This window comes from Hoplias malabaricus, chromosome 13 (assembly GCF_029633855.1).
Source record: "Hoplias malabaricus isolate fHopMal1 chromosome 13, fHopMal1.hap1, whole genome shotgun sequence".
NCBI classification, from domain to species: domain Eukaryota; kingdom Metazoa; phylum Chordata; class Actinopteri; order Characiformes; family Erythrinidae; genus Hoplias; species Hoplias malabaricus.
The window spans coordinates 24,063,121-24,181,462 of NC_089812.1; the positions used below are offsets into that span (position 1 = coordinate 24,063,121).

At 40.3% G+C, this 118,342-nt stretch overlaps 3 protein-coding genes across 9 annotated transcripts; all 3 read left to right on the top strand.

Annotated features, from left to right (window-relative positions):
• Window positions 1-1,517: 1,517 nt before the first annotated feature.
• Window positions 1,518-20,622, top strand: brsk1b (BR serine/threonine kinase 1b). Its single transcript, XM_066641900.1, has 20 exons — window positions 1,518-1,827; window positions 2,244-2,512; window positions 6,573-6,667; window positions 7,060-7,145; window positions 8,743-8,883; window positions 9,443-9,559; window positions 9,675-9,708; window positions 10,493-10,561; window positions 10,811-10,957; window positions 12,774-12,805; window positions 13,101-13,265; window positions 13,519-13,616; window positions 14,995-15,145; window positions 15,908-15,968; window positions 16,675-17,296; window positions 17,746-17,794; window positions 17,882-18,005; window positions 18,085-18,298; window positions 18,409-18,498; window positions 18,937-20,622. Exons 2-20 carry the CDS (start codon window positions 2,425-2,427, stop codon window positions 19,140-19,142), a joined length of 2,589 nt encoding a protein of 862 aa, XP_066497997.1. The 5' UTR covers window positions 1,518-1,827; window positions 2,244-2,424; the 3' UTR covers window positions 19,143-20,622.
• A 4,960-nt stretch (window positions 20,623-25,582) lies between these two features.
• cpt1a2b (carnitine palmitoyltransferase 1A2b) lies at window positions 25,583-77,860 on the top strand. Of its 4 annotated transcripts, none has more exons than XM_066643106.1 (19): window positions 25,583-25,698; window positions 29,545-29,711; window positions 30,838-30,977; window positions 31,995-32,172; window positions 32,657-32,758; window positions 33,503-33,640; window positions 34,030-34,107; window positions 34,808-34,915; window positions 35,641-35,728; window positions 37,117-37,312; window positions 39,839-40,027; window positions 42,015-42,120; window positions 46,495-46,611; window positions 50,295-50,459; window positions 57,353-57,481; window positions 58,434-58,589; window positions 62,775-62,888; window positions 71,784-71,876; window positions 75,276-77,860. In XM_066643106.1, exons 2-19 carry the CDS (start codon window positions 29,571-29,573, stop codon window positions 75,378-75,380), a joined length of 2,343 nt encoding a protein of 780 aa, XP_066499203.1. In that variant the 5' UTR covers window positions 25,583-25,698; window positions 29,545-29,570; the 3' UTR covers window positions 75,381-77,860. The 4 variants fall into 4 exon arrangements, with proteins under 4 accessions (XP_066499203.1, XP_066499205.1, XP_066499206.1 ...); XM_066643108.1 differs by having other exon boundaries at window positions 46,522-46,611; XM_066643107.1 differs by having other exon boundaries at window positions 25,669-25,698; window positions 29,571-29,711.
• A 3,414-nt stretch (window positions 77,861-81,274) lies between these two features.
• LOC136664979 (uncharacterized) lies at window positions 81,275-118,050 on the top strand. 4 transcript variants are annotated; one of them, XM_066642512.1, is made up of 14 exons: window positions 81,275-81,404; window positions 97,120-97,211; window positions 98,274-98,339; window positions 99,563-99,631; window positions 99,988-100,128; window positions 101,302-101,455; window positions 101,572-101,589; window positions 102,815-102,877; window positions 104,073-104,129; window positions 104,324-104,380; window positions 104,806-104,862; window positions 111,246-111,349; window positions 114,235-114,305; window positions 115,325-118,050. In XM_066642512.1, the coding sequence occupies exons 2-14, from the start codon at window positions 97,143-97,145 to the stop codon at window positions 115,332-115,334; spliced, it is 936 nt and encodes a 311-aa protein (XP_066498609.1). In that variant the 5' UTR covers window positions 81,275-81,404; window positions 97,120-97,142; the 3' UTR covers window positions 115,335-118,050. The 4 variants fall into 4 exon arrangements, with proteins under 4 accessions (XP_066498609.1, XP_066498608.1, XP_066498607.1 ...); XM_066642511.1 differs by lacking the exon at window positions 81,275-81,404 and adding an exon at window positions 88,319-88,585 and having other exon boundaries at window positions 97,117-97,211; XM_066642510.1 differs by lacking the exon at window positions 81,275-81,404 and adding an exon at window positions 88,319-88,585.
• Window positions 118,051-118,342: the final 292 nt, after the last annotated feature.

Here is a 118,342-nt window from a genome sequence, read left to right on the forward strand (position 1 = left end):
CAGGGCCACAGTAAAAATTCAATATCAGTATTTTAAATTAACATTTTAAACAGCAATTTAAACAGAGTGCTCAATGCTTTGCTAGAAACTTCTGCTGATACAAATGAGTGGACTCAATAGTTTTTCCCCACAGATATGTACTGCCATAGAGAGATAGGAAATTCTTGTGGATCATGTCCTAAACGTCAGTCTTCCCACACGTTGGACCAGTCTTAATTTTGGCAGCTGATTGTGGTTTAGCTTTAGTTTTAGTCTAATTTCAGTCATTTAATTATTATTTATTAAAGTTGATGAAAACTAAATAGATATTAATTTAGTTTTATAAATTCAATTAAATTAAATAAAAATTTAATTGTAGTCATGTATTTTAAAATAGGTTTTACCGAGAGTTTTAAAGACACTTGGGTCCTGGTCCACTGGCATGGTGCCACCTGTTTCGATGCTTTTCCACCACCAGCAAAACATTATTCTCATCCTGAAAAGTAGTGCATTTATTGAAAGAGCTGGGGACTCTGGTGTCCCCATGTAAATCTGTTCACCTGCTTTTCCTCAGTGGTCCACACAAAAAACAAACACAGTAGTTGTGATTACAAGAAGGTTTATGTTGGTTTAATGTTATCTGACTTCAGATTACAGATCAGAGTCTGCCCAGGTCCAGATGCACAAACGTCTGACTCCCAAACCAGTGGATTCCTGGGTCTATTTTTAAAGGTTTGATACTTCACCAGAACCAGCTCCATCATGAGGAGCAATCAATGATTGATTGATTTATTGATTGTTTTAAATGGAATTTATATCAGAAAAAAAGGATTGCCACTGTCCAAAGAAAAACATGTATCTCCGAAATAGTTACTTTACATGAGAAGGAAACACATTCTGAACTTTCAGCAGAAGTCAAAGGAAAATAAAAATATTTTATTCCAAGTAACTTGTGAAGGACAGCAGCTGTGTTCAAATGATGTAGTGAACTAAAGATGCACAAAACAGAGATACGTGTTTTTCTTTGGAGAGCGATGATATGTAAGATCCATATTAAATATACAGATAAAAAAATGGATGCTGAAAAAATATTACAAATAAACTCAGTGTGTCTTTGTAATATCTGAAACAGACCTCAGACACTAGTGAAGACGAACAGATGAACAGAAGGATGATCTCATTCATCAGTAAAAGATTGGGGTGGGGGGGTGTTCAGGATGCTTAGGATGACGTGCGCGTTCACACAGCGGAAGAGGGAGGGGGTGGTCCATGGAGGAGGGAGGGAAGGGGGAGAAGGGAGTTGGAGAGGGAGGGTGAGCGAGAAGGACCCGGATGATGATGCTGCACGGATGGGGAGAAGGAAGAGACGGGAAGGGAGGATAAAAAAAGAGAAGAAGAGAAAAGGAGTAGAAGCGAATAAAACGGAGGAGCAGAAGAGCCGAGGATTGAAAGAAGCGTAAGAGATAGAGAGATAAAAGGTTAATGCAGTGAAGAGGAGAGAGGGAGGAGAGAGAGAAGGGCTCGTCGTGCAGAGAGAGATGCTGGACTGAGAGGCTTTTTTTTTTTTTTTTTTTTTTTTTTGAGAGGATGTAAAGTGCCTCCTCCTTCACTCCAGCATGGGACACCTGCAGAAAAAGCTGTAAAAGGAAGAGAAAAATAACCAGAAACAGGAGGAATCGGGATTATTTCCATGAAAACTTCGTTTTCCCCTCTTTCTGACCCGAGTCCCCTCTCTAACCAGTCAGTGTCATTGCAGAAAAAGGAAGCTTTGGAAGGTGGTAAACATGGATGAGGTCTTTTGGATCAGATGACAGGCTTTCTTTGCCTGTTCCAGAGCCACTGAACTAGGTCAGTCTTAATTTCTATGCTCCACAGCGTCTAGGCTTGGTTTATTTTTCCTCTTGAATGTCTTGAATTCTCAGTATCTTGTGGCAGCTCCGGGCTTTAGCCTGATTTACTCATGCTTTAATGTCCACAGACTCTTTAGTATCGCCTCAGTGTATGCAACATATGCAGACATTGCTCTTAAATGGTAAAGCCTGTCTTGTTCTCTCACTCCTGTAAACTCCGCCGGCTCTTTAGTATGCTGCCCTGCGCCTGAGCTATTATCATAGCACCAGGCTAATATTATTATTAATATTTTCTGCATTTATCACTGCTGTTAGCATTAGTACATCTAGCTCGTAGTATATTTCTGCCTTTAAATCTTCCACTCGGAATAACCACGTCCTTTTTGGTCCTAATCTTCAATATTATTTGCCCAGGATAGTAATAAAATCAGGAGCAGATGTTTGGGAGCAGCAGGCCACAGCCTTAACAGAAGGACTACATTTCCCATCAGCCCCAGTGCTCTAGCGCTCTCTCTCGCTCTCGCCCAAAAACCTGGGGCATGTAGGCTTTTTTATGCATTGTTTTTTGGAATAAACAAACAACAGACAAGAAGAAATGTCCAGTAAAGAGGTCTCAGGGAGTCCACCGGCTCAATATGTGGGGCCTTACCGTCTGGAGAAAACTCTGGGGAAGGGACAAACAGGTCAGAAAATCTCTCCTTTCAATATCAATTAGTGATTGAGTATTGATCACCTTTTAAAGGAGCAATAAATCATTTTTACTGCCTTAAAACAGCAGACAATATTTATAAAAGATTATAGTTATTTATTATTACATTTGAGTCTTGAAAGTTTAAGAGACAAATTGCTTTGATGTCCCTATTTGAATCTGTTTATGCTTCACTGAGTGGGTCCTCCACATAGCAGCAGCCATCATTGACAGTTGAAAATTACTGACAGATGTACCACCTTTCCTCTTTCTCTTTTGGTACGGACACTGCCCCAGCTTGTAAAATTACTGTCTCTGACCGGACTTGTAGGCAGTTTCTGATACATTCAGGCCACTGTCAGTGTAAAGGCTGTTTCTCAACATGAAAAATAATCCTTGAAGAAAATGACTGATTGCTCCTTTAAACGACTGTTTGTAAATCAATTGTCATTGTAGTTTTGAATTTGTTAGTTCTGGCAAAACATAAACTTGGCTAACAATATGAATTCTAAAAATATTCGGGAGGTTTAAATTATCTGGGTGAATCTGACCCCAAGGAAGAAATTAAAGTTAAAATATTACAATGATTTGGTTTTGTTCTGCAATGTTACGCTTTATGAGATACAAGGTTTCGTTATTTTACAGTGAACATTAACACATCCTGTTTCTCAGTTTAATTTTAGTACTTCTTATGATGCTAAAATGGTGTACAATTAATTTATTTATGGATCTACTGCTTTTGTTTATTTAGTTTGTTTTTAAACTGGAGCTGCATAACTTAAACAGGGGGACTTTTTTGAGAACTGGCGTAGACAGGTTTGATGGGTGGACCATTGCAACCCTCACACAAGGGTATTCAATGGCTGTAATATGCTATAATCCTTGACTGTGATAATGACTTTTCCCACTGTCCTCTACTGCAGTAGTTTTTACTGTTTAGGTCTCACCTTGGGACCCACATTTTCCCGTGCAGCCATTAAGTCATGGGCCACTTCTATTCAATTAATACAACAAAAAAAATTATAATTTTTTTTGACCACATGACACAAACCTGCGACCCATTCCAAAAGAGTTCACTGTAAATGTATATATTCAAACACACATTAATTGCAGTTAGCATGACAATATTTGTTTTCATGGTGGCCGACAGTGGGCCAGTAGCATTTTGAATTTCTGCAACTATGCTTAATTCTTATTATTTCATTAATGATTATTTGCTGACTGTGTGCAGCATGAAGCTTCTGAGACTGAACTTCGGAAAATCCTCTTGGAAAGAATGAAAGGGACAGTGCAAATGCTAACAACATTTTAGTTTTGTCATGTATAATATAATTATACTTATTACATAGAACTTATTTATTTATTTATTTATTAAATAGAATGTATTTATACTTATTATATAGCACACTTACTACTTATATATAATTAATATAATTCAGATTGTATTATACAATGGAATTATATATTGAAATATGTAATTAAAATGAAATAGTATATTTAAAGCAATGTAAAGCTGAAATGAGGTTTGAATGCAGAACTAATTGTTGTTGGAATGCTGAGAAGAGTATTGGGATCCTCCAGGAGTGGACATCTTTGAGCAGGAGATAATCCCCAGTAAACCTGTGTTTCCCAGTTAGTCTGATTGATTCCCTCTTTAGTTCTCTCTCACCTGAGTCTCCTCTCTTCAGCTCAGTCACTGAGGGCAGAGAGGATGAGTGAGAGGAGAGAGCCGCAGACATATTTAGAGCTCACAGAGGCTCCAGGGGCAGGATTTGGGAAACACTTCTTTAAAGGGATTATCTGGAGCTGGAAAAGTGGGGAAACACTAAAGGGGAGCTCAAAACTCCAGTCCAGGAGGACCACATCATACCAGAGTTTAATATTCAAACCTCATTTCATCCTACAACCACCTCGTTGTGGTTTATTTGTGTAACACAACCAGTGATAACAGACAGGGGTCTAGAGTCAAGCTCGGATGGGCACACCACACTGTTCCAATGCTGTATTTGTGAGTGGGTTTTCCATTTGGTGGTGGCTATGTTTGGAATAGATTGAATGCATACCCTGATACATCCAGGCTTCCTGTTGTCAATGGATCCTCTTTTTTTATTGCATATTGAACTGTTTTTTAAAACTTATTGGTGAAAAGTACCAGAATGTAACTACTGTGTTATTTAAATGTGCTATAAATGACATTTCTATTAATAATACAGCATGATATATTAGTGTTATAGCAGCTAACTCTCTTTCTCTCATTCTTTTTCTAAATGATTAACTTCTGAATATTGTCTATGTAAATATATAGTTGAGTAAAGGCATCCTGAGCAGAGAAGGAAGTCACGCACCCTCTCTGTGTGTTGTTCTCTGTCTTTTGTGCATGTTAGTCCCATCAAGTTAAAAACTTTGCCCTCCCCAGAGACAAGACGCTGATATATATGTTCAGGTGAAAGCGGCTTTCAAATATTCTTCCAATAAAAAACAACAACAACAACACATTCTTCAGCCTAACACACCTCAGACCCAGAATTATAACTGCTCCATTGTGCTCATGAGTTTTTGGGAGGTGCTTTCTCTGATCACTCTGCTGAGAACACAAACAGGAGTGGGGAGGCATGACTGAAATGAGGGCATATTGAATACAAAGCATTTGTTTTGGTCTGAGACACTGATGGTCTAGTACAAAACCTAGTAGCAGAATGTCAGGTATAGCACCAATAGATGACACAGCGGCAGCAGAATATAAGAGTTGGGTGCACTACTTTAGGTGGATTTGAGCCTTTAAATAAAAAACTCATTTCTACCTCATCTATATTTACATTGTTGTCACAGCTGCTGAGTAAAAAGCTAAAAAAAAACTCCTTTATGTCAGGTGTGGTGAATGCATTAACCTGGGGTCACACACTTCCTCCAAATCTGACTAAACAGGCTGCGGCTCCAATATCATCAACTGTATTGTGTTCTGTTCCTATACAGTTGAAAAGTATTTATTAGAAAGTTAGTAAGGGTTAGCCGCATCACTGGAAGAGTGGAGAATTACCTCTGTTAGATCTGTTTAAGCTAAGAGCAGGTCTCCTGAAGAGAAAGGAATCTGTGATAAAGGCAAAGCGTGGACACAAGAGTGAGACAAACGTGCTGTTATCACAGATTTATTATCACAGTCAGAACACTTCTCAGCCAATTAGATTGTTGAACCGATCCTATATTTAAAAAAAAAAATCTCATACACAACTCATCACTGTCTATTTGTTTAGATTTTTATTTTCCGGCATTATCTGGACTCAGGAGAGGTCCTCCGCACTGTGAAACTTTTAGGAAAAGTGGACCAGTAGGAAGGATCCAGAATCACTAAGAGTAAAATCACTTTACAGTAACATGCACTGGAATTACAGAAGGTTTTGTTTCTGGGGTAACGGCAGTAATTTGGAGATATTGGGTTGATGTGGGCAGTCTAGATAGACACAGTGATCCTCATAACATCATCCAGCTCATCTCGACTGGAGCAGCTTTTTATTATAAATCTTAATTAAGATCGGCTGAAACAAGGGTTTAAAACTATGATTACAGTTAAATGTGGAGGAGCTGATGCTGAGGGTAGCTAGTTTGATATTGCTTATAAAGGTCTTTTACAGAAACGTACCGACAGAATTATTCATGTCTATATTATTCGGTATAATCAAATCAGAATGTCCTCAGACCATCAGAATCTTTTAAAGAGGATTCATTTTATTCTAATATCTTTATTTTGTAGACGGTGATGGTGGTATTGTCGCTGTCACACAGCTCCAGGTTAATTTACACGTGTTAGTTTAGGCGCTTCCCTTCCATCCCGACAAGGCTGCAGCTGAGGGACGGCCGTGTCTGTCAGACTCAGGGTTGAGTGTCTTTTATATCTGTTATTTATTTTTCATCACATCGTAATACAAGTTGCTGACCGTGACCCGGATGAAGTGGTTACAGAACATGAATGAATGAATAATCAGAAAGGACTGAGATTGTTCTGATCTAAACTGATCACCCTCGAGTGAACTGATTTGGATCTGATGTGTTCTTCTCAGGTTTGGTGAAGCTGGGAGTTCACTGTATCACTGGACAGAAGGTGGCCATAAAGATTGTAAACAGGGAGAAGCTCTCTGAATCTGTCCTCATGAAGGTAAAGATTCTCTGGCTCTCTCTCATATATATATATATTTATATACATATGCCTCTCTTCTCTCTTTTCTTTTCTTGCACTTTCTATGACTCTCTCTACCCTTTATTCTCCCTTTCCTTCTCTCACACACTCACCCCACTCTCTACCCTTCTCTATCTCACTCTCAAATTTCCCTATCTATTTTACTATCTGTTTCCCCTCGTTTTCTTTCTCTCTCTCTCTCTCTCTCTCTCTCACTCACATTCTGCTTTAATTAACACTACTCTCGTAAATCTGTTAATTATCTCAGAGAGTCTCTTCTCTGCTTTCTGTGTCATCCTCTTCATTCAAGTTCCTCCATTTCTCTCCATTGTTCTTTCTCTCGCTCTCCCTCTCTCTCTCTCTGTGTGCAGGTGGAGAGAGAGATAGCGATTCTGAAGTTGATCGAGCATCCTCACGTTCTCAAGCTGCACGATGTGTATGAGAATAACAAATATCTGTGAGTAGATGTTCTCTTCTGAAACACCAGAAGCACTTCACTGTTCTGTCAGGACTCAGCACAGTGTAGCTTTATACTGGGAATGTTCTGAAAACCAGGATTTGTTGGTAACCAGCCTCTAACTTCATCCGGCTGTGATCTGTCAGAACAGGTTTTTCTTCAGATCCCTGAAGGTGTTAGTGCTGTAACAGCGCTTGTGGAGCCGTGATTCTGAATACTGTGTTTCCTGAAGAAGCCCGTAGTGTCGGCCTGTCAGAAAAACTGGCAACGTGTTCATACAGCAACACAGTCTTCTCAGGATTATACTCAAGCTACACAGATTCCTCCTTCCACTCTGTCCTGAAGCTTCGGACTTGTTTTTCCATCCCAACAGGCATCTAAGCCATGCTGGGAGATGTAGTCATTACATATCTAACATCATGTGGTGGAGATGTAACAGTAATTTATCTTTGTGGGGGGCAGCCATAGCCTGGTTGTTAGGGAACTGGGCTTGTAACCGGAAGGTTGCCGGTTCGATCCCCAGAGCTGGCAGGTCATGACTTGAGCAAGGCACCTAACCCCCAATTGCTCCCCAGGCGCTTTGGCTAGGGCTGCCCACCGCTCACTGTGTGCTCACTGCCCCCTAGTGTTCACTAGTGTGTGTGTAAATGTGTGTTTCACTGCACGGATTGGGTTAAATGCGGAAAACAAATTCCTCTGTGTGCACAGTGATCAATAAAGAGATTCTAATTCAAATTTTTTTTAGTTCTGCGTCCAGTTAAACAGGTGACGGATCTCGTGCAGCATCATAGACAGAGCATTTGCTTTGTTAATAGTATTGATCAGACAGGACATGACCTTTCTACCTTCCTTGTCCATTTTATCACCTCCACTTACTGATGTTTATGTGATTCTGACATGTCATGGACAGACAGTTTTTATGTTACTTATTAGGTACTTTTTTCCAGTTTTCTCCCAAATGTTTGGTCATTGCCAGTCTCTCGCTCTCAGCAGCTCTCCCCACACTAAAGTCACCAGAGCTCAGCACATGTGGAGGAGAAACCAAACAGCCAATTCTGCTATGCTACTTTTGCTAGCGTCATGCCGAGTGATGGGTGGAGACTGAGTCGCTCACAATCTCCATCTTTTAGAGATGAATTCATTTATTAAGTTAACATTGCAGCTCTTAAGAATACATCTGAAAATGGTTTGTTCTTATATAAACAGACATTTTTCTGTGATTCTGACTAATTCTGACAGCAGGGTAGGTGAGTAGTAATGGTTAGGTTAGTAGTAAGTACTGGTTAGTAGTTATGGATAAGGTTTTTTGAGTCTCTTCAATAACAGCCCCACAATGTATGGAAACTAATTTTGTTTGTGTGTGTTTCTGTTTCTATATTTATGTGTGTGTGTGTGTGTGTGTTTGGACATGCCTTTGCATGAGTCCCTGCGGAGTTGGGTATAATTTATTTTTCACACTGTTATAATTTAAGACTTGGTTTACAAACTTTGGGAATGTTAAAAATAATACATCTGGGAAGTGTAGTTCTCTTTCTTTAATTGTCTCTCAATGTGTCTTTCTCTCCACTCTGTCTCTCCTCCCTCATCCCCCTCTCAGGTATCTGGTATTGGAGCATGTATCTGGAGGAGAGTTGTTTGATTACCTGGTGAAAAAAGGCAGACTGACCCCTAAAGAGGCCAGAAAGTTCTTCAGGCAGATCATCTCTGCTCTGGACTTCTGTCACAGTCACTCTATTTGGTAAATCACCAGAGAAGTCCACAGAGCCTGGTTACACACATGCGCTGGTTAGCTAGCTAACACTGGAGCTAATGAGTGTAACAAAATCCTGAGGATAACTGGCCATATTCTGTAAAAATATATTTTAGTAAACAGTATGTGTACAGATCTAGTTGTATTACATATGTGTTGTGTTAATCTCGAACGCAAGCCCAGTTCTATGCTGTTTATGACTGTTTTATCCAGCTATCTGTAGCAGCTAAAAGCTAACAGTTCTGGTATCACTGAACGCCGCTCTGGTGTCCACTCCGTTCACACCCACATTATTTCATTCTTTTTTTTCTGTTTGTTTTTTCTGTTTTCTTTTATTCTTTTCTAGTCGCTGCCCTGTCTCTCTGTCAGTCACTCACTCTCTGCACTGGCCCTGTTCTCTCTCTCTCTCTCTCTCTCTCTCTCTCTGTCTCTCCCTCTCTCTCTCTTGCTCTCTCCCAATCTTGCTCTGTCTTTTCCCCTCTATTTTGAACCCCTTCTCTCTCTCTCTCTCTCTCTCTCTCTCTCTCTCTCTCTCTCTCTCTCTCAGTCACAGAGATCTGAAGCCAGAGAACCTCCTGTTGGACGAGAAGAATAATATCAGGATTGCAGATTTTGGGATGGCGTCTCTACAAGTGGGAGACAGTCTTCTGGAGACCAGCTGCGGGTGTGTGTGTGTGTATGTGTGTATGTGTGTGTATATTTTAGACTTTAATTGGAGCTCATGCTGTGTGTGTGTGTGTGTGTGTGTGTGTGTGTGTTTGTGTGTGATGTAATTGCAGGTCTCCTCATTACGCATGTCCGGAGGTCATTCGGGTGAGTGTGCTCCCTCCTCTTCTGTTTAATTAAAACTAATCCAGTCAGCTGTATGATCTTGAGGCAAGTCTGACTGTGTTTGAGATTGTGTTGCGACAACATTAAAAATCTTGAACTAAAATTCATTAAACAGTTCAACTGAAAACTCAAACATAAACAATGACATACAATGACAAAACACATAAAACACATTTGGGCACGTTTTACAGAGCTGTCCGTTCCACCTTAAATGGTGCAGCAGTTGTTAAAGCCTGTTTAATCTTTTTTTTCCAGTCAGTTTTTCTCTTTCACCCCAAAGTGAAAGGTGGGGGCTTTGGCTGAGTGTCAAAACCTCAGCTGCAGCCTCAGAAGGATGTGTTCTCACTAGGACAGACCTCTGAAGGCTGTTCCTGGAGCCAAAAGCTCTCTCAATTGGAACATTAAGCTATCCTACTTTCATGGAATAATGGAGGTGCTGTGTTGATGAGACTGGAGCATACATTTGCATACATACTATACATTTAAAGGCAAACTCAGATCTGCAGGCTGTGGTTTTCACAGAGTTTATTGTATCTTTTTCTCTGTGCTTTACCTGTTAAGTGAATTGTGGGTAGGTGTAAGATGTGAAGGATACATCAGGAGCATCCCATAAATCTCTCTAAACGAAGGCTGCGTTTCCCAGCTCTGCCTTGTGTGTGCGTGTGTGTGTGTGTGTGTGTGTGTGTGTATGATGAAGCTGTGTCATGTTTGATGTTCAGGTGAGTTTGTGTGGGTTTAGTGTGTAGTGAAGTTGTGTTGTGTTTAGGGGGAGAAGTATGACGGACGGAGGGCGGATGTGTGGAGCTGTGGTGTTATTCTCTTCGCTCTCCTCGTGGTGAGACTTTCCCCAATTTATGTTTTTTTTTAATTCAGTGCTTAATTCAGATATTAATTATATCAGCTGAATAAAAGTGTGGATGATTTTAGTGTAAAAGTACATGCTGAGATGTCTAAATCCTGCCTTGTTTCTTGGTTGTATGTGGTATGTGCTCATGGGGCAGGGAATTCTGGGGGAGGAAAAAGCTAGTTCCTGCTAAATGTACATATAATGGTCTAAAAGTGTGTGAATCTGCGCCCCCTGCAGGGAGCTCTTCCATTTGATCATGATAATCTGCGGCAGCTGCTAGAGAAGGTGAAGAGTGGAGTTTTCCACATGCCTCACTTCATCCCCCCAGACTGCCAGGCCCTGCTCCGAGGAATGATCGAGGTCAACCCGGAAAAACGCCTCACGGTACCGTTTTTCCCTTTCTCTCACACACTCACTCATATTTGTGTGAACTTTACAGGGCCTGTTTATAAAAGTAAGGTCCATCTAATATGGGTCAGACTGGGCTCAGGTTCTGATTTCACACTCAGATCTGTCTCTCACCTATAGCTGTTTTTATGGGACAGTATTGTTTGAGTTGCACATGACATCTCCTTCAGTCTCCAGTTGGTGGTGGTTTGATCAGTGTCATGTTCAGACCGTAGTTAGAATCTGAATCATTCTGCTGCAATGTTTGCTCTTAAGAGAAATTTGCCTTAGGTCACACATACCACTTTTCCACCAGAAATGTTCTAATCTACTTCCTTTAAATGACAGTAAGCTACATCTCACATTCTGCATTAGAGCCGTTGAGTGAGGAGCGAGGAGCAGAAGCTCTGTTTTCTATCTGTTTTCACTAGGTTCTCTTTCTTCTCAGTCCTTTTTTCCTCAGTTTTTACTCTGCGCTTGTTGTGTCTGTTTTGCTGCATGACAACAAGGGTCATACGCTGTGATTGGACAGACTTAGATGAGGGGGGGGGCTATTCTAATATATTTGTACTTGATGTCAGAAGTGGTGCAGAATTAGTATAATTTGTTTTACTTCATGTTTTGTGAATTATGGATATTACAGTAAAAAAACAGAAAATAAACTACATAAAGGTGTGTCAATGATACAGTGAAACTCGTGTTGTAATTGTTTGTGAGCATTTGTGATCTTGAAATGGTTTTGGATCAGAGCTATTCAAACTTTTTTCTTCAACCCCATTTCAGTTTTTTGTTTAATTGCCCCCCACCCCCTCAAATAGAAATACGATTGTCAACATTCAAACTACCACTGCAAATGTATAAAATGATTAGATCAAATCATTCCACATTTCCAGAACTTTTATTCTACAACATAAAAGGTAATAAAATGAACCGAACACATGCTTCTGCTCTGGGGGCTTTCTCCGCTCATCCAGGGCTCCATAAGCAGCCAAAACGGTGCTGTTCATGATGGTCCATGATGGTTCATTTTTCACCTCACACTAATGTTGACTATTTTTAAATGAAAAGTAAAATATATAAACGTTACAGAGTATGAAAAAACAGTTTTATGACAAAGTTATTTAAATATTTATGTTTTTGTTATGTCAGATCTCACACAGTTTGCCCCTGTAATTTCTTCATGCCCTACTAGAGGGGTATGCCCCAAGTTACATTCATTTAGGCTGCACGGTGGCTTAGTGGTTAGCACGTTCGCCTCCCAGCACAGGGATCTTGGGTTCAAGTCCCATCTGGGTGGAGTTTCCATGTTCTCCCTGTGCGTGGGTTTCCTCCGGGGTCTCCGGTTTCCTCCCACCGTCCAAAAACATGGAGGGTAGTTGAATTGGCTTCTCTAATAACTGTCCTGGTGTGTGAATGAATGTCTGTATGTGTGAGCCCAGATATGGATTGGCGCTCTGTCCTGGGTGAAGTCCTAGTGCCCGATGCAGTCCTCCAGGTGGATGGTCGTTCCTGGTCGAGAGTACGCTGTGTGCGTTTGGCTGCCGCTTCTCACCAGTGTGTGTGTGTGTGTGTGGATTGAGTGTTCTGAGCATTCTGAGAAGTGTGGATTGTAAAGCGTCCTTGGGTATCTATAAAGGCGCTATATAAGTGTAAAGATACATTTAGCAAGGGGACATTTGGCAGCTCTGTTAAATTTAATTAGCGACACTACGTGTCCAGTGATGTTATGCAGCTGTGTAAATTTTGCTTCAGTGGCAAGAGCTGGTGAGATTTTAAGATGAATTATGGAAAAATTTTGTTTGTGTGTTCACAGCTGGAAGCAATACAGAAACACCCGTGGTATCAGTGAGTACTGTACCTCCATCCTTTCCTCTTTTCCTCCTTTGCCTCCAACATCACTGAAATGATTTACAGTGTTTATGCATGTCTACACATATAAAGCTAAAGGACTTGTTTGAAAGCGAGTGTCTGTGAATTCCCTGTAAATCCTGAAACATTTACTAGGGCTAGGGACTCCCACTTATGGCATGCACTTACACTTGTCCACCATAGAGGTCTCGAATCCCCAGAAATGACTTATTATAAAAATGGTCCATGTATTAAGCATGCTGAAAAGTATTTTCTCTTTTCTCTCTCTCAGGGGGGGTCGTAATGAGCCTTGTCCGGAGCAGCCCCCACCTCGACGAGTGTGCGTGAAGAGAATTCTGTCTCTGACCGAGCTGGACCCAGATGTGTTGGAAAGTATGTATTCCCTCGGCTGCTTCAGAGACCGGGTCAAACTCACAAGAGACCTGCAGTGTGAAGAGTGAGTCTCAGTGTGTTACGCTTATAAATGTATTGATTTGCTCTGAATGATTCAGTATCTAATATTAGTTATTCTGTAACAACTATAAATTATTCTTCTATTAACTATTAAGTAATGATGTAACATCTACTACAAATGATTCAGTAACTGCTATAGTTTATTCAGTAATTACTGTAATGATTCAGTATCTACTGTACAACTCTTTCATTCTGTCGTTTTCTCTGCCCTTTCATTCACTCCCTCTTTTCCGTAGAGAAAACCAGGAGAAGATGATTTATTATTTGCTGCTGGACAGAAAGGAGCGCTACCCCAGCTACGAGGACGAGGATCTACCTCCTCGAAATGATATCGGTGAGAAGTTCATGCTCCAGCCAGCCATTGTTTTCTAGCAAAATAAAAATGTACACACACACACACACACACACAAACACACTTACACACATCATATGAGATGAAAGTTCATAGTTATGCCTTTTTTATAAGATTTCAAAGGCATGCCTCACAAAGAAAAACACCAGATACATGAGATGTTTGCTTTATATTTTTTACCAGCTTTACTAAAAATGTAGATGTAAATGTATTAATTCTACATTTTTAGTAAAGCTGGACCTGAAGAGTGGTATTTTTCTCATCCAACAAAGACACATTATTCCTGAAAGATATTTAAAATGTTGAATTATTGACTGCAATGATTTTGCCCTCAGTTTAAACTCAGATCTTTAACTTTTTTACCTGATCTCTAGACTTTGTACTGTTTTGACATTTGCCTGTTTGACAGGGGATATTTTATACAGCCGTGTGCAAAATTACTGGCGCCCCTGTACAAATGTTAATGTCTATAAACACCAAAACCTGCGTCATATTATTGACCAATAAACCCTGGCTCAGGAGACTGAGACTTGTAAATAAAGCCTCTTTGTATCTCTCTGTAATTAAGGAAGCAAAAGGAAGTTGAAGTGTTACTCAGGAGTGACAGGAAACACAGGTTTGGCTGGTGCTTCACCCTAGCTCAGCTTTCCTTAAAGCCAAAAACAGGGTTAAAGTGTACTGTCAGTTAAGAATTCCAGTTTGAGCTGGAGATGAAATGCAGCTTCATGCCTTTGTTAGTTTCCCTTTTAATGACAGTGTGTGATTGGATTACATCTTCAGGACGGGTTAAAATAAATAGGCTGTAGAACTGACTTCCTGGTTAATTTGGTCCAGAAGCTATAACCTGATGTGATAAGGTGCAGAACCTTCACCCTGAAGCTGTGTCCTGTTTTTCTGCTGAACACACACTGAGCCTTAAGAATTCCCAACCAGCCGAGCACTTGGTTCAGTGATCCCAGATAAAATCCCAAGCGTCGCAGTGAACACATGAGTGAGATCTGATACTGTTATCGCTGAGAGAAGGGCGTCTCTGCTGAGTTTCACACAGGCAATGCACATACCAATGTGTTTTTGGACTGTGGGAGGAAACCGGAGCGCCCGGAGGAAACCTGTAGACATGAGGGGACACTAGCAACAAAAGAATAGCAGCACACACGAAACAAAACAAGGACACGAATGGGTTGATTACAAATTCAGGCCTGCATTGTTAATGACAGCTGATCATAATCAATTCTTGTGTTGCAGAACTGTTGTGGATTCGCCACATTTGAATCAATTCATCCTGATGTCTTCTACTCCAATTGTTATCTGTTTTGTGTGTTTGTGCGTTTATATTATTTCTACATATGTGTGTGTTCAGATCCTCCCCGTAAGAGAGTGGACTCTCCAATGCTGACCCGTCATGGTCGCTGCAGGCCTGAGAGGAAGAGTCTGGAGGTGCTGAGTGTGACTGACCAGGGCTCTCCCACTCCCCCACGCAGAGCACTGGACACATCTGCTCATAGCCAGAGGTATATTTACGGCACTTTCTGTGATTAGGTCTGACGCTGTTTCCTCATGGACACTTATGAACGTGCTCAGGACCTTCTTTCTGCACTCTCAGAGGACCATCCAAATGCAGAGGAATATTTTTGGTGGGTTGGTATAGTGACGTGATTCTAGCTTTACAATACTTTGTCAACCGTTTTCTTATCTCCACGTCCACATCCACGTCCTTAAACTTCCTATGGTGCGACCTGGTCAGTGATCAAAGCAGTCTTTACAACATCTATCACCATGTTTGTGTTTGTTTATGTCAGCTGTCCTTAAAGAGGATATATTATGAAAAATAAAATCATACAGTTTTTTTTGTGGTATAAATGGGGGTAAAATGATTCTGATTAGGCACTGCTTCTCACATTATTAACTATACTGCCCTTCATCCGAGAGTCTCCAGCCAGAGTGGCAAATGAGCAAAGGTTGGGTTAAGCCTTGTAAACCAGACATGAGCAGAGCAAAGACATGACAAAATTTGAGCTGAAACAAGAGCAGAAAAAGAACAGAAAAGTGACAAAACCAGCAGAAATGATTAGAGAAGGAAGAGAACCCAAGCTGTGTTCAGTTGTGGAAAAAGTAGTGTAATGTGTCTTCTTTAAGTCATGTCCTCGTCTGGTTGTGTTTTGCGCTGTTATGCAGTAGGTTCCTGTATTTTACACAAACAAAACACAATGCATCTGAAACACACTGGATAGTTATAGAATCCTTACAGTGATATCTCTCTCTGATTTGATCAGATCTCGTTCGGTCAGCGGAGCTTCAACCGGCCTCTCGTCCAGTCCCCTCAGCAGCCCCAGAGTAAGTTACTGTCCTCCGCAGAGGAGCCATCTACACACACACCATCTCTTAACTTCATTACAGTGCCACTGAGCTGCAGTGTTACAGTCCTTGCCTTTGTTTCTGAAGGTCTGAATTATTTTTGTAGGTCTGTGTTTTCCATAGTGATAAGGGCAGTGAAACTGAATTGAGTTTAGTTGCTGTGTTTTATTAGTCTCCATCAGCCTCGTACTGTCTCATTTAGAGTCATGACTCACACCACAGACCTGCGTCTGAGATGCACTGTGAACATCTGACCCTCTCGGATCTAACGCATTTTACAGTCCAGTGCAGTTCATTTATTAACTCTTAGCTAAGGCAAAACGAGTTTAAAGGGAGAGTTGGGAAGAAAAAGGGATTTCCCTTTTCCCAAGTGAGACATTTTTGCCGTCTGACAAAATCAATTGTTAATGGACAACATTTGGGATTAAGGAGAAAGCTGTGCACCTTAGAATTTTTAACCAGCCTTTGCTTTAACAGTTTCCCACTAGCGGTCATGATGTGTGCCATTATTCCCCTTGACTCAGTTCCATGCTCAGTTTAACTCTTTCTAGTTCTTGCTAATCACGAGCCCATGGCTTTTCATTAACTCTCATCACCATTGCTCTCTCTCTTCCCATCCCTCCATCCTTCTTCTGTCCTTTTCTCCGTCCCTCTGTCCTTCCTTTCTCTCCCCGCGCCTCGTCAGAGTCCCGTTTTCACGTTCAGCCAATCAGAGGTCACCACTACTCCCGTGAACCAATCCAAAGAGCCCAAAGCTGGAAGCTCCGCCTCCTCCTCCTCCGCACAGCGGGCGGCCCCCCGAGTGGCCGACCAAAAAACCCAGACTCTGCCGTCCAAGGGGGCGTCCGATCGCCCTCACCTGCAGTCCATGAAGTCCCTCCCCCTGCAGACGCCCCCCTCGCCCTCGCCCTCCCCCTCACCGCTCCTGTCCCCCATCCCTCGCTTCTTCTTCTTCCCCGCCCCCTCGTCCGTCCTCAAGTCTGTGGCTAAGAGCGTGTATCCTAACTCTGCCCATGTGTCGCAGGTGACCCCGCAGGGCTCCCCGATCCCTACCCCCCTCGGGACCCCCGCTCCTCATTCCCCCCACCCCTCTCCCACCCCAACTTCTTCCTCCTCCTCTTCCTCCTCCTCCCGAGCCGAAGGGGCCGGCGCCGGCGGGGTGGGTGGCGGCTCTCTGTCCCTGACCCCGCCCTCCAGCCCCGGCGGGGGGATGGCTGCCAGTAGCTCCGCCCACTGGAGGACACGACTCAACTCCTTCAAGAATAACCTGCTGGGCTCACCTCGTTTCCACCGCCGCAAGCTGCAGGGTGAGAAATTTCCATTTAACTTCGCAAACTCCAAAGCTCCAAATTCATCACTCATCAGTCTCAAGCTTACGAGTTTATTTCAGCTACCATAGTAGTCCATTTATAGTAGATACGTCATCATTTTTAATACTTATGAAATTACTGAATCATTTATTAATGAAAATTGCTTAACTATTTACAGCTGTGTAAATCATCTGTAGACACTGAATGATAAATTATAAATCTTTTTTGAGCACTGCAAGATTGACCTTTTTATATCAGTCATTTTGTCTCAAACTAGCCCATGAATCATTTTCTGAAGCCCGTTGTAATTCTAGAAATTTAATTAATTATTATAGACATGCTGATGTCCTGTTGATATGGTCTAGTTCGCCTTCATCATGCATGCAGCGTAAACTGCTCTCTTCCTGTGTTCATAGAAGAAATCTTTGTTTTTTCTGTTTCTATAGTTCCTACATCAGAGGACATGTCCAGTCTGACACCAGAGTCCAGCCCAGAGTGAGTAAGGCCTGACGGGAAGGTTCAGTCATGGTTTGTATTGATGTTTGTGTGTTAAATGTCTGTTTTGGGTTTTGTTTGTTGCAGACTGGCCAAGAAGTCCTGGTTTGGGAACTTCATCAGTTTAGAGAAAGAGGAGCAGATTTTTGTGGTGATCAGAGACAAACCGCTCAGCTCCATCAAAGCTGACATTGTCCACGCCTTCCTCTCTGTTAGTACAACTCCTCTTTTGTCTTCTGTTCTCTTCTCTTCATGGAGATATTCTCTGAAATGTGTGTTCTTTTCTCCAGATACCCTCCCTGAGCCACAGTGTAGTCTCTCAGACCAGCTTCCGGGCAGAGTACAAGTCCTCGGGAGGTTCATCCGTCTTCCAGAAGCCTGTCAAGTTCCAAGTGGACATTGCCTTTTCAGAGGGAGAGAGGGAACGAGAGAGAGAAAGGGAGAGGGGCAGAGAGGGGAAGAGGGAGACTGGAATTTACAGTGTCACCTTCACGCTCATATCAGGTCAGGAAACACAAAGAATGCTGAGAGTTATTGAGCGTATGTACTAAGATGTTATATATTCCTGTGATTATGCTCTATGTGACTGTCTGCCACGTATTTTCGTCTTACAGGTCCTAGCCGCAGGTTTAAGAGAGTGGTGGAGACCATTCAGGCCCAGCTGCTCAGTACTCATGACCAACCCTCTGTCCAGGCACTCGTAGGTAAGAGAATATTCTACTGCATCGATACGCAAAGTGAAAAAATTGAAAAAAAATCTGGATCCTCAAAGTTGGGTAACTGTCGGTTTGGTGTGTTCTCCCTGTGTCTTTTTGGGTTTCCTCTGGGTAGGTGTAATGGCTGTGTGAAACTGTCCTGATCCTAGTGAAATGGTTACAACGAATGAAGGAACAGTTGTGGCAGAAATAATAACACATCCTTTATTTTAAGTGCTTTTAAATATGAAATCCTGACAATGAATATTTATTTAATATAAAAATGAATTTCTGATTAAGCCTTTTCCTCAGTGCACAGTCTTGAACCATCAGGGAATTATTGCAAATTGTGAAAGGCATAAAACATGTTTTAATAATTACATATATATTGAACATTTCTGTGATTATTTTGTCTATATTGCTCGGATTTCCATCTCCATTTCTCAGATGAGAAGAACGGTCTCTCCTCTCGTCCCCCTGGAACACCCACCCGGCAGAACTCCCGCCGCTCTGAAGGCGGTGGAGACCGTGGTGAGAGAGCAGAGCGAGCGGAGGCAGCTAGTTTATCGGGCAGTGGAGTCCTTCAGCGCCGAGGCTCCGGCAAAGAGAAAACCCGCCTCCTCTCTTCTAACGGAACCCAGTCTCAGCCCTGAGAGAACTCTCCAGAAACACAGCAGAACAGAGTGGGCTGGGACCCGCTCCTTTATCTCCCAGACCCTGAGAATTCCCCTTTTTACCCACAAATTACTTGTCTCACAAACACACACGCACGCGCACACACACACACACACACACACACACACTCTCACACAATCCACGCTTATAGCAAACCTGGAGGCCAGAGGGGAACTACAAAGAAAACAATGCGATTATTCACCCGGAAACATTAAAATCACTAAATACAAGCTGGAACTAAGATGTCACTCACGCCTCAGAAGTACAGAGGATCTCAGACATGATCAAAAACAAAACAAAGACTGGAAATACATCTCAGTATAAACTTATTAAATATTAAAACATCTCAAAAGGACGTCTGAAAGTGAACTGGAGCCAATAGTAAGCTATTCACGCCACTCACACACTTGTTAACAATCAGAGGAAGTCTGAAAGAGGTGGGACAGAAATGATTGTCTTTTTTTTTTAATAATCATTATCACTGTCATCATCACTTTCATCATCAATGTCATCGACCTTATGGAAAACACTACACAGATGTGTCACTGCTGTGGACTGTAACTTGAAGCGAAATCACCAGAATGAAGAAAACCAAGGAATAAGTGAGGAAACACATGAACCAAGAGGATGAAAATCAGTGATACATTTGACTCCAAAGGGGCAGCTTGAATTAATTTAGGGACTAATTAACAGACAGTAGACCCGGTGTTTGGTCCTGTGTGATGTTCCCATATGAGCACAAGGAAAATATTGCCGTAGTAAAGCAATGCCTACATTGTTGTGGATTCACAAAAAAGCATCACACCTTTAAAGACGGTCAGTAGAGCCACGGTTCTTATCGGCTTCACATCTGTATAAGTAACAAATTCTGGAGATTTTTCAGCTCAAATAGAGTCAAGCTCAAATCTAGCAACCGAGTGCTGGACACACTTTCAGAAGACTTTAAAGCTCCTTAGACATCTGCAGCATGACTGAACAAAGGAGGAGGGAGTTCTGAACCACAGTCCACATCTGGAGAAGAAGAAGACAAGGATGTAGCCCAGGAATTGCTGTCTTCTCAGCCACACTACAACAAAAGGGAAAAAAAAACAAAAAAACAGTTTGCGATGAAGCGTTCGCAATTAACCGAAATATATACAAGCAAGTGAATGTTAAACTAATTTGAAAGTATTTATTGAATTGATTTAAAGCACTATGATTATTTCTGTAAATGTATTTTTTTAAGTTATCCTTTGTTTGCACAATTATTTATTTAATGATATAATTTATATTATTTATTTATATTATTTATTTCGGTGTTGTGGAGATTGGTCAGCTCAGAATGGCAGGCACATCAGCTGTGGACCAACAAAGCCACCAGAATGAAGAATGGATGGATATAATTTGTCACATTTATTTTCTGAATTAAAATGATGCTGCAAAAAAGTCCCTTAAAGCTACCATCTTTAGGTTTTGTTTCAACTAATATTTTTTGTCATTTCATTTTCATTTCATTCTTTTTATTTTAATGAAAACAAACAAACAAACAAAAAAACAACAGAAGAAAACAACAACAACAAAAGAACTTTGAGAAGTCCAAGTTTCACTACTTGGAGCTTCCTGCTGGGGACAAGATCGCAAATCCTCCAAATATAACGGTCAAAAAACTGAAAACAGACGCTCAGAGAGGTAGAGGAGAACAGGATGGAGGGATGGAGAAGAAGGGAGGCTTTTACTCTCTGTTTTCTCCCTCCCATCTTTCAGAATGTTACACAAAAAAGCCCAAAGCTGGACTCGTGTGTATGTGTGGCTAGTCCCATGTACTTAGTGCGAGCAGTATTCACACACACACACACACATACCGACAAACACTCCCAAATGAGACTGTCTCATTGGATGGCTGCAGCCAATGAGAGCGCTCTTCTTCTTCACATAAATAATATGACATGAAAAGGAATGATAACTGGACTTGAAAAACCGGAATGCACAGTCTTTAAAAAAAGGAAAAAAAAGAAAAAAAGAATTGTATCCAAAACATCTGGACCCCGGCCCCCCTCCCCACTCCCATACGAGCCAGTGAAGTGCACAGCTGAGTGCAGATTGAGGATCTGTGGGACATTATATTTTTAAGTTCATTAGGGTTTAGATTAGGTTTGGAAAGGAAACCTGATCCTAAATCTTCACTTAAAGGAACTTTCTTCAATCAGCTTTTGCTCCCCACAATTTAATCACAGTCACAAAGCTCCGCCCCTCTCTCTTACACACTGAAACAATCTTTAAACCTCTCCTGATGCGTACAAAGAAAGCAATGATACGACAAGGAATGCAAAGTTTTATCCTGGTTCCCCCATTCCTTAATGCAACCGCCCATGCACCCTCCATTTTAGGCAAGTTTAAAACCATTAGTGTTGAATTAACCCTTACAGTGACCAGCCCTGTTTCAGTACTGTTTTTAACATGCCGTTGTCAACTTGCTTTCAACATTTTTTTTTCAAGAGAATCCCAGTGCTAGCCTTAGTGAATGCTCAATTAAAATTCCTTCAAGAGAATGACTGCATTCTAAAGGCGAAAAAAAAGGGTTAGTTAAATAACCCCTTAAAATGACAAGAAGGAGTCAGCAAATATAGACTTAGTCATATTAAGTCAGGTTGAATACAATAACATAACAACATACAACTCTGAAGGCGAATTGTCATTCTTTAGTTAGTCACTAATAGGTTAAAATCCAAATATTGCTATATACAGGCACATACTGATCTTTCATGCTAATTTCATTTCAGTGCACATTACTTAGTTTGCTTGCACTGTGAATGTAACATTGTTCATGTTTTAACTGCTAAATCACCTAACAGTTTACAACAGGGTGTAGCATTGAAATAACAGGAAATCTTGCTCAAACGCATTTCTTTAACATGGGGGTGGGAGAGACGACAGTATGACATGTCATTTCAGAGGTCTGTGACAGCCATATTTCTGCAGATAACAAATTTTGCTCAGCTAATTAGCTCACTGAGGCTTAGCTTACCTGAGGGCTAAAAAGGTGCAGAACAAATCTGCACCTTTTTGTCATGTTCAGATACATTTTCAAGTGTTTCTCAGTCACAAGGCAAAGTTGATGAGGATGTGTTAAAATTAATATTGAAAAGGGTGTGTTGAACATATAACATTGTAGGAGTTAATTTAATGTCTAGTTTGATCAATACAAATAACTATATATATATATATATATATATATATATATATATATATATATATACACCCAGCTTGTGTTTAATAGTGATAAATCATGATAAATGTGGACAATAGCAATACTTTCATATAATCACAACAGCAACTAAAAACAGACATACATTCATCAAAAACAAAAAAAACTATGAACAGCACAAAGATAAGGTCCTCCCAGGCTTATCTATATAGATAAAATGTGTCTTTTCAGCAAATAAATCTTCAAATATTAGCTGTGTAGACAAACTGGTGGATTTATAATGAATGAAAATAAAGGTGGAGTCCAGCCTGGACTTAAAAATACTCTTAAATGCCTTAATCACAAGTTTATAAAGTGGTTGGCCCGTGCACACCCAGCCTTTCCCTTGCAGTCACACTTCAACCTGAACTATTGCACAAAATATTCACAAGGTTTAGGGTGTGCTGGAGGAAACCCTGGGGTGTTTCTGTGTGTGTGTATATAAAGGTGTTAACTCTCACAGGGTTAAACTGGGGGAGAAAAAGAACCTGAGCAGTGTGGACACCAGCTGTGCATGAATGTGAAACTCAGTTGACACATCCACGCTTCACCCACAAATGAACTCTTTCATAGCAACTGACGAGAGGCTGAACATGGTGTACAACAAAATGTTCATTCAAACCAATGAGAAACTGCAGTGAAAGAAACCTCAACTCAGTTTTTGGTCAGAGATACCCATATTTCCAAAGATATTTATTTGGTGTGGAATTTCATGCTTATTATTATAGCTGTTTGCTCTCATTTTTTCAGTTTTTAGATTTTGAAAATATATTCACATTGCAACAGTGTGAGTTAGTGCATTTGAATTGGTGTTGATTGCGTTGAAACAAATGCATCTCACTGAATAACAACAGAAAATGTCTACTGAGAAACTGCATGGGCCTTAGTAGATCAACCAATTGTTTAACTTTAGCCTGCTGTTGTAAAATCTATAGAGGGCAGTGCTGAGTAATGTATGCTCTTTGAATGTTTGTTAACAATTTGGGAGAGTGGCAGTGATGAATGTTTGTTTATTTGAGCTCATGTTTTGTTTCTCTAAAAATGTCCAGTCTGTGACGTCTAGCTACACCCATTGTTGAGTGGAGTTAACTAGTTACGTAACTAAATAAAACTAAATAAAATAGTTATTCTGGAAATAATCACATTAGATCACACCTCAATGTCAAAGAAATTGAAAGTCAACATCAGTCAGAAATTGTAGCACCTTTCATAACTCACTACTTTTATGCAGTGGTGTATTTGTGAGTAAAACAGTATTTTCTCTCCGTGATAGTTAAAGACGGTTGGAAGTGGTGGTGAGACACAATATTTTTGCTTAGCCTAATTTTTTTCTACATTGTAATCAAAGTTTTGGCATGAAGTTCCAGGACAACGATGTGAAATAATGTAGGACTGTCGTGTCCTAAAATAACCTAACAGATTAGATCCTCAGACCTGTATTTTGTATTTCAATCACAGATTACATTTCCTAAGTGCCCAGCACTGGCCGTGTCCATCTTGGCAGTGTAGCAGTTTACATTATGGTGTGACTACAGTTTCTCTTTGGTTGAATGGGGTTTTGCCAGTGATCTGTAAAGCTTGTCAACAGTTGCTACACAAGTGTTTTAGTGTGGAGCCTAGAGAGGACAATTGTACACACTGTCACTCTGTTCATTACACTTGCCTTCTGTCCTCAGCTTTGAATGTCCCACATTCTGTGTGTGCTCGGCCCTTTTGTGCCCCCTACCACGCGCTATCAAGCACTAAATTGCATTTTTGTCCAAACACACATACACATACATCACATCCCCTAAAATGTATCCTAAAGCCCTGCCCCTTTTCTTACAATTTATATACCTCAATGTACTCTCTTTCACCTTTTATTATATTTGATCTCTCTCCATTTTCTTGCATTGTAACCCCCTGCATTTACGCTCATCTACCCACTCTCTGTTCACTGTAAAGCAGTAAACATTACTCATGTCTTCATTCTTTATCCATGCTATACTTATTATTGATTATCGTCATCATTATTGATTATACCAGATAAGATTGTAAATCTGTACTCTCTCTCTCTCGCTCTCTCTCTCTCTGTCTCTCTCTCTCTGTCCTCACATCCCCCCACGCACAGTAGAAAACAATGTTTTTCAAATGAGGATGAAAGTCATTAAATTGGGGGAATAGAAGAAAAAAAGAAAAACGTGATGAGGAAAATGTCTGTATTATAATTCAAATAAAAAGTGCACTATTATTATTGCCTGTGATAAATAAAGAACAATAAACCAATCAAAACTGTTAGCTTTTCTTCTGAGGATTTTATTCCAACAGTGATGATGTTTTTACTTATTGGATTCCCTGCTCTCAGCCTACACTGTGGAGGCATTGTATCGCTCTGCAAGGTTTACATGTCTCATTTAGTCCCTGCTCTTCATGTTTTAAACCAGGAGTGAACAGGCACTAAAACATAACTACTTCCATGAACCAAGTACCAGATTTGTCTAGTGGCAAAAGCGCAGAGTCGAGTTTGAGTAGGGAGTGTGCAGTGGAAAAGCGAAAAAGAGTGTTTATGTGTTCACTCGCACAGAGGGATTAAATATGTATTAAATTGTATGTTGTATGTGTACAATGAAAGCTGTATATATTTACATGTTTTTAAGTACATGTATTAGGTTCTTACATGTGTACACTACACTTCCAGACACCCAATCGGTGAATTCAGCTACTTTAAGGTACACTATCTGTAAAACACAACAAACAAACAAATAAATATTTCAGACAATTCAGTTCAGCTGTGTGCACACAACTCCACAGAAAATCACGCAGTGGAATGAGACACCCCACATTTTTTCCACATGAGCTTTATGTCCACAGTGCCAAGTTCTGTCTACAGGGTTTTAAAGCCCAGAGTAGTGCACTGTGGAGCAGTGGATCTGTTTTCTGTGGATTGATGGAGCACCACCATCCATTATCTTTGGAATAAGCTGGAGTGGTGTTTTTTTCCAGAGCTAATCGTGCAGTATGAGTAGGTGAGATAATTTTTGTGGCTGAATGAAATCAGACCCCCCCGGGGAAGGTTCCATTATCTAAGATGAAACCTTTCCAGAAAAGCAAACGGAAACGGAAAGAATGGGAATCTGTTCCCTACAAACTTTTCGGCCACGTGTATTTGTCATGTGAAAAAATCTAGGAATGCACGTGCGAGTGACGTTTTCAAACGAAGGCGGTGTGTGTAGTCTGGGTGTGTGTAGTGAGTGTATGTAAACACGGAGTGGGTGTGTGTCTGCTTCGGCTTCAAGATACTTAGAAACTTCTGGATTCGCAGCACTGCGCTGGTGAGCCGTTTGCATTTAATAGATAACAAATGTCTCACGATTTTGTTTCATGTTGAAGGGCGGTTTTGGGTTTGTTTTGCGCTTTTTTGACTTTGGAGAAACTGAAAGGAAACATGAGCTGGGGAAGTGTTAACTTCACGTTCACTTAAGCTTGAAAATCTGGAACAGGATAAAAATGATGTAAAGGTACAAAATATTAAGATTAAATACGCTCGAAAGAGTTTAATAAAAAACGAAAAGTAACTTAGGAGCAGGGAACACCGACTAACATTTTAACAGTTAGCAAATTCAGCGCGGTAACATTACGGTGTTTCCCATTCAACTCGTGATTAGCGTCAGAGTTTGACCGTTGGAAGTTATTGGTTCGTGGTTTTTGAATATATTTCGATAAAATCAGACCGAAGATGGATATATATGCGTCCAAATAGTCAATAATCCTATATATTAAGAGTTAAATAACCTAAATTACGTTAAGAGATGCGAAAATCCAGACAATAACCTGTTAATATGGGACTTTTTTGAAAAATGTTTAAAGTATCATCTCAGTGACAGCTTGGTGGACACATTAAGAATTCATTGCTAACGTTTTTTAAAAGGTCCAGGATGGTATTCAACAAAGCAGGATATCTCGGAGAACATTTAGTAAAAGTGCAGAGGATGAGAATTTATATTGAGATTAAAAACGTGCTGCTGCTGTCTTTGTTGGAGACCGTGGAAGTAATATGAAGCCACACATAGATTGTGATTGTAATACCCGGAATTCAACACTTGTGGCGCTATTATTTGTTATAGATTAATATAGAAAAACCAAAATAATTGCATACAAATAACCACGACACTGTAATAATAACATTAATTAATAATTAACATTAAATAAATTAAAGTCAGGCGGAGACAGAATGATCTGCAATGCGGCCGCGGGCGTTGGAGCAGCAGAATTGTATTCCCTCAGTAATGTTTCAGTAGGAAGTGTTACCGCAGCAAAACTACCTCGTTACGTAATTAAGGGTGAAATTTAAGAAATCAAAACTTGGGCATAGTTAATTTTACACAGCTACTCACTAACTCACCCCCTGAAAACTCACCCCAAACATGTATTGTTTATTAGTTCACTTTCAAATCTGTGTATTAATATCCATTTAAGTAAAAACAAGAACACTTTTACAGATACCCTATTCAAATCAGCATGTACTCTCATTTCTACTGCAAAGTGTAGCTGTCCATAAGTGTGTTGGTATCCATCATATTTCACATGTGCATTGAACAGAATAGATAAAACATATAATCATGTATTGAGAATTTTCATGGATCTTTTTATGAGTAAGTTCAGCACAAGTATTTATTTTCATTGTGGATCTCTGAGGGTTGAGCTTATGATTTGATTGTCATTGCTCTAAAATAATCAAGTAGAAATGTTAGATATAAAACTATAGTATGTGCCAGAACATGCTGATGTTTAAAAGCTATTGCTTTATTCACAGTTCAAGGAGACGAAGAGACCGAGGCAGTTTAGCAGTTCAGAAACTCCGCCTTGTTTTCTGACTTGTAACTCAGGGGCAGTGGCTGTTTTGTTGGAATCTGTTTGCACTTGTGAGAAAGACCTAAATGCTCTACAAGTCTGAAGATGCCCACAAGTGCATCTCATCTGGCAAGAGATGAGGAATTAAATCTTTTTGTGTAGGTTTGTGCATGTGGGTTACCCTTTAAAATCTTTTCATAGCTTTTTGGAATGTGTAATATTAATAAGAGATGGGACTGATCTGAAACCAGGCTTCATTTCTGACTGATATAAATAGAAATTAATAGAACGACGAAGAAGAACTCTTTTATTTCTTTCCAATGCCATATGCTAATTGAATCTCTCCCAAACGTACGATACTACCAAGCTGAGAGGATGAACTTTAGCGCAAGCTCTTCATTACAAACTCCAGTGCTGAGATCCAATGAGGTTATGCTTGGAACTCAGCATGCTTGGAGGAGAAAGCTAACTGCCCAGTTCCGTTGCCAAATTGGCTAGCATTAGAGCAGGAACACCTGTGCTACACTAAACTGGCATTTAAGCATTGTCCTTGTCTTTGGGAGATTGCTGGTTTGATCCCCAGTGATGCCTTAGCCTAAGAGAGCATTAATGCCTTTGTTCTCTTACCTCATCACATGACATGATGTTAGCAAGAGCAGACATCTGTCAGCTGATGTGACAGACCTGGGATGTCACCGCTCTCCAATGGCACATGGTTGACATCATGTGTCTCAGCAGAAGCATGTGTTTTTCCTCCATCAACCAGTTTTGGTGGAGTTGTGTGTGATGGAGGAGTTCAGCCAAACGCTAACAGGGTGGAATTGGAGATGGCTGTTTTTCTGCGTGAAGAATTTGGCCAAGTTCAATCCATGATGAAATAAAAAAAAAACATAAACCGATGACCTGCTAGGAGCCACAAGTGCAGCCCTAGTGAATGTGTGAATGAGCAGTGTGTGTGTGTGAGATTGTGTGAGGGAGTGTACACTCCCTGTGCTTCTCTCTCTCTATTTACATGTTCCTTTTTTCTTCTCATTCCTCTGTGTGTTCGTGGGACAGTGCAGACCGAGGTGTGTACGCTCTGTTAGTGAAAGAGAAGGGGCTGAAATCACAAACGTTAACACTCTGCTTCTCTCATTCTGCATCTGCAGTCCCTCTCCCACCTCTTTTTTGTCTCTCTCACTCTCGCCCTCCCTGTTTTTTGGATGTGTATAAAGAGAGCCTTCGTCTTGCTGCACTGTGTCTGAGGTGTAAACGTGGATGTGAAATAATAACAAAAATGCAGGATCACATATATGCTGTAAGATTGGCTCCTGTCCAGTAGAAACACTCCATGTTACTGTGGCAACTTTGGCTCAGGGGAAGTTCAATAGATTCTATTTAAACTATGTTTTACCCAGAGATTAAAATTTTGATTGAGATATCACCTGTAGAGACAAGAACAGCCAGTATATTCATTCCTTCTGTGTCTGTGTTTTATTGACCGAATGTTGTAACCCACTATCTCTTACTTTATTCAAATGAGGCCTTTCGTGTTTGAATACAGTTTCCTATTAATGTTAGTGTAGACTGAGACAAATGTGCCTTTATTTATTTTTCACTCGCTGGGCCATCTGTCTAGCCCTTTTCACACATGTACAGCAGCCCACAACTTTTCCATAATTTACCCAGAGAAGCTGTATGTTTGAATGCAGATGTCCCTAAAATTCATGCCGTGCCTCCTGCAGGCGCTGGAGGTGCAACATTCATTTGTTCATTCATTGTCTGCAAGTCCTTATCCAGTTCAATGTCGCGCGATGGGTTCGGAGCCTACCCCGAATCACTGGGCGCAAGTCGGGAATACACCCTGGAGGGGGCGCCAGTCCTTCATAGCGCCACACACACTCACACATTCACTCACACACCCACAGCTATGGACACTTTTGACTCGCCAATCCACCTACCAACGTGTGTTTTTGGACCGTGGGAGGAAACCCACCCGGACATGGGGACAACACACCAAACACCTCACAGAGGGACTCAAACCAGTTCCCTGCAGGTTTGTGACTGTGACACTACCTGCTGCGCCACTGTGCCACCCATAGGTGCAAGAAATAAAATTGAATTGGACATGTTTTTATATCTTGCACTTACTCTTTGCATTAATCCTACTTTAAGAATTTTGCTGAAGGCCAAGCATTTTATCACTTCTGGGGATGTCAACACTCAAAGCTTTTAAGAAATATTTGAAGAGACAGGGAGAGGGAGATGAAGAACAAATTCTCTTTTATACTGAAGCAGAGCGTCAAAAAGCTGAGTTGAAGTATTAAATGTGTGTTCTCCTGCTTTAGGTGAGTGTTCGGTTGTGTTTCCTAAGATGGCGGAGGCTCACCAAGCCGTGGCGTTTCAGTTCACCATCACTCCAGAGGGATTTGATCTGCAGCTCTCCCGTCAGGCCCTGGGGCAGATCTACCGCTCTGGACTCCGCTGCTGGAAGAAACGCATCAGCAGGATGAAGGTCAGTTTGGTCTCTGTGTCTGAGGACGATGAATGGGGCCATTTCATAATTAAGTCTCAGTTTTGCCAAAAAGTTTATCCCTTGGGAGGCACTGATCACACTCGTGTGATCGAACATTGTGACTGGTTCCAGGCAAGACCTGTGATGACCATTTTCATTGAAAGTACAGGCTTTCTGCTGTTATTAGGTGTATAAGTGTTTTAAATCATATTTTCTAATGGGTAATTATAATTCAGTGTTCTAACATTCTGCTTTATAATTTATATATTTGTTAATTAATTAGTAGAATAGTTTTGTGTAATATTCAAAATGACAGTTGTATTTTTATTCACCATAAAATAACTTTAAAAATGAAGTATTAATACTCTGTTTTCTTGAACGCAGACACTGAAATCATGAAGTCTTTAAATCGTCTAAACCTAAACTCACGCATGCTTTGGAAACAATATTATCCCCAAGAACAGAACAAATTGATATCGACAGTTACAATAAAATGACACACAGTGCGTGAATGTTTGAGTTTTGTATTGCAATTATACATTACACTAAATAATATTAATAATAATAATAATAAATAAAAACGCTTTTAATATTTTGTACACCTACTATTTATTGTTTAATTTAAACATTATTTAAAATCAAGCTGAATACTGTAAGGTGGCGGGGGAGGGGCAAACATGCAGAGAGAGAGAGTGAAAAAAAAGATACGAAACACAGGCATAGTAAACATTGTTTAAGGTGGTACATAAATGCAAATTCAGAAGTATACAGAAATAAAACCAAAATAAAACAAGGGCTACAGAAGTAAAAGTCATTATCACTACAAAAAATATATATGGTTATTGAGCTGAAATGAAGATTTTAATATTTGTGTAGTCCCCGACTGAGAGTGAGCCCCAGCATTTGGGAACATGTTTAAAATCTCTGACACATCCAGGCAACTAGGTATCAGTATAATGCAGCTATCTGGTGATCATTGGCGTCCAGTGTTTGTTAGGAGAGTTAGCCTCAGAGCTCCTGGTTTAAACTAAAGAAGCTACATCTGGGATGAACAGGCAAACTGTGCATTTACCTTCCCCAAAGCAATTCTGTGGTGAATTTTACCTCTGTTTGTCTCTGTGGACAGAACGGTGTTCTCAAGGGTGTGTATCCTGCAAGCCCCTCCTCCTGGCTCTTTGTTGTCATAGTGATCCTTGCCACCTTGTACACACAGTCGGACCCCTCGATGGGGCTGATCGCTAAGATCCAGGAGCACCTGCCCCTCAGGTAACAAACTGTTTCACCTGGAGCTCAGCTCGCACAACCATTCTCCAAGTTTGAATTTATTTTTTACGGCGTTTAATCTATCAGATAATGGCCAGACAAGACAAACTGAATATTCATATACATTCATGCTCAGACACAGTTTATGGCTTTATTTCTACTGCAGGCCAAATCAGGTTTGTTTCGTAAATCGTACCTTTTTCACAAGAGTTGCATATTTTGGTTATCACAGGAATGACGCAGGTGTGAGTATGCTGAATGTGGGAAGGCAAGAAGCTCCACCAGAGATTTGACAGATTTGAATCTACAAATGAGGCTTGAAACAGATTAGAATCAGATTTCGTTAGGCTTTTGTTTCTGACTGCAAAACTGTCCTTCAGAATGCCTGATTAGCTTTATTGTCTCCTTCTTTTTCTAAGAATGATATAATGCTGTTTAAAGGGGGCATATTTTGAAAAAAAAATCATTTTGAGTATATAAGCACATTAATTTTGCCTCCGGAGACCATCAACCCATAAACACAATGAGCCATTGTGATATGGTGAAACATCTGGCACAAGTGCAGACACTTCAGAACTTGTTCCTCTTTATTATTTGTGCCTTTCCAATCACAGCACTGACCCTGTGTTTATGTGAGAAGCAAAGACAGAGAAAAATAAACACAGCTCTGAGTAAAAGCTGAGAACATGAGAATGAAGAATAAAGAGAGCTGAGCGAAAACTACTGAAAACCAGATCTTCTGCTCCTCGTGCCTCACTCTTGGGTTCTCTGGAGTTTGGAGTAAACAGAAGTTCATAGTGAAACAGATTCTGAAGTTCAGAAGTGCTGTGGTATTTGATCCTTGTGGTGTTTTGACCAAAGCATGCTACAGATATTTCATAAAGACCCAAGAGAACAGTGTAAACTTCTGAAAAATGAATATAATATGTCCCTTTAAGTTATTTGTCTGTAGAAACTGAACATTTACCTCAGCGATGGTAATCTTAGAATTTTCATTCTCTCTCTCTATCTCCCTCTCAGTTTGTCTCTGACTCTGAGTGCTCATGGCCAGACGATGGTCTCCGCTCTGGTGTTCAGTACTCTGCTGTGGCTCTCTCTGATCTTGGCTTTGAGGTTCTGTCTGAAGGTTCTGCTGTCTTATCATCGCTGGATGTTTGAGCAGCATGGACGCATCTCAACGCTCACCAAAGTCTGGGTGGTCAGTGCCTATTCTTCATTAAAGAGCTGTTAGATAAGCTTAGTCCTTTGGTATAATTTATTGGGACTGGTCAATCTTACAATGACTCATCATAAAACAAAGCTGAAGACAAGGCTTTAATATGGGCCCTTTAAAATCCCTGTCATAGATGAATGCATTTTGCTGGCCATTTTGAACCTGACATAGTATGTAAACATTGTCAAAACCTTTTTTAAGAGGTAAAGTATATTATTCATTTCCCAGTTTGTACAGTCCAAGTATGTAAACTAAGATGCAGCATATTTTACCTGTTTTTGTGATGTCACACACCCCAGCACATTTGAAGTTATATGTAGTGTTTCTTCCTGTATTCATTTATAATGAACACACAGTACAGAAAGAGCCTTTGAGTCTTCCTTTAAAAATAATCTTTATACTTTGTCTTTTATTATTTCTCTCTCTCTCTCTCTCTCTCTCTCTCTCTCTCTCTCTGTCTCCTGGTCAGTCTCTGGTCAGGTTATTGTCCAGTAGAAAGCCACTCCTCTACAGTTATCAGACATCTTTACCACACCTGCCGGTTCCTGCGATTAGAGACACACTGGAGAGAGTGAGTAATTTATGTGGAATGTTTGTTTGTATTGTAAATATAAGGAATTTAAATTCCTCCAACCGCGACCCTGAACTGGATAAGCGGTTACAGATAATGAATGAATGAAAGAATTCCTCCAACACAACTATAACCTGTTTTCCCTGCTGACCCCAATTGCAGACAGTGCTTTTATTTTTGAACTTTTATACAACAGCTAAATGATTAATGTAGCTAACAAGTGACAAGTTAGTGGGTGAATGGTGTAGTGGATAACACAGTCTCTGCACTACACAATGCCTCTATCCACTAAAATTTATAGCATTGTTATCTGGATAAGAGGGTCTGTGAAATGTGATACATATCAGTATGAGTAATGAAACCCCTCACGTTAGCGTGATACTAACTGGATGCCTCAGTCTTCACAGTTGTCGAGTATATCATATATTGTTATAAGCGCTATAAACAGATTATAACCTGGACAAAGTATTTCACCAGACTAAAGGCAGAATATATATATTTATGTATTCGTCTGTGTCTATATATATATATATGAGAGAGAGAGAGAGAGAGAGAGAGAGAGAGAGAGAGAGACACAGACAAACACAGCATTATTAAAAAAATAATTAAAAATTATAGGGTGTAAGCAAAGCAGTTGAGGTTAGTTTGATGTTAAATGCTCAGTTCTTGTGAAATGTAGAGTCTGAATTATTTCACAGTGGTGGCAATAGGAACCAGCCTTGTTATGTTTTGTTTTTCTTTAAGTTTCTAGAGTCAGTTCATCCTCTGCGGAGTCCTGAGGATTTAAAGCGTGTGAACCAATTGGCTGGTGATTTTGAGAGAACTCTGGGTAATCGACTTCAGCGATACCTCAAGCTCAAAGCTCTGTGGGCCACCAACTATGTGTGTATTCAAACAAATGCTCTTTTACAGCTTTTTACACTTTTTACTCTTGTTGTCATTTCTGGTACTGTAGCACTGAGTTGAGGAATAGTGTTTATGATTCAACTCTCAGGTCTTGTGATCACAATTTCAGGACCTTTACAGTACACCAAGAATAATTACTTCCAGTGCTATGAACGGGTGTTGTTTTACAGGTGTTCTCAGTACAGTTTTATGTAAAGCAGGTTAATAGGTATATTCTTAAAGTAATAATACTGTTACTGCCTACTTACATCTGACTAAAGACTCACACTTCCCTACCCTCATTCTGTTTATCTCCAATCTCTCTCTCTCTCTCTCTCTCTCTCTCTCTTACCCCCCTACACACCCCACCACTTCTGGTTCTGCAGGTGAGCGACTGGTGGGAGGAGTATATTTACCTGAGGGGGCGGACTCCCATCATGGTCAACAGTAACTACTATGGAATGGTACTCTTATCAACAGTATCACCTCTTTTCTCTTTCCTTTCTTTTGTTCTCTCTTTTTATTATTTTTTATCTATCTCTCTTTTATGCATATGTTGATCAACCTTGAACCTAATCATTATATTATAGGTTTAGCTCAGAAAGCTGCTTTTTTTTTCTGAACATCTTATCGGTGTTGTGTCTCTCTCTCTCTCTCTCTCTCTCTCTCTCTCTCTCTCCCTCTCTCTGTCTTTGCCACTTTCAGTGCTGTGTGTGAGTGTGGAATTGGGTCTTTTTTTGTGTTATATGGTTCATAAGGGAATCAGACGTCTAAAGGCTTTGAAGCTTTGGAAGCTCCACACAGAAAGTTATGACATGGAACAGTCTGAAACAGAGCCTGATGTCTGAGACAGAGTTTTATGTTTTCTCTGAGAGTAACCTTTGGCTTAAAATAAATTTTTAAGAATATTTATATGGTGAAAAGGTTAATGTAGTGAGTTGACAATCATAAAGATTCCTTGTAAAAACTCCAAAGACATAGATTATATTTTATTTGTTATATTTCCTGTATTTGTGACCTCTGGTTCCAACTGACGCCGCTGTACAGAATATGACACTACCCTCTGTGAAAGCTTTAATATTAAAAATGAAGACTCTGTGTTAACCTAGAGTGTGGCTTCATCAGTCTTTCTGTCCCCCATTATTTGTTTGTGTATATATGTAGGACTTCCTGTATGTGACCCCGACAACCAATCAGGCGGCTCGAGCTGGAAACACCATCACTGCCCTGCTGCTGTATCGCCGCAAGGTTAACCGTGAGGAGCTCAAACCTGTATGTCCAGTGTACACACATTTACACACTGTACATTCTCTTCACATACTCCTTACACAAATTTACACACATACTCCTCAAGCACTTATACACTACTACAGTCCTGCAGTACACACACTAGTTACACACTGCTCACACACAATTTACAATCCTCAAAGTCTCTCACATACTCCTTACACATTTTACACGCATGTCTGTCCTATGTAGTCATGAGTAACTGTGTTAGTCGGTGTGCTATTACACTGTTATTAGTATCAACTCACACAGGAACTGTAAAGACAAACATGTCTGAACATGACATTGCTCATTTGAACCCTGGAGATGTGAGGGTGTGGGATTATTGTGGAACTATACACAGAAATATTCTCCTTCATGCCTTACACTACCACAGCTTTACTCTTTGCTCAGCCTTTAAAGTCTGTTTGAAACCAACACAAGCCTTTTCTAGGTTGTGAGTTAGTGCCATATTAAGCACTGTTTATCATATTATATCAATTAAAAATGGACATCAAGACAATTATGTTTTTTTCATCTGAGCATGCTGAGCTCCAGTGACATGATATGTCAGTTTGAGAATATGTGTTGCAGTATCATCCCTTGGATGAAGCTTGTGATGCCCATTACATCTCCTATTCTCTTTGGCTGTCTGTCTGTCTGTCTGTCTCTCTCTCTCTCTCTCTCTCTCTCTCTCTCTCTCTCTCTCTCTCTCTCTCTCTCTCTCCTAGAGCCGTATACCTGGTACTGTTATTCCACTTTGTGCAGCTCAGTGTGAACGTATGTTCAACACAACACGAGCTCCTGGAGAGGAGACAGGTAAAAAAAACAACAACAACACACACACACACATATTAACAAAGACACTTTTTATTTTAGTTAAAATTTGTTTTAAAAATTTGTTTCCTTAAGTTTATATAAAGTTAATTTCTTTATATTTGTCTTTTATATTTTTGTGTATTGTGTTTTAAATCAAGTGACACACACACACACATATATATATATTAGGGGTGGGACTTTAACGCGTTAGTTTCGATTAATTAATTACGGGGAAAATAACGAATAAAATATTTTACGCATTTTAATCGCGCTTTGCACCATGGAAAGGTTCTCAGTGCATGAGTTCCAGGCATGTAGATTATAACGACGCACAATGTGACGAACTACGGTGGTGGATGAGAAATTTTAAAACAAGAAACTTCCAGATGGAAGTACAAACAAATATGTTCTTATTTGCACTTTATGCAGGAAGGAGTTTGGTTATCACAGGAGCACTTCCACCGTTCGTTACCACCTCAACGCAAAACATGTTGGGGCTAGCGCACAGGTCAGTAAGGTTAACAGTACAGTGATCCCTCGTTTTTCGTGGGGATTGCGTTTCAAGACCACCCGCGAAAAACAAATTTAAAGTAGAGGTAGAGGAAAGATATTTTTTATATAGCTTATTTGGACTTTTAAAACCCTCCCTGTACTGTTAACAACCCACCCTTTGCATTAAACAGTCATTCTATAATGTTTTTCAGCTGGAACTACATGTGATATCCTACCAGTTTCTTTAATAGAATAATTCCTAAGCTGTGATTTAGCGTAAGTAAATTTCACTCGGATGTAGACATGAACAGTACATGTACTGTACGTAAGAAATACTTGTAAATGATATATTTTGTCACCTACAGGCCTAGTCTAATACACGTAAGTAATAAAAAAGCCCCCTTGAAAAAACCCGCGAAGTAGTGAATCCGCGAAAGATGAACCGCGAAGTAGCGAGGGATTACTGTAACGCAAACAGTGTCGCCAGTCAACACTCGACCACATGTCGGGGTTCACATTCAGAAACAAAATGTCTAAGTCCACATCAGACAAACTGACCAATTCACTGGTAGTAGACTGGTGGGAAAATAAACAAGATTTTGAATTTAAGCTTATGTTCGTTGATTCATTCATCAACCAAACTTAAATCACTATTTCTCATACTAAATATTGAAATGTGATTAATTTCGATTAATTAATTACAAGGCTAATTAATTCGATAATTTTTTTAATCAAGTCCCACCCCTAATATATATATATATATATACACACACACATACATGCACATATATATATATATATATATATATATATATATATATATATATATATATATATATATATATATGTGTGTGTGTGTGTGTATGTACAAATGCACAAATGTGTGTGTGTTTCAGATGTGCTACTCCACTGGCAGGACAGTGAGTTTGTAGCTGTCTACCACAGAGGGCGCTTCTACAGACTGTGGGTATACAGAGCTGGACGCCTCCTCTCTCCCAGAGAGATCCAGTACCAGGTCCAGAGAATACTGGATGACCCCTCCCCACCTCAGCCTGGAGAAGAAAAACTAGGGGCACTGACCGCTGGGAACAGGTCTTACATGCGCACACACGCTGTTTGGCACCACATTGTAACTGCTGCACATGGCTGGACAATTGTTCAGGCCGGGACTCATGCCATTACTAACACCACACACATGCACTCAGCTACTGTATTTACGGGAAAATGATTAGTACGGGTTTAGTGTGTGTATGTTAGCGCCAATACAAAACATCCTCCATAATAGCTTACTCATTAAAAAAACACTTCATAATATTTGTACCTGAAAATTTAGTTTGAGTCGCTGTGATACTCTAAACTAATGCAAGGCTTTTTGAATGGCTGATTTGTCGGACCTCTAGTTGCCAGGCCACCAGGTAATCTTCTGTTTTGTTACTGAACTAATTGGTTTCTGTTGTATTGTGTTAGGATGTTGCGTTTTGTGGAATGAGTCAATACTGTCGGTAAATATTTTAGTATTTAGTGTTTTAAATCATGTTAATGTTAATGATGGTTTTGAGTGTAACTCATCTTTATGCGTTTTTATGTTTTCCCCAAAAAAAGCACCATAAACCACATTAAAGACAGCTCACGGAAACCGTTTAAATAGACTTGACTTTCTGTAGATAAACCTGGAGTATATGCCATTAAGCACACAGCAGCTTCTCTGAGCAAAAACAGTGCTCAGTGCTAAATGTTCTCCACCAGAGGGAACCCTTGTTCTACTTTTCCTCTGTTTATTTGTACTTGTCACTGAAAGTCTCTACACTACTGTTGTAGCTTAATTCTTTCACTAGGTATAAGTGAGGTATAATATCATTTTTATATAGTGTATAATGTAGTATATAGTTTGTAACTTAATTCTCTCACTACAAGAGATATAATTTTTGTATAGTGTACAAACTGGATTCCAAAAAAGTTGGGACACTAAACAAATTGTGAATAAAAACTGAATGCAATGATGTGGAGGTGCCAACATCTAATATTTTATTCAGAATAGAATACAAATCACAGATCAAAAGTTTAAACTGAGAGAATGTATCGTTTTAAGGGAAAAATATGTTGTTTCAAAATTTCTTGGCGTCAACAAATCCCCCCTTCTTCTTACAACACTCAACAGACGTCTGGGGACAGAGGAGACCAGTTTCTCAAGTTTAGAAATAGGAAGGCTCTCCCATTCATGTCTAATACAGGCCTCTAACTGTTCAATCGTCTTGGGCCTTCTTTGTCACACCTTCCTCTTTATGATGCTCTTTATGATCTTTATGATGCCAAATGTTCTCTATAGTTGAAAGATCTGGACTGCAGCCATGATGTTGTGATTGCTGCAGAATGTGGTCTGGCATTATCTTGTTGAAAAATGCAGGGTCTTCCCTGAAAGAGATGATGTCTAGATGGGAGCATATGTTGTTCTAGAACCTGAACATAGTTCTCTGCATTAATTGTGCCTTTCCAGACATGCAAGCTGCCCATGCCACAAGTACTCACTCAGCTTGGGTTATCCTTGTCCTCTCTGGTCCGGATGACATGGCGTCCCAGTGTTCCATAAAGGACTTCAAATCGTGACTCATCTGACCACAGAACAGTCTTTCATTTTGCCACACTCCATTTTAAAAGACCCCTGGCCCAGTGCAAACGTCTGAGTTTGTGGAGCTTGCTTAGAAATGGCTTCCTCTTTGCACTGTAGACTTTCAGATGGCAACGGCGGATGGCACGGTGGATTGTGTTCACTGACAATGCTTTCTGGAAGTATTCCTGAGCCCATTCTGTTATTTCCTTGACAGTGGCATTCCTGTTTGAGGTGCAGTGACGTTTAAGGGCCCGGAGATCACGAACATCCAGTAGAGTTTTACGGCCTTGACCCTTACGCACAGCAATTGTTCCAGATTCTCTGAATCGTTTGATGATGTTATGCACGGTTGATGATGATAACTTAAAAGTCTTTGCTATTTTACACTGGGTAACACCATTCTGGTATTGCTGCATCTTTCTGCGCAACTATGGTGGAATTGGTGATCCTCTTACCGTCTTGGCTTCAGAGAGACACTGACACTCTGAGAAGCTCTTTTTATACCCAATCATGTTGTCAATTGACCTAATTAGTGTTAATTGGTCTTCCAGCTGTTCGTTATATGCTCAATTTCCTTTTTCCAGCCACTTATTGCTTGCTTATTGCTTGTCCCAACTTTTTTGGGATTTGTTGATACTGGGAAATTTTGAATCAACATATTTTTCCTTTAAAATGTTACATTTATTCAGATTAAACTTTTGATCTGTCATCTATGTTCTATTACGAATAAAATATTGACATTTGCCATCTCCACATCATTGCATTCAGTTTTTATTCACAATTTGTTTAGTGTCCCAACTTTTTTGGAATCCGGTTTGTATAATGTAGCATAGTGTATAATGTGGTGAGGGGTGAGGGGTCGTCCAGTTGTTCATATAGCATTGTTAATAAACACTGCCTCCCCATAAGCTTTATCCCTGTCGCTGAAAGTGTCTGTCCTGGATTTAAAGTTTTATACAGATGTCTTGAAACTTCTGAGTCATTAATACTTGGATGAATGTTCTCTGCAGAGTCCCTTGGGCTAGAATGAGGAAGCAGTATTTCAGCTCGGGAGTGAATAAACGCTCCCTAGACTGCATCGAGAAGGCAGCCTTTTTTGTGACTCTGGATGAAGAGGAACAGGGCATGAAGGGGGAGGACCCTGAGGGCAACCTGGACCGCTATGCTAAATCTCTGCTGCATGGCAAATGCTATAACAGGTCAGACACACACACACACACACACAAAGTACACAGGCAATTTCTCTTATGAAATCTGGTTTAAATTGAAAAAGAAGCACAGTAACCCTGGGTTTACAGCTGTCTGTCAGCTCTAAAGAGAATCTAATATAATTACACCAAAGCAATCATTACATTTAATACATTTTATATAAATACTAATCAGATTTTAATAAATCAGGTATTGTCATTGCACAAGAGTACAGAGTAATTGCAATAGTTTCAACAATGGAGTTTAAAAGTAGGAGAAGATGAAAAAGACAAATCAGAACTCCTAACATCCGTGGGAGACCTGGCTGATCACAAAAACTGTCCTCATCAGATAAACAGCACTTACGGCTTCCATCTCTGAGAGAGAAAGAAAAAACCTGAGCCCCACCATCTGAGAATCTGAGAATGTAACAATAATGAGTATAAAGTAAAGATGGGGACAGGAAACACTAATAAGTGACTGTCTTAACTGGTTATAAAATAAACAAAGGGTGGTCTCTTACTTGTGCATGGTACAATATATAAACAAGTGATATTGAAAAAGCTATCTAAAAATAGATTTACAAATCTAAATACACACAAGGATTGTATATCTATTTTTGTTTTATTTTATGTATAATTTGTATATATATATATATATATATATAATTTTTTTTTCTTACATTGTTCTCATTATATTAAGCATTAAAATATGTAATGATGTTCATGATGATGAACATTTCATGATGAATTTATGGATCCAAATTTACATTTTAATAAAAACTTTAAATATTTTTATTAGTCTTATCAAATTGAACATATTAACGCAAGGGGAGTTTAACACATTCATTAATAAAAGTTTCAGTCTTAAGAAGGGACAATGATTAGTCATGATTAATTGCAGCAAAGTAAACGATTACTTTATTTTTTTTAATTGATCAGCAGCACTAGTTGTTTTGGCATTTTGATTTTTAAAAGAATTGCAAAACATAGGAGGCCACTTTAATCATTTCCCAGAAAGATCTGTCTCCCCATTAGCAGGAGGGATCTCTGTAACCAAGGATTTAATTTTGCAAACTTGGTCAGACAAAAGTGGTGTTGTTGCACCTGCAGGTTCAGCTGTGATTTCCCACTGTAGTGACGCAATTCAGTTGGCCCATTTTTTCAAAATATAAATTTCTCTATAAATTTTCAAAAATATGTGGCAGCTTTAATAGGATCCTGTCCACCAAAATAAATCCAGGTTTCAATTCACCAATTATTTATGGCCATCTTTCTAACTTAAAATTCAGGGCTTAGTCCAGCAGCATGATCACAGTAATCTGGTTGCTCTTGTAAGCCAATTGTTGAGATGCAAGAAAAGGTTTCCAGAAAAGGCACAAAAATATTTCCTTCAAAAACAAGATTTATAGATGTGATAGTCAGTGTTAAAACTGTAACTTTATTTCCTTATGAATTCCACTGTTCCACAGAAACAAAGGGTGTTTTCCAAAAGATAACATAGTTCTGGGTCTTAATTAGTCATTTTCTCTCAGGTCTCTTTGTTCTCTGTTCTTGTTTTTTCAGTTTTTACTCAGTGTTCTTATTACTCCATGCTCATTGTGTAATAATTCTTATTGTTTCTTATGATTTCTGACTTTGGCAACTCACAAATAACAGACTTTTTAAAGGTTTGTTGGTTTTATGCATTACACAATGATGTAACGTGCAGAAAAACTGATTTATTTTATATAATTGCTTTTAATGCCTTCCCAAACACAGCTATCTCACCTTTCAATCTACTCTTGTGTAACCGATGAAGTCACATTTATTTAATATGAATTAATACATAGTGTTTGACGTATTAAGCCTTACAGCTGAAGCTAATGGATCACAGATATGTATCCCCTCATTGACCCTTTATTCTTGCAAACAAAATCCAGGCACTATTGCAGTAGTGCCATTGGCAGATAATTAGTGTTTGATTTTCTCTTCCTCTCTCTCTCTCTCTCTCTCTCAGGTGGTTTGATAAGTCCTTCTCTGTAGTGATCTTTAAGAATGGTAAAACAGGTCTGAATGCGGAACACTCTTGGGCTGATGCTCCTACAGTGGCTCATTTATGGGAGGTAAGATTATCACGAAGCAATGAATAAAAAGAGAACATTTTATCAATAGTGAATATAATCTTTGTGCTCTTTGTCTGGTTAACATCTGCCCAGTGCAGTGGGTGAATGTGGATCAGTGGGGAGAATCTGAGCTTTTTGTGTGCTACTCTTTTCAGTCCCTGTATAAAACATGCTCCATGCTGGAGCCTACTGCAGCTACTAACCTTCTTTCTGTCTGTCTTTCGTATACTGCTTCTCTAATTCGTAGAGATATAAAGAAAAGTTTTCAACAGGTAGATCCCATTAGCTACTCTAACACACAGCGTAAGCCCGTCCATCCCAAAGGGGCGCTATGATACAGACAAATACCAGAACAGACCTAAACAAATGACTTTTACTAAATTTACTAGAAACCAGACATATTATTTTGCATATGCTACTTATAATCTCATTTATATAGCAGTGAAATTTTGAGATTAACAGAACACACTGTCTGATTAAAACCAATTTTTGAATGCATGTTCAGTGATTGATGACCAAAAAAGGATGCAGCTTGGTGTATGTAAATTAATATGGGGCACTAAAACAGTTACTTTCTCAGCTTTTGCCTCAGAGCCAAACTGAAACTCATGATCAATTTTTAGATTTTAAGAAAACTTCACACAGTTATAAGGAGCCAGCTTAACAATGACCCTAATGATGTTGGTGCATATAGGTCACTAAGTAAGAGCTGAGAATTGATATTTATGCTGTTGAGCTTTAGACAAAGGTAAATCATTTGCATGATGCATCCATGGATGAATTCCAATGTAATATATAGATCATAGCAAGATATCATCAAACGATTTGGCTTAACTTTGCAGATAAAATTTACAACAGAAAGTGAGAAGTTTGTTGTTTATTATTTTTTTCCACATATATAAAAAAGTCAAAAGGCCATTGTGTGTATTTGAGATTGAACTACACTCACTGTGATTCAGAGTTGGATCTATGGATCAGTTTTAGTTAACTGAAGTTTAAATGGTAGTTCGTTTAATGATGAAATTATGAAGCTGGTTCTCTCTGAGTGGGCCTTTGTGCTTTTTCGTGCTACGCATGAAAAACCTTCAGTGACATGGAAAAAGCCCACTGTAGTTCAGCAGAACTCTGGTAAACATTACACATGCACTTATAAGAACAAAGGCTCTTACAAAACCCGACTCTGATTACCAAAGCACCTGCCGGATCCAAAGGCAGAGGCCTGAGTCAGTGATAGTTTTAAGTGTTTGCCTTATTAGCAGGCAGGGCAGCTGTGAGACCAAAGACCTGAGTATCATGGTTGAGCAGGGAAGATGAGGAGGCGGACATACACGAAACAGAATCTTTTATTAATAAAAACAAAAACGAGCAAACTAGGACAGAAGAACTAGATTAAACTGAACAGGAATTTTCGGGAACAAACCAGGACAAGGACAGACAGAAAACAGCCATGAACCAGTGTAGACATGGGTAAACACAAAGACATGGAAACACATCAACACACAGAGATAAAGACAAAGCTGGAGGGAAACACAACTACTAAGAACTTAAAACACAAGAGACAAAGACCAACATCCAAGACAGAGACTAAAGCACAGACATAACGTACAAACCCTAACAAAAACAGAACCACAAGACCTTTAAACCACAGTCAAGACAACAGACAGAAACACAGTACTAAGAAGAAACCAAGACTAACACCTAGAGAGCAGAAAACCACAGGACCAGCAATAGAGACCCAATATGACATCAAAAACCAACACCACATAGACTGGAAATGGCTTATAAACATTAACAAATAAGGAACACCTATGTGTATCACATGATAGGAAAGCGCAAGGTTAGGACAGGAACATCAGAGTGACATGACAAGAAGGGGCATGGCTAGAGAAACACTGACATGGGAAGGAGAGACAAACCTAACTACACAGATCATATGGAACAAAATGAAGCCACTGCAAGGACAAGACACTGAGGTTGTTATTTTTGTAAAATTTGGCTAAAAAAATAATAAAGCCGAAAATGTGTGTGTGTCTGTGTTGCCTTGTGAAGGACTGGTGTCCCCTCCAGGGTGTATTCCTGCCTTGCGCCCAATGATTCCAGGTAGGCTCTGGACCCACCGCGACCCTAAATTGGATAAGCGGTTACAGATAATGAATGAATGAATAATAAAGCCATTGTTAATGATATAACAAATAATGCACGCTCAGCAACCTCAAAAAATAATTGTATCATTTTATAATAATGTTCAAGGGGTGTGATTTACTGGGACTGGGAGAAGCCAGGTTTTAGTCAAAAGATTGTAAAAGGCTGTGAGGCTGTGAAAAACAGAAACATAATTAATGAGAAGAAAAAGGAGTAACAGCAAGTGTAAAATGGCCTTGAATGGCCATTGATATGTACTTATGTACATGGGGAGTAAGGTGCCTTATGATTGTAGTGGGATCCAGCTTGGCCTATGGATTGTGTGTAAAGGTAGGAGTGAAGCATGTGCCTTTGAAATATTTTAAAGAAATGTTAATGTTTTTTTTAATTAGGGTTGTCTAAGGCAGATGGCCTTTTTGATCTGACAAACATTTATAGCAGGGTGGTAATGTGGGGGTCAAGTCCAGCCTCATTTCACAACAGAAAATTTACCTGGAAATATTGCATGACCCTTTTTAATACTATATAAAGTTAAGCTTTTGCGCATTTTTTGTGCGTGTGTGTGTGTGTGTGTGTGTGTGTGTGTGTGTGTGTGTGTGTGTGTGTGTGTGTGTGTGTGTGTGTGTGTGTCTTAATCATTTTATTGTGTGTGGTGAGTGCAGTAGAAACAAGTTGTCTTCCTCTATAAAAGTAGCTTGGAAACTTCATCACAGCCAAAGGCAAATATAAACAGCAAGTTTTTAGCAACAAGGACTTAGAATTCAATAATTACAATGGGCTACTAAGTATCTACTGGAGGTAGTTAGCAGCTATTTTTATTTGCTTTTACAGATATTTTTACATGTAATAGTTATTTTTCTTGAATTTACTGAAAACATCTGACATATTCAATAACACAATGGTCATGTAATAATAACCTTCTTGTAAAAAACAGAACTTCTAATTAGATTTCCCATTTCCACATAAAAACTGTTGCATTTATATTTTGATGCTTAAACCTCTAATTAAAAATTCACATTTCACATTAAAGAGGAGATTTATTATGAAAAAAGTATCACTTTTTCAATACATGTGCACATTAATTTGAAGATCTAGAGCCTCCAACACACACAATGTGAAACAAGACCACCCAGTAATTTTTCTGTAAACACAGCTTAAGATGAAGTTAAAATGAGCAAAAAAAGACACAATAAGCAAGGAAATATTAGAACACTGTGGAAAAATGGAGAAAACAAAAATGAAGAACAAACAAAACAACTAAGAACCAGAGCTCCTGCTCCACACTCCTCACTGCTGTGTGCTTAGGGTTGGGGTGAACAACAAGTGACTCATTATCATTTAAAGGAAGAGGCGCTGAAACCAGCTGCTCTGAACAGGGCTGTTTAGATAGGGGGAGAATGCTGCTGTGATCCTTGTTGTATTTTGAACAAAGCCGGTCACAGATATTTAATTAAGACACAGGACTTTGTACACTTCTGGAAAAAAGGGAGACTGAGACGGTACCCCTTTTTATATGATGATTTAGTTGATGTGAAGACAACAAATATTGCTCCAAATCACCCCAGTGGTATTTCTGGTGTCTTAAGATTCATTGCACAACAAACACAAACATGCACACGAAACAATCGACAGAACCACAAATGAATTTACTTAATTAGGCTCAGAAAATTACAGTAATAAAAATTACATGCAAAAAGCAAGATGAAAACATAACTTGGTTTCAGTTTCAAAATGTACAAACCACATTGGTCACCCGTGGCTCCTCATGTCTTCTCATTTTCAGGGAAATTCAGAGTAGATTCAGAGAAGCCAAACCCTTTCTCCACATTTCTGTTAAAAGGCTGCATTCTGTGCTAAGAACAGAGAGGTTGTAATGACATAAACAAATGGATGTAAGCCACCGTGTCATTTGGAACAATAATTTTCATGCTGTTTGAGCAAGGGATGTCCAGGGTTGTCATCAGTGAGTGAAACTCTAATAAGAGAATGCTGGAGGTGACATAACTGACATTTTTTTGGACTGAAGACCTCACAAATGCATATTTCTCTGTACAAACATCCACAGGCTCTGCAGTTTAGTCCAGGATCAAGAAACTATATTTAATCACATTACTTAATGTCATGATGCTATTATGTATACGCTAGTATAGAATAGTTAGGGCTTTCTGTGGACTCAGAAGATCACCACATTTAAGTATATTGTTTTTTTTAAAATCCTTCTCTCTCTCTCAGTTTACTCTAGCTACTGATGCTTTTCAGCTGGGTTATGACACAGACGGAAACTGCAGAGGTGATGTGGACCGCACTCTTCCTCCCCCTCAACGCCTCAGCTGGGACATAGCATCAGAGGTCAGACATAAACACATACTTGTACACTCAAACTAAAGCTTGCATGCATGCACGCACACACACACACACACACACACACACACACCCCTACATTTGTTTCTATAGAATTTGAATGTCAGGATGTAGGTCATACACACACTCATAGCGTTTACTCAGAGCATGCATCTTAGCTGATACTAATAGGTTGGAGTCCACTTTACCCTCAAATTAAGGTACTGCAGAGATGCATAGAGTGACAGCAATAAGAAATAACTATATTGAAGTGCATTATTAATCTACAGACAGTAGGGATACAGTGGAAAGAGAAATGAAGTCATTTCAATAAGAATTTGTTGAAAACAAACAAAAAAAAAGCCAGTAATGGCAATGCAGCAGTGGAGTGACATGAGTGAACTTATAAAGTATATGAAGGAAGACCAGGAACTCTGACACATTCAGGGTGGGATATAGGTGGACAACCGGGAGAGAGTTGCAGCGGGCAAGCTTTAAGATGGAGGTCTGCACTCCCATGGGACTTTCAGTGAATTTCAGTGTCCTGTGTGGGAGCGGGAGGTTGAACAGTCCAGTGACTGCGGGAGCAGAACAACATCAACATGTAGAAAAATATGCAAGTTAATGAATACTCTGTCTTAAGAGATAATAATCATGAGAGAAAATAGCTAAGTGATTAATAAGAAAACACTAAACACATTCTAAATGGTAACCGGGGAACACAAGATGAGGACATCTCATGAGGTTGAGCTCAGTCACTGAGAATTGAATAAATCATGCTGTTTGTTTGCTAACAATTATTAGCCCCCACACAAAAAATAAGTGTACAGACACACAGAGTGCATGCACGTGTATTCTCACATAGAAAAACCCACATGTAGGCATTTGTTTGCCCTCTCTTTTTTTTTTCCTGTGTCAGTTTGCACAGCATACATACCAGTGTTCTACAGGGGGTTTACATAGGAAAGCACCCAACTTATCTCAAACGCACGCACACACACACACACGCGCACACACACACACACAGAAACACAAACACATGAATTAGCATTGTGCACTAAATGTAATCCTCTGAAATGATATCTGAGTGTGTCCCACATTTTACCGAAGTCTTGTATAAGAGTTTTTAAAAGGGTTTACGTGACATGAACGATGACTTCTAAACAAACAAGTTTTCTCATTATTCCATAAACGTTTCACTTTAAATGGATTTATTTAAATACTGCAGTGTCTGGAATTTTTGCAGCTGCTGAACAGTCTGAAGTTGTTGTTGTCTGATACTCCTCTGCATAATGCTTCATAGGAGACTGTTCTGGACTCTGGGCAGGCCATGTCAAGCACATGCACTCTGTGGCTTAGCAATGTCCTGCTGAAAAAACACAAATTCCTTTGAAAAGATGGAAGCAAACGCTATCTAAAATCCCAGTATATGCATTTACATCAGTGGTACTTCACAAAGGATTTTATTGCAAGTCATTTTTTTTTTCAGAGCATTTCTATTGTTTCATTAATTATGAAATCTGTCAGACTGTGAGAACAACAGCTGCTGTGGCCAAATGATGTAGAACATAAATTGTAATTGTGATGTAGGGGCATCCCATTTTCTCTGTATCTGTAGCTTTGAATGTCCTCCTTGTCCTGCAGGAGGGTTATCTCATGTCTCACCTCTTTAGAAATATCTTTTGAAAATGTAAGTAAAAAATGGAAATGTAACTTAACATCACTGAACATCACATGAAATGTATTTTAAATATTTCTGTAACAAAATGTGGTTTTGAGGAAAAAAAACTTTTGTGTGATGTAATTGGGTTTCTGTGTTAAGAGATTGGGTAAATGGGTAAAAAAAAAACGTTTCTCATAAAAATCATCAGATTATAATGAGTTAAAGGCGACACAAAGTCCAAGTGTCTGTTTTTGTGGCTTTATATAAGTGTTCAAAGCAAGAACAGACGTGTTGTACCCTTCAAGCTTTGGCTTCTGCGGCTTAGACCAAAGTTGTTCTTTCTTCTCACCTGCTCACAGCCAGCGGCGAGGCTTTAACACATCCCCCTTCTGTCTGAATTCTAGGGGCTTGAGAGGTTGACTGATGGCTTTCGGAACCCATGCTCCAGTTACGTACTCTGCGTGGAACCTGCCCATTTGGGATTTTCCACATTCTATACCTTAACTCTCTCTGAGTATCAGGGGGATTTTCTAACAGTTTCCGTTTGATGGAAAAGTTACGTCCACTACTTCCTCAATGTCAAAAGAACATTTCATTCATTCCAGATAACCACATTGTTCTCTACAGGAGAGGAAACATGCGGAACACCCCAGTGATAGAGACAATGACTACAACACTTCCCTGACACAGTCTGTTTATTTCAGATGAATTTGTAGATTTGGCATCACCCCAGTTCTCCCTCTTATTACGTCTGAAACTATCATCGTGCTCCTGCATTGGAACATCTAAACAAATTAACTGCGTCACAAATCCTGGGCTGCAGCTGAGCTGGTTTATGTGTCTGAACTGTTACATGACTGAAGCCTGTTCCAATGTAAAGAAGCACGGTTGATCACGTGCTTTTTGTTGGCCCACAATTTATGGCTCCAAGCCTCACTCATGGGAAAAAACTCTCAACTTGATGGGAGCAAAGAATGAATTTTATCTGGAAAATATTATGTTTTTTAAATCTGTGCAGTGATCTCTTTAAAGGAATATTAAGTAGTGTTGTTCCCTTTAAATGACAGCTTCAAATCACTTCCATGCTCCACTGAGCTGTAACTGGGAGAACAGAGCCTTCAGAGGACTCTTCTACTCAGGACCCATCCTTCTGAGACTGCAGCCTAAACCTAATGCCCACTATCTCTGTCTATGTTTTGTATAATAGCTTAGAAAACTGCCCTATCTCCGACTCTTTACCATGGGTCATTGTTGGTAGGGGTGAAATGATGCTTGCATAACAACTGACTTAAATTTACATGAAGAACTTTATAGGTTTATTCCTTTCTCTCACTCTCTCTGCATTTTGGTACCTGGTCCCTGGTGACGTTGCCAATCCCCCCTTATCTAACTGGGCTCTAGCAGGCTTTGGTAACCACAACAACAACGGTGGCAGTAAATAGTTGTTAAAAATTGTTTACTCATTGTGTATTGCTGTGTTGTTGCTGTGGTGGTCCTTGATTGGGACTGAACACAGTTCAGTCATCAGCTCTCGCTGGAATCCCTTTTTCGGCCACCAATCCAAGAAGCGTTTGAACCTCTTCAAAAGACCACAGCATAATTTTATGAGATGCCGTCATGATCTCTGCTGTAGCTGAGTAGTTTGTGCTGGGTGTCTGGATTTTGTCATGTAGAATGACAACTCTCTGGCCAATCAGTGCTCTGCAAGATTTACACGTCACGGTTTAGCCATACTCGACTCGGCTTGACTAAAAAAGAACCCATTCCAGCTACCAAAAAAAGCAAAAATGCTCAGTAGAACCAAATCAAGCAGAGATGGGACCACGCTGTGGAAAAGCCCTCTCTTTGTTTCATGATGAATTCTCTTTGTTTCATGACTTTCATGATGAATGGACCCATAGACGCATTCTAGGAATCAAATCTCTTCACGTTAACTTAGTTTTCCTCCTCTCCTATAGCTGATGTTTTGGAGATGCATGTATTCCATATGTGAGTTTTTCTTTGCTAACACCCATGTTCTTATGTCCAGGTTCAGGAGCAGGTGAACGAGTCTCTGGCAGTGGCTCAGGCTCTGGCTGATGATGTCGATTGCCACGTCTTTCCCTTCAGAGAGTTTGGAAAAGGACGCATCAAAAAGCTGAAGATCAGCCCAGACGCTTTCATTCAGCTCGCACTGCAGCTTGCATACTACAGGGTACTCTCTTGCTTCTCTCTCTCTCTCGTTCTTGAACACTCCATCTGTCTCTCTCTCCCTCTCTCTGTGACTCTCTATCTCTCTCTTTTGCTCTGTCTCTCTCTCTCTCCCCCCCCTTGTCTCAACCTGTCTTTCTCTTCCGTCTTTGTCTCTCTCCTCTTTCGTTCTCAGTCTCTCTCTCTCTCTCTCTCTCTCTCTCTCTCTCTCTTACTCTCTCTGTCTGTCTTTTTCGCTCCCTCTCCCTCTCTTGCTCTCTGTCTGTCTCACCCTGACTCTTTTTCTATGTCTCCTCCCGTCTCTGTCAGGAACATTGTAGAAAAACTGGAATGTCACATTTTTGGTAAAAAGGCAACAATCTGTCCGTAACCAAGTAGTTTTAGCAAAACATTATTTCCTGAAACACTGGTTTATTTTAAGAGACTCTTGTCTTAATAATTAGGTTTAATAATTGTATTTCACCGCCAGTATCTATTGTGTAATCCCTACGTTTCAAAATCTGTTAAAGCTCTGTGCTCTGTGTTTTCCACATAAATATCTCAGTGTCTGACTTTAAGCAACTGCCTTGCTGTTCCTGCATCTCGTACTGAGTTGAGTCTCATGGTTTTTATGTATGGATTTCACTTGGCCTGGAACTTAAGTTCAGCTGGAAATGTCTCCATTTTTCCACTTATTATTCTGACGTTTCTAATTTTCTTAAGGTGAGAGAAGAGAAAAATTTCATTCTTTGACCCTCTTTTGAAAACCTTGAGAAGTTAAAGAACCAGTGTTCATTGTGACATTCATTCATTCGTCTTCAGTAACTGCTTCTTCTGATCCAACCGCTTTGAGGGGCTTGTTTGGTCAGACCCTACCCAGAATCAGATAACCTTTTCACACATTGTACACACACAGTAATCCAGAAATGTTCCGGAGTTTACCCGGAGGAGTTGTATGTGTGAATTCAAGCACCTGCAACATTCATCCTGGACCTTACCCGGACACCCTGGGATATCTCAGTACCAAATATTCTGGAGTGTCTCTAGAAATTCTTTGTCTATGTAAGGGGCTATAGGTCAAAGGCAGAAACACATCCTAAACATGATGCCAGTCCATCGCTGGGCGTCTCACACTCACAAACAGGGCAGGACTCAAACAGCCAAACGGAGGTGTGTATTGCATTCTTACCTTTATTCTACACAGTGGCTCATTCTGTCTATGGTTATCTCAAGGCTCGAACACTGCAACTTGTGCCTCGCTGGTCATCCTCAGCAGGCCATCGCCACCTTCAACTCATCCAGAACACGCCATCATGGCTTGTCGTTAAACATCCCAAGATGTATTATGTTTCTGCACTGCTGCGGCCCCCAGTAGCTGTTCACATCAGCTCTGAGACACTGATGCTTGATTACAAAGCCAAAAATGACAACAGGGTTCAAGTGCCTCTTGGCTTGAAATATCATTGCCGTAGAGACAAACATTTGGCACTGGCCAAAATAGCTAACAAATTTATTGAATTGTTTTTTCCTTTTCCAGACATCAGCACAGACTGCAGTTTCATTTGGCACTTGTGTTTGTTTTTTTTTTTTATCTCTTTAGGTTTCAGCTTGACTCCTGTGTCTTTTGGGGTCCTTGGATTCTAATCCAATTTCTACAAGTGAGGATGGGTTCTCGAAACAGGACGACATGTTTGAGAGCGTTGTCCTGTATACAAAGTTTTGTTTTGTGAAAGAATTTTACTTTTTTTCTTGTTGAATGAGAAGTAGCTCAGAACAGATATACATTAGTGAGCTGGATCATTGTGGCAAAGTGTCAAAACAGGAAAAAAAATTATATCAATGTCTCACCCGAAGGAATTTTGGGCTAATAGCTTTGTTTCTTTCTATTGTTGGATTGAGGTGTTGGTTGAGGTTGTTGAGAATGAATTGGACAGAGTCATGTGTCCAGCTCCAGACTTCCTCTCTTGAAGCATCCTGTTGCATCTGTTTGATATCAGAAATGGATCGAACTACCTTGTCGTGTTCGAGTTTAAGATGACAGACTGATGTTGTCTTTTTCCGTGTTTCCATTGTCATTGCCACCATGTTTGTTGTTGGCATCTCCCTCTCTGGCAGCGAGTTTTGCTGCGGCATCTGCTAGTGCATTTCCTTGAGCTGTAGATGTATTTTCCTTTGTGTGTGCTTTAACCTTTTAAGATTGTGACTTCTTCAGGCAGTCTTAATGCTTCCAAAAGTTCTTGGAGCAATTTTCCATTTTACACTGGCGTTCCTGCAGCGGTTATAAAACCGTGCTGTTTCCACAGTTAACCAAAATCATAGACGACACTGAAACCATAGCGTGAATCAGTGTATATGTTGGCAGTATAGTCTTTCGCCAGTTTACATGCTTCAATCAGCACTTTCAGTTCAGCATGTTGAGCTGATGTTCCTGGTAGCATTTGACCTTTTGCCAGGATATCCACTTCTGATGTCACTGACCATCCAGCTCGTCTCACCCCATCTTCACCTGTTGAAGAAGCGTCAGTCAACATTTTGCAAAGGAATTTCTTTGATGTGCTCGTCCACTTCCAGCGTTGTCACAACTTCTTCACACTCATGTTCGTCAGCCTGTCCAGACGTCATCAAAGTGGAAGGGTTGGACACATTGGCCCTTTTGATGATAATGCGGGATGCTTCCAAGACTGCTAACCATTTTCCCCATCTACTTGCCGTTACTTCAGTGGCTCTGCTCATTGTCAACAGAGCATGAACAGCATGAGGACATTTCACTTTTGATCAAGCACCAGTCCAGCCACCATTTTTTCTGCCAAATAAACTGCTTGGACGGCTCTCAAACATGGCCCTAAACCCAGAGCCCACTGGACGTTGCTCACCACCATGATCTTGTGTCAATACGGCTGTCATGAAGCCACTCTTTACATTGACAGAGTTAGGTGTTAGGGATACCCAGTGCAGGTGCTTCACACAGGGATTTCTTCAGCACTTTAAATTGTTGATTGTGTCTTGTCATCGAGGACAATTCTTTTCTTTGAATGAGGATTCCCTTGAAGGAGTTCAAGCAGTGGTTGAGCTAATTCAGTGTAAGCATCCACCCATGCACGGCTATAATTGCATAGGCCCAAAAATGATCTCAACTCGTGGATAGTTTGCTTTGGCATGATCTTTAGTGATTGCTCTTTGCCCTTGTGAAATTTTCTGTCAGAGATAGATAACTTCTTTCTGCACAAGTTGGGCTTTTTCCAGGCTGGCTTTGTGGCCTTAGCAAGTAGTTGAGAAGGGCTTTAACTTCAGCTTTGTGCTCACCTTCATTTTTTGAAGCAATCAAAATATCAAAACAACAGATGTTATGTTGGGCATATCTGAGGATCTTAAATGTTTTCGCAGAGCTTGATGGTACAAAGTTGGGCTTATGGACGTCTTGTCCAAGTGTACTACTGACCATTGACAGAGAAAGCTAGCCATGGTTGTGACTCCTTGGCAATTGGGACTGACCAATCGCTGTTGGACATATCGATGACCGAAAACCACTGATGTTCAGACTTCAAATTGTTGAAGATTGTCGAGGGCTCAGCCACAAGAGGTGTTATGTTTTCAATGCATTTGTTTACTTCACAATAATCAATCATTAGCCGCCAGTTTCCATTAGCTTTTCTCACTGGCCACACTGGGTTATTAACTACACTTTGGGTTTTGATGAGAACCCCTCGAGCTTCAAGCTGTTCAGTGGTTGGTTTGATACCAACAATTGAATCTCTGTTAATTGGGTATTGTCTGGTGCAAGGTGGTGCTGTTCCAGTCAGATGAACTTCAGGCATGTCCAAAAGCCCACAATCATTTTTATCTGTGGACCAAATTTGGTGCTCTGAGAGATCATTTTTCTGTAGGCTTCTCTAATGCCATGTGACCTTGCTTTCTTCAATACACAGAGTTGAGTTCAATTGCAGTAATACATCCAAGCCCAGTAGGCCATAAATTCCACCTACCCAAATGTTAGTCTCCACATCGTAATGTCCAATTGTCATCACAATAGGCTGGGTATTTTTAATGCTCATATTTCCACCACCAGCTGCTGTACTTTTAATGCAGTCATTGGTTAATGGCAGGTTGAGTTGTTTTGCAAGTTCTAAAGTGATTATTGTTATTTCACCGCCAGTATCTAGAAGGAAGTTGATGTCATGATTGTTGATAGTTGCACATACATAAAAGCCATCTGCATTTTGTTATAAGGCTGCTAGCAGAGGCTTTCAGAGAGGAATCATCTAGTTTTCCTGACGTGCTGAATTCATCAGGGTTTGCCTCTGCTCTGGATACAGTTGTTTGACCTTTCCAATAAGGTCGTCAAGTCCTGAATCATCAGGTGTTTCATTTTGTTGATCTTTGAACTTTTTCCTACATTCTCTTTCCCAATGTCCTTGTTTTCCACAGTAATGACAGTTTCCGAATTTCTTCCCTTTCTTGTTGGAAAAATCACCATTATCTCGATTGTCTCCATCTTTTCGTGTCTCCACTGAGCTTCAGAGCTCTAATTCTCACTTCTTGAGCCATCTCAATATCACGTGCCCATTGTACAACATCTCCAAACCTTCTGGTTCATTAATTTCATCCTGTGTGTTTTGTTTTCAGGGCAACAGCAATATCTGGTCTCAAGCTGTTGATAAATCCGCTCCTAAGGGGAGGGGCAGTGACTTCATCCAGAGAGTCTGACTCAGCATTGATACCAGAATGCTCTAACCATATTTGTTTAAATCTTTCTTCATAGTCTTTGACGGTTTCACTGACATTCTGTGTACATTCTGCAATATTGTTCCAGTCGATCTCTTCTGGTTTTAGGGCTATCAGAAATAGTCTGATGAATTCCCATCCTTCATCACAACGTTCCTCTGTGGTTCCTACAACATAATTTACTTGATCGGACAACTCTGTCCGCTCTTCGTCTTTCAACAGGACAGACATGTAATTTCTTCTGAAATTTAGTTTTCTTGCATTTCAACTCTGCCCTGCTCCATTATAGTTAACACAAAGACAAACGCACACACAAAGGGAGGGTGAAAAGATAAGACTTGCTGAGAGTGCCTAGAAGGCCGTTTAAAGCAATAAGATGAGCAGCACAAATGAATTTAACCACCCCTTTTCTCCACACCACTGAGACAAACACTTATGGATAATAATTTGGCAAACGCCACGACAAACAGAAAAAGACTTATGTATTTACAAAGAAAGTAGGCCTAAATTTTTAGTATTATTTAAGTATTATACTCGACTCATTTCCAGCACCCCATGTGAGGAAGAACACCACAGTTACCACTTTCATGTTGAACAGCAGCCTTAGTCAAATTACCACTTTCACGTTGAACAGCCGCCGTTACTAAATTATATTCACTTCGAAGTCATGCCAACCTCTAAGCTGTTATTCCATCCTTGGGATAAACATTTAACAATATTTTTCAAACCTCCAAAGAATTGATAAAGCTTAGGATTACTATCTCATGTCTAAAATATTACTCCAATAACGTCATTAACCTCATAAAATATAGTATCAAACATAGTAACAAATAAGTTTTAATAATTAACCATTATTTGATTATTTCCTTCAGCAAGGATAGCACCATTCAACTCACCATTGCATGGTTTGGACGGATGTTTCTGTTTATGGGCCCTTCGTCTCATACAGCGCAGCAGGTGATGAAGTCAGCACAGCTTGCGGCTCAAACTTAACTTTGGACTTTTTCAGAAGATGAATCTTGATTGATGTAAAGGCTCCTGGCTCTGGCTCATCCAATTGTTGGATTGAGGTGTTGGTTGAGGTTGAGAATGAATTAGACAGAGTCACGTGTGTGTAAGGATATTTTACTTTAAAGTAGAGATGGAAAAGTTTACAGAGATGTTTCTTGGTCGTGGCTTGGTTATTCTCTCCCACCGTCAGTGGGAGCAAACACATATTATAGAAAATGTAATCACCCTCAATTGTTCCATAAACAATCCACCACCCCCCAAAAAAAACTGATACACAGGCAGAGAAGAGACAAACAACTCTGAAATAGTTTACAGTAACCTAAAACAAAGTATAAAAGAATCGGAATTAATATGAAATTAAACACTTTACAACACTGTATTGCTTTGTTTAATTCTATATGTCTTTAAACACCCTCCCACTCTTCAGCTTGCATGCTGACCTTGCACATGTCACCAGTTTGTCTTTCGCAGAGCATAGTCTGCTCTTTCTTTGCCACTTATTTTCAGATCTGAAAAACTGACAGATGGTGTCACAGAGGTCTGGAATACATACAGACGTTTTTATGAGAAATACATTCTGGCTTTTTCACACCGGATGAAGCTATGAAGAGACAGTGTTCTTGTTGCCAGAAGCTGATAATTAGGCATCAGTGGAGTGAAAGTGGAAGGTCTTTGGAGAAAGGTCGTCCTCTCTGTCATACACACTGTGTCACGCATGAGCAGATATGCTGCTTTATGGTTGTGTATCTCATGATTGAATTTGATGGTGGACAGAAAGGCTCAAGGCATGATCTGGGATTTTTTTTATTATTTGGTAAAAGAATGGAGAACATTGTTTAGCACTGTGGTATTTCTTCTTTCTCTCTTTCTCTCTGTCTCGAAAGCATCACCAGGGTTCGGAGCTGTTATTTCCTGATGATAGGACCAACATTTTTCAGGGTTTTTTCAGTCTGTTAAATGCAGCATATAAATAAGCATGAACTGTGTCCAAATACTTGCATGAAAATGTCATATTTGTGTGGTCTCTGTAGATTTTGGGTTATGGAGGGACCTCCCAGGAGAATATAGATGTTATCTGTCAGTTGCAAATGAGGTTCTTCTTAGAAGAGTGATCACTGTTAATCTGCTTTATGTTATAAATGTGTGTGTGTGTGTGTGTGTGTGTGTGTGCACGTACATCTGCAGGACCGAGGTGGTTTCTGTCTAACATACGAAGCCTCGATGACCCGTCTGTTTCGCGAGGGTCGCACTGAGACTGTTCGCTCCTGCACCAGTGAGAGCTGTGCCTTCGTCCGAGCGCTGGTGGAGGGACAGGTACTGGACAAAAAACAAAAACATATAAATGCTGCTCTGAACACCTCCCTGGTCAAAGAGCCTGTATCCTGCAATTGTCTTTTGCTATTTTGAACTAATTTGGAAGGACTGTGTATGCACCCCCCATTTCCCAGAATGTGTTTTTATAGAGAAATGTGTTCCAAAGTGCCAAAACAAGCCATACATTAGTGTTTCTAATAAAACTCATGAAAAGTGAATAGTTTATATAGTATTTCCTATGTGGTCCCTTACATTGATCCTGGCCCGTCATTCTAAAGCTGTTCAGCAGGAACAGTTCCATTTCTATTGGAAATATGTTTATTGCTGAACTGCTGCAGGTGAAATGAGTGTGGCTAAATTGCTGTAAGGTGATTGGATGGGCCTAATCTTATATTAGGGTGAATGGGAGGTGAGTAATTGGACAGGACTGAACTACTGTAAGTAGAAGGGGTGGGACTGCTGTACAAAGTGTAAGTAGGGATTAACAGCTGTAGGTTGACCTGAATTGCCTAAATGAGATGAAGGGGCAGTGCTAAACTGCTATAGGCTAAATGGGTGGAGCTTAACTTTCTTACAGACTATGAGTGAGGCTAAACTGCTGCTAGTTTAATGGGTGGGACAGATCACTATAATCTGAGCAAGTGTTATAATCTCATCCATTCAACCCACAACAGTCTAGCCCTGATCATTAAGCCTTCAGAAGCTTAGACCTGCCTTCTGAGCCTAGTCCCATGTCTTTAGACTACAGAAGGCCCCTGCAGGTTCCCACTGAAAATATGTGGTGTATTGTTTCTGCAGCTGGTCATTGTTCCAATGGGTCTACACACTCACATATGTGCGCACACAGCCATAACATGTGATGTATAAGGACAACCAGGGGAGAAGGTGAATGAGCGACACATCATCCATGCTTTGTTGCTTTTTTTTTACCAATCTCTCCTGTGGTCTATAGGAAAGAGACGAGTGCTGCAGGCTGTTCCGTAAAGCCTCTGAAAAACACCAGAATCTCTACCGTCTGGCCATGACCGGATCAGGCATCGACAGACACCTCTTCTGCCTGTACGTAGTGTCCAAATACCTGGGGGTGGAGTCTCCTTTCCTCAAGGAGGTGAGTGCAGGACTGTAACATTTACTGAAAATCTCACTAAATGTGACCTAAAATTGCATACTGTAAATTGTGTCCAGAATAATAAAGAGAGCTGTGGATTACTCTAAAATACTGTATCCCACTGAAAATAAAGTTGTTATAAAATAATATTTAGTTAAGCCTCTAAAATCAGTCCAATGCTGAGCAGCGAATCAGTAAAATCTTGCTCCACAGTACCTCAGAATCAGTAAAATCTTATTCATTAAATGTCACAGATAAGGCTCGACTGTTGTCTTTAATATGCAGAGATCACAGAGAGTCCTTTGTTCATCAGGAAGAGAATTCAAGAGATTTGGGCCATAATGGGAAAATGCCAAATTTAAGCCATGCAGCGGGATTGGCCACTTTTATTCCTGATCTGAGGCACTTGCGGGTACATTACTAATAATCAAATCTCTGCGTTACTGTGGGGCAAGGTCATGAAGGTGTGTAAAAACAAGTAAAAGTGTATTACATACATTCTAAATAAGACAAGTAAACAGTGCAGTGGTTTGAGGACAGATGTGATATGATCACTCATACTAGTGCAGCTCAGAGTACTCACTGCAGCATGGTGCACTCTCTGAAAGCTGGGAATGGAGCTTGTTGAAAGGTCAGAAAAAAAGGTCACTGCAGAAAGCACTGTGATGACACCAAAATGTATATGAGTGCCTTACTATCAGCTAATAGGGTGGCCACTATCTACCAGAAAGCGGGGCTTATCTCCAGTAGCCAGTAACTGACTAGATCCCACCTTCCCATTAAAACAGGGCTAGAGATCAGAAGCTTTTTGAACTGATAGTGAGACTGAGAGAATTGCAAATACACAATAAACTATTAAATATGAAAATGCTCTGGTTTACAAACCATTTTTAAAAAATCTCAAAATAACAGTCCTCTCCTTTTTGAAGTTTAATTTCTCAGTTATGGATTATCTTTAGGTTCCAGAAAGGCGGACATGGGAGGCATTATATTAGAACAAATGAAAACAATAACCTATATATCAGGTCACATGTGTAAGGTGAAGTGTACTGAAGTTATATTTAAGTCGCTGCCTCCAAACGTTTGCTATTAGTCAAGAGTTTGTGGGACGTATCTGCACACCCTTTGTCCGGCCTAAAGCTGGATATCTAACAGTTGGGTATATATCTAAGGTGAAAGAAAATTGTTTCTCAGAGTTTGCTTATGCAGATCTTAAAGCTAGGATCACTGTCAAAAGAGACACATGGGATCCTCCAAAAGCTCTTTTGGGTTTGGAAGAGTTCATCAGGGGGGCGCTTGTAATGACGCACACACATCTAGACAGCATTAAAATCACAGTAGGACGAGCGATGTTTCTCAGGTGTTATATACTCTGTGCACCTGGTTGTGTATGCGTTGTGTTCCTCCCCGCATGCTACATATGACTGTGGAGATTATATACGGCTAGTGGCAGGCAACATGAGGCAACACTTACCTTGATGACTGTGGTTTCTCGCTGATAATGTCACTGATAAAATAGATGACAATGGAAAACAAAACAAACAGCTCTGACAGGTCTGCTGAGGTACAAAAGTCAGAAGAGCAGATCCAGCCAGATATGAAGACCAGGATTAGAAACAGAAGGCATCACAGAAAAATAAAGAACCTGAAACTTCAGTCTCTTCACGTTAAACCAAACACTTTGGTTTGAGTTTTAAGATTTAATGAACCAATCCTCGATGAACTTTAAGAAATTTTAAACTTCAGAAAGTGTAGTTTCCTTGCTCAGATGAGCCCATTATCCAGAGTGAAATGTCTTATTTTAAATGCTATAATTGAGATAAACAGTTGAATAGATTCCATGTGACCAGTGTGATGTGATCAGTGATCCAGACTAGGACCAGAATGTTTTATATTACTCTTTTTTGGAAGAGGCCTGATGACTGATTTGTGAGTGACTGATTAACAGAGCTGGTTTCCCCTGAGAGTTTGCCAGTAAAATTTTTGGGAAAGGTGGTCAGTAGAGGATCAAAAGGGCATGTAGAAATGCTCAGTTTAATTACGACTTTAGTAAATGTTTCATGACTATTTGGTGAAGAAGCCAACATAGTGCTTCCTGTCCTGCTGTGGACAGGGAGGTCTGTGGGCTGTTGATATTCATTGGTTATGGATATGTTTTACACTGTGTACAGCCTGATACCCGGGTTCATATCATTAGATAACATAATGTAGTCATCAGTTCATTGATTTATTCATTCATTGTCTGTAACTGCTTATGTGGTCAAGGGCATGGTGGGTCCCAAGCCCAGCCTTGGACAGGGTGCTCAGACTTAGGGACACATTTGAGTTGCCCATTCAACATGAATTTTTTTTGGACTGTGGGATGAAACCGGAGCATCTGGAGGAAACCCATGCGGACACGGGGAGAACACACCACACTCATCACAGACGAGGCAGGGCTTGAACCCACAACCCCAGGACCCTGGAGGTGTTTGACTGAGGCACTACCTGCTCTGCCACTTTGCCGCCCCAAAGCCATTAGTCCATAATCTGAGGATCCGAAAACCACCAACTCACACACTGAAATAAAACAACCCGGACAGTTTATTGTGGGCTGCCTAAGTCAGAAAAGAAGGTATAAAGCAAGCTGTTCTTGTTCTGTGCTGTATTTTTATGTGGAGTGCACAAAAGGACACATTAAGATTATATCACTCCCAGTGCATCTCCAAGCAAAGGTGAGATAAACTGTGAAAAACACATATTAGCAGAGCGGAGGCATGAGAAAACTGAGCCAAAACCACAGCAGAGGCATGAGAACATCAGCAAAACAAGCTAAAATTAGAACTTCTGCTGCTTTCAAATGCATGTGGTGTCAGGATGATGTTGATTTTATATTTTATTTTTTAACAGCAAAATAATGGGTTCATTGTAGATGTTACACACATAAATGGTGCCTCTTGTTGGGAAATTCCTTTTTTCTGATAAAACCAACACTACATAAAAGTAGCATTAGAACATCTCTCTATGGCCCATTGATCCCCTTAAAGCCAAAAAGTTTAGGTAATATCTCACTGATTTCTTCACGAGAATCTGGATAATTTCCAGGAGAATGATAAATAACTCAAAATTACCCTGTGCCCACAGTTAAGGTTAATGGCAAGATAAACAGATATGGAACATTCTCAATGGGTAAGTTGCTGGCAGCAAAACCTTATATGGATATAGACAGGATGTTAACGGCCTCGTTAAGAAAATATCATTTCTATTAAGCCTGATTAAACTCCTGAATATTAATGCTTATAAATGCCTTGCTACTATTTGACTATTTTTAAATAATATATGTGCAGTCTCTTCTAACACGCTCATCAGTTCTGCCTGCTCTCTCCCCTGTGTGTGGAGGAGAGGAGGTTCTGCTTTCTCCAGAGCTCCATAGTGAGCAGACGGGAGTGAGGGCTCGGATGGTTGGCTGAACACACTGCAGTTTATGCTTCCAGAAAATGTGATATATGGCCCTCAGATGTGATGATAGCAGCTGCATTGCTCTGTTAGATGGAAAAAATGACAGAAGTAAAAACTGGACTGGGTTTTGGGGTTGGAGGGACCTGACCATTCTTAGGTGAAGCCCATGAGCTGACTGCAGTCTACTGAGAACTGAGCATTTTAACTCCTACGCAATCTCAGATCGTCTCCAAATATCAAAACAGAGGAGGTGTTGGAGGAGAGATAAGGACTGAGGTGGAAGAGCATGGCTCTGGTTTTCACCATGAGACTGAGACTGTCGTTCTAGGAGGATGACGGCAAGACATTTCAATGCCTCCACTTTACCACTGACTGCCTAGAGAATGCAGTGCTATATATGAGTCCTAGCGCAGGAGTGATATTCGTCATACGGAAAATATTAGTCATTTAATGAGATATAGGAAGTGGTTAAATGCTTTTTTTGAGCTTCTGGATACAGTCTGGGAAGAAAGCTTTCAGTCTCTAAATGAGTCCATAAAGGGATGTGGTGGTGGCGGGGGGGGGGCTTTAATACAAGACATGTCTCTAAACTGTGGACAGAGGATAAAACTGTTCACTGTGGAGAAAATGTCAACACGAGATAATTCTCTGATAATTTAAGTAACCTTATAACCCCTTGAACTAACAGTGAGTCAGAAACTGATCAAATTAACCACAAAGCGTGTGTGTGTGTGTATGTGTGTGTAGGTATTGTCTGAGCCCTGGCGTCTCTCCACCTCTCAGACTCCTGTTCAGCAAATGGAGCTTTTTGATCTGATCAACAACCCAGATTTTATCTCTCTGGGAGGAGGCTTTGGCCCTGTGAGTACCTACCACAACAACCACCCCCCACCAAACACACACAAACTAGGGCTGTATGATGTGGGCGAATATTCATGTGTGAAGGGAAAGCATTAAAAGAACAGTTGTTTTTTAAGTGGATTTGGAAAATGTAGTATCTTTCCAAAATATTTAATTAAACACAATGACAGTTTAAATTAATTAAAACAGTGGGGCACTAGTCTACATTGATGTAAATGCTTAGTAATATATTGTTTAATTCCATTTCCATGGCTGCAAATGTGTTGATGTATTCAGCAGATTTATTCTCACCCCCAGGATGGGAGGATCTGTTTTTTTCATCATACAGTTAAAACGAATCAGCACAGGAACTGAATGACTCTTATCAGTACTAATATAAAAAGCTGAGATATAGGTTTGGTCATCTCTGTTCCCCAGTTTATTTATATTTAACATACTGCAATGATATAAACAACAGATTTAGGCTATGAACATTACCTACAAGATCTATTAGTCACAAAGGTGTATGCATTAATTCACAATGAATGGGTTCATTTTAATGCATGCCTCATGTGTTGTGGCACAGCTGTCACGCTTCTTCCACATGAGCATTTATTTACACTCAGTTCCTGTTCCTCTCAGTCGAGAAGATACCTGAGATCGGCTGTTTTCCACTGTACAGGCAGTGCGTGACGTTTGTTGTTGCAAATGAAACGTTCATACTGCAACTGAATGTAGTGTCTACACCTATGAATCATAATATTATGATCACCTCTTTTTTTCTGCACCCACTGTCCATCCTCGCAGCTCCACTCACCATTTATGACCACTATGTAGTTCTACAAATACAGACTAATTTGTAAGTATCAGTTGAACAGGTAATATTAACATGTCATATGTTTTCAGAATGTTCCAGGGTCAGTCAAAGTTTAGGATTTTGTGGTTCTGGAACCCCGATAGGAAGTGAGGGAATGTGGGGGATGCTATGACTCAGTGGAGCTGTGGACAGAAAGACAATGCTCTGAAGAAATGCCAAAAAGGCAAAATGCTGATAAGGACAAAAATATATAAAAGACCAAAACTTTGAAATATAAGTCAAGAAACATTAATTCATTTATTGTCTGTAAGCATTTATCCAGTTCAGGGTCGCGATGGGTCCAGAGCCTACCCAGACTAATTGGGCGCAAGGCAGGAACAACATGGGGCACTAGTCCTTCACAGGGTAACGCACACTCACACATACGGACACTTTTGAGTCGCCAATCCACCTACCAACATGTGTTTTTCGACTGTGAGAGGAAACCCACGCGGACACAGGAAGAACACACCACACTCCTCACAGACAGGCACACTGGAGCGGGATCGAACCCACAACCTCCAAGTCCCTGGAGCTGTGTGACTGTGACACTACCTGCTGTGCCACCATGCTGCCCAGCCTAGAAGAAAAGTTCTAAAAATGTCAGAATCCAGCACTGTACAAATGAAAATTACAAATACTGTTGCTTGTAGATTTGTTATACATTCGATACTGTGGCGAAGGCCCTCTCCTCTAAAGCTGTGAAGCCACATAAAAACAACTTGCTCACAAGCTTTAATCGTTTTACTGCATTTATTTTATGTAAAATTTTATTACTTGTGAGATTTCTTTATAGTGTGTTTTCAATATTTTTCTTATTTTACATACAGAATAAACTGTAAATATTGCAGATTTAAATATAATTCAGAGGCAGAAGGTCTTTTGTGATTGAATTTTTATTAAATGTTAAATAATATACTACATTTCATCATTTGTCCAGTTTTCTGGCTTAAAATTTGACCACCATTTTTTGACTTAACGTTTGTCATTCGTAAAATTTATAACATTTTTCACTGAGACCTTTTCTGTCAGACATCTGAGATTTCTTTATTTTTTACAACTGCCTACCATAAGGACATTGACAGAATATAAGGGCAAGTTGTGAAGATTATTGCAGTCTGGAATAATGGAGCATATGAAGAGTGTGAAAATAATGATGACTGACAGAACAGACGAACAGAAGTGAAGCTCAGGGTGGGCGGACTGCTGCAGGGACACACATTGAGAAGGGAATGCAGCTTGAAGCAATAAAAGTGACCAACCTACTCAACATTTCCAAGCTATACAAACAATAGCATATGGTCCACAGAAAAACTGGAATCCTCTCAAGACAGGGAGAATTTATTAGTAGAACGCCAGAGCGATAATAGGAGCCCTTAGCAGGATAGAAAAACAGCAGAATGAGGGCTGACAGAAACTAGTGCTGGGTGATAAATCAATAGATTTTTTCGTGATTAACTTTTACTCGATAACAATGATAAGCTTTGTGTAATAGAAAGCATTAAACCTTCATTTCATTTCCCGGTTAGCACAATCAGAGGCGCGTATACTATTGTTAGAATGGAACGTAAACAAGACTTAAATAGGTTTAAACGTAAATAGGTTTAATTCAAGTATTTTTTCGTATGTATTACATATATGTTAGCTATGTTATAGCGACCCTGTCAGAACACGGATCGCACTACTTCGACTACGGATCGCACGGAACGCAGAATCTTTCCCTTGCGCGCAGGGAGAACCTGCTGGGTTTTTCTTCACTGTAATTTGGGTTCCTCACTGTAATTTCTTTCCTGTTTGCAAGAGCACTTTTTAGGTTGCCTGATGTGGTTTTTCTCACACAACGTACTACATCATAGATCAGACTGCTTCTCTTAAATAAACACTCTAAAGTGCGGAACTTCCTCCACGACCATGAACTGAATAAACAGTTACGAACAATGAATGAATGAACGTGCGAAACCGCAGTGAAGTTGGCTTTAAGTGCAATATGCTTACAGTTCGGCACACAGGAGTGTTTATTTATTTATTAATTTATTATTTTAAACTCTTTTTAATCTATCTTTTTCCTCTGCTTCTTTAAACACTTGAGGTGGTAATGCCCTAAGAATATTTTCATGAAACAAGACAGATATCATTACTATGAACATTATCATCATTAATAACATTACATAAGAAAATGTTATTGTTCTAGGGAAATCTTTCCTTGTGAATTTGAGCAATGTGTGTATATGTGTATATATGCAATGTGAATATATAAAAACATAGCACAAAAAGTGAGGAAATTTGTGTTTGGTAAGGAACATGTATTTGTGGGATGAACAATAGAGCTGAGTATGTAAGTTGGGCCCATGAAAAATTTGCCAAATCAAATTTATTTGTATAGCGCCTTTTACAACTGACGTTGTCACAAAGCAGCTTCACAGTTTCAAAACAGAACATTTAAATCAAAGCCCAATGCAAGCAAGCCGAAGGCGACAGTGGCAAGGAAAAACTCCCTCGAGGCTGGAGGAAGAAACCTTGGGAGGAACCAAGACTCACAAAGGGGACCCATCCTCCTCTGATCAAACTATAGATTGAATTTTAACTCATCACCAATGAAGTGTCATTATGCTACGTAATAATAATAAGGTGAGGTCTGGGCCGCAGGAGAATCCAGCAAACAATCTTCCATCAGTGGGCCACCATTTTCTCAGAAAACAGTAAAGGGAAGCAGTTAGTTTAGTTGAGTGCAGCAGAGAATAAGAGCATGTGAATATTTTCATTAGTGTAGTGACGGATCTGACTGTAACAGACTGGGAGGAGGGAAACCAGAAGGAGCTCAGGCAAAGACATCCTTTTGCTCCAAACAAGAGAAATTGTGAGCACATCATCCGGGTTTACCCTGATTCTCCATGTCCATAAGTTCCTGAAATGACAACCTTAAACTAGACAGAGGTTAGTTGCCAAAGGCTAAACTGAACAAGTGTGTTTTGAGCCTAGACTTAAACATATTGACTGTGTCTGCGTCCCGAACACTAGCTGGAAGATTGTTCCAGAGCTGATGGGCTTTGTAGGGGAAGGCTTTACCCCACGCTGAAGTCTTATGAATTCTGCGTAGTAGTAAGAGGCCGGCGCCCTGAGATCTGAGTAGTCTTGGTGGTTCATAGTGTGTGATGAGGTCTTGCAAGTATTCAGGGGCGAGATGTAGGGATTTATACGTGAGTAAAAGAATTTTGTAATCAATACAGAATTTAACTGGAAGCCAGTGAAGGGCCGATAAGACTGGGCTGATATGATCAAATTTTCTAGTTTTATTGAGGACCCTGGCTGCAGCATTTTGAATTAACTGGAGTTTACTCAAGTTTCTGCTGGAGCATCCTGATAAAAGTGCATTGCAATAATCTAATCTTGATGAAATAAAAGCGTGAACTAATTTTTCTGCATCTGGGAGGTATAAGGAGTTTCTTAACTTAGCGAGGTTTCGAAGATGTAGGAAAGCTGTTTTTGTGATGTTATCTATATGCGGATCAAATGATAGATCAGAATCAATTATAACACCCAGATTTTTAGCTGATGAGCTCGGGAGAACAGTGAAGTCAAAATTATGTATTAAGTCTGATACCTTATTTATAGCAGGTTTTGGACCTAGAAGGAGAACCTCGGTTTTGTCGCCGTTTAGCAGAAGGAAATTGTATGACATCCAATGCTTCACTTCTTTAACACAGTCCTCCATATTCTTTAGTGTAGGTTTGTCATCTGGTTTGGCTGATATGTATAACTGTGTCATCTGCGTAACTGTGGAAGGTAATGCCATGCCTGCTAATAACTCTGCCAAGTGGCAGCATGTATAATATGAAAAGTAAAGGTCCTAAAATGGAGCCTTGGGGAACTCCAAATCTCATTTTTGTATGAATAGAAGAAACATTATTTATGTTTACAAACTGATAGCGATCTGTGAGGTAAGACTTAAACCATGATAGGGCTGTTCCTGTTATTCCAACCATGTTTTTTAATCTTTCTAGCAGAATAGTATGATCAATTGTATCGAAAGCTGCACTGAGGTCTAGTAGAACTAGCATGGATACGCAGCCTCGATCAGAGGCGAGAAGAAGGTAGTTTGTTATCTTAACTAAAGCCGTTTTGGTGCTATGGTGTGGCCTAAAACCAGATTGAAATTTTTCATATGTTATTCTTATGCAAGTATGACCTAAGTTGTTGGCCACAACTTTTTTTATGATCTTGGATATGAAGGAAAGGTTAGAGATGGGTCTGTAATTGGATAGTACACTAGGATCAAGATTTGGTTTCTTGATCAGGGGTTTAATAACTGCTAGTTTAAATGCTTTGGGTATGTGACCCAGTCTAAGGGACGAATTTATGATTGTTAAAATGGGATTGATTATGACTGGTAATACTTCTTTAAATAGTTTTGTTGGTATTGCATCAAGTGTGCAGGTCGTACAATTTGACGAGTAGATGATTTTCTCCAGTTCTAGCTGTGGTAGTGGGTCAAAGTCCTCTAGTCTTTCTTTTATGTTTTGTTCTATATCATCCACACCAGATGACAGACAGGCTGGATTTAGTAATATGGTATTTATTGTTTGTCTAATATTTTCAATCTTATTGTTAAAAAAGTCCATAAAAGCATTGCTGGTGTGAATGGCTGGGATCTGTGGCTCAGTAGCTGCCCGATTGTTTGTAAGTTTAGAGATTACATTAAAGAGTGCTCTAGGATTGTCTTTATTATTTTCAATCAGTGAGGACAGATGTGCTGAACGTGCATTGACGAGTGCCCTTCTATATTGGATAAGGCTGTCTTTCCAGGCACAGTGAAATACTTTCACTTTATTCATCTAATTTCCTTACGTTTTGTTTTAAGGTGAGTGTTTTTTCATTATACCAGGGAGCGAGTTTTTTCTGTTGTAGCTTTTTACGCTTAAGTGGTGCTACACTATCTAAAGTTGATCGAAGTGTGTTATCTAAGTAGTCCGTTAGTCTGTCCAGCTCCAGTGGGTCTGCTGGACTACTGACTGAGGTCAATAAATTAGTGATGTTTTCAGTAAATTTAGGGGCTGTAGATGGGGATAGTGAGCGCTTTAGATAATACTGTGGGCATGTAAATTTTGTAACATCTAAACTCTGTTCATATGAAATTAGGTAGTGGTATGAGACCGTGGAAGACTGAGGGAGAATATTTAGGTTTTTTATGTTCGTGCCCAGGGTCAAAACCAAGTCTAGTGTGTGATTACAATAATAAGTAGGACCTGATACGTTTTGTGTGAAACCAACAGAATCTATGATTGATGTGAACGCCTTTTTTTAGGGGATCATCACTTTTCTCAAAATGAATGTTAAAGTCTCCTACAATTATTAACTTATCACAGGACACTGCTAAATTAGCAGCTAGTTCACCAAATTATTTTATAAATTCTGAATAGGGTCCTGGTGGTCTAGAAATGTTTAATAAGGAGATTGTGTTCTTATTTGTGGCGGGGTTAATTATGTTAATGTATATAATTTCGAAGGAAGTACAGTTGTAACCATGTTTTTGGTTAATAATTAAATTATTTTTGTAAATTATACATAATCCACCCCCTTTGCCTGTCAGTCTGGGGCTGTGTACATATTTATAGCCTGTAGGAGTGGCTTGATTTAGTGCTAAATATTCATCATTTCTGACCCAAGTTTCAGTAAGGCATAAAACATCAAGTTTCTGATCCATTATTATTTCATGTATAATGACTGCTTTAGAGTTAAGTGCTCTTATATTGAGTAGGCCAAACTTTAGGTCTGTGGGGATGATACTACCCTCTGTTTCTGATGGTTTAATAGTGATTAGGTTATTGGGGCACGCTGTTTGATATTTTCTGGGTTTAAGTTTGATTCGGGGGACAGACACAATCTTGATACTGTAACAAATTTTTATATTTCTTAGAGCAAGCTTTGTAGATATACCCTTACTGTGGGCAAACAAATGACCATTATCTGTAAGTGTATCCTTAAAATCACTTACCTGTTCGCTGTGTAATCTACTTGCCTGGTTTGTGCTGGTGGGTGGGGTTAGTCAAGCCTGGCGAAGAACATCCTCGATGTTCCCAGAGAGAACTGCAGAACCTAGATGACTAGGGTATGCCTCACATCCTCGTCTGTAGGTGGGTAGGGGGCCGGAGACGACGATCCTGGCGTCCGTCTTCTTCCGAGCGGTATCCAGAAGTGAACGGTAGTGCTCCTTCAGGACCTCGCTGCGGCGGGCGGAAGTGTCGTTCGACCCCACATGGAGAACGACGGTGCCGAGGTCCTGACGCTGCCGCTGCCCCGAGGGAAGTTGCCTGGCAACATCCAGGACACAAGCTCCTGGAAGACAGGACACAGTAGTGTTACTTTTTGTGCCTGAGACTCTTAAATGTCTGACTATAGAGTCGCCGATGATAAGAACACTGCCCTGTTTAGCTCTCGGTGCCGGTTCCAGTGCAGGTGAGAGCCAGGAGCTGAGCACCTCAAACCGGTTAGTAGAGATGAAGACTGGCTGTGGTAGAGGGGGAGACGACCTCGGTTTCCCATGCCCACGCTGACGCTCTCAGCTCGGGGCTGGAGTGAAGATGGCCGTCCCGGGGAGCTGCCACGACGGAGGAGCTGGCGTGCCAACGGCCACGTAGGAGGCATCGCAGGCGGCCTCGAGCCTCGTCTTCTCCCGCTGGAGCTCCGTCTGCTTCTCCAGGAGACGCTGAATTCGGTGGCCCAACTGCTCGATCTCCGTGCTGAGCCTGGAGAGAGATCGTTCCTCCACGGTCGCCATAATCAGGAGAGAAGGAGTTATTAATTGAGAGAAGTTATTAATATGAAAACAACAATAATAAAATCATAGTGGTATTAACAGTGTACAACTAACACTAAGTACAACTAATAAGGAAACAGCTTATTTTGTGTGATGGTGTGGGGCGGCATCTCCCTCACTGGAAAAACAAGGCTTGTCATCATTGGAGGCAATCTCAATGCAGAGAGATATTGAGATGAAATTCTGCAACCAGCGGCAATCCCATATTTCTTCAGTCTGGGACCGAACTCCTCCAAGATGACAATGCTCACCCCCACAGAGCGGGGTTTATCAGAGATTACCTCCAGAATTTGGGAGTGGAGAGGATGGGATGGCCTGCCAGCTCCTGACCTCAACCCCATTGAACACTTGTGGGATCAGCTTGGGCATGCTCTTCGTGCCAGAGTGACCCACACAACCATGTTGGCTGAGTTGTGACAAATGCTGGTTGAAGAATGAGAAACAGTCCAGTGTGTAACCAGGCTGGTGACCAGCATGAGGAAGAGATGCCAGGCTGCTGTGGCTGTGTATGGGTCTTCCACACGCTACTGAGGCTCCTGTTTGTTAAATGAATAAAGTGTTAAATTGCCAATGTGTCTTGTTTCTTCAAACTTCAATCATCCAGTCTACTACCAAACACCAAACAAATCAATGGCAGAATAAGCTGTTTGGCTTTGGCAGATAGGATTTGGCCAATTTGTCATGGGTGCATCCCACATACTCAGCTCTACTGCTCATCCCACAAATGCATGTTCTTCACAAATCTGGCACCGTTTCCCCACAAGGGAAATAAACAGGCTTTCCAGCTGTATAAGATTTATTGTCAAGAAGCATTGTTACAACAAAGAAATAGTCTACCAAACACACATTTCCTTACTATTTTGGGCTAAATTTATATTGTATGTAATGAACATTTGGTGTATTAAGTCTACATTTTTAGAAGGATGTCACAGTGTGACAAAATGTTAATATTGTGCTAAATATTGAGATTGATCAATATAGAAAAATGTATTGTAATAACATTTTTGGCCATATCACCCAGCTCTAACAGGAACAAAGATCAGGGCAAGAACGTTACAACTGTGAATTATCTGTCAGTGTTCTGCAGAGCACCAGCATCGAATTAGGATTTTTTAGGAAGCGTTCCAGCGACAAAAAGGGCTTCACATAGACAGAATTCCAAAATTTGGACTGTAGTTTATATTCAGGGTTTTTCGGTCAGTAATAAATCCAGTCTTAGCTAAAACGGTTCGCTTTTGTTTGACAGGTGGCTGATGATGGGTACGGCGTGTCTTACATTATCGTTGGTGAAAACATGGTCAACTTCCATGTGTCCTGCAAACACTCCTGCAAAGACACTGTGAGTATCACTGAGCATCTATCACCACACACTGTTATGAGTATCACTGAACATCTTTCATCACACACACAGCTGTAAGGGTCACTGAGCATCTTTCACCACACACACAGCTGTGAGTATCACTGAGCATCTTTGACCACACACACAGCTGTGAGTATCAAAGAGCGTCTTTGACCACACACACAGTTGTGAGTATCACTGTGCATCTTTGACCACACACAGCTGTGAGTGTCACTGTGCATCTTTCACCACACACACAGCTGTGAGTGTCACTGTGCATCTTTCACCACACACACACAGCTGTGAGTGTCACTGTGCATCTTTCACCACACACACACAGCTGTGAGTGTCACTGTGCATCTTTCACCACACACACACAGCTGTGAGTGTCACTGAGCATCTTTCACCACACACACAGCTGTGAGTGTCACTGTGCATCTTTCACCACACACACAGCTGTGAGTGTCACTGTGCATCTTTCACCACACACACACACAGCTGTGAGTGTCACTGTGCATCTTTCACCACACACACACAGCTGTGAGTGTCACTGTGCATCTTTCACCACACACACACAGCTGTGAGCGTCACTGTGCATCTTTCACCACACACACACAGCTGTGAGCGTCACTGTGCATCTTTCACCACACACACAGCTGTGAGTGTCGCTGTGCATCTTTGACCACACACACAGCTGTGAGTATCACTGAGCATCTTTGACCACACACACAGCTGTGAGTATCAAAGAGCGTCTTTGACCACACACACAGGTGTGAGTATCAAAGAGCGTCTTTGACCACACACACAGCTGTGAGTGTCGCTGTGCATCTTTCACCACACACACAGCTGTGAGTGTCGCTGTGCATCTTTGACCACACACACAGCTGTGAGTGTCGCTGTGCATCTTTGACCACACACACAGCTGTGAGTATCACTGAGCGTCTTTGACCACACACACAGCTGTGAGTATCACTGAGCGTCTTTGACCACACACACAGCTGTGAGTGTCACTGAGCGTCTTTCACCACACACACAGCTGTGAGTGTCACTGTGCATCTTTCACCACACACACACAGCTGTGAGTGTCACTGAGCATCTTTCACCACACACACAGCTGTGAGTGTCACTGTGCATCTTTCACCACACACACACAGCTGTGAGTGTCACTGAGCATCTTTCACCACACACACACAGCTGTGAGTGTCACTGAGCATCTTTCAGCACACACACACAGCTGTGAGTGTCACTGAGCATCTTTCACCACACACACACAGCTGTGAGTGTCACTGAGCATCTTTCACCACACACACACAGCTGTGAGTGTCACTGTGCATCTTTCACCACACACACACAGCTGTGAGTGTCACTGTGCATCTTTCACCACACACACACAGCTGTGAGTGTCACTGTGCATCTTTCACCACACACACACAGCTGTGAGTGTCACTGTGCATCTTTCACCACACACACACAGCTGTGAGTGTCACTGTGCATCTTTCACCACACACACACAGCTGTGTCACTGAGCATCTTTCACCACACACACAGCTGTGAGTGTCACTGAGCATCTTTCACCACACACAGCTTCAGAAATGGGGTTGATGTAAAATTTTGCCTTTGATTTTAAATAAAATATTTAAATATTTATTTAAATATTTTAAATAAAATATTCATTTTTAAAACAGTACAAGAAAAGGCAAAGTAAGACATGAGCCTTTACAATGGGGAAATAACCTATTAGCTGATTTCTGATTTGAAAATAGAAAGGAGAAAAACAAGGGAATAATACAATTCTCTGACGTTTTCTGTGGATGTTGTATAGGGAACAGAAATGTCTTCCTCATTTAACAATACATAACAGTGAACACACACACAAACACACACACTACTGCACTAAAGGCAGTGAGCACATACCCACATTTATTTGTACCTCTTCTGGGCTCTCAATGTTCACAGAGCTGCTGCTTACTAGAACGACTCTGAATCCACACTCTGAGATCAATATAGACACAACCAAAAGATGACACAGCAGTATCTGTCATTGTGTCTCATGATTATGGGAAAGAAAGGGGGTTTTCTTTAAAAAGGGATGTGAGGAAACTTTGGTTTAAAATGGCATGAGTTAACTATGTCAGTATTTCTTAAAACCTTGTTCGTCCCCACAGTCCGGAGACATTTCGCAGATATTTCTGTGAAATATCCAGTACTCTGTTTTCCAAGTATGGTTCAGAGCCATCCCACTGAGCTGCAACTCTGTACGCAGTGAGAGTGTGCCGATGGGTGAATGGAAGGTAGGAAGGAAGGAAAGAAAGTTCCATAGTCATTGCCAAAAATTCAACACAAAAATTTTAAATAATTTAAGGGTGGTAAAATATACAGGATGTTTTCTATGGCTCAGATAGGGTTATCAGTGAACCTCAGGAGCCTCAGAAAGCTCACGCATGGAGCATTGTCCTGTTTCTATTTCCTTCCAGTTTTCTTTTGTTTTCAAATCAGATATCGGATTCCGAGGCATTACCCATTCTCGGTTTTCCCTTTTTTGATTAAAATCATATAGATAACAGGGACACAGACCCACCACATTCTATCAGATACCATCAAGTAGGAATCAGATTTTTACCTTTATTAAGGGCGCACAGTCTGTGAGGAGTTGGTGTGTTCTCCCCATGTCCACATGGGTTTCCTCCGGGTGCTCCGGTTTCCCCCCACAGTCCAAAAACACACGATGGTAGGTGGATAGGTGACCCAAAAGTGTCCGTAGGTTTGAGTGAATGTGTGAGTGTTGCCCTGTGAAGGACTGGCGCTCCCTCCAGGGTGTATTCCTGCCTTGCGCTCAATGATTCCAGGTAGACTCTGGACCCACCGCGACCCTGAACTAGATTAGCGCTTGCAGATAATGAATGAATGAATGAAAGAAAGAAAGAAAAAGAAAGAAAGGGCGCACAGTGGTGCAGCAGGTAGTGTCGCAGTCACACAGCTCCAGGGTCCTGGAGGTTGTGGGTTCAAGTCCCGCTCCGGGTGACTGTCTGTGAGGAGTTTGGTGTGTTGTCCCCGTGTCCACTGCAACCTTGAACTTGAATGAATGAAACTTTATTAACATGCTCTGTGTCCATCTAAAGAGTTAAATTTGCTGCTGAAGTGGAGAACTGTGTCTTGGCCACTTTCCTGGCATTAGTTTTTCCTGTTTTTACAAACGAGCTGCAGTTCTGTAAAACACAACTCCTTATACCTCGGAAACAGTGGGAATACGTCCAGAATAACTGCTTAAACCTGGGATCCAGGATGTTGGTCCACAATTAAGTTTCTCTTAACCCTGCCATTATTACAAAAGTGTTTATCAAGATGATCAAAGTGTAAAACTGAATTGATCCCATTTATGTGTTATGTTTGTGTTCTCAGGACTCTCACAGGTTTGGATCTGAGATTAGACGGGCATTGATCGACCTCATGACCGTGCTGAGCTCAGAACCTACTGGACAATCCCTGGAGAAAAAACAGCTCTGAACAAGAAGAAGGAAAATCAGAGGGTGTTTGCGTGAGAGAGTGAATGTGCAGCATCAGAATAATGCCAAAAATGTTTTAGAAAACACTCCCCACTCCAAAAAAAAGGATGTAGTTATAGTTAATGGGAGATATATAGTGTGATAAACACAATGTTTCCAAATCAAATCTGTTCTCATATTTGTCCATCCATTTTGTATTTGAATTCATATATAATGAGGTTGCATTTTAATGTCTTATTTTCAGGCCAAAGAGTTTCTCACTTGACGTTTGGCTTTGATGTGATGTGAGGGCATGAATTAGTGAGTCACTAGCTCCTGAACAAATGACTGATGTATCGAAGTCACATTCAGGTTTCTTAGTTATGGATTCTGCTCTGTGATTCCCAAACTACTTGGCCTTACTCTGATGCCGTAGTGAATGAATGAGTGACCATAAATGAGAGTGTAGATGAGTTAAGCACTATTTTGATTGAGCTGTATAAGTTTGTCCAGAGGAGGTTCTGTAAAACAGTCTGTGGGATTTCATTGGTTGCTGGGTTCTGAGGAACTGCGTGTTACTGTCAGACTGCAGAAACCACATCCCCTGCAGATTCAGTCACAGTGAAGGTTCATCGTGGATAGAAGCCACTCCACACTAATTACTGTCAATGTACGGTAACCCAGAACTTTTCCGGACATTACCCAGAGGAGCTGTATGAGCGAACACAAATGTCCTAACCGTTCATACTGGACATTACCCGGATTTTATACTACGCTGCGCTGGCAGGAAGAAGTCCAGGTTCTGTCTGAGTGAGCTTTTTTGTGAATAGAGCAGATAATTTCCAAGAGACTTCTCATGTTCCAAACCTAAAGCTGGAACATTTCCAGCTGTGAGAATGTGTGTAACATAGAAAATCTCTGTCTGCATGCTACATGTGTGAAACAGCATCTCTGGAAAATGTTCAGAACTCATTCTCTGGACACTTGGTGGAGTTTATATGTGAAAATAGTTTAAGACCGTAAAAAAAAAAACACGCGCATCGCAGATCAAAGTTGGATCTTGTCAGTGATCAGCTCAATTACAGAACCTCCTCAGGGAAAAACTAACCCAGCTCTGCGAGAGGTACCGAAGCAACAACAATGCAAAAAAACAAAAAAAATGCTACTTTTACTGAAGAAATAGGAGGAGTGGATAAGTGGGCCATTGAGAAAAAATGAAGATCAGACACTTTACAATTTATGACTGGAAGTAAATTTCTCTTTTATCTACTGTCTGTCACACAGCTCCAGGGGCCTGGAGGTTGTGGGTTCGATTCCTGCTCCGGGTGACTGTCTGTGAGGAGTTGGTGTGTTCTCCCTATGTCTGTGTGGGTTTCCTGCGGGGGCTCCGGTTTCCTCCCACAGTCCAAAAAAAAACCCACACGTTGGTAGGTGGATTGGCGACTCCAAAGTGTCCGTAGGTGTGAGTGTGTGAGTGAATGTGTGTGTGTGTCTGTTTTGCCCTGTGAAGGACTGGCGCCCCCTCCAGGGTGTATTCCCGCCTTGCGCCCAATGATTCCAGGTAGGCTCTGGACCCACCGCGACCCTGAACTGGATAAGCGGTTACAGATAATGAATGAATGAATGAATCTACTGTCTGTGACATTTAGGCTAAAACTCTCACAATATGGGAAGGAAGTTCCAGTCCTATTAGGGCACAGTTCTGTTCTCTTCAGTAAAAGGGCTTTTGTGTGAACTGTGGAAGTTCATTTCTGCCACTTCGCAAAAAAAAAAAAAAAGTATCACTAATTAATTTCTTAGACTAATGAGAATATGATCATGATCATTATTCTTATAATTAAATTATTAAATCTTTTTCATGACAATTAATTACTTCCAATTAAATATTAAGGGCCTCTTGTAAGTATGCCTCACTATCTCTTGATTATAAATTATCAATCCCATAATTAATATTAAATGCCAAGTTATCACTATGAGATTGTACGCTATCATTATGAGACGACAAGTTAAACTAATGAGATATAAATCACAATATTAAAATCGTAAAATCTTAAATATTAGAAAGTCAGTTTGAGAAACATTGCTGATTTATATGACTTAATAAATTTGTATATATTAGGGGCAGAAGTGGTCTTCCAAAGAAAACACTGGTGCAAATGCAAATGGAACAATGCAATGCAAAAGAACAATGCAGAGGGAAGCAGTGAAATCGGTCAGTCAGTTGGTCAGTGCACTGTAGATTCCTTTGTTAATTTTATAACAGGAAAATAATAAGTCTTGATGTTATGTTATTAAATACATTGATTGAGTGATTGTATTATCACTGGTTTACATGCTTTGAGAGATTTTCTGTTCATTCTATTTCAACAATGCAATGCTCTAAAGACAAGAAACACAACGTCAATATTTATCTTTGTATTATTTAACATATAACCCACAATGGAGGGCAGCAGCTATTTACCAAATAAATTTAATACCCAACCTCCTTTCTTTCTTTTGCATTATCCTTATGTGGTGATAATTGGGATAGACCACTACAGATGATCCAGAATGCTGCAGCATGCCTGGTTTTCAACCAGCCTAAAAGAGCACATGTCACGCCTCTATTAGTTGAGCTGCATTGGCTACCCTTAGCTGCTCGCATCAAATTTAAATCACTAATGATGGCCTTCAGAGTATTCACTGGCTCTGCTCCCATCTACCTCAATAGACTCTTAAAACCATATGTTAGTGCCCGCCCTCTCCGTTCCTCAAAGGAGCGCCAACTAACACGGCCAACCTCCCCTACAGGTCAGTCGAGGCTATTCTCATCTCTGGTACCACGCTAGTGGAACGAGCTTCCAAGCACGATCAGAGCAACAGAAACCCCCTCCGCATTCAAGAAATCCTTGAAGACCCAGCTCTTCCGGGAGTATCTCTTGCACTGAAAGTCTTTCTTTAATGCACTTATTACTTCCTGGTATATTACACTCCACAAAGGTAATTTGTATAAATTGTGCTGTAGTTTGAATGTTAGATCCTCTTTTGTAAGTCGCTTTGGATAAAAGCGTCTGCCAAATGCATAATTATGTTTTAAGATCATTCTCACAATGTGTTCATATCTCTTTCGGTCCAGTGTATTTTATAAAGACCATAAAGGACTTCACGGAAATGAGTGGGTTTGTGAAAATTAAAACCAGAAGGAACAATAGTCCCAGCCATGTGTTCATGAAGAGAGGCACTGCTTGAGACAGGGTTCAGGCGGTAGGAACAATCCCACCCAAGGCACAAAAAACACAGAATCATCCAATATACGGTGGTCCAGAGACTCCAAAAACGTGCAGGAAAATAGGCAGTCTTGAAAAATGTAAGACCAAACAACATAAAGAGGTAACACAAAATCACAAGACATATCTTGTTGTAATCTCACTGCTTGTTGAGAGCTGCTGGAGCAGTCTTTGTGACCTCAGCTCAGTGCCATATTTCAGGTTAATTAGAAGAGGCTTAAAAGTTCAATTCTGATTGTCACTTGCACTTGCCCTCTCCCACTGACAACACACAGTTGGCCACTCAGTATGAGGAGGAGGCGTCATCAAACACTGCTGCTAAACAGACTGAATTGCACATTAAATTTGCTATGGACTCTCTACACTGTCATATCTACGACTGAGTTTTAGGGCCATGGCGTTGGGGGGAAAATGACAAAAAAAAAAAAAAAAAAAAAAAACAGATTACGAAATTAAAGTCAGAATTCTGAGAATATTCTCTGAATAATTCTGAGAAAAAAAGGTCTATATAATTTCGAGAATATAATCAGAATATGTAGAGAAACACTTTTTTGGTTATTATTTATTATAATATGTAGACAGAAAGACTAACAGTCTGTGCGCCATGAGTGAGTTGTGAAAAGCAGTCAGTGAAGTGAACAGAGTTATTTATTAAACGCATCCACACGATATGACGTCAGTGCATCATTGAGCACAAGGCAGGAATACACCGTGGAGGGGCGCCAGTCCTTCACAGGGCAACACACACACACACTTACATACATTCACTCCTACGGACACTTTTGACTTGCCAATCCACCTACCAACGTGTGTTTTTGGACTGTGGGAGGAAACCCACCCAGACACGGGGAGAACACACCAACTCCTCACAGACAGTCACCCGGAGCGGGACTCAAGCTCACAACCTCCAGGTCCCTGGAACTGTGTGACTGCGACACTACCTCTGGCGCCACCATGCTGACCCTCACAACGCATTATTCCAAGATTGTTTCTCAGAATCTTGTTTTTTTTTGAGAGCAGAGTGGAGCAGTCAGAACTGGCCCTTGTTGTGTTTAATCAGAGGAGCATTAAACACACCTGTTTAAAATTACAGTTTTTTGTCACCAACAAGATTAAAATCTAGGAATATCTGGATATCCCAAAAAACACACAATATCAGTGACACTTCTCGGGCCAAAGGTACAAACAGTGTAATTGTGCCCTCAAATGTTTTTAGAGGGAAGCGTGCTTATTTTTAGAGGACTGATGTTTATAAAATGGTTTACTGTTTATGGTTTTTATGTTTTCTGCAAAGTTCAGTTCAAATAATATGAAACGTCAGCTTGCTTTTTTTATCCCATTTATCCCCAAAAAGGGGTAGGTAGCCATGTTTGAAATATGTTTGGTACAGAATCTCTGACACATCCAAATCTACTAGATGTCAGTATTGTGGCTGTAATTGGTAATGTATTATAACAGTATTGCTTTAAATGCACCTGAATGAGGTTCTATACCCTGCTCTGGGAATTACAAAATGGCACACCAATAAAATTCTATGGGCAAGACTCTTAATGCTACACTCAGCTGCATCTGTAACATTCAAAAATATTCTTATTCACTTGGGGGCAGGAAGTGTCGAGCCATATAAAGTCATGTTCTTCGGGTCCTGACATGAATCCTTGGGTCATAGTCTGTGAGGAGTTTAATGTATTTAATGTGATCACTTCAATCCCTTCTGGGGGTGGAAAGACCTGTTCAACCCTGAGGACCACCAAGTGAACAGATCTGGGGTCAGGATTTCATTCGGCAAGCCCTACTTTTCCCTTCAACAAACCACTATTCATACAAACGGAAGGAGCCAGCTCGGTCACGTAGGCGCTTCACACAACAAATTTAAATTCCACGGCACTTCACCAGAGTGAGAGGAGAGGCATATTTCATTGCCATCCTGTTGTTTTCAGATAAAATCTGAGACTCACCAAAGCCCCTGCCCAATTCTCTCCACCACTTCCAAACACATTCCCATTAATGGGTTTGGAAAATAACACTTTGACACAGCTCCAACTATAAACCCCACAACTGATGAAAACCCACTGGAAAGCTTGTAGTGCCTGAAATTTGATCAGTTGTTTTATGTACTTAAATTAGAACTAAAAGAGCTTGTTGTTAGGTAGTGAAATAACCGTTCCCACGGGACTGAGTGGAAGGACAGGAAACTGGGTCCGCCAATCAAGGATCACTCCAAACTCCAAAATTATTTTCACCCCAAGCGCTTACATTTATTTTATTTACTCCACACACAAAAATAACAAAAGAAAAATAAATAAAAAGGATCATACAAAAAAGAAAAACAATATGCCTGTTTTCTTAGAGTACCACACACTGACTTCACAGCAATCAGTAAATTAAGGTTTGCATAGCCCTCTAGGATAGCTCTCTCCAGCTACCCCCCTAATGACTCTCCTTCTCAGCCTTTTATAGGTTTTGGCCCCGCCCCCTAATTAACTTGAGTCAACCCATTCTCCACTTTCAGGTAGTACATCTTTAAAACGAATTTCTATTACCCTAATACCTAAGATCTAATCCCTAAAAAAAACATACGTATGACATATATTTCATCTTACCGGTAAGTATACTCATACTCATTCAAACTGTTCCCTTCTTTCCTCTACAGGTACCATATTTGATCACCCACTCCCCCTTTTTCTAGTCAACCGAGGGCCCTTCGGCATCTACAAAAAAGGAAGTTGGATGGACCTCTCCACCCCTGACCACGCTACCTGAGGGACAAGCAGAAACAGGTAAACACATTTAAAACATATACATTTTTAACACATGGTCTACTACGTGTTACAGATTTAGTGATGAGGCAGGTCTTAACCTCATCACACTTGTGTAAATCGCTCAACATGTCAGTACCTTCTCACAGTTGTAAGTCGTTCAGTTTGTCTTAGAACCCAGGTCCTCTAGCTCTAAATGACCCCTTCTCAACATTAGGCCACTGACAAATAAACGATCTCAAGTTAATTAAATGTGATTTTTTTAAAACTGAAACCTGGATAGAAAGCAACAATACAGATGTTCTCTTACAATCTGCTCCCACAGACTACAGTTTTAAAGTGTGTGTACAGTAAGCACTAGGTGATGGAATAGCCACCCCATCTAAAAAATGTTTCAATGCAAGTGTGCAGTCTTTGGTGACTTCCATTTTTTTAATATCTAACTACTGTGTTAAAATATGTATTTCAGTTTTTAACATTTCAAATAAGGGGCGGTGGCACAGCAGCTAATGTCACAGTCATACAGCTCCAGGGACCTGGAGGTTGTGGGTTCAAGTCTAGTGTGTTCTCCCTGTGTCCACATGGGTTTCCTCCGGGTGCTCCGGTTTCCTCCCACTCTCCAAAAACACACGTTGGTAGGTGGATTGGAGACTCAAAATTGTCCATAGTTGTCAGTGAATGTGTGAGTGTGTGTTGTCTTGTGAAGGACTGGCGCCCCCTCCATGGTATATTCCCTCCTTGCGCCCAGTGATTCCGGGTAGGCTCTGGACCCACCGCAACCCTGTATTGGATAAGCGGTTTCAGACAATGAATAAATGACATTTCAAATATACAGACCAAAAAGTATCCTACTGAATGTATTGGTGACATTTTTGAGCGGCTTACTATCACAGCAACTGACTTTGATTACATTTGGTGCTTTTAACTGAACAGTATGTACTTATCAGTCATCAGTTCAGATCACTAGAGATTTTTTTACGAGTTGCAGCTTCCAGCTTTTCATTCATCAGCCACCAAGCCAAGGAGTGTTTGAACCTCTTCAAAAGACCATGGCATATTTTTACAACCTTTCATCTTTTCTCAAGTAAATAAATAAATACGATTACTGCTGTAGCCCGGAGATTTTACAGATTGTGCTGGAGGTCTGCATTTGTGTAGACAGGTCTGGCCAATCGGCGCCCTGCAATGTTTAACATACCATTTAACCCCTACTAGGCTCTACTAGGCTGAGTGACAGGGTGAGTGTGTGAAACAGTCCACAGGTGTGAGTGACTGGGTGAGTATGTGAAACTGTCCACAGGTGTGAGTGTGTGAGTGACAGGGTGAGTGTGTGAAACAGTCCACAGGTGTGAGTGTGTGAAACTGTCCACAGGTGTGAGTGTGTGAAACAGTCCACAGGTGTGAGTGTGTGAGTGACTGGGTGAGTGTGTGAAACTGTCCACAGTTGTGAGTGACTGTGTGAGTGTGTGAAACTGTCCACAGATGTGAGTGACTGGGTGAGTGTGTGAAACTGTCCACAGGTGTAAGTGTGTGAGTGACAGGGTGAGTGTGTGAAACTGTCCACAGGTGTGAGTGACAGGGTGAGTGTGTGAAACTGTCCACAGGTGTGAGTGTGTGAGTGACTGGGTGAGTATGTGAAAATGTCCACAGGTGTGTGTGTGTGAGTGACTGGGTGAGTGTGTGAAACTGTCCACAGTTGTGAGTGACTGTGTGAGTGTGTGAAACTGTCCACAGATGTGAGTGACTGGGTGAGTGTGTGAAACAGTCCACAGGTGTGAGTGTGTGAGTGACAGGGTGAGCGTGTGAAACTGTCCACAGGTGTGAGTGACAGGGTGAGTGTGTGAAACTGTCCACAGGTGTGAGTGTGTGAGTGACTGGGTGAGTATGTGAAACTGTCCACAGGTGTGTGTGTGTGAGTGACTGTGTGAGTGTGTGAAACTGTCCACAGGTGTGAGGGTGTGAGTGACTGAAACTGTCCACAGATGTGAGTGACTGGGTGAGTGTGTGAAACAGTCCACAGGTGTGAGTGTGTGAGTGACAGTGTGAGGGTGTGAAACTGTCCACAGGTGTGAGGGTGTGAGTGACAGGGTGAGTATGTGAAACTATCCACAGGTGTGAGTGTGTGAGTGACAGGGTGAGTATGTGAAACAATCCACAGGTGTGAGTGTGTGAGTGACAGGGTGAGGGTGACAGTGAGTGTGTGAAACTGTCCACAGGTGTGAGTGTGTGTGTGTGTGAAACTGTCCACAGGTGTGTGTGAGTGACTGTGTGGAACTGTCCACAGGTGTGAGTGAGTGACTGTGTGGAACTGTCCACAGGTGTGAGTGACTGGGTGAGTGTGTGGAACTGTCCACAGGTGTGAGAGACTGGGTGAGTGTGTGAAACTGTCCACAGGTGTGAGTGTGTGAGTGACTGTATGAGTGTGTGAAACAAGCCATAGGTGTGAGTGACTGGGTGAGTGTGTGAAACTATCCACAGGTGTGAGTGTGTGAGTGACAGGGTGAGTATGTGAAACAATCCACAGGTGTGAGTGTGTGAGTGACAGGGTGAGGGTGACAGTGAGTGTGTGAAACTGTCCACAGGTGTGAGTGTGTGTGTGTGAAACTGTCCACAGGTGTGTGTGAGTGACTGTGTGGAACTGTCCACAGGTGTGAGTGACTGGGTGAGTGTGTGAAACTGTCCACAGGTGTGAGTGTGTGTGTGTGTGAAACTGTCCACAGGTGTGTGTGTGACTGTGTGGAACTGTCCACAGGTGTGAGTGACTGGGTGAGTGTGTGAAACTATCCACAGGTGTGAGTGTGTGAGTGACAGGGTGAGTATGTGAAACAATCCACAGGTGTGAGTGTGTGAGTGACAGGGTGAGGGTGACAGTGAGTGTGTGAAACTGTCCACAGGTGTGAGTGTGTGTGTGTGAAACTGTCCACAGTTATGTGTGAGTGACTGTGTGGAACTGTCCACAGGTGTGAGTGACTGGGTGAGTGTGTGAAACTATCCACAGGTGTGAGTGTGTGAGTGACAGGGTGAGTATGTGAAACAATCCACAGGTGTGAGTGTGTGAGTGACAGGGTGAGGGTGACAGTGAGTGTGTGAAACTGTCCACAGGTGTGAGTGTGTGTGTGTGAAACTGTCCACAGTTATGTGTGAGTGACTGGGTGACTGTGTGGAACTATCCACAGGTGTGAGTGACTGGGTGAGTGTGTGAAACTGTCCACAGGTGTGAGTGACTGTGTGGAACTGTCCACAGGTGTGAGTGACTGGGTGAGTGTGTGAAATTGTCCACAGGTGTGAGAGACTGGGTGAGTGTGTGAAACTGTCCACAGGTGTGAGTGACTGTATGAGTGTGTGAAACTGGCCATAGGTGTGAGTGACTGGGTGAGTGTGTGAAACTCTCCACGGATGTGTGTGTGAGTGACAGGGTGAGTGTGTGAAACTGTCCACAGGTGAGTGTGACAGTGACTGGGTAAGTGTATGAAAATCTCCACAGGTGTGAGTGTGTGAAACTCTCCTCGGGTGTGAGTGACTGGGTGAGTGTGTGTGAAACTGTCCACAAGTGTGAGTGTGTGAGTGACAGGGTGAGGGTGTGAAACTGTCCACAGGTGTGAGGGTGTGAGTGACAGGGTGAGTATGTGAAACAATCCACAGGTGTGAGTGTGTGAGTGACAGGGTGAGGGTGACAGTGAGTGTGTGAAACTGTCCACAGGTGTGAGTGTGTGTGTGTGAAACTGTCCACAGTTATGTGTGAGTGACTGGGTGAGTGTGTGGAACTGTCCACAGGTGTGAGTGTGTGTGTGTGAAACTGTCCACAGGTGTGTGTGAGTGACTGTGTGGAACTGTCCACAGGTGTGAGTGACTGGGTGAGTGTGTGAAACTGTCCACAGGTGTGAGTGTGTGTGTGTGAAACTGTCCACAGGTGTGTGTGAGTGACTGTGTGGAACTGTCCACAGGTGTGAGTGACTGGGTGAGTGTGTGAAATTGTCCACAGGTGTGAGAGACTGGGTGAGTGTGTGAAACTGTCCACAGGTGTGAGTGTGTGAGTGACTGTATGAGTGTGTGAAACTGGCCATAGGTGTGAGTGACTGGGTGAGTGTGTGAAACTATCCACAGGTGTGAGTGTGTGAGTGACAGGGTGAGTGTGTGAAACTGTCCTCAGGTGTGAGTGTGTGAAACTGTCCACAGGTGAGTGTGACAGTGACTGGGTGAGTGTATGAAAATCTCCACAGGTGTGAGTGTGTGAAACTCTCCTCGGGTGTGAGTGACTGGGTGAGTGTGTGTGAAACTGTCCACAAGTGTGAGTGTGTGAGTATGTGAAACTGTCCACAGGTGTGTGTGTGTGTGAGAGTGACTGGGTGAGTGTATGAAACTCTCCACAGGTGTGAGTGTGTGAGTGACTGGTTGAGTGTGTGAAACTGTCCACAGGTGTGAATGTGTGATGGACTGTTGCCCAGAGTGTGTTCCTGCCTTGCGCTTCACTATTCCAAGTAGGCTCTGGATCAACCACAGTCCTGATCAAGATGGCGTGGTTACAGGTGATGAATGAATGGATGAATCTAACACAATCTTGATAAAGGCACCTGTGCAATGTGGGGGTAATTTTTCTAGCAATATTTACCAGCTACGTCCTCCACCTGGTCTGACAGAATAACCAGGCTGAGAGGGTGGAGGGAGCATGTGGTTGGCCTGAGATACAGGAATCTGTTCTCTTTCTCAACTGCTAGCAATGAGACATCCGGGGAATTTGATGGTTATTGTATCTTACAGAGGCCCTCATGGCCCAAGTGATGGGGGAGAAGGAAGATCTTCCTCCTGTTCCGGGGACGGGAATTTTTATTTATTTTTTTGTTACCTCTGTGTACACTTTGGTGGGACGTTATGTAATGTGATAGTTTTAAAGAGGCTCTCCAGCCAGGTGCATTGCCGCATGTTAGTCATGGTTTAGAGATGTTATCTGTTTCCCCACATGGTTCATTGACCTCTAATGCTTTGTTTTCTTTTACATGATCCTGTCAGGTTTAGTGGGTGTTTGTTTATATGTGTGTGTGTTTGTGTGTGTGTGTGTGTGTGTGTGTGTGTACCACCATGCTGGACAGTTTCACAATTGTAGAAGACTGTGTTTTTAATGGAACGTAAAGAGGATTTATTGGAATGAGTGACCCATTGCTCCTTTACATCATCTGAGCCCGTTTGAAGCTGTGGTCAAAAACGCCACTTCTCTTGTGACATGCTGCTGTTAGGGAAACGGATATTGTGGTCGTAACTTCTCCTAAAAGGGTCTTAACTCTTTGGTGCAGGGAAGGGAATGCTGATTGATAGAAGATGTGGTGTTCGGCAGAGGGTGGGGGACGGCGAGGTGTAACTGTGATATTGTTGGTTAATTTATTTTATTTTGTCCTGCCTCTAGTGTGAAATAAAGTAGAGAAGTGGCCATTTAGAGATGGAGCAGAGGAATCAGAAGTCTCTCTGAATGAGTGAGAGAGTGAACGAATGAGAGTGAGTGTGTGAGAGCGTGAGTGTGTGAGAGAGTGAAAGAAATAACGATTGAGTGAAAGTGTGAGGGAGTGTGTGTGAGAGTGAATATGTGAGTGAGTGAGGGTAAATGGGTGAGGATGACTGAGACTGATCGTGTGTGTGAGAGTGAAGGTTTCTGAGTGTGAGTGAGTGAGTGATGTGAGTGTGAATAACGGAGTCTGAGGGTTTATGAGTGACTGAGAATGAGTGTGTGAGTGTCTGAGAGTGAGGGTGTGAGTGTGAATGAGTTAGAGTGATGGTTTGAGTGAGTGTGATTGAGTGACTGAGAGTGAACATGTGAGTGAGGGTTTATGAGTGAGTGACTGACTGAGAATGAGGGTGTGAGAGTGAATGTGAATGAGTGAGAGTGAGAGTTTATGAGCGACTGAGAGTGAGGGTGTGAGAGTAAAACCGAATGAGTGAGAGTGAGGGTTTATGAGTGACTGAGAGTGAGGGTGTGAGAATGAATGTGAATGAGTGAGAGTGAGAGTTTGAGCGACTGAGAGTGAGGGTTTATGAGTGACTGAGAGTGAGGGTGTGAGAGTGAATGTGAATGAGTGAGAGTGAGGGTTTATGAGTGACTGAGAGTGAGGGTGTGAATGTGAGTGAATGAGTGAGAGTGAGTGTTTATGAGCGACTGAGAGTGAGGGTGTGAGAGTGAAACCGAATGAGTGAGAGTGAGGGTTTATGAGTGACTGAGAGTGAGTGTGTGAGAGTGAATGTGAATGAGTGAGAATGAGGGTTTATGAGTGACTGAGAGTGAGGGTGTGAGAGTGAATGTGAATGAGTGAGAGTGAGAGTTTGAGCGACTGAGAGTGAGGGTGTGAGAGTGAGGGTTTATGAGTGACTGAGAGTGAGGGTGTGAGAGTGAATGTGAATGAGTGAGAGTGAGGGTTTATGAGTGACTGAGAGTGAGGGTGTGAGAGTGAATGTGAATGAGTGAGAGTGAGGGTTTATGAGTGACTGAGAGTGAGGGTGTGAGAGTGAATGTGAATGAGTGAGAGTGAGGGTTTATGAGTGACTGAGAGTGAGGGTGTGAGAGTGAATGTGAATGAGTGAGAGTGAGGGTTTATGAGTGACTGAGAGTGAGGGTGTGAGAGTGAATGTGAATGAGTGAGAGTGAGGGTTTATGAGTGACTGAGAGTGAGGGTGTGAATGTGAGTGAATGAGTGAGAGTGAGGGTTTATGAGTGACTGAGAGTGAGGGTGTGAGAGTGAATGTGAATGAGTGAGAGTGAGTGACTGAGAGTGAACGTGTGAGTGAGGGTTTATGAGTGAGCGATTGAGAGAGATTGCGCGAGCTCTGTAGAGTGGAGCGCGCTTATCGAAAGTGAAAGTGAATTGTCAGCGCTTGGAGTCTGTCGGCGGAGCCTCGTGCGATAGCGACGCTACGATTGCGTTTGAGCCGTTGAGCACGCTGGGGGTCGCGGGGGGAGACGTCACTGGATTGCAGAGAGGCTGTAATAATCGGGGGACGAGGCGCGAGCGTAGGGGATTTTTGGCCTGACATTTTGCAGAGAATTGGGGGCTTCCCTCCGCCACTAGGGCGAGTAAAACAGCAGCGCGCAAGAGCCTCGAGAGCGAAAGCAATATGAGTGGCAGAGCAGAGAGCATGCTTTGATGTGCTGCTGCGGACTAAGAGAGACTCAGAGAGTGAATGGAGCTGCGCGCACTAGGACTGAACCTCACTCTTCAGAGGTAAGGCTTTCCCCTCTCTTTACACTAATACACTACACTAATAGATACACATTGCACAGTACAGAAGAACATTCCTGAACAGCAGAGTGGTATAGTGTATTGTTGTATATTTACTGTTATTATTGTTATACTGTTACTGTTATTTATTGTTGTGTTTTTGATAAACTAGTTGGTATAATGGAGCCTATGTTGTTTAAACCCTGTTGGTTTGCTTTTACTCTCCACTGCCTTTTTTCTAAACTGGCTTCAATAATGTACAGGACTTTAGTGCACATTATATATATATATATATATATATATATATATATATATATATATATATATATATATATATATAACCTTCCCATTAGTCATTGGTGGAGTAGGGCTAGTCACTGCATAGGACTGTGTACCAGCCCCCACCTCTGCACAATGACAACGACAAAATCTACAAATCATAGTTATATGCATTTAACTGTATTTACAAGCTCCTTAAAAGGATTTTTTCTAATCACAGCTTTCCATCTGTAAATACACATCAGAGACTGAGGGTGTGAGAGGGAATGTGAATGAGTGAGAGTGAGGGTTTATGAGTGAGTTAGTGACTGAGAGTGAATGTGTGAGTGAGGGTTTATGAGTGAGTGAGTGACTGAGAATGAATGTGTGAGTGAGGGTTTATGAGTGAGTGACTGAGAGTGAAAGTGTGAGTGAGGTTTATGAGTGAGTGACTGAGAGTGAATGTGTGAGTGAGGGTTTATGAGTGAGTGAGTGACTGAGAGTGAATATGTGAGTGAGAGTTTAGGAGTGAGTGAGTGACTGAGAGTGAACATGTGAGTGAGGGTTTATGAGTGAGTGAGTGACTGAGAATGAATGTGTGAGTGAGGGTTTATGAGTGAGTGAGTGACTGAGAGTGAAAGTGTGAGTGAGGGTTTATGAGTGAATGAGTGACTGAGAGTGAATGTGTGATTGAGAGTTTAGGAGTGAGTGAGTGACTGAGAGTGAAAATGTGAGTGAGGGTTTATGAGTGAGTGAGTGAGTGACTGAGAGTGAATGTGTGAGTGAGAGTTTAGGAGTGAGTGAGTGACTGAGAGTGAATGTGTGAGTGAGAGTTTAGGAGTGAGTGAGTGACTGAGAATGAATGTGTGAGTGAGGGTTTATGAGTGAGTGAGTGACTGAGAATGAATGTGTGAGTGAGGGTTTATGAGTGAGTGAGTGACTGAGAGTGAAAGTGTGAGTGAGGGTTTATGAGTGAATGAGTGACTGAGAGTGAATGTGTGATTGAGAGTTTAGGAGTGAGTGAGTGACTGAGAGTGAAAATGTGAGTGAGGGTTTATGAGTGAGTGAGTGAGTGACTGAGAGTGAATGTGTGAGTGAGAGTTTAGGAGTGAGTGAGTGACTGAGAATGAATGTGTGAGTGAGGGTTTATGAGTGAGTGAGTGACTGAGAATGAATGTGTGAGTGAGGGTTTATGAGTGAGTGAGTGAGTGAGTGAGTGAGTGAGAGTGAAAGTGTGAGTGAGGGTTTATGAGTGAGTGAGTGACTGAGAGTGAATGTGTGATTGAGAGTTTAGGAGTGAGTGAGTGACTGAGAGTGAAAATGTGAGTGAGGGTTTATGAGTGAGTGAGTGACTGAGAGTGAATGTGTGAGTGAGAGTTTAGGAGTGAGTGAGTGACTGAGAATGAATGTGTGAGTGAGGGTTTATGAGTGAGTGAGTGACTGAGAATGAATGTGTGAGTGAGGGTTTATGAGTGAGTGAGTGACTGAGAATGAATGTGTGAGTGAGGGTTTATGAGTGAGTGAGTGACTGAGAGTGAAAATGTGAGTGAGGGTTTATGAGTGAGTGAGTGAGTGAGTGAGAGTGAAAATGTGAGTGAGGGTTTATGAGTGAGTGAGTGACTGAGAGTGAATGTGTGAGTGAGGGTTTATGATTGAGTGAGTGACTGAGAGTGAGTGTGAATGAATATGTGAGCTAGTGAGCTCGCCTCTGCCCAATGGTCCGAAACACATTAAGAAGGTGAGCAATTCCACAAATGAACTGCTAATTAATGTGCAAAGCTGTCCTCAAAGCAAAATTTTAACTGACAAGAAAAGAGAAGTCCACTTTTTTCTTTTTTGGTTTTCACTGAACAACCTGAATTTATTTTGTATATTTAAACACATTTAAAATTGATGCCTGCAACTCAGTAAAAAATATGGCTCATGGTTACCACAGTGTTACATCATTTGTCCTTTTAAATACACTGTTTAATAATTAGTAAACTGAGGATACCAAGCACTAAAAGTTGTGGCTGCATGTACAGAATGTGGCATGGCATTGTCTTGCTGGAATAACTCTGGACTTCACAGGAAAAAGCTTTGTTTATTATAATGGTGTCGTCTTAAAGGTTGAAATTGATTTTTTTGTCATTTATGAGGTGTTATTTTGGCAGTCAGTGAAGACTTTGGAAAACATTTCTCTGCTGTAAAATTGAATTACACCAAGCAATTTCTCTTATTTAAATAAATCTTTAAAAGAGAATAAAAAAAATTCAGACTTTTATTTTAGATTTTACAAAATTTCCCAACATTTCTGGAGATGGTGTTTGTAGATATTGGTTGCTAAGGGTTCTATTGGTTTATATATATATCACATTGTATATTGAGTAAACCCATTACACACAAACCCCAACTTGTGAACTCTCGAAAATAGTAACTTTACAGGACAAGGAAAGCCTTTATAACTTTCAGTGGAAGTCAAAGTGAAAAGATTTGTTTCCAGGTCATTTTGGAGCATGACAGCTGTGTTCAGATGATGTAGCAAAATAATATCGACGAAAATGGGGAATCGCATTTAATTGGACAGCGACTATATGTCCATTTGTTTAAAAATTTGCTGAATTAAGTTGTTCTGAATTATACCAGAATTTCCAGTTTGGTGGCAGGAACCCAAGGAAGGCATAACATAAAACAGAGTAGACATGAGAGAACATATGAGGAAGAAAACACCAAAAACAGAATGTGAGTTACATAAATCTGAAAATAAGGAACTCAGATAGATAACAGAAACAGAATGAACTAGAAACAGTCGGTCAAATGCAACAAAGTATAAACAAACAAAACAAAACAAGCAGGTGAGGTCTAACCTAGGAAAAACATTAAAGACAGGGATCTGGCAGGGAGGACTGATTGGAACTGGCAGAGAGGTCTTGTTGCCATATCTTGGGCACTGGGCAATGCTCTGGAACTCAAAGTTTGGCAGGATAAAGGGAACAGGACTGTAAACATGGAGACAGGATTCAGAGTGGGAATCTGGACAGGACTCTGAACACCGTCTTTTCTTGCCTGGGGACAGAGGTCTTTTTGTAACTTGTCTTGATTTTTGTGAGTTGATTCAGTGTGTGGTTTATGGCTCTGTGCCAGTGGTGATTCAGGGTCCAGACCAGGCTCTGGAGGACAGGACAGTTTGGGGTTAACTCTGGAGTCAGGGGGCCACCGGGAAAACACCAATACCTGGAAGTTAAAGATAAAGGCAGAGGGTATATACCTTTATATAACGTATAAAACGTAAAATATAAAAAATGTTTGATAACAGCAGAGTGAGGTCAACTTGGCTAAGCAGTTGATAAGGATTTGTCTGTTTAACTATAAACAGATGCTTTGTAATAAGCTACACCCTTGAAATGATGATTCTACAAGGGTTCTTTCTTAAAGGAAACTGTTGTTTATTGAAATCCAAGTGCTCTTCAAGTGTTCAGGGTTCTATACACAACCATTGTCTTTAATATTTTTTACATAAATTGTCTTTAATATTGTGTACAGCTTATGCTAATATATGTATAAAGCACACCCAGTATATATTTATTAAAAATAAATTAAAATTAAAGTAGCCCTCCTAGCAAACAACAACAACAAAAACAACCCATAGGCCACAATGTCTGACAGAGTTCAATACATTCAGCAACAAATTGAGGTTTAGTGACGGTGATGGTGGCATCAACTTCATTACTGCTGTACGATTTTTAAGTCTGTTTACACTTTCCAATGAAAAAAGATATGTCTCTAAAAATTTTGGAAAAAATTAGGGAAAAAATGTATTCTAAGTGATTTTGGCGCATTTCTATTGGCGCATTCATCATGAAATTTTCCCACAGCTGCTGTGCTTAAATTATGTAGTAAAGATATGTTTTTAATTGGACAGTGACAAAATCTGCAAACAATAGTTATACGCAGTTAACTCTATTTAAAGTTCCTTAAAGGATTTTATTATTGTCTGTAAATACATGACAGCCCAAGCCCAGTGTCTGCCAGAAAAACCAAGTCACGAAACATTTTATTTGGAGACCAACACGAGTCAAACACTGCACCTCTTCACTTTTCACACCCCACTTGTGTCTCAGGGCTGGAAACACTCACTGTGACAATGTGCCATTACTGTGTGCCACTGTGGCACAGGATCTGCCGACAAGTTTCCGATCACTGACGGGATGAGACAGATGTTTAACAGATGTTTAACTGCATTATTAACAGTCCTGGTTTAATAGATTTTCCTCACATATAGTGTTGGAGAACACAGATGAATCTTCCACCGTGTCTGACCCAGTCCAGTCCTAAGTAGAGTGATGCACTCCCAGTCCAGGGTTTACATCCGTCAGCACTGCAAGGCTGTAGTATTATGGGTGTGCACATGTGCAATCATTGTGGCTTTTGGTGAGTACCACACGGATTCAGGCCCAGCAAAGGCCAACTAACCAGAATTCCTTGAGGGACAGACATGGACTAATTAGAATGGACAGCTTTGTTTAGGGCTGCCTGACCAAAATGTCAGAGAGTGAGGTATATAAATATGAAATTGTTGGTTTACTGATTAAACCTGCATTGAGATGCATTGAGCTTGTACTGAACTGAGCCAATGTAGATTTCCAAATGAACACATGCAAAATCACAATTAGAGCCAAGCGCTAGTAGAGCCAAGACCAAATGCACACATCTGTTCAAGCGCCCTTGAAGATTAAGGCTCCACTTGGGAGTTGTGGCCTGGAATGGGGTGGTCTGTTGAGTAGGGTTAGCCCATAAAATGTTAAACATCAGGGGAATGAATTCTTCCCGAACAAATGAGCGTACAGCAGTGAGGAGCAGAAGCGCTGGTTTTTAGCTGTTTTTGCTGTGTGCTCTTTCTTCTCTGTTTTCGTTTTCTCTGTTTTTAATCAGTACTCTTATTTCTCAGCACTAGTTGTGTCTGTTTTGCTCTGTTTAACCTTGTCTTTGTGCGCTCATGGGTCCAGCGCTGTGATTGGACAGACTCAGAGGGGCGGGGCAATTCTAAAATGCCTTCCCTCTAAGTAAGACACAGCACAAAATCAGAACCACTCATTAGATCCCACAGAAACGTACAGGGTGGTCTTATTTCGCAGTGTTTGGGTTGGTTGACTCCAGAGCCACAGTTACTTATTTTTTTTTATGGTATGGTCACCTTTACTGTTTAAATGATAAAAATCACTGTCAAACAAGATGAGCAGTGCTGCACACATTCACTGGCCTCTGAAACATTCATGTTAAAGCAGCGCTAGGTAGTACCTTTACCATAAAATGACAGCTTTAAAATCATTGTGATACTTCACTGAGCTGTAAAAGGGAGAATAGAGCATCTGTCACTACTACTCTGCTCTCAGCACTGCAGAATCTGCACTATGTAAATTTTGGAGGAGGGTAGGTAACCTGTTTCATCTCCCTCCCCCTTTCCCCATGATTTTTCTGGGCAGTGCTGCAAATTGAATTACACCAAGCAACTGTAGGGGGAGCCCATGAGAAAATGAACTAATTTTACTTAGTGTTCCTTTAAAAGACTGAATTTCCATAAAGGCCTTATACTCCATCACAGCTCTGCCCCTATGCTGACCAGTCACCGAAGTGACAATTTGTCATCGTAAACCAAGCTGTAGATAGTGATTAGCCCACGTCGGTAATTCAAGGAACTCTGTGGTAAGCCTGGGTCCAAAGCCACAGTGAGCTCATACAGGGTGAAAATAATGTAAGTGTTCCTTATTCTATAATATTGAGGTGCTGGAGGCTGTATAACACTGTTTATCTCTATCTTAGTGAACATTTTATGAAGTTGATGTTGAAAGCAAGGGCCAAATTGTGATATTCAGGATCACATTCCAGTCAATTTTTAGGAGGTGCTGTAAAAACAAGTCTGATCTCTGGACAGTTTCAAAGCTCTTTTGTAGCACATGCCTCAATGGATCAGGTGACACAAAAGTGACCTGCACAATATTAACACTAAAAGGCATGTAGTTTTAATCTTATGGCTGATTAGTGTGTATAGTAGTTAAGAAATAAAAATGTGTGCATAAATAATACACAGGTGTTTTTAGACAGTGTGCAGAGACTGGAGCTGATTCTTTGTTGTGGTAGGAATTAACCTTTTAAAGTGGCGAAGCTTATGGCATACTTCTAGTTCATGTTTCTCCTCTGTGGTGGATGTGGTGCTTAGTATTTGCTTATGACCTATCTTTAATGGTGTAAAGACATTGGCTGTGATTGAAATGCGTCCCCCCCACCCCCTCCTTCATTCATGCTGTGTTATCGAGTGTGACTCCTTAACTTAAACATTGTAATTGGATGTTTTCACTCTATATTGCTTATGAACAAAAAAAAAAAAACTTGCAATGCATTTTGGTCCACATTCATCATTCACCATACTCATGTAGTGAGAAGGACTGGAGACGAAGAGGGGATGGGTTCCTGGGAGAGGAGCCTGTCAATCATTTTTGCATCAGCTGCTTAAAAAATGCTCTAAGCAGTCAATAAAATTTTGCATTGCGTCATTTTTGCATCATCCAATCTGATCAGAGCTCGTTAAATACAGCCCTCGGGGTCCTCACAGGTTTGGGTTTCCCTCCCAGACTGCACCTTCCTTTAAGAGCTTCAGACTTTTGATTGGACAGTGCACTTTCTGATTGACTGTTCATGTGTGTTATTTTATTGTGCGATGCAAGAAAAGGACTTACAGTCTCTCTGCCTATTCACTATGCCCTTCAGTCCTCCAGGCTGCACACACACATAAGCTACATGAATGTGAACTAAGTGAACTATGAAGTTTACTGTAAATTACGTGTGAATTCTGGCAGAATGTAGTGCCCTCAAAATAAAACTTAAAAGACATTTTAGGATTAGGAGCACCATGAGAAAGATGCCTGATAAATGTGGTAAATGGGGAACCATTGTGATTACATAAGAATTCAAAGTGTTTGCTTCCTTGGATCAAGTGGTTTTTAATGAGTAATAGTTATTTCTATCCATAAATCTCTTGGCTATACGCTTGAGGTTAAAACTAGGTCTTGTGTGCCTGGTGGTCTGTGGTTTAAGTTTAAGGACAGTGTTTTTTGAAGTGTGAGCATCCTGAAAAATGTTAGGGCTTTACTCCAGTGCTATAAAGGAACTTTATAGAGGAGTCTTTATTTTAACCACCGATCCTCCGCAACCAGTTTATCGGGAGTAATTCCTAATATTTAAATTTTATTCTATAAAGTGCAGATGACGTGAGGTGAAGAATCACATTGCTTTTTAGTTCCTGAATGAAGCATTTTAAGCTCCAGAGAGTGGGTCACCAACAAGACCATGTTTAATGTGGCCATATGCATTATACTTAATCTCTGACACCTCCAGGGCACTAGGTGTCAGTGTAATGACTGGTTAAAAACCAGAAGAAGAATCCTTGGAGAAATCTTTTGCTGTGTCCGAAACTGTGTCCTATTTACTAAATACTGCACTGTTTTGGGGTTCCGCCATTTTATAGTAGCATCTGAAAACTCAAACAATCCCACAATGCAATGTAAAAAATAGTGTACAACCCATGTACACTAGCAGATATCAGATTACCCTAAATCCAATGTGTTGTTTGGTAAAAACCCACATGAGGAAATGTTTGAAATCATTCACTATCCTCCTGAATTCAGTTCCCATACAATAGTGCACTATATAGTGAATAATAAAGGGATTAGTGAATAGGGAGCCATTTCGGACACAGGGTTTAAGTGTGTAAGCCATGTGTGGCACACTTCCATTTCTCTGGTCTGTGACAGTCGAGTCGTTTTCCAAAGAGCCCACAGAAACTATGGCCTATAAATGAATTTTATTTTTAGCTCAAATAGCAAATTATATGGATCTCTAAAGAGTCCCTGAAGGGAGGAAGAAAATGCATACTTTTGTTTTTCAAGCATTTTTTTTCTATCCTGTCCCTTCTGAGGCTCCATACATCTCAGCCTTTAAAATTTCTGAAGATACATGACTGTTCTGCTGAAGAAATCTGTTTAAGATTTGCTCCACAGTTAGAGACACATTAAAACCATTCCAGCTTTTCAAATGGAAGGTCGAATTACATTTCGTATTCATCCATACGGCTTGATCTCCTTGTTCATTAATATGTTCATATATTCATGCATTAATCTTCTGTAACTGCTTTGTCCTGCTGAGGATCATGGTGAGTTTATCCACTGCGGTGGTCCCAGTCCAGTTTCTCAACTTTTTCCTGTTTTCTCCTCTCTAACTCGTCTCTTTGTCTCTACCCCCAGCAGAACACACACTGGACCATGAGGACATGAGCTTAGATGGTCATCACGGCAACGGCATGAGTGGCAAAACTTGGGCCATCTGGACTTTGTTGGCTGTGAGTTTGATGTATTCACAGTTACACTGTGTAGAAGAAAAATACATTATTTTTGCCATCTTCTTATTGGAGGAGTGTAACATTAATCTGTTCTATTTTGCACACAAAATAAAGAAGTATTTTGTAATAAATACACAATCAAAAAAATAACAAAAAATAACAAAAAACAAAAAAATAAACTCACAATCCAAAAAGCTCATAGTTTTCCATTTATTGAGAAGAAGAAGAGAAAGAAACACCTTTACTTCTCTGCATTTGACCCCTCCATGGTATTGGACACACACACACACACACACACACACACACACACACACTAGTAAGTAATTCTTCACAAACACTAGGCAGTGAATACACACACAACCAGAGCAGGGTGCTGCCAACCACCTCGGCGCCCGGGGAGCAATTTAGGGGTTAGGTGCCTTTAGACGTGAATGAATTATTCCATGCCAGTCCCAGAAATTGAAGCAGCAACCGTCCAGCCTCAAACTCGCTCCTCAAAGCTACAGCTGCTCCTTGCCCAGTAGTGATCGTAATTATTACAAGACATCATGTAGGTCCTGTTCCTTATTTAACAATGGAAAAAGAAACCATAACTTGGCTCGTGGAATAACACAGAATGACCTTAAGAACCTTTTGGCCCTGCATTGCAACTAAAAGGCCTCAGTGGGTGAGTTCGAGTCCAGCTCCGGCTGACTGTCTATGAGGAGTTTGGTGTGTTCTCCCTGTGTTCACGTGGGTGTGCTCCAGGTTTCCTCCCATGATCCAAAAACACACGTTGGTAGATGGATTGGCGACTCAAAAGTATCCATAGCTGTGAATGTGTATCGCTCTGTGAAGGACTGGCACCCCCTCCAGGGTGTGTTCCTGCCTTGCACTCAGTGACCCTGAACTGTATAAGCACTTATAGATAATGAATGAACGCAAACGTTCTGTCTTCTTCTATTTTATGTTTTTTTTTTGTTTATATTTCTGTTCATTAAAACACATCTCTGCACTTTTTTCTCTTCCTCGTATCAATAATAATAATCTCAGTATGATTGAGGTGCTCTTTCTTTTTCACAGGCAGTTCTGTTGAGCCTGGGCGTCCGAGGAGACAAGTGTGGAGATTTGAGTTTTTTTGATTTAGTGGTAAGTGTTTGGCTATTAACCAGTGAAGCTCATGATTAAATAGTTTCTCTGCAGAATCCAACAGCTCGGTTAATAATTGCTGAGGTGGAAGGTGTTTGTCATTGTTCAGTGAATTTACAGCTGTGTCCTTGTTCCTCAAGCTGTCAGTTATTAATTCTTGGTTGTCATATTTAAGCCACTCTTCTACTCTTTAAAAGTCTTCTGTAAAGCTCTTCTCATATCTCTTTGTTTATCTTGTTTTCTGATTTTTGTTACACTGTTTTTGGCCTACAACTATAGAATCAAGCTGGAAATGTGGGTGTGTGGGGGATGTTCACTGCTCTCTACTCAACCCATGAAAATGCAGAGTAACAATTTGATTGGTCAAAATCTTTTAACTGATCTAATTGTCTTGGGATTGTAGTAAATTACCTCATAATATATACTCCTAATAAATAAGTCATTATCTCTAACAGTTCATTTTTAATGCTACTTTGTCAGCCAGATGTTTTTTTCCATGTCACTGTCACTCTTGGCTCATATGAGGCTTGGACTCGGATCTCTATAAAGCTTATTTGTGACGATTTTCTGTTGGGAAAAGCACTATATGTATTTGGTTTATTGATCAACCCTTGTAATGTGTTGCTGCTCCTGTGTGCCTTCTGATACTGGCAGGACACAGCACCATCTGTATGGCAACGAATACCTGTGTGAACAGTGGATGAATAATACATTAGGTAATTTAACTACTGAATGGTGGTGCAGCAGGAAGTGTCGCAGTCACACAGCTTCAGGGAACTGGAGGTTGTGGGTTTGATTCCCACCCCGGGTGACTGTCTGTGAGGAGTTTGGTGTGTTCTCCCAGTGTCCGTGTGGGTTTCCTCCGTGTGCTCCGGTTTCCTCCCACTGTCCAAAAACACATGTTGGTAGGTGGATTGGTGACTCAAAAGTGTCCATAGGTGTGTGTGTGTGTGTGTGTTTCCCTGTGAAGGACTGGTGCCCCTCCAGGGTGTATCCCTGACTTGCACCCAATGATTCTGGGTAGGCTCCAGACCCACCACGACCCAGAACTGGATAAGGCTTACAGATAATGAATGAATGTATGAACTAATGGGAGGGATGTCTAGATACGTATGGACAGGAAGTGTATTTTAATAAGGCCTTTAAGTATAATATCACAATTATTGAAACTGCTGACTATTGAGTATCAATGCTGAATGTTTCGTGTGTTTTTTTTTTAATAGACAGAAAATGTATTAACGGACCATTTGTTTGAGATCAAGATTTTTCAGCGTCCTGGAGAGCTAGTGCAGGTAAGATTAAATTGCAATTCCAGTAAACATTGAAGTTGTTAGTAAACGAGACATATACATCATTTACACAAGTGAACATAGTTCTGGGGTCTTAATAAAATGTCGATGACCTGCTTTGGTCAAAATTTCACCCCAATCAAACCCCACTGCAGCATTCTCCTTCTGTATAAACCACCTTGTTCAGAATGTCAGAGTGAAGGTTTCAGCGCCTGTTCCTTTAAATGATAATGAGTCGCTTGCTGTTCACCCCAACCCTGAGTGCACAGCAGTGAGAAAAATGCAAAATGCAGCTGGTCAGTTGTATTTCTCAGTGTTTTATGTGTTCTTTTTCCTTGTTTTTTTTTTTTTTTTTTTAGAACAACACAATAGCTCTTTCCATTGTGGACTCGTTTTGTTTGACCTGGCTTAAAAACAAAGAATTTGATGGCCTGGATTCAGAATCCCGTTTTTCTAGATATCAGCTTATGGTGTCATATCGAAGGATACTGCAGGCCTTGGTAAGTGACATCTATTTCTGTTTTCTTGTTTCTAAACTGTACTCATAGATTCCTTCTTCAATTTGTGTTTATTTCTGTGTTGTGGATACCCAACAAAATGTATATATAAGATAAAAAGAAAAAAAGAATGCAATTAGGTACAAATCATTTAAATCAAAGACAATATTTCAGCTGTTGAAATAGAGAATTTTGGTGATTTTGAATATTTTTAATGAAAAATATTAGCCCATATTAAAATTCATTCATTCATTGTCTGTAACTGTTTATTGGGCTCATTGGGCGCAAGGTGAGAATACACCCTGGAGGGGGCACCAGTCCTTCAAAGGGCGACTCTCATACACACACATTCACTCACACCTACAGACACTTTTAAGTCACCAATCCACCTACCATCATGTGTTTTTGGATCGTTGGGAGGAAACCGGAGCACCCAGAGGAAACCCACGTGGACCCGGGGCAAACACACAAACTCCTCACAGTCACCCGGAGCAGGACTCGAACCCACAACCTCCAGGTCCCTCGAGCTGTGTGACTGCGACACTACCTGCTGCGACACGTGCCACCTCATTTTGAAATTGATGCCGGGAAAATTTTGTAAATAAGACACGTAACAAAAAAACTGGTAAATTTCTAAAAAGTAAACAATAAATAAATCACACTAGATTCATTGACAACAGGTAAGGGACATGGCTGTGTTTAAAAAGAGCATCTCAGAGAGGCCAGGTATTTCAGAATTAAAGATGGGGAGGGATTCAACACACACACACACACACGCATATAGATATTACAGCACAAAATATCATTAAGTGTCAGAGTATCCAGAGAAAACTACATGGAAGGGACAAGACCCAAACCAATATTAGCTTTGATCTGCGAGCCAGCAGACTGCTTTAAATTAAAACCATGTGTTTCTGCCCCAGTGATGAGATGTGCTTACATCTGACTTCTCTACTGTATGTACGTAAAGATCTGGGGTCAGGAGCTGTTTTCTGTCTCTACTGGTGACATGTTTATAAACAGAGACACATCACATTGCTGCCCAAAGTGTACCGACCCTTCCTTAGTGATGTGGCGAGGGGCAGCTGAGAGTTTAGTAGCTGTTCTGTGACAGTGTACCACACTTTGTAAGAGAATACACTCGTCTGAAACTCTTCTGTCGCTCCTATTTTTCAGATGTCACTTAATAGTTCCAGTATGTCGGATGTTGAAAAAGCATGTGTAAATCACAACGAAATGTGCAACATTTGGTACGATGTGAGTTATATCAATCAGACAAAGTTGAAGGAGATGTTTGAAGCCGCTTGTTCAGCGAATGGAACTTTGCCAGGTATAAATCTCTCTAAAATAGAGAGATTATAAATCTGTAAATCTGTAATAGAAACAATATCTTATTTCGTTCACAGTTGAATAACCCTTATTGTCTTTTCACTTCTTTTTCTCCAGAGTGTCCACGGTCACAAAGTAAGTAGCTCTTGATATATTTCATTAATCATCACTGTTAACAAAATGTTTTTTTTTTTTTTTTTTACTTTTTCAGGCTATTTTAACAAAAGTCTGTGGCCCTTAGGTTAACACTGTGTAGTCTTATTCCATGCACGTCCACAGATATCTAATGAAAATATTTTTTTTTCCTGTAAAGTCACCATTTTGAAGATGTAATGTTTTGCTTCCAGAGGGGCTGAGAGGTGTGGTGCCATGATAAATGGCACCTTCTTTATGGTCCTCTTTTTTTAAAAACGTGTGCCAGTCCCTGAGGACCATGTTTTACTGCAGTGACGCAATAAAGCCACAACATCCCAGGCCTTCAACAACCTCTGCAAATCTTTTTGCCAAGCACTCCGGCAGCCTCCGAATCTGCCTCCTGCGTAGAAAGCTTGCCCCTCAGTTTCCATACCAGTGTTTCTTTGTTGCCTGGTTGCCACAGCGCCCCTGAAATTGATTATTCAGATAAGAAGATGAGTTGAGTTTTTGGTCTAAAGCATGTCAGGACAATAGACGGTAGTTCAGTGTAAGTGTGGCATGTTAAAGGCATGAGGGAGATAATGGGTGAGCCCTGGGTATAAAAACTGAACAGATAGGAGTTGTAGAGCCTCATAAAGCCTTTGTATTCATTTCATAAACCTGGATTGTACACCAGACGCTCTCCTCGATGAGCTTAGCTCCCAAGCTACAAAGACAGAGATGCTAACTTTGAAGAAGGAGTCTACACGGAGCCATGGGTCAACTTTTGAAAGATGCTGAGAGCTGCTTGGAGGAGCTGGGACAGCTGAAGGTGAAAGTGGACACAGTTGGAGGACAGAGGAAATATCTCAGTATTTTATAAGGCAGTGACACAGTTGGAATCTGGAAAGACTTGCTGACGTGGATCCTGGGGCAGCCACCTTGCTTTTGGAAATCAAATGAGCACAAAGATAGTCCTCTTTTTTCTGTTTTTTTTGGTTCACATTCCTGTGGGTTACATGCAGAAATACATATTTAATATGGACAAAATTGCTCAAAAAGTGTGTGTTGGAGGCTGAGAGGACAGAGGTTGTAGCAGGTTGTAGATGACCAGAGGTAAAAACACCTCTGTATGTCTACAACCTGTGATGTTTCTTTATTACAACCAACAACTGTTTGCATAACTGTTTCTCCTGCACATGTGCCCAGTCCATTGATGCAAACCACATTCTCTCTGGTTATTTAGGTCCAGGTCCGTCTTCTACAACATCACAGCCAAACACCACCAAGGCTCCATGTACCTGTAATGGTAAGATGTATATCACCAATATGTGTGTGAATGTATTTATTATTGTGTGTGTGGCAGTGATAGGTTATGACGATCTAAGACTAGTTTGTGTCTGTTCAATAGCCCAGTGCTGGGACATTTATTGCCCTCTGTTCACACCTAACACTGGGCCTGTTGAATTTCAGCTCATGTGCAGCTGCTCCACAATGTTTCGTTTTATATTCAAATTATGTGTTTGCAATGAGTGCACCTTAAAGCAACTGAATTCACTAATAGAAGGGTTGTCCACAAGTGTTTTGACATACAGTATGGCAGTGTGTGCAGCTTGAGTTCCCATTGCCCAGCATTTAAAATGACCTTTGCTTAGATCTCCTAAAGTGGTAAAAACTCTTTAACGATGATGATTTCAGACTCCTACAGTAACACTAGGATATGTTTAATGCTTAGTTTTGTCATCCCCCTGGTTTCAGTGTATCATCTGCATCTGAAGTTAAATTTCAGCTGAGGAATGTGCCCCTTTAGACCAGTTAAGACCATCCAGGAACCGAGTATACCGCCTCAGAGATCACGGCACAAATCCGTGTTTGCATAAAGGGTGAAACTCTTTAAATGAAGAAGGTTTGAGTTGGTGAAACATGGCTGTGATGCTGTAGTTAGAGCCATGAAACAAACAAAATTGATGTTTTCAAACATCCCCCTGGTTACAAATTACAGCCCTGGGGTGTCGCCAAATGTTGGCCACTGGGAGGACAGACTCTCTTAGTACGGTGATAAGAGAAGGCAGTATGACTAGAGCTGTGTTTGTTTTGAGCAAAGGGTGTGTGTTTGGGGCTCACTGTTTTAAAGAATCTCTGTAAGTAATTCACTGATGATGTGTACAGATCAGCAGTTTTCACCTCTGGCCATCAACATCATTACTGTTTCTCTTTTACATTTGTTCAGTTTTCACAGTTAGAAACACTGTCTCTGTGGTGGTACCCTCAAGGGTACATTTCTGTACCTTTTAGTTAGGAACATAATTGTACCTTATTCTACTGTAATTGCAGATTTTGTGTTGATTACATACGTTCTAATGAAAGAGTACAAATATTCAGTCTCCTTCTGGAGAACACAATGTAATGAACCTTTAACACCACTGCTGTACTTTTAAACGTAAATTTACGCTGTTTGTAACTTCAGTAACCAATAAAATAACACTTCCTCTTGGGTCATTTAGGTCCGTCTCCATCACCTTCCAGATGGAACACTACCGCAACTCCAGCTGCATCGAATGGTAAGATATAGAATACAGGCTGCCATTTAATTATTTATCACCAAAATATTTCGCTATTTCATGAGTGTACACACACACAAATGTTTTTACCTCTGGCCATCAACTGGCAGTCACTACTGTGAAGCACATAACTGTTGCTTCTGCACATTTGTCCAGATTTAATGATGCAAACCACGTTCTCTTTGGTCATTTAGGTCCATCTTCTACAACATCACAACCAAACACCAGCACAGCTCCAGCTGTATTGAATGGTAAAATATTATTCACCAAAATATTCTTCTATTTCATCTATTTTTATTATATTATTGTGTGTGGCAGTGATAAGTTACGATGATCTAAGACTAGTTTGTGTCGGTTCTATAGCCCAGTGCTGGGAGATTTATTGCCTTCTGTTCACACCTAACACTGGGCCTGTTGACTTTCAGCTCATGTGCAACTGCTCCACAGTGTTCCATTTTATATTCAAATTATGTGTTTGCAATGAGTGCACCTTAAAGCAGTTGAATTCACTAATAGAAGGGTTATCCACAAGTGTTTTGACATACAGTACAGTGTGTGCAGCTTATGAGTTCCTGATTGCCTGAATAAAAATGACTGTTGTACCTTTTAAAGGTACATTTACACTGTTTGTACCTTTAGTGACCAATAAAATAACACTTCCTCTTGGGTCATTTAGGTCAGTCTCCATCACCTTCAAGATGGAACACCACTGCAACTCCAGCTGCATCGAATGGTGAGATATTTATCACCAAAATATTCCATACTTTCAGTAATTTTCATTTTTTTAATGGCATAGTTCACTGAAGAAATATTGTTGTTGTTGTATATTTTATTTTATTTTTTTATGTGACTTGAGGACACAGACTACCATTTACATAGCGATAAATTTCAAAAAGGATAAACCAACTGCTCCAAAGTTACTTGGAAAATAACTGTTTTTCATTTACTGCCTTTCAGTGTAAATAAGGTTTACATCGGTCCTTCTCCTGTGAAGTTACAAGTTTGTTACAAAGTTTTGTTGTGACAATGAAGTGATTATGCAAATACTTTCACTGTGTTAAACAAAGCAAAATAAACAGTAAGCATGCCCTAAAATAAGAAAGTAAGGTAGAATTTAAAGTTCACTACCAACTTCAACTTAAGGATAATAGCGCCCCTTGTGGAGAATTCTCAGGTTGCTAAACAGGAGCAAGGGAGCACTTTACATTGTTATGTGAGAGTGAGCAGCTTCATTTCAAAGGGACACATTGCCTTATTTTTTCATAATTTGAAACACATGGGTGATCATTATTTAATGACTGACTAATAAGTCAGTAATCAGTATAATGAGGTCCAGACAATAGTGGTATTCTGTACAATGCATAGCTTCTCCCATTTGGATTCAAAACAGCAGGGTTAGGGTTGTTTTCAGGTTGTTGGATTCTTATATAGTTATCAGTGCATTTCTGCTTAAATTCTATTCTAGTGGTACAAAAATACACCTGCTCATAGATTTCAGCAGAACATGGTGCTGGGGTACTCAACAATGAACAGTAAATTCTTTGTTTATCAGTGTGGGAAACAAAAGGTCACTGGCCTGAGAGTAAACACATACCAAGGCACACACATTGTGGCAAGGTTTCCACAGTTCTGAGTGATTAAACTGGATATACACAGAGTTTAGACACTGGAGAAAATCTGGAGGTGGAAAACAGAAGTTTCTTTATCGTCCTGACAAAAAGTGTAGGCAGGGTTGAGGTTTCTTGCTGGAGTAGGAGGACTGGAGAGACACAATCTTTCAGTGATGTTTCAGCCTTTAGACAGTTGCTCAACTGTACATAGACAATTAATACACACAGTGGTGTTGAATGTTCATTATATTTCTCTGTGGTTGGTGTAAATATCTTTACTCACTGGATTAGAATTCCACCCCCCCCCCCATACACACCCACACCAACACCAAATAAAATAATAAGGTTGCAACCACAGCATTAGATAATCCGCAAGCATGTCTGTTATTTTGTCTCGTCTCAATCCCTGCATGCCTGTTTACTCATCCATTGATGCTGCTGTTTCGGCATAAAGCGAAAGGTGATATATTTTCATTCCTTTATACTTGCTCAATGTTTTAAATATTTTGACAGTGCTTAGTTGAATGTCTCACACAGTGTATGAATGTTTGCAGGAGTTTGTGTTAAACAAACATCGCAAAACCTTTAAAATCATTGTCAGTGGTTGAATGTTCATAACTAGCTTAAAGCTTAGCTATGGCTCACTTCCATGTGCATGATAACAACAGCTTGGCTAGCCCACTGCTGACTGTGATAAACAATAACTAGCAAGCCTAGCATATATCTAGCAAATTCATGTTTGCTAATAATGTATGCTAAACTGTAGAGTAAGATTAGTAGTGTCTTTATTTGTATATTTTATAGCTATATTCATACATTGTCGGACAACTGTGAACCATCTATTCAGCACAAAGACAGAATGTACACTGAGTGAGTTAAACTAGGAATTATATTTCATCATGTATACACTAGATCAGTCAAAACAAAGACGCACATTTAGGCTGCCTGAAAGAAAATAAAATAATTTAATGTCTCATAATAATGAGAAAGCTTGTTATAATTTTCATCATTATAACCTATTATCTCATCATTTTTTTTCTTTCTCAGAAACGGAGAAAGAAAATCAGAGAAAAAATCTTTGGGGAATCAAAATGAAAATGTTTGGCATAACTGGCATTGTTTCAAACAAAAATAGCACAGACAGAAGAGAAAGAAGTAAGGAGATTAGAAAGCAGAGCAAGTGACAAAAAAGCAGTTCAGGAAGAGAAGAAAAAAAGAAAGAAGAGTGGGAAAGAGGCGGTAGAAGTGTAGTTGTTGAAGGGCTGAATGAGGGCTGAGAAGAAAGGAACCTGAGAGATGGAGCCACTGAGAGAGGAGATTCTGTAAGAGGGAGAAAGCTAGTCAGTGACTGAGAGGGACACTGGTGAACAGAGACCCCTGGACCTCCCTATGTTGGCATCACACAGATTAATAGGATGGTATGCATGGATAGAGTATTAGACAATGTTCCCATCTTTTATCTTCTTTCATATACATCAAAATTAAAAACAGATCTAAATGGATCTCCATAGTGAGTGGTTGGAACGTCACCCATCTCTGTGATTTTCTTACACCTTAAGAGTGTTTACAAATCGGAAAGTGGCTTTTTTAACTGGACACACCAGGTTTAAAATACAAACAGTGTGGCATGCAAAAGCATTTGAACTGAAAAAACATACACGAGCCATTTCCATTTTTAGTTGAAATGCTTTCTTATCTAGTCTTAGATGTGGTGATAAAGATTTTATCGGCATGGGGAGATGATGAAACTGAAACTCTAAAGAGCAGAGTGTCTGGTGTATGAACATTCATTCATTTATTCATTCATCTTCTTTTCCACTTGTCCATTTCAGGGCCGCGGTGTGTATAAACGTGATTCATTTATTTAAAAAAAAAACATTCACAGTTGCCTTGAAATGCAATGTACACAAGGAAACACATTCAGAATGAAACCAGACTCCGGCAGGAATAGTGCCTGGGGAAATCATGAAGTTAAAGCCAGAGAGCAATGCCTGGTGAGGAACCTTATAATGACATTTTCAGTGAGCTGTGAAATGCAGCAAAGAATTTCAACATTTTGGACCCACTTAGTGTGTCTACTTTAAACCTGGGCTAAGCTTTTTCTAAGTTTTTATTCCAATTACAAAACTTTGGGTATTAAAGCCTGCGCTGATGAGCCTGGTCTGTGTGGGCGGCCATTGTCACTGTTACACAATAAAAGATGCATGCGTCAGTTGGCACTCCATGCCACTGTGCCATTACGTAGCACCGTGGCATGAGACATTTTCACTGTGACACACGTAAAACACTCTTTGCTAATGTGTACCAGATTAGAGCCCTCACAAGAGAAAAATAATTTTCACTCCCATTCACAAACCTAATTTTGGAATAGTTCTGACATAACGTACATTGGTTTGCAAAAAAGAAAACTTAGTTCCCAAGGCATAGTAGGTTCATCAGTGTGAACTGTGATGTTGTCTGTGGGTGAACTGTGATGTTGTCTGATTGGACGTGTGGTGAAAATGTGAAGGGGGTGAGGGCGTGGGAGTGTGGCCTACAATTATAGCTGTGGATATATATTAAACTGTATATTGGATCTGTATGAATCAGTGACTGTTACAGAAGCTACTGCAAAAGATGTTACATGTAAAAAGCCTCAATAAAAATATTTTGTCCAGCAAACTGTAATTGTGAGTCTTGCATGTGTGATATAATGATTATCTCTGGTAGTTGTTTAAAACTTAATAAGAAACTAGGAGTATAAGTTAAATGTTAATTTTAGGTTCCTCTCATTATTATGTGATTTGAGTATATGAAATTTGTCTGGGGGTGAATGTGCAGGCACCGTGGCACCTCTATCAGCAGACTTACTCTGGAGAAAAAGTAATTTTTAAGTTGACTTCCATCCTGTACCTGGCCACATTGTAATTTTTTTCTTTACGCTGAGTGAAGTGTGTTGCCTCATGTAATGGACATAAGGGTCATTGAGATTTACATACAACAGTTTAATAGCAACAGGTCATGCTTAACAACACAGTCATGTGGATAGGGCTTTAGGAGAAGGGATGCTTCTTGAACTCATTTGTTGAAAGTTGGCCCTGAACATCTTTGGTTTGAGTTGGAGTGATAGATCTCAAGTGAATATCTTTGGGTTGAGTTGAATTGACAAATCTCCATTGAACATCTTTGGGTCGAGTTGGAGTGATAGATCTCCAGTGAATATCTTTGGGTTGAGTTGAATTGACAAATCTTCATTGAACATCTTTGGGTTGAGTTGGTGTGATGGATCTCTTCAGAACATATTTGCGTTCAACTTGAGTGATAGGTCTCCATTGACCATCTTTGGGCTGAGCTGGTGTAGTGAAACTCCAGTGACCATCTTTGTATTGAGTAGATCTCTCGTGAATGTCTTTGTGTAGTGTTGGGGTGAGATAGAGTGATATGTCGTCACTGGAAAAGTTTGGGCTGAGATTGTGTGATAGATTTTCACTGAACATATTTGGGTTGAGTTGCAGTGAGGTAGTGCCTACTTAGAAGCCCGTATTCCTTATTGTCCCTTAAAATTAGGGTTGCAAAGGGGTGGAAAATTTACAATAAATTTCCAATAATTTCCAGTACCTATCCATGGGAGCTTTAGTTCCGGAACTATTCCAAAATTCCAACTTTCCATGGAAATTTTGGGAACTTTAGGAATGTATGGGAATTTATTGGAATTAATTGGAACTACCGGATAATTTAAAGGAACTGTATCATACACCATCATCAGTGTAATTTTTTTTTTGTCAACAGCAGACATGAAGGCAATACAAATAATAACTATGGCACCTTTGATGTCATAGTTGATGCATATGGCATTCTTCTGTTAAATAAAATGACAAAGTGTAAAAACATTAAAGCTAATGGTCTTCAGAATATTAAATAAGCCATTAATAAGTATAAAGTTTTGGTTACGGGCGCAGCAGGTAGTGTCGCAGTCACACAGCTCCAGGGGCCTGGAGGTTGTGGGTTCGATTCCCGCTCCGGGTGACTGTCTGTGAGGAGTTGGTGTGTTCTCCCCGTGTCCACGTAGGTTTCCTCCGGGTGCTCTGGTTTCCTCCCACAGTTCAAAATACGTAGGTGGATTGGCGACTCAAAAAGTGTTCGTAGGTGTGAGTGTGTGAGTGAATGTGTTTGTGTGTGTGTCTATGTTGCCCTGTGAAGGACTGGCGCCCCCTCCAGGGTGTATTCCCACCTTGCGCCCAATGATTCCAGGTAGGCTCTGGACCCACCGCGACCCTGAATTGGATAAGCGGTTACAGATAATGAATGAATGAATGAAAGTTTTGGATACAGAACCCCGTTGAGGCAAAAAAATATAGGAAGCTAGCCCTGGTAAGCTAACCTCTTACTAGGCTGCTAGCCTTGTTAAACTAGTCTATTTAATGAAATTGCCCATTGAGCTTTTCTGATTTACCAGAGCAAGCAACTGTGAGATTACACCTTGATTTAATAGTTGCTTAAATGTTTCAATGCTATTACTGTCAATACAAATATGAACCTCATCAAAACTTAGGCAGTGCTTTGGTCCAAATAAGTGCTTTCAGTAGGTGAGTATCTGGTTTCTAGAAATCATTTGGACATATGCTGTACATGTGGTGATGGAGGAATGAACAGTGCAGGGGTGTGATCTCAGTAGCCCTTCAGTGTGTAATGTGCCATGTGCCTGGGACTGAGGAGCAGCTTTGCTAGTCAATTGTTTTGGGGTCATATCTAATTATTTTAGCCAAGATTATGCTTCAGTATATATTTTTTTACCAGCTATAAGTAAGTTTCTCACCTTTAGCTTCGAACATTTCCATTAATTCTTGTTAATTCCCACGGTAAATTTCCCAACTTGGAAAATGTGGCAACCATTATTAAAATTGCAATTTGAATCACAAACACACCTAGATATTTCCCCCAAATTGTTCACCTATGTGTGTTATATTTAAAAGGCCATTGTACTGTGTTGTAAAATGACAGCAGTTTTTTACAGTGTGACTTTTCTTGTTTTTGATGTTTACCTTTTTTTTCATTTGCAGAAAAAATGAAAGCACCCACTTCTGACAAAACAACTAAGACAACACTAAATTTATGGATACCAAATAAAAACATACCAAATAAAAACAAAGCTGCAGCCTTGTAATTGAGTTTTTATTTATTTTCCGATGTACTTTTTACTAATTGGCCAAATGACTGCCCACACAGACAAGCATTATATTGGTTGTGATCTATGTGGTCTGCCATTTCATTTTATCCCCTGGAGTTTACTTCAGAATGAATAAAGTGTTGTCTTATGTGAATCCATTTGTTTCCCCAGCCATTAAGATTTGACCACCATCCTAAAGCTGATTCTTTTTTTGTAACTGTCTTGTTTTCAGAAGCATTTTTATTTGATATGTCTTCTTTTATTATTTCCCTCTTTGTGAATATAAAATCCCACAGTGTCTGGGAAGTCATCTCCTTTGCTGCCCATTGTCTGACCAAACAATTTCCTTTTTTTTTTCAGCTCATATGCCACAGAATGCATTCACAGTATTATTTATCATCTCTGTGCTACTGAATGTGGGCTTGATCATGTACCTCCTATACATGAGAGAGAGACGTCCACAGGTATCTACAGTGACATTTCAGATGTATTTTATGGTTTTAAGACATGTTTATGCTTAGATGAGATATCACTGGAGTTTAAACCATGATTAAGATATACAGAAAAACTGGAACCCTCCGGACCCTCCAGAGTTTAAAGACATTTTTCCTAATCTTATTACATTGGCCTTAAATGCTGTTTCAGATCAAACTGTTCAGAACCACATTTGACCCACTCATGCACTCATTAGTGTCCAGTTTCTCACAAAAAATAGATGTATCACGTGGATATCAGCCTCTACTTATAGCTTCATAACTTTGGATCTTAGGAGTCATGCAGGGACTTTCATTGAGATGAAAAAGAAGAGGCAGATTCAGGACCCAAAAAGATATTCTTTTAAGTATCTATACACATTGAAATAAAAGCACAGATGCCTGCATAGACCCCAGAAGGTTAAGAGCTAAACTGTGCTCATCAGGTAAACAGCCCTTAGGTCTTTCATCTTTAAGAGTATGGAGGATACTAACCCCATCCTCGGCTTGAGATCTAAACACACCCACAGTTGTTTGTGTTCATCCTGGAATCACCTCTTTGTGAACTTCCCAAATGTGCACTTCTCTACTAATATACAGCTCCGAAGAGGTTGCGGATTCCCTTAACTGGATATTTGTATCCATTTATCACCTGCAAGATTACAAACCAGTGTTGTGTGTCTAAAAAGGAGAGCTCAAGAAGGAGGAAGCAGACAAAAAGGAAGTAAACATGGAACCGAAACCAGTGGTTTTGGACTGGTGTGTGTCCAAATGTTAGAAGGATTCAGTGAATGGAGCAGGAGGTTGAGGAGATTTATTTGTAATTTCCAACATTTATGGGATAATTGCAACTGTTCCTGCTGAGTTTGTTAAGTGTTTAGACAGCAGTCAAACATTGTTAGAGCTTTAAGCTTCCCATTTATTTCCCTGTTATTAATTTACTTATTTCTCCTGTGACTCAGTTCCACCGTTCTCTGTTTTGTCTGCCATTTTTTTTGGCTCTTGTTTTGGCTGACGTGGCATTTTCATCTTGTGGTGAGCTCTACTCTGAAAAATAACTCGAATGTAGAGGATGTCGGTGCCTTCTGTGGAAGTTTATCTTCAATCAGTGGTTGCTCTACTTAATTTCTTCTTCATTTTCCTACTGTAAACCACAGCTACGTATCCCCACACCAACCTCCATGTACAACCTGACGTACACATTTGCAGCTCCACTGTGTGCAACCTGAAGCACTTCAGCAATTCAAACCACAGTTTACCAGACTCTGTTATATTCATCCTCACTAAACATGCTAGGCCTAGATACAAACCACTGTCAACAAACATTTTCATAATCTGAGGAGTGCCAGAGTCAAGGACCTACAGTTATAAAACATCCCATTAAAACTACATCAGGAATATGAGTATCGTACTGAAAAGATCTGAAGCAGGGAGTGGAGTTTGATTTTTCTGAAGCTTTGGTGTAGAACCAGTTTCTGAAGGGCTGTTATGGGTTCCAGTTTCTTTTAAATAATTAATCAATTTATTATACTTTTTTTAAAAATTAGACTGCAGTTTTTACTTATTCCTCCTACTTATTAATTAACTTTTAATTATTACGCTTATTAATGTCTGATCTCCATTGAAATATCACAATCAATAACTTGTGTTTAATGGGCTTCTTGACTGGAAAATAAATAAATGGAGCCTCTCTGTCTTTTGCACAGTATTGTACAATATTGCTGGGAATATTTGGTAATGCTTTATAACACATCCCCCGTCTTAATGTGTACTTTCCCGGGCGCTTACGGCTTATCTTCACACGTTTTATGGTGTACGTTCCCATGTTTTAAAGTGTATTTAACGGGTACTTACAGTGTACCTTCCCATAACTCCCTTACAATTCAGTGCATCTAAAATACTTACCAGTCAGCGTTTTTACAAATACGTCCCTGACACGTAATGCATCTTCTCGCTTTTTAAAGTGTATTTATAGCGTACATCTAAAATACCACGTTTTTACGTGTACATCCCTGACACTTACTGAATCTTCTCAGCATTTTAAAGGGGGGATTTAACTGGTACTTACAGTGTACCTTCCCATAATAAACAGATTAATATTTATGTGAATCAGTATAAAATACTTACCTGTTCCTACTGGTACTTTAACAACTGGGAAATTTTTTATGCTTTTATTCAGCGGGCAAGCTTCAATCATATTCCATTCAATCATATATATATATGCAAAGCTTTATTCATTTATTCATTCATTCATTCACTATGGTGAACTAAATTATCTAGTCCACTCAGTGGAGTATAAGATATAATTATTAGAAAAATAATAAGTCCCTGGAATGTGAGTAAATCTTGCCCTGAATTAAAACATAAAACAATGACTGTCATACACATAGAATGTACACCATACATTCTGAGAAATTACATGGCAAAATATCAGAAATTACACTTATAGTCCTCAATATTTAAGTACCAGAAAGAACCTGTAAGTATTTGATATTTACCAATTCATATAAAGAAACCGTAAAGTATGTGAAGGTACTCTATAATATTATGAGGTACATTTCCCTTTAAAACGCCAGAACGTACACCATAAAAAGCAAGGAGATGCACTGTATGTGCCAGGGAAATACACGTTAAAACCCGTGCTGGTAAGTGTCTTAGATGTACTCACGCATATAAGGAAGTTATGGAAAGGTACACTGTAAGTACCAGGTAAATACACTTTAAATCATGGGAAAATTCACCATAAAACGCGTGAAGGTACATTGTATGGTCTGGGTAAGTACATGTGAAGACACGGGCTGTATTATAAAGTGCTACAGAATATTTTCCCATCATTGGTGTCCAATGATAACTGAATTGTCATTTTTATCTTTAAGTTATGCCCCGAAGCTTCTCGGAATATGGAGAACATGCCATTGGGACATTCGCCCAATGGAGGCTGTAACAGGTAGATGTTTTCATATTCACATCATATATTTCTGCCACTGCTGTCTGAGGTTTAAACGTCAAATACAAATAATGTTAGTTTTAGTCACGTATGGATTAAAAATACAATTCTATACTTATTATTACAATATTAATTTAGTTATTTTTTGTTTGTCCTAATGGTGATGTTGGCTTGGGAAATCTCGATATGATAATTTTGATCATTTTTAGTTTACATTTTATTTCCCACTGAGTGAATTACACAGTGAAAACTGAGCAATGCTTCATTCATTCCACAGTAAATATACTGCTAAATGTCCACACTATTGTATAATGTCAGGAACGCGGGGTGGCCTGACGGAGGCGGACGCACACGCTAAAACACAGTTACTTTATTAACAAAAGAATATAAAAAGACAAAGACAGGCAACTACGGAAACAACATGATAATAGTGGAAACGAAAACGAGGAACAACAACAGGAAATGATGACGGAGAAACGAAACAAGGAACAGACTAGACTTGGAAATGAAGCGAGGAAACGACAGAGACAGACAGACCGGTCTGAGCAACATGACATGGCAACAATGGAAGCGAAACAATACAAATGACCGACAACTAGGAAGTGACACAAGAGGACTTAAATACCAAACACAGACAACGGACACCTGGAACAGATAACGAGGGGGACGGATTACAAACGAGACTGACGGGGACAAGGGTGGAGACACGAACAGTAACAAACAGAGCCATGTGCTACGTGAGCACATGGTGGGGAAAACAGACAACAGGACAAGGGCGTGACATATAACAGCATTGGCTTCTGCAGAAGTATTCTGATATTCCCCAAGCAACACTAGACCTAGTTTTCTGAATTCTTAATTTAACAATTTTTATAATGGCAAATATATCTGCTTAGAAACCCATGCATTTTGCCATGGAGATATTCGGCTTCGACCTAGATTTCCTTGTGCACGTGCCCTAAGTATGTAATTTTGAACGAATCTCCTGTGACATCTTTTCTTGTTTTTTTCTTTTCCAGTCCTATTTAACATTGGATTCCCATTACATCAATTGGAACAATTACCATGTGATACTGTTGGATTCAGACTTGTTTTCCTCCTTGCAGTATCTGGATTAACTTCTCGGTAACTTGATAGTTGATGACCCAGCGACTGCCCTCTGCATTAAATATCAAGTTGCAATGTCTACATCTGATGAATTACAAGATAAAGAAGAAAATGCATAAGACTGCTCTATGAACAGATCTGAGAGATCATTACTGACTATGTAAATACTACATAATCAGAAAAGAAGCCTGTAAGTGACTGAATTACACCGGAACCGGGCATTGCAGACCAGGTTAAAGGACCTCTACTTTGACTCTGGTGGGAGATTGTAAAAGTGGTGCAGATACAAGTCTGAATCAGTTTGCTTATTTTGTTCTTATTAATATTATTATTCAAGCTACTTTGCTGTACATAGGACTTGGGAGAATGTTGTATATTTTGAAGTATGGTAACAAAACAAGGAATGTAATATATTGACAGTATACCACATTATATTTATGATTACAACATACTGATAGCATGCAGCTTACAATTAAAATGATCTCCTTTTTACAATTATCGTTCATTTTATCTGCTCCACTTACCAAATAAGTGTACTTTGTACTTCTACAGTTACAAATTGTAGTCCAGGTGTTGCACTGCATACTTTGTTAGCTCCCTTTCCTGCTGCTCTCCAATCATTGCAGTTATTTTTTTATTCATGCAGTTCATTCAAAGAACATGCCTGAAATGTTATACACATTTTTGTCCAGATGTGAGTGTAACATGAATTGTACTCCTTGGACAGCCCCAACACACTGCAATGTACATAAAATATATTTATAGTATAACCTTTTAATATTTATTAATAAATAAAAACTTTGAAAGAAACATTTAAGGGAAACTACACAACTAAATCAGTTGATCTGATTTGGTCTGTAGCCTTCATTGGATAATCATGTCTTACTGTTTCCAAAATATCAGACCAAAATAAGATATATGGAAAAAAAGAGCACCAAGTATTATTGATGCTAATTATTAGGGCGTGCTCTTAGCACCCCCTTGTGGAGAGTCTTCAGTCTGCTAAACCTGAGTGCAAGATGAAAGAGGAAGTGAATGAATCAAAAATAAATTAAGTTACAAGCCAAATCCCTAAGGCATCTCTATCCAGAAATAATCTCAGACCAAACACAAATCACCTTTGTAAGTTGCTCTGGTTAAGAGAGTGTGTTAAATGCCATAAATGTAAATGCAAATGTAATACACTTTTGATATTCATCAGTAAATGGGTCTTGTGAGCAATGTAACAGTAGCTGTAACTTGACGTCTTCTTGCAGCTATGTATTGTAGGATTCTGTCACACCCTGAGCCAGCATCAAATCATTTTTGTTTGTTTTAGATGTGTTTCAGATTTAGAATGTTGGGATTATGAAGGTTATTTGCATACAAATCAGGCCTGTTGGCTCAAGCTAATAGCACAAATAGTCAGCTAATTAACTTACATGTTAACTTGTTGAAACACCCCACCCGAATTCATTTTTAGGTGAATTTGAAGGTCTAGAGTCATATGACCTCCTCACAAAAACATGTTTTATAAGAACAAAGAATCATATTTAATATTATATTACTGAAATTTTAACCAAAGCTTTACCAACAAATAAACTTTCTACAATTTCCATTTTCCAGCCATAACGTAAATAGCAGAATTCAGACATTAGGCTCTTTTCCAAGTGGACATTTTTTTCACCAACCTGAAAACACAAGGCCAAGTACAAGAAATCACAATGAATCCTAAAATCCAACTGGTCCAAACTTGTCTAAGCTGGTTTGTTGCTGATCCAACTGGTCACAGCAGGGTCATGCTGGTGGACCAATGTATCAACAGCCAAAAGTCAACATATGCATCTAAATAAATATTTACCAATATTTTGCACTGGGAAATAAATGTATTATTTATATTATGAATGATGCATTTTTTGTATGTTTATTTTTTTTGTATAAATACATATTGTCATTTTTATCCCCATATTTTATTTGTGTGTGTGTGAGATGGAAAAATTACATTCTCTCTATAAACTGAACATGCAGTAGTTCAGGAGGTGAGATGTTATTATAATATTATAGATTAAATATTATTGTTATTATATAAAATTACAACAAATGCTAAAGTTATTCATAACATTTAAAGTGAACTTAAAGTGAGAAAAAACACTTGATTGAAAAGGCCTTATTTACAGAAAACCTACAGTTAAAATACGTTTTTACAAGTGCATTTATAAAATTTGTAGTAATCTGTTGAATGCATGTGAATTCCTGTGGTTGTTCATGTAAGAATTCAGTCATGTGCAAAAGTTTTGCCTCTGGTCAGATGAGATGTTTTGTTGATTTTCTTAGTTAAAACATACATCCGTTTACAAATCTAACATTTCTGTATATTAATAGAGGTTAACAGATTTGGGGAGAGGTTAATGTATTTCATTTTCTTTTTTTTAATGTAAAATTCAAAATATTAACAAAAATGTATTATTAAAATTAGCAAAAATACATTCTCTGTAGAGGATGAGTTCATTTACTTTCAATTTAAAACATTAACGAAATATTGCCATTTGAGTAGGGGCACACAAACATTTCCATACAGCCTTTGCTTAAGCTTATATTATCACATTGCAAGTTAAAGCTAAACTTTCAAAGACATTAAATGTGAACTATACTTCTTTTCATACCAAGTGTTGTATGTTTAAATGAAGTAAAGGCATTATATCTCATAGTAGCTGATTCAGCTGTGTGGTCTGTAAAATTAAAAGTATTTTTTAAAGCATTATGTGGCGTTTGAGTAATATCAGAAACTGGGAAATACCCATGTTTCCACTTCTAAATTGCATTTGAACGGCAGACAAAGTCATATATACCACTGGTAAACTAGGGATTCTAGATGATACACAAGTTTACAAGATTCAACATTTTACCTCTTCACTTGGAGAAAACGTGCAAATATGCATTTGTCACATAGT

Excerpts from the sequence above, each read along its gene's own strand:
- brsk1b (XM_066641900.1), top strand. The coding sequence starts at position 2,425 with ATGTCCAGTAAAGAGGTCTCAGGGAGTCCACCGGCTCAATATGTGGGG. Across the intron at positions 10,562-10,810 it reads TTCTCTTCGCTCTCCTCGTG|GGAGCTCTTCCATTTGATCA; the intron begins GTGAGACTTTCC and ends CGCCCCCTGCAG. Across the intron at positions 15,146-15,907 it reads ACATCTGCTCATAGCCAGAG|ATCTCGTTCGGTCAGCGGAG; the intron begins GTATATTTACGG and ends TGATTTGATCAG.
- cpt1a2b (XM_066643106.1), top strand. The coding sequence starts at position 29,571 with ATGGCGGAGGCTCACCAAGCCGTGGCGTTTCAGTTCACCATCACTCCA. Across the intron at positions 30,978-31,994 it reads CAGGAGCACCTGCCCCTCAG|TTTGTCTCTGACTCTGAGTG; the intron begins GTAACAAACTGT and ends TCTCCCTCTCAG. Across the intron at positions 34,108-34,807 it reads ACAGTAACTACTATGGAATG|GACTTCCTGTATGTGACCCC; the intron begins GTACTCTTATCA and ends GTATATATGTAG.
- LOC136664979 (XM_066642512.1), top strand. The coding sequence starts at position 97,143 with ATGAGCTTAGATGGTCATCACGGCAACGGCATGAGTGGCAAAACTTGG. Across the intron at positions 99,632-99,987 it reads GTCCTGGAGAGCTAGTGCAG|AACAACACAATAGCTCTTTC; the intron begins GTAAGATTAAAT and ends TTTTTTTTTTAG. Across the intron at positions 100,129-101,301 it reads GAAGGATACTGCAGGCCTTG|ATGTCACTTAATAGTTCCAG; the intron begins GTAAGTGACATC and ends CCTATTTTTCAG.